We start from the raw sequence: 122,060 nt of genomic DNA, 5'->3' as shown, positions 1-122,060 counted from the left end.
TTACGATCCTTCCACTGCAGCTGAACAGGAAAACACTAGGGGGAATTTTTTATCAAAAAGACTGTAACTGTAGAAGATACCTACTTTAAACTCAGACGGGTGAAGCCTTGTATAATCTTCTGATTACCTTTTTTGCTCAAAATGAGTGGATTTTGTCCCCCATCACTTACATTGTAAGCACATTTGTAGGGGATCTTCTAATGGCCAGAATGAACATTTTTCAATATTCATTTGAGCACCTGACTATTGTTTTAAGACAAACTTTTTAAATTGTGAAAAATCCTTTAAGTGTAACTACTGTGAATGATGTATTAACTATTAATGGAGCAGTTACTTAAAATTCATAAACCCTCTATAAAGGCTGGCTTCATTTATAGCAGCACAAATTGATAAAAGCGATTTCTTCATCTGTTCAGAGGTGAAAATATTTATTTAAAATGCTGACACACTGTATGCCTTAATGTTCATCTCTGTTATTGCTCTGGGTCTTAGATAACAAAGGAAGGCTTACACATTTGCAGTTTAATGATTTGTTCTTTTGGGGGGTAATGAGCCATGTGACTGCCACCTCAAGCACACTCACATTTTGGAGAACATTGAATGCATTGAGTACTGCATACCATCCTCTGAGCTGTCAGCGCCATCTTGTGTCTTTAAGAAGTAATGCAGCTGTATGACTTCTATATCTGTATGATTTCTAACATTATAAACAGATGTACATGCTGGAGGAAAATTTATATATCATAAAAAATGTAATGTACTTTTTGTCTGGTGTTGTTTTACATGGTTTCATGGAAACAGTAACTGACAAAACAATCTAAACTCAAAGTCCATTTAGTAGCTGTTCTGTAGTTTTCAGTCATATCACATGATCTTTATAAGCAGACGGATCATTTCCAGTTGGCATGGAATTGGAGATGTTCACATTCCATTATTTCTGAGCATGACATTAACATGAAATTCTTCGAGTGATTAGAAAATATAGAATGTTGAACATCTACATCTCCATGACAACTGGGAAAACTCAATTTTCTGATGAAGATCATGCATTATGAGCAAAAGCTACAGAACAGGGGCATCCTGGTGGCTGATTAAAACAAACCATATACATTAACCGCAAAGTTCCCAAAATTATTCTGTCAAGGGACCTGTTGCATGTTGTTATCCTCTCCCTCTAATCATGACTAAAATACCAACAAAAAAAGCTTCAAAATAGGTACTAAATGGAGCTTCAGATAAGAATATTTTGTCAATTGTCAATAGTTTGCTTCCAACTCTGTAGCAACAGTTTCTGGGGAGCCCTCTCAATCAATAAATATGAATATTTGTTTATTACATTGACAAGCCTACAAGCTGAATGTGGTGCACTTGTTCAGGACTGCCTCTTGGATTGCTATTCTCTCTGATGGTCTCCAAGCAAACTCTCTGCCCACAAAATGTTTTCATGTAGTGCGGAATCATGGAATTTCCCTGAAAACTGCTAAATGAATCAAGCTGAATAACTGGTGTAGTTTTCCAATAACACATGTTACTGTTGAGTTTTTCAAAGGGAAAGTTTTAATGCTCAGAGCACCATGAACAAAAGCTCAATTAATACAGGTTGTTTTTGAAAGTTTGCCATCCAAAAAGGGGCATTCTTGCATGTCTGCCAATCATCCAAAACCTTTCTTTTACACTAAAACACCACAATCATGACATGGAGACATGTCTGGCAGTGTAAAGAGAGGCACTTGATAAACTCAAACAAGGACAGAGGAAAGAAAAAAATCCTCTTTCTATCCTTACCTTACAGTTTGGACAATACTTGAATATTGTGCTTCCCAAAACACTGCTAAACAGGACAAAACAAATGTAGGCTGCTTTTTGCAAACACTGTAAATTGATTGCTGTTAATTGTGCTCCAAAGAAAAGCTGATGTTGTTTTAAAGTACAATACATGAGTATATAGACAATATTATTATATAAAAAACATATTTATTATATGAAAAAGGTGACATAGTAAATAGTTTTTGTCAAATATACCAGGACTGTTGATAGTCACCTTCCACAAAAAACACTTTTTGGCACTGTTATAGTATGTCACTTTCTTATAGTGATAGGTTCTCTGTCATAATTTGTTTTACCTTTTATTTAAATTTAACTCTGTATATTTCAGGGAGAAAACAACAGGAATAATTATAAAGCCACCAAAGGACCCAAATCACCAGGTGTGTAATACACCCCCCCCCCCTCCCCTCCCCTCCCCTAAAGCAGGTCCAGGGTGGTGGGGGTTATGAGGATGTATGCACTCATAAGTGGGGTCTCCTGCCTCTCACAAATGAGAAGCTCTGGTTGTTGTAGTGGGTGAGGATGAGGAACAATGCCATTTTCTTTTTCTTCTTCATCTCCTTCATATTCTTGCACAAAAACATCTGGAGTTGTTTCATCAATGTAGAAACAGTGTTCTTTTTTGTACTGTTGCTATTTGCACAATTTTCTGTCTTCCTCCATAAAACTACATGTATCAATCTGATACACGATACACTACCGGTCAAAAGTTTGGAAACACCTTCCCATTCACTTGAATGAGAAAGTGTTGGGGGGCTAACGAGGCAAAGGTTAAATGGTCAAAAGTCATTAAACTGTCAAACAGGGTTTGATGAAAGAGCACTTTTGAGTCTCTCTTATCAGGAAGACTGAGGTACCCAAACATTATAAGGCATGTGCAACACTGTTCAAATCCAATTAAAATCAACTTCCCCAACACCCACTTATGGCTGCTGATTTAATCAACAGTTTCTCTCCAGATAAACAGCCTGTTGCGGACGTAGTTGAGTGGTGGTCTGTGTCCTCCCCACATTCCTGAGGGAGGAGAGCCTCCTCCTCCTCCTCGCTTCACGCTCCAGCCCACCGCATGAAAGAGCCGTCCTCCACCCTGCACAGCTGTTAGGAGAGGCCAAGCATGACCAAGGCCTGCATGGCTTACAGTGTGGGAAAATATGTCTATAATTTTATATAGTAGTGTTGCAACATAAGTTTAAGTCTACAATCACGCAGAGATCAAATAACATGATACTAACAAGGTCTAACTAACATTGTCTTGAAACAGAATAGTTGTTTTATTGGTTAATCCGAGGTTTTGTTTACTTAACATAGACAGAACCTGCACTTAACAAGCAGAGGTGAAACAGGGAAGCAGACTGGAGGTGTATAAAGACTTGTTGGAGATAAATAAACCCTCTGCTGCCGGTAAAGTGACTAGAACCACTGTATAGGCACCTTCTACATATATCTAGCTACTGAAGCTACTGCTATGAACTGCACGAAGAGTTGAACACCATTCTTACAATTCATTCATTTAGTGTTTCGATGAGGACGGCGGAGAGCTCTGTCGATCACGTCACTTGAAAAGTTTCCAGAGGTGTTCAGTTGTGTTGAGATCAGGTGATTGCACAGGTCACAGCATATACTTCACATCATTTTCATACTTATCAAACCATTCAGTGACTCCTTGTGTCCAGTATGGAAGCATCTGCATTTGTTATGTTTCTCCACTCATTTTTTCAGGTTCTTCCTCTAATTGGTCTGTTTGTAAATGTGATTTGATGCAGTATGAAAAGAGCATTCATACATTTTTGGTCAATGATTAACCTCCATGCTATATTTTTATTTACTTTATAGATCCCCTTCAGATATGTATTTGGATATATAAAAATACTCTGCTTCGAACAATAATGTGTGTCTGTTATGTTTTTTCCAATTACTATGTTAAAATCTTTAAAATGACATTGGCTCCTTCTCCCTCATTAAAAATTTCAGAATCTATGAATATGCAAAAATATTTCATTTCAGAGGTTTAACTGCTGGATACATAATGTCTCCCACTTTAGTGTAAAGTCATTTCTCAGTGTTTGTGCACTGGAGGCTTCAAGTTTCATAGTCATGCTCATAAATCCACCCCTTAAAAGTGGATTTTCAGTGAGCTCAGAGAAACTTTCCACTTTCAGCAGATGAATATGAAAGCAGCCTCTAGTGTCAAACTTTGCACATTCATCATTCTGCACAGTGAAGCTCAAACATCCAACTGAAGGAACAAGAAGAAAGTTTTTGAGTGGAGGGGGACTTATATATTTCATAACTGTAAATATAACTCCATTTTGTAAAACTCACACCACTGTCTTGCTATGCATGTTACAACTTACTAATCTCATTTCATTTTAAAGACAAATTCATTTTTAATTGTAGCATGTAACTGCATGATATTTTCACATGAAATGAATTTAGATTTTTTTTTGATCCTGTGATACTATTATACAAATTAACTCTTGACTCTTGAATCCTTTCTGTGCAGAAAAGTGAAATTAAATTTGGAAAAAATTGTTCTCAGAGCGGATTCTTGACCATCTATTGACATGTTAGATAATACTGAGTCAGCACTGGAGCGACCAAGGTGCACAAGTTGTCAGTCTAGTGGGCATGCAGGGCACTAAATGACTACCTCCCTCTCTGTATTCCTCTCCAACTTTTCATTCACTGCCTCTCTCTTGCCAGACACTGACTGTGACCGCCCTCCCCCCCTCCCCCTCGCTCACTCTCTCGCTGTCTCTCTTTCTCTCTGTCTCACTCTATCTCACTCTACCCCAACTGTGCATTACTAAAACAAATTACTCTGTCTCTTATCTGTGCGAGCGTGCTCTGCAGAGTCAGTCGTGTCGGCGTGTGGAGGCCTCTGCTGCTTTGAAATGAGGAAAGAGAGCAGGTTATTCCCTTGGATATGGTGGATTGTGGTTGTGATAGCTTTGTTCTTGCTGGGCTTCGTCATAGGTAAGACATGATAAGACAACAGAGACTTAAAGCAGACATAAATGTTAGTTAATTCATGGAAAACAATGGGATAGTTGTATAAATCACTGAAGTTTGAAAATTAAGAAGGCAGTTGCTGAAATAACATATACAGATAAACAACATAAAGAGATAAAATCACTGTTTGAGTTAATTTCTTGAATTAACCTGATAAAATGTCAACTCAGTGCTGTTTAAGCTGAATATTGAAAGTGTGTTGTTGTTGTGTGTGCATCTCTCTGTGTGTGTGTGTGTGTGTGTGTGTGTGTGTGTGTGTGTGTGTGTGTGTGTGTGTGTGTGTGGATTGCTAAATGAAGTTTGTCACTACTCTGACACATTTCACATCTGTCTGCTCACAGCAGGTTAACACATGCTGTCCATAACCACAGTTCCCCTTAAAATATCATTTCAAACATGACGGGAAGCCTCTGTTAAGATCTAAATCTTAACTGGACAGTGAATGTGACACAGTTTGCATTCTGCATGTTTCCGCCCACTTTGTCTGACTTGTACTTTGTTCTTGGAAAAAGACATTTTTAACACATCAAGAAGTCATACGGTGATGACTCTCGTAAAAACTGACACTGTTATTGAACTGTATGTGTGCTGTAGGCTGGTTTGCAAAGCCCACAAATCCAAACACAGTAAACACCAGTGCTTCCAGCCAGTATCTGAAGGAGCTTCTGGATGAAATGCAACCAGATCAGATAAGAGAGCATCTCAGGTAACTATCACTACCAACACACTAAACCTATCCTGTGTACCATTAGTACATGCAACTTAAGAGGTTACAGCAAAGAAGAAAACATACTGCAGTTCTCATGGACAAGAATTGAATATCTCAACAACCACTCACTCTCTAGTGAGTCTGTTCAAACAACATTCACACCCACACAACTTTGTTTCAAAATTGAGAGGAGATCCCAAATTTTCCAAAGATAACAAATATGCGAGGCTGAATTTGAGCCATTAAAACATCCATCAGTGCAGTAACATACACATATTCAGTGAAGAGCTGGACTAAGCTGATACACAGTTCTCACAATGGTGTCAGTCGGTTTGGAATAAGATCATGTTTCCAACATTTAGTGGAAAAACTGTTAACTGCACTTGCTAACAGAGCACGCAATTAGACTGAATGTCATAAATGTTGGCATTGCATATTCACAAGCTCCCATGTTAACATGCTAAAGGCTACAAGCTAAATGTCAGCATTTTTCATTTATTCAACTATTTTGCTCAATGTCATGAACATTACAGCCTCACAGAAGACACAGAAAACATTTTGACACATCACAGCAGCAAAAGCACAGGTGTAAATAATCAAATGAATTAAGTCCCATTTAGCTGCTTCAGTTTCAGGGTCCTGGTATTGTGCATGCTAGCTCACTGTCACACTGTCCTGTGACAGTAAATGTTACACCTTTGCTAAGTATGACTGTCTGCTGTGAAAAAATCTGGATTTATTGATTGTGATCAAAGTCAGACATCCCGAATATTAGCCAGTCAGATCCTGTACTATGTCATATTGTTTTGTTTTTTCAATCAACTATTTTAAATCTAATCTGGAAAACCAATTATGAACAAACAATAACTCAAACACAACTCAATAAACTTTACAAGTTTTGTCTACTGTATTCAGTAAAAGTGGTCGTTCTCACTTTCTCCAGCTATTCTGATAGTCAAACTGATTGCTCTCCAGCCACAAGACCTTTTTAACAGCATTTTAATTCTAGTAGCTGACTGCTACCTCCCCATCACTAACTACTGATGTTCTCCTCACAGGAAATTTACACGACTCCCCCACCTTGCTGGCACAGAGCAGAACCTGAGATATGCAGAACAGATCAAGAAAGAGTGGCAGGAGTTTGGGTTGGACTCAGTGGAGATGGTGCCCTATGACGTCCTGTTGTCCTATCCCAACAAATCACAGCCCAATTACATCTCAATAGTTGATGCACTAGGCCATGAGGTACAGTACATGCACACGGATGAGATAAAAAGTCTGGAAAGAACAGACCCACACAAACACAAGCCTGTACAAAGCACACAACAAATGAAACATATTATCTAGCAGGCTTTCTGTTGGCCAGGTATAATTTCAACCTCTTTGTCAAATACATAGATTATAGTTTGCTCCCATTTATTATAGCCTAAGGATGGCAGTCATACTCTGTGGTGATAACAATATTAAGGACCAGTTTACGTAATAGCTACCATTATTGAAATGATCATGTACTGTACATGCCTGGTATTCACAGCAAGAAACCAATTTAGAGATACGTTTAAGTTTAATGATTGCCAAACAGTTTGTGATCCTAATCTTTTTTTTTAGCACCGCAAGCACTGAACTACTCCATTCGCCAAACTTAGCCCCCGGTGTCTAAATTTCAAAGGGACTGTGATTTTCTCACGCACATGAACAGTAACACTAATTCAGTCTAAATTCCGGACTACTCCTCAGTCTGGTTAAAAACACAACACACTGCTCTAGACCTCATTTCCACCTTTTCACTGTTCTCTACTACTACTACTGTCCTCGCTGCAAAAACTGCAAGACAGCTCATTCAAGTCCAAGGTCCTTTTATAGCTTTGTTGTGAGATAAACCTTTGTATATATATATATGTGTGTGTGTGTGTGTCCTATGAGTAGGGATAATGACGCTGCACAGAAGCAAACATAAGAAGACAGATCAGAGTTTACTGCATGGTCTCAACTGTGAGAAAATACATTATACTGTTGGGATGTATTAAAGAAGTTAAACACTAGAAAGCTAATTCAGTAATACTACAGACTACATGCACAGTAGATACTGAGAGTCATTCAAAAACAGATTGATTCATCAACTGGTAACTGCAAATAATCTACAAAATCTGTTTTAGTGTATAAGACCAATGATGATCTGAGCATTTAGATTATGATCTTGTTAACCAGTGAGTCAAAGCTTTAACTACAGACACCAAAGTGCTTTCACATCTACTTTAATCTCATTTCAATTGAGCTGATGTCATCTTTCTTCCTCAGGTCGTAAACACTTCCCTGGCTGAGCCCGTTCCTGAGGGTTATGAGGATGTTCCTAACATTGTACCTCCATACAGTGCCTTCTCCCCTAAAGGACAACCTGAGGTGCACACACGCAAACAATAATAGCATGATCATACTGATACAAAGACAGTGTTGTTTTTAGCTGAAGTAAAAGAGGCAATCCTGAATATCAAATATAAGCACACTTAGTAAGATGTTTCCAATTTCTGTCTCTCTCTCCAGGGGGATTTGGTGTATGTCAACTATGGTCGTACTGAAGACTTTTTCCAGTTGGAGAGGGAGATGGGCATCAATGTGACTGGGAAGATTGTCATCGTCAGATATGGGAAGATATTCAGGGGCAATAAGGTAGGAAAAGTCCTGGTTGTAACTGCACCTGCAAATCCAATTAAATACTCACTGTCAGTCGCTGAGTGTTGCAAGTAAAAGGAATATACAGTATACCTGTGGTTAAATGTGACTTCATACTAAAAAACCAGGTTCAGGCTGTTACACTAAAATGCTGGTGAACCTCGACCTCCTCTGCCTCATTAAGGAGATGTCAGTTTTGATTAAAGCTCTGTAGTAGTGCTGTGTAATTCGTCCAGTAATGTTTCATGCAAGTCATCAGTGCTGTATTGTGATAATTTGTCATGAGAAACAGTGTCTGCACATACAAAAAGTACAATTAAACACATATACATGGCACATAATCACAATGACCCACCGCTGTTTTTCTCTCTCTTTCTCCACCAGGTGAAGAATGCTGTGTTAGCCGGAGCAACAGGAATCATAATGTTCTCAGATCCAGCAGATTACTGTGCTGCTGGAGTCCAGGTACAGTATTCTGCAGGACTGAAACTAAAATATTTTTGTGTTAATTTGTGTGCATGTTTGTGTAACTGCCATTGTTAATGCAGCAGAAGCTGAATATGATTTGGACAAGCCTTGATCAGTGGCAGAATCAATAATTAACAACTATAAATTAATGGTCCAGATGCCCAAATTTTACTTGATTGCTTGGGTTCGATCACTTCTCAATCATGATTGTAAAGAGATTTTACAAAAAAGCCTTCCTGAAAGTGCAAGTGTAATCTGTGGATTCAAATAAAGTATTTAAAATGTATTGGTGTGTGCGTGTGCAGCCCTACCCTGATGGCTGGAACCTGCCCGGTGGAGGAGCCCAGAGAGGAAACGTTCTTAACCTGAACGGAGCAGGAGACCCACTCACACCAGGGTACCCCGCTAAAGGTGTTTATGTGTCTAAAAAAAAACTATTTGTTTATGTGTTAGAGTGTGTGCATGTGTGTGAGTTTCTCTAACATCCCCTCTCTTGCAGAATATACCTACAGATTCAGCCTTGAGGATGGAGTGGGACTTCCCAGCATTCCTGTGCATCCCATTGGCTACCATGATGCAATCCACCTGCTTAAGTACAATTTTTTTCCTTTCTTTTCCTATCGACACACTGAGCCAATTCTGAGAATTGCTAGAAACATTTAATTTGAATCTGGGATTTAGGGCAAAGAACTAAAAAAATCATTGGGGTCCTTTAATGCAGCAGCTGATTTACACTGTATTATTAATAGAATATGTGAATTATTCACCATTCAACAGGAACATGGGAGGAAAGATCCCCCCCAACAACTGGAAAGGAGCTCTTAACATCTCCTATAGGATTGGTCCAGGCTTTACCGAAGACTTCAAGAACCAGTAAGTCCGTCTCCTGTCTTAACTCTGTGTTTGAGCCTTTCAATTGTCTCTCCCCTTTTTTTTGCCCTTTTCTCTAATTCTGCTTTAATGGCCCATTGGCAAGTAGCCAAATGAAGTACAAAGAAGGCCCTTGTACCCCCTGTGTGTGAGAGACATACATACACATAGAAGCTGCACAAATAAAGCATGTAGTATGCACTCATACGCAACAACAGTTAACGGGGTCATTTGTGCTTTTGAAGAGTAGGGATTCTGGAGCGTCAACAACCAAAACAACAAATAAAACTGACTGTGTGTCCCTGGGACTCCTGATTTCAACCTCTGTAGAACAGAATCAGTCATTTCCTGTTAAGCTTTTTTTCTCTTTCTCTTCACATGTAGCCCATCTGTGTCTGAACTCCAGAGATAGCCACTGGAATCTGCTTGGGTAGAGTTTCAACTTCCTAAGACTAAGTGAATTTTATGAACTTTTACAGATGGCTTGTGTTGAGAGTAATGTCTTGATAGAGAGGGAGTGCATCACTCTAGGTGATTTTAACACAGATGTATTGTTGCTTCCTAGCAAAAGCTGTCTAGTTAAAAAAAATTCAAACTTTTGTAGTGTTTGGACTAAAACAACTTATATCTGAACCAACCAGAGTAGGTGTAAATAGCCAGTCTATTCTGAAACTGGTACTGGCGACGGACAGTAAGAAGATCTGCCAGTCCACTGTCTTGGAAATTGGTTTCAGTGACCATAAAGTGATATTCTGCACTTGCAAGGTTACCAAATCCCAGATTAATCCTGGAAATTGCCAGGAGGTTTTGAGCATAAGCTTGCTGTACAAAATTGTACTGTTGTTTTTTAAAGTAATGATGTTGACAAGGCATAGGATTTGTTTAAAGGAAGGTTTTTAGCTGTGCTGGATTTAGTTGCACCAATAAAAGAGGTCAAAATAAAACAGAGGAGTGCCAAATGGATGACAGCAGAGATTTTGGACTTCATTAGACAGAGAGATCACTATTTGGTGAAATTTAAGAAGACTAATCTGCATATTGACTATGACATATTGACTGCAGTGCAGAAATCAAGCTAGATATAAAATACAGAAAGCCAAGTCCCAGTATTACATGGATGCTGTTGCAGTGAATGTGCATCAGCCCAAAAACCTGTGGAAAATCCTTAAAGACATGGGCTCAAAATAGAAATGTAACACAAAATCGTGTAATATTGGAAGAGATATTGACAATACCGAGTGTTTTGATAAACAGAAGATTTCTGGACATTTCAATACATTTTTTACAACCATTGCCACTAGTCGGGTTTCTAAACTACCAAATGGCTCTGGGAGATTTGAACTCCAATTTCTGAACACTTTTTACTAAAGCAAAAATGTTATTCCTGACACTTTCAGGATGGGTCCTGTCTCAGTAGAAAAAGTAATGAAAATGCTATCCTCACCATGTACAAACAAAGTAACTGGCCAGGATCTCATTCCAGCAAGATTCTTGAGGCATAGTGTCAGTGTCTCTTGTGGGGTCATTGCTCATATTTTGGTTCATCACTGAATCATTAAAGCAGGGAAAAGTTCCAAGTCAGATGAAAATGTCCTCGCCCTGTTTAAGAAGAACAGTAGGTCAGACGTAGGAAACAATAGGCCAGTATCAATCCTACCAACCATATCTAGTTATTGGAGAGGGTGGTGTTTGATCTGGGTGAAGAATATCTGATCCAGTACAACCTTCTGTGTGAGTTTCAGTCCGGGTTTAGAGCAGCCTACTCCACTACCTGCCTCACTCACCTTTGCGATTACATCAGACAAGAAAGTGAAAATGCTAATTACACTGGCATGGTCTTGCTGGACTTACAGAAAGCATTTGACACAGTAGATCACTCCATACTTTTGACCAAACTGCAGTGTATGGGGCTAGGGTACACTGCTATAAACTGGTTAAAGTCGTACCTCACAGAGAGAACCCAAGTCTGCGATGTAGAAGAGACCCTGTCAGAACTAAGGGATATAACAAGCCGTGTGCTGCATAGCTCAATATCGGGGCCTCTTTTGCAAAATGGCATGGTGGCTGCAGTAAAATGCAGGCTTTTATTATATGCTGATGATTCTTCTTTATTTGTGTCTGGGAAAGATATCCACCAAATTGAGGTCACTCTTAGCAGTTAGAAAATGCAAGGGAGTGGCTCATAGACAACAAACTGTCATTGCACCTGGGCAAAACTGAGTCAATTCTCTTTGGTACTAAGCATAGGCTGCAGAACAGAACGGAATAAAGGTTACATGCAATGGTAATGAAATCATATCACAGGCTTGTGTCACATACCTTGGCATTACTCTGGATCAGTTACTCTCAGGTGAATTTATTGCTGAGAAAATACTATACGAAAGTACCTATAAACTCACGTTCCTGTATCGGAGAATGAGGCAGTTTGACATTACAATTTAAAAATTCTTTGTAACAACACTGATAAAGTACCATTTCAATTACACCTGTTCTGCATGGTGCAGTGGCTTGACAACGAAACTAAGGAACAAGATGCAGGTTATGCAAAATAACATCATTCATTATCTACTAAATGTACCTCCCAGAACTCATGTAGAAGGTAACGAATTCAAGAAGGTGGGCCTGTTGCCATTACAGCTCAGGGTGGACCAGCTGAAACTCAACCACATCATCAGTGGTGCTGCCCCTGACAAGCTGGGCTTCCAGATAGTCATGATCCATACTCTGCATGGACACAACACCAGGGCTGGTGTGCACTCATGCAAGGTGCCACAAGTAAACAGCGTAGCTGTCTGTCCTGTTTTTCTGACTTCAGGGACCATGTTGGAAACAAGTGTTCTCACTTTTACATGTTATCTATTGGATTCATTGTCTTCTATATCCATAAATCAAATCAAATCAAATCAAATCAAATCAAATCAAATCAAATCAAATCAATTCAAATCAAATCAAATCAATGTCTCTCTGTTACCTGTATGTATCACTCCTTCCTTAATCTGTTTGTCCCAGGAGGGTGCGCATGAACATCCACACTAACAATCAGGTAACCAGGATCTACAATGTCATTGGAAGGATTAGAGGAGCTCTAGAGCCAGGTACAGCAGCCCAGCCTGCTCTGATTTAATTGTTCATTCAAGCTTTGAGCCATATTTCACACATGATAGTACCCATGCCAGTATGGACATAATGCGAGCAACAAACATTTAAAAACAAAACAAAACCTAAAGGATGAGTTTTTCAAATGTTTTTCTTGCCATAATCATTCCTCCTGTGCAAAAATGTATTTAAAAGTTTATTTGAAGCTAATATGAAGCTTTAGTTGTCCAAATGAGTCAACTCATTATATCTTTCAATGTTGCAGTCTTTTTAGAGCCAAATTCCCTCTTTTCTTGACAATCCTTCCACTGCAGCTGAACGGGAAAACATGGTCTGTTGAGACACAAAGAGGGAAATCTTTTGCCAAAAAGAATGTAACTGTGGGAGATATCCACTTTATTTGACTAACCGAGACAGCTGAAGCCTAATATAAGCTTCAGATAAACCTTTTAATACATTTTTGCTCAAAATGAGGATGTTTGACAAGGATGTCAATGTTCATTTGGGCACCTGACTATTGTTTGAAGACAGACTTGAAAATTGTGAACATGTCCTTTAAGCACAATTTGTCTGGCCACATTGTAGAGAATGAATCTAAATTTAGGAGATACAATATATTTTCATAATTTTTCTCTCTAACTTCTCTATCAACATGTGTGTAGACAGGTATGTAATTCTGGGAGGGCACCGGGATGCCTGGGTGTTTGGAGCAATCGATCCCATGTCTGGTGCTGCAGTGCTCCATGAAACTGCCAGGAGTGCTGGCAGGTTGATCAGTAAAGGTGAGTTTCTGTCAGTGAGTGAATGAGTGAATAATGGTGTCAACAGTCAATACTCAATGTGTGTGTGTGTGTGCGTGTGTGTGTGTAGGATGGAGACCGAGGAGGACTATCATATTTGCCAGCTGGGATGCAGAGGAGTTTGGACTGCTTGGATCTACAGAATGGGCAGAGGTATCACATACACCAACACACTTACACAAACATACACACACACACACACACACACACACACATGCACTGACTACACTTTATCTTTCTCAACAGGATAATGCCAAGCTGCTGCAGGAGAGAGCTGTAGCCTATATCAATGCAGACTCTGCCATAGAGGGTGAGTGTGTGTATGTTTGTGAGTGCACCTCAATGTACTCAGTAAATTAATAACAATGTTGAGTATGAATTTGGTTGTTATACAGCTTTTGTATGTGTGTTTGTGTGTGTGTGTGTGTTTATGTGAATTGCAGGTATGTACACGCTGAGGGTTGACTGCACTCCGTCTCTGCACACGATGGTGTACGACCTTACCAAGCAGGTGCGCAGATGTGAACACACACAAAGCATCGATACATCTAAAGTCTCTGTTCATCCTTATCCCCTCTTTCTCTCTTTCCTTGTGTGTGTGTCTGTGTGTGTGTGTGTGTGTGTGTGTGTGTGTAGATAGCCAGTCCAGAAGAAGGGGAGGAGGGAGTTTCTCTGTATGAGAGTTGGCATAAGAGAGACAACTGGACAAATGACCGTGACGCACCCAGGCAGGTTACAAAAGCCTCACAATGATAAAACAAACAAGTCTTAGGTCAGACACTAATGCTCACTAGTTAGTGTTTCATATTAGTTGCATAGTAGCACTCTCCAGTCACCAGTTGGGAGACTAATCAGGGGACAAAAACATGACTCACTTATATGACTTTGAGACTTTTTAAGCAACGTCTTAGACTGTGTGGGTGCCTAATGATCTGCTCCAAACCTTTAAACAAACTCATTTGTGAACTTCTATAGTATAAGTGTTAGCTGCTCAATTCATGCAAAGATATCTTCAGGTACAGGCATGAGCTGAATGCTCTTTGAATGATTTAAAGACCAAAAAGTATGGCCTTCTACTCTGATATGCTGAAATGACAGACTACAGTCAGAGAGCCGAGTCACAGTTGAGTATGGCCACTACTTTGCGGCAAATGTGAAGAAATAGCCAAACTATAGCTACAACAATATACACAAACTATGAGAAGATTTTGAAAAGCCTCAACTCATGTCTTATTTACAGTACAGAAGGGTTGTGGCTGTGTGTTGGGTTTTAAACAAGTTTGGGCTGACACATTTGTAGATCTGTCTTAGGTTATCTATTAAACAATCTAAAAATGAATGAAATAAATCACTGACTCTGTCTGTCCTCCACCCTGGTGTACTGTAGGATCAGTAAACTGGGCTCAGGCAGTGATTTTGAAGCTTATTTCATCCGTCTGGGAATTGCTGCGGGCAGAGCCAGATACACCAAGAACAAGGTGATGTTAGCAGTATGGTGTGGTACATGGTAACGTGTTTGTATGCATATTTCTGTCTGTTCTGTTGACTTCTGATTTGTATGTATCTGAAAGCAAAACAGTTCACTTGTGCTCCCTGTGAATCTTAAAATAGTGTGCATGCTTGAATGTTTGTTGGCTTGTCACGTTTGTGTGTAATGTGTGTTATCTACATTGTCACGTGTCTGTATAAGTTTGTCGTAACATAGATATTCAGTTGAAATCCTCTGTGTGTGTATTCAGAAAACAGAGCGATACAGCAGTTATCCAGTCTACCACAGTGTGTATGAAACCTTCGAGATCGTGGAGAAGTTTTACGACCCCTCCTTCAGGAGGCTTCGGGCGGTGGCCCAGGTGAGAGGCGGGCTCATCTTCCTATTGGCAGACTCCCAGCTCCTCCCTCTCGACACCAACCAGTACGCAGGCTCACTCAGGAAGTACGCACAGAGCATCGCACAGCTGGCACAGGAGCACCCAAAGGAGATGAAGATGTACAAGGTGTCATTTGGTGAGTTCATTTTGGTCACTGTGAAACAAAGATTATGCAAGTGCTGCCATGTGGTGAAATAGTTCAAATCAGAGATGATAAACTATATTTTATTTGACATACAGTATAGTTAAGTACACATTTCACATAATATAGAGTTAATTCAAACTTTAATGCATAGTTGAAAATAAAAGAATGAGCCAACCTGCTGACTTTTCCAAAAATCTCTCAATATTTTAATTTTTCTTTCCCTATATTTTCAGACTCCTTGTTTTCTGCAGTGGAGAACTTCACTGTTGCATCTAGGGAATTTATAGAGCGCCTGGAAAACCTCAACAGAGCAGAGTACGAGTGTATTTAACATGTCATTCATTTAAAGTATCCACAATATCCAAACAAAAACTGAAATCCAGATGGGTGACAAATTAAAGGAAAAACCAGCACAGACCTGAATGATGAAAAGATATTTCCTCATTTGTTTTACACGTCAGTCCATAATCTCCCATAGGTGTTCAATTGGGTTGAGATCTGGTGACTGCAAAGGCCATAACATATGATTCACATCATTTTCATACTCATCAAACCATTTAGTGACACCTCATGCCCTGTGAATTGGGGCATTGTCATCCTGGAAGAGACCACTCTGATCGGGATAGAAATGTTTCATCATAGGTGATCACTCAGAACACCTTTGTATTGATTTGCAAGTGGACCCAAACTATGCTAGCAAGATGCCCCCAACAGTATAACAGCGCCACCAGATCCCTTCACTGTAGGGGTCAAGCATTCAGACCTGTACCAGTTTTTCCTTCCATTTGTATGTAATGTGTGAAAAAGGCAGTGGGAGGTCTAATGTCATTGTGTATGTGTGTGTGTGTGTGTGTGTATCAGTCCTCTGCAGGTGCGCATCATGAATGATCAGCTCATGTATCTGGAGAGAGCCTTTATAGACCCCCTGGGCTTACCTGGCAGACCCTTTTACAGGTAAGTCTTACATTGTCACACACACAAAACATTTTCTCTCGTGTTTCTGGTAGGACTCTCTCTAGTCGAGCACTTAGTTGGCTGCGTGGGCTGTAGCTGACTTTTCAGGGTCAGTATAATTTAAGTCAGCGTCACTGGATTCACAACAGTTTATTTGTAAAAAAAAAAAAAAAAAAAAAAAATTGTATGTATTTATAACTATTTGTAGCTCTGCAATATTCTCATGCCTAATATATACATTACTTACATTTACATACGTACATCCATTTTACACCTGTAAGCAATGACACGTGGATGCAGTGTTACCCTACAACAGTGGTTAACAACGTTTTTGGCCTGTGACCTCTTAAAATGAAGCAGCCTGTGGTCCCTCTTCAACAGTTGCATATATCCTTTGATCGTTACCACTTCAGCCAAAGGGATTATTTTTTTGATTTTACTTTCAGAAGCTGCGAGAGTTAAAAATTACCCAGGCATTCACAAGAAAAAAGGCAAATAATTTACATGAAATGTATGAAAAATAACCATAATTTTGTGTAACAGACATTTGTCTTTTTTCTTTCTCATATTCTGGTAATTATTACTGCTTTACAAAATCATGGTTTCAAAACACCTCTTTGTTTGAGTCTTTTGAAATAATTTGCTCAAACACAACTGGTCATTTAGTTGAGCACTATTGTGCAAGACCTGATGATGAGTAATAAAATATATACAGTAGTTATGAAATTTAATGCCATTTCTCTTGCACTCTGTCAATTGTCTTTCTTGTGTTTCCAGTTTTAGCTCAGCTCAGCTGCTCTATTTTATCAGGAGATCTAGTTTTTAAAAACTGACACAACCCAGACTGTGAGGAGCTCTTGTTTATAATATGAGAGGTGAACATAAAGACTCTCCAGCAAAACACTTGTGGCCTTGTGTCCCCAGAGAATAGAGCATATCTTTAAAGCTGTGTGTGCTGCCATAAGGCCAGAAGACTAAAAGTGCACTATTACAGTGTTTCTGTCCTTTGCATCAAATTCATATTATCTCCTACAAGTTTCCTTCTTTCAATCTATCATGCATACTCCATAACAAAAAAATAATTACACTAAAAACGCAAAATGCATTTCCTTGAAATTCTGGTTCCTTTACTGTTCAGAGATGTATTTTGTTTTTATTTTGTCTCCCTCTGTCATTTTATACACGATTGCAGTCTTAACATTTTAAGGTAATTATTACTGGATCACTGCTTTGTCCTTATCGGGTCCCAACCAGGCGCCATAAGTTTGATTTTATAACTCTGAAATTCTTACACTATCTGCAAATACTCACAAGAGATGATTTTGAAAATTCAGACCTACACAGCTTTAAATAGACAAGCTCCATCTTATGAGACCTTGCAGCATGCATGGGTACATGACTGTTTCCAGGTTTAGTCATTGATATATCAGTAGTTCATGATACTGGATTCCTGTAGAAAGTTCTACGACAGTTCATAATTTCCCTGGCTGGAAAAACTCCTCATTTTGAGCTTGTTTTAATATACAACACAAATATTTAATCTGTAATAGCCACAGTACATGTCTTAACTTAATACTCCCCCCCCCCCCCACCCCACAATCTGTTTTCAGGCATGTGATATTTGCTCCCAGCAGCCGTAACAAATATGCAGGAGAGTCTTTCCCTGGGATCTATGATGCGTTGTTTGACATTGAGAACTCAGCGGACCCAGAGAAAGCCTGGGAGGAAGTCAAGCGACAAATCAGCATTGCAGCATTCACCGTCCATGCTGCCGCCATGACTCTAACACCACCTGCATGAAGCACGCACAGTCTGAAGCCATGTGCTCGATCGATCAATTGACATAACACCACAATGTTAAAAGAGGGAATTCACCACCTGCAACACAGAGAGAGATGGACAATCCGTTTTCTGATCCAGCCACATTCTACAATCATCTCTGAGCATCATTACCAAAATACAACTTACAATACAGTCTTTTTACTCTCCTTTGTGATTTGTTATGTGGCTACAGTGATGTTATAATTTATGTTTTTGATGTTTTTTGTTGTTGGAGTATTATAATAATCATGTCTGGCTAAAAGAGACCCCAGTAAAATCAAGTGATCCCTTAAAACATGACCAGAAAACAACTGACATCTTGTGCATGTAATAGTTTAATGTGAGAGAATTTTTTTTTTGACCTGACTGCCTGTCTGGTGCCAGTCAAACCTATACGGCACCTCTTCATCCCCTGGAGACAGGGAGAGGCAGAAAAGGACAAGAGAAAAAGACATTTTTACCAAATGAGAAAATCAAGTCAGATATATTGTCAAGTGCAGTTACAAAATGAGAAAAAAAATCAAAAATGCTGTTTTTCTGTGCTTCATACTACCAATTTAATGGGCATTAGCATGTTTGATTTATTTGTTATCCGATAAAAAACGAGTGAGCAGGACACAACACACAAATACTGTGAGTGTGTGTGTGTTGACCATGACAATACTGGGTATTTCCTGTCTGACCTGGTTGTTTTTCCCTTCTCTGCAGAAAGGAGTTCAAGTCTGATGTTTTCTTTCTGCAGCAGCTCCAGTGCATCATGCTGCACACAAACACAAACACACACATTTCATAAAGCACATTTGGCACAGTATGGTGGTAAGAGAGACCGGTCTCCTAATAAACACAGACGGGGAAATGGCAATGATAAGCAACAACTAATAACAACAACTAAGAAGCACATCTTTGCGTCCTACGTCCCACCTTACTGCAAAGCCTCTGAATTTGGATTTGCATGTGATTTGTGGAAACAAAGAATTGCTGTTTGTTGCTCTAGGAGGAACAGGAAAAATTCTTCCATTTAATTTGAATATGAGCTGAATTTCCCTGAAACATTTGATCCTGTTGCATACTGTAAGGCAAACATAAAGGAATACCATCCATTCTCAGCATCAGCCTGCTACATCTGGGGTCAAAGTCCATTCTTGACCTTGAAAAGCTGTAGCTGAGAAAACTGTTTCACCACAAAGTCTGTTTGGTAGGTGATGAAGATCATGTGATATAAAAGAAAGCAGCAGTACAGCTACTAAATACTTTGGCATATCTGACATGGCTGACATCTGTTTTTCCTTCCAGGATGAATAGACAGAGTCTGAGTCATATTGATTCACCTTTCACCAATATTGTCACTCTCCATTCCATTTTTTTAGAAACTACATACTGTATCCACATTACACATCTACTGTGTCTTTAGGCACATTGAAAGTGCCTGTTGCTCACCTGTGGAGGGAAAAAATATATTAGAAATGTACTGTTGGAGAAATTACTATGGTATTGTATTAATACTTTGATGATCATTAATCTATTATAGAAATATATTCACCTGATCCGTTTTGTCCTTAATGAACATGATGCACTCTTGACCCTGTCTATTGACTTTTATATGTTGTAATTATATTGTTCTGTTTTAAGCAAAATATCTCGCACCTTGTTTGTGTAGGCAAAATAAATGTCTCATCGGTTAGGAAAGAAGAAACAGAAAAGGTGCTAAAGTGCATGATACACGGTGACCCTGATTCTAAGAAGTGATCATTGAAGAACTAGAAACTGTACAAGACGGACATGACTCCATATGTGGAATTATTATTGATTATCTTGCAGGAAACAGGTGTCTGCAGACAGTGAAGTGTGACTGCACACAAGGTGCTTGTGTTGACGGTTGTGTTGGATGGAGGCTGGAAGTATAAAGTGTTTGTGTGAGCTGTTCAAGGGGCTCCTCTTGCTGCAGAGCTTGGGGAGCCCATATGCATACACCTTAGTGATTTATTAAAAGACAGTTTGATGGAAAAATACTGTGTCTCTGGCATTTCAACACTTTAGTCACCTAACTAGACAGGCTGACTTTTCAGCTGCAAAACACACCTTTTAAACAAATGAGTATCCATGTGTGGGTGTGTTTCTTGAAGCAGAAGAGGTACACAGCTTTATAAAGTGATGTACTGTAAAAGCTGTTTATATTTCCCTGCCCACCCTGCCATCACAATCAGGAGAGCCAGTTATGAGTCCTCATTGATTGGGTAAGTTTATTATACATTAAAACAGATTTGATATAATAAAAGACACTGTATTCAGTTTGGTTAATCCTGTTGAATTATTTCATTCAAATGTATGAATTCAGTAAAATAGATATTTAAATTGGAGAAAACTGTGGATGATTAAAAAAAACTTATTTCCTTGTGATGTTACACTTTGTAATAAACATTAGGTGTTTGTCTATTAAAATTCTACAAAAATCTATTTCATGACACTTTAATACTCCAATTTTACTTACTTTAACATATTGGGACCTATTTTAACCGCAGGCGCACGGACTGTTTGGGCGTCTCCATACGCAGCTGCTATTGTGGTTCATGTATGAGTGAAGGTGAATAAAGATCAGCTCTTAGCCAGTCACATCACCGCTCTCATAGCTCTGACACAGTTGTATCAAATTAATCACAGTTAAACGTGATAATAACAGCTCAACAAACAGAAAGCTTTTCTTCATTAAATGTCTGGATGGTTCAGAGCGTCACAACATTGTGGTGGAAATCTGAAAATAAAAAGCTGACAAAGACCAAGTCGTCTTTTTGTCCTTTAATGAAAAACCTTGCAAGGGATCAGCATACAGTCACAACAGAGTGTAATTGCAGTCTGATGTCAGTTACAAAGTGTACATACTTTTTATAGATGAGTGTGGGATGATGAGTATCAGGATGTGTGTGGGGTCCAGTGCCGGATCTCATCAAAGCTGTCAGATACTTTGGAAAATAACTGTAGCATGTCGGAGATGAAACTACTCCCTATTTGGATCCAGACAGTGAACAAAACCAAAGATGAGCATAGACCAAATAGTTACATGTTCGAGGTTATACATTATGAGTTTTTCCAAAGTGCAAAGTCTAGAATGAACATGAACACACATCACCACAAATCTGTAACCAAAGACAGCTGGAGTAGGTTTTTTCATCAGTTAGTTACCATAATATCGATACAAATAATAATAAAGAAATTGATTTGGTGAAGCCATTCATATGATTATATCAGTCACATGGTTTAGTAATTAATGTTGCACAACAGCGTTTGCACCGCAATGTGTTTCAAGGATAAAATATGAGACGCTACTTTTGCTAAAAAGACAGTTAGAAAAGAGGCTGATGAGCTGCTAACCCGACGTCTCCTTCATAAAAAAGCAGAATATCGAATTATAACCGACCAGACTGATGTTTGTAGAGGTGTGTGTGATTATACTGTATCAGCCTGGTGACAACAGGTACTTTACAGTGAACGGCCGTGCGTAAAAGCACTGCGCTCTGGCGCGACACTTCTCAGAGGCTGCGGATTTATCAACATATCTGTCCTGCTGCCCTTAGATGCTGCAGAGATTTAATGAACTGAATGAGAGGCTTCTCATACAGTATAAACAGCTGTCGACAGCAAATACTGTAAGAATCACCTACATTCATTTATAGATCAATGCAAACTGATTAACTGGCTTTTCTGCTTCAACCACATTAAACGTTATTATCTGTGCCGATTTTGGTTGAAGGGTGTTTAATTGAAATACATAATTTATATTTTAAGCATCAATACGTTGTTGCAACACTTCAGCAGCAAGTATTTAGTTTGATTCTGTTGATAAAATCACTAAAGCATCAGCGGATTGACGTTGCGCTAGAAACAGGACCAAACTTCACCCAAAATACAACATCTGTCTTTGTGCTCCTTCATTTGAATGAACCTCCCACTTGTGCACCATGCGCTCTGCGCTGGTGACCAAAAATACCACACAGACACACAAAGCGTGTCGGAGCGCTGCTTGCACTGGTCGTTGCACCTCCACGAAAATAAGGCCCATTATCTGTTCTTTTGCAACTCAAAGCAAATGCAAAGACTTATGCAAATTAGAGTTATTTTATTACTGTTACTTCCTTATATGTGTTTAGACAATAAGAGGAGCACACTGTGTTCTGTGTGACCAGTAGCCCACCACTCACCAGTTGAAGTCTTAAGAGAACTAAATTATTAGTGCAGTAGTTTAGCTGTTTCCAAAATCCACATTGGATATTTGGTCATCCTCTGCGGAGGGGAATCTATTTTACCAAGAGATTTGTGGACCTTTGTCAGCTAATGGGTGCACCATCAAGTCACAGTTAGTCATGTGATCTGATCAGTGGTTCATTATCACCACTGTGATGTGCTGTCTGCAAAGAAATTTCAAAATCTTTTAAAGTCCAGAGTAACCCAAGTAACTGGGTTCTTGAGCTAACTGAGGATCACTTAACTGTTCTCACAGCTGGACTTTGAGCCCCCCATAATTTGAGTATTTGACTGCCAAAGTTAGAAAACAGAAGAAACACAGTCACGCCGTTTGGTTATGTAAATTTAACAACCATGTTAGAGGCACCTGACACATCTATTTATGAAATTCCCTTTGATATGAGCTCAGTGATCTGCATCTCAGGTGTGTTCTTTCCTCACACTTTAAACTTTTTTTTCTGTATGTTTACAGGTCATGGCACATTTGATCTATCTACCACTGCTGCTGGGTATGTTCATAACTGCCTTATTAGAATCCGTTAAGGGACAGTTCACCCAAATAAAAATTTAAAAAACAGTTTCTTTACCCACCTCTAGTGGTATCAAGCCATGCAAATATATTTAGGTTTTACTTAATCGTGTTTTGAGATATCTGACATTTCAATCACCATCCCATTGAAACAGAAGTGAATGGAATTTAGTTTGTGGTGCTTTTTTGAAATTACATTTCAAAAAAGTGTCGTCTAATCCACATCTGAGGTTAAAGGAACACTGCAATTTAGGTTGCAGGCACTTTAATGGGGGGTTTTGTTAGTTTTTTAAAAGATTCTTTATGTTTAATTAAATTTTATATCACTGCAGATTTTTTATAAAAAGGTCATAGGTGGACCTGGCTAACTTAGTATGTCATTTAATCAATTCATAATTAAAAAGATTAAAACATAAATGTGAATAATGAATGAAAAAAAGATACAAAAAAAAGGATACAAATTCACAGGAATGGGTGATAAATAAAGCATACTGTATTACATTACTTTACATCTGTATTTATTTATCTATCTACATATTTTCCTCAACATATTAATTTTATTAGTGAATAAGTAAAGAAATACAGAAACCAATAAAGAACTACTAACTAAACTGCTGATGTATTCTGCGTTACAGCAACAATCCAGCTGCCCTTGGTTTCAGGAAAAGCAAGTCAATGGCCACTAGGAGGAGTCAATTCCACTCTCAGCACGGAGTGCGGGAAGCGCCCTGATCAATGGACTGCTACACTCCATTGCAGAGCTGGCAGGTGGATTTTCAAACTGAAATGTTGCGAGCCCTTGAAAAAAAGAGTGAAAGTCATGGTCCTGCCCCAGGGAAAGCATGAGCCAAACAACTGGAACAAAATAGGTTTTGAGAAAAGCCTCCTCTATGAATCCAACACTTTTGATATAAATCTAAGGGACGTAAAAGGTAAGCACTGCAGATTTTTTGACAAATTCTGTTATCTTCACTTGTCTGTTTTTAGCAAGATTGCTTTTCAAGATTTCTTGAATTGAAGTTAAATCTTGCATATTTGCCAAGAGAAAAGGATTCAGCAAGTATGTCCAGGTTTCAATATGCATCTGCAGTTCCACTTTAACCATTTCTGTGTTTTGTTTTTAATACTCAATGCTTCTATTTATCAGGGTGTGTAAAGCCATGTCACAGTGATTCTGAAGTTTGCCTAGGTGGACCAGAACAGGGAGAATCTGCAAAACACTGTTGCAAACATTTCAATGCCAAGGACGAGTGTATCAACCTTCATGGGTAAATAAATCTTGTGTGTATCCTCCTCGTTAGCAAGAAAAAATATAACAATTATAAAATGTAATGCTGCAGTGTTGATTTTCAAATTTGCTGCCAGTGATGAGTTGTAGGGGCCAGCATGTTTGTGTCATACATTTTAAAAGCTTTTTCATCAGCTGTATATTTTTCTTCCACAGAGGCACAATACATTTCTCTGTGCCATCAATACATAATAGGACAGTGAACATACAATTTAAAACAAACACCGCAGAAATAAACACTACTCAACACTCTATCACCTGTAAGTCTACTGATGACAACAGTACAGGCAAGTACTTTTGTTTTACACAATATAACTGTCCTACAGTTGTTATAATAGTAGTTTTCAAGATCTATTTACCTTATAATAATATTTTATCTTCAAAACCATAAGTAAATTGAAAACCAAATATTCCATGACCTTCAGAGTAATTCTATTCTTCAATCTAATGAAAAAAAACAACAAATACAACAAAAAATACAATATAACCCAGATTATTTCTATCAAAAGTAGAAATTGTGTTAATCCATCTCAGTCAAATGTATTCCCAAATTTGTGCATTCCCAAAGCATACTCCTGGTGTAAGATCTATAAAACACTCCTGAATATCATGGTGAGTTGACTGGCCTTTACAGAAAAGGACAGAGGATGTGAGGATGTGCAGTGTGTGTGTGTGTGTGTGTGTGTGTGTGTGTGTGTGTGTGTGTGTGTGTGTGTGTGTATCTTTAAATCTCACCTTGCTTTTGTGTTTTGTGTTGACATGGTGCAGGTCTCCGATTCTACAAGAGCGCTAAAACCTGGATTGATGCCCTGAAGCACTGCCATGGACGGAATTCCTCCCTGGTTCAGATAACCAACGAGACAGTGAAGAAGGATGTTAAGTTGCTCCTGGAAGAGAACTGTGGAAACATAAACCTGCAGGGAGGGGTGTGGATCGGCCTGGAGAGATCCATCTTTGGCTGCAATGTCCCCTGGATGTGGACCTCAGGTACAGAAGTTGAATATAATGAGTGGAATAGCAGCTTCCCCATCGACCCTGTTAACAACCACTGTGGGAAGATCATCTGGGTCAATGAGTCAATCACCTACAAGTGGCAGGATGCCCACTGCTTTGATAAATTGCCTTTCATCTGCCAAGGTAAGCTGTTGTTTTGTTCAAGTCCAAATCTGGCATGAGATTGTTATTTTTTTAATGTCCAGGTTTGAATTAAAGGCCTTGACATGATGATGTGACTACTGGGACCAAAGTATATCACTTGACAGTTTACATGGTTTCTAAGTGACAGCAGAAATGTACTTTTAACTGTATATTCTGTCTCTTTTATCTTGGCAGATACAACATAAAGACTGTATACTGGAGGACTGCTAACTACAAGAGTCATATTCAAATTCTTCCTCCTCTTCTCCATCTTCTCCCTTTGACATTGATTATATTTGAATAGACCTAAGATTTTTTCATACTGTTTTTATACTCAGTATACCCTTTCCAATAACTTTTTTTCTCTGTAATATGTAGGTACTGTGAGTAATGTAACGTAAGCATTTGTTTATTATCATTCATCCAATAAAAACTATATCGATTTGATCAATTATTTCACCTTTTCCTTCTCTTATATTGGTTTATACATATTTACTAACAAAAACATGAACAACATATCTACACTATTAAAAATCCAGGGCCCAGGATGATCACCCTTTTCCACCTTAACGATGGTGGGTATTTACCTGAAATATTTCATAGAAGATAACTTGAGAGTGTCACTCAGCAAACACACACACACAAGGACAAGGCTGGCAATATTTTCCATCAACAAATCCCATGAAAAGGTAAAAAAAAAAAAAAGATGTTAGTTAATCTTTCAACACTTTCCTTTACCTTAAGAGTTAAATCTTTCAAGATAATGTCACATATACAGGTGGTTGACACATTAAAGGAAAAACTGGTACAGGTCTGAATGCTTAATCCCCACAGTGAGGGGACCTGGTGGCTCTGTTATGCTGTGGGGGGCATTTTGCTGGCATGGTTTGGGTCCACTTGTCCCCTTAGAGGGAAGAGTCACTGCAAATCAATACAAAGGTGTTCTGAGTGATCACCTTTATCCTATGATGAAACATTTCTATCCTGACCGGAGTGGTCTCTTCCAGGATGACAACGCCCCAACTCACAGGGCACAAGGGGTCACTGAATTGTTTGATGAGTATGAAAATGATGCGAATCATATGTTATGGCCTTCGCAGTCACTAGAACTCAACCCAATTAAACACTGATGGGAGATTTAGGACTGACGTGTTAGACAGCGCTCTCCAAGGGTGGAGCAGCGATTTTAAAAGTGTGGGGGTTCTAGACGTGGGACATGAGCACGGCAACCCCCTGCCTTCAAGCCCTGTTCCAGTCTCAACATGCCAAATCAAAATGAATGCCATGCATTTAAACAATTTTTTCTACTACTGAAGTTGTAACCACTGCTTCAGCTTACCATAAAATAATTACTGAGACCATATGGGTGTAACAAGAATAGAGTGTAGCAGAATTTATTTAGGGTCTCACAGCAGTTTACTACTTACATCCAGTTATTTGTATGAATTGCTGTACTGGAGCATATCCTTATTATACTTAAAGTCATCACAGAGTATCTTTGTTTTACTTCCTTACATACTTTATAGACATGAAATTGTAGGAAACTTACACTTCCATTAAAATGAATAAGATAGTTATAGATGCATAACAAATTGAACCCTGGTAACGAATCAGTAACAGTAAAGTGTCATTTCTGAGTCCATGGACTAGTACAACCTAAACTGTCTTCATTTTTTTTTAAAAGTGTCTCTTTTAGTAGGAATCCAAAGGGGACCTTTAATTGTCTATAATTGGGAAATTAAATACCAAAAGTTGTCCAGGAGGTTTTGTATCAGCAGGCGTCAGTTCCTCTCCAACAGCCACAGGGAACAAGCAGTCCCTCTTCATCTGAAGTCCACCTAAAAGCTAACAGGAGAATATCACATAAGCAGGTGATTTGAGTCTAGTGAGTGCAGAGAGTGAGCAACTTGCTCTCACAGGCTAACTGCCACACCTACAACCATCTGAACCCTTTTTAAGCTCAATAATAAATAGTAATATTACTGTGGTCTAGCTTTAATACACAATACAAACTATAGCTCATTCTAACTTATATTAAATGCAAAACACACATTACTCCCTGACATAAGGAGTAAAACTATGACATGTAAAGCAACATATTCCTTTGACATTTAGCTTAAAATAGTATGAACTATGTGAGTTTACATTCTGGACACAGAGGTAAATATTCTTGCTAAAGTCCGCCTAGCATGGTGGCTAATTAGCGATTAGCTTAACTCACAATTAGCGATTAGCATGCTAATAAACATTAATTTGGTCGTTAAGACTTTACCATACGGCAGGCAACACATTGCCATAAGACAGACAGATGTTACACATCTTAAATATGAATGCTCACCTTTGACTATGACTATTTTAAAAAAATATTTATTTATTTAAAAAACAGACAATAGAAGTGACTAAAACAAATTTGCCACCGGACTTACATTTAGGATAGCCTATTTCATTTATGTTCAATGATGTTAGCTGAGCTGACACATCACATAATAAGACAAAGTTACAAAAGAAAATTCTACATTACTAACTAGTTAAATAGCTGTTTCATACCTCTGATCTGTTATCACAGCCAGCAGCCAGTAACAGAAGCACCGTTGCTGAATGCACAAATGTAACTTTACTTTAACTGTTTACTCTTCCCTGGCCTGGTGGGTTGGTCAATGGCTGTGCTTGGCTGGATGGCTTTTCAATTAATCTAACTTGACCAATAGGTTTTTCATGTATAGGAAACTCAGTTTTGGTTCATCAAGGACTACCACAGAAAAAGTGGGGGGGCTGGAATTATGTTTCTTTGAAAGTGCGGGTGTCACAACACCCGTAACACCCACGGCTGCGACGCCCCTGGCGCTCTCCACCACCATCATCAAAACACCAAATGAGGGAATATCTTTTTGAAGAATGGTGTTCATCCAGTAGATTTCATAGACTTGTAGAATCACTTGTTCTTCAGACTTGCCAAGTCTGAAGAACACCATTCTTATCATATTCTTCTGTGCAGCAAAGAGAAGATATCAGCTTGTCGCTGGAATCCACCCTTCAGTTTTTTTTTTTATCTCTGTGTTTACATCATTGACCGTATACAACAAATACTTTTCATTTCCAAAGAGTGTGGTTGAGATCTAACAACATGGATGAAGGAGGTGTAGGTGGAAGTTTGTTACCACTCTGTATTCACTCAGCTCGGCATTCACTCGGCACCTTTTTAGACTTATCCAAAGCATTTGACACAGTTAATCACAATATTACTATTATATTATTTAAACAATAGAGAACAATTTGTATCCATAAATGATTGCATCTCAAATAGATTAAAATTACTTTGTGGATTACCCCGAGGTTCTATCCTTGGTCCACTTCTATTCTTGATTTACATTAATGTCTTGCCTGTGGTTTGCAAAGATTTTTTTTTCCTATTGTATTTGCTGATGATACTAATCTCATAGTTACTCATGATGATTTCAAAGCACTAATCCAGCATGCAAACAATGGAATGTCCTTCATTTCTAAATGGTTTCGGATGAACAAAATCTACTTTTATGATATTTTGCAATAAAAACAAAAAATATTTTAAAGATGACGCTAAAATATTCATTAATGATACAGAAACGGTTAAAGTTAAAGTTATTTTTGATGAAAGACTAACTTGGAAAAAACATATTGAACATGTTTGCAAAAGGTCAATGAAAATGATTGGAATATTGAGGAAAGCTTGTTCTCTGATTCGTCCTTCCTCTTATTTATCCCTGTATTATAGTCTAATGTATCCATACATCAATTATTGTAATATTGTTTGGGCTGCTACATATCCTTCACACCTCATTCAGTTACTTTTAATCCAAAAAAAGGTTTTTGAGAATGATTTCAAACTCCACTAGCCAAGAGCCATCTGCACCTTTGTTTAGGAAATTTAAAATTTTGTAAGTTTATTCTGTAAATACTCTTCTAACATGTGTGTTTATGTTCAAATTCATATATCACAGGCAAAACTTTCCAGATACATTTCATAATTTTTTCCTTTTATTGTCAGACATTCACTCTTCTTCAATGAGGCGATCAAAGGACTTTCATTTACCTTATTGTCGCACTTCCAATCATTATTTTTTTATCAAATTTAGAGGTCCTCATCTCTGGAATTCACTAAATACAACTGTGAAGTCGTCATCTTCTTTAATAACATTTAAAACAATTTTTAAAAATATCCTTTATCTAAATAGAATTTTGTGTGACTGGGTATGTCCTCTTGCACATTTAAAGTGTTTAAATTTCTGTTTTGATTATTTTTCTTTTCTTTCTTTTTCTCTTGCTTTTTGCATTGTCTTTTTTGACAATTGACTGACTGGAGTTGACTCAAAACTAGGCTTTGATGCAACAGTTTGTATTCTTTTTGCAATGAAATGCATCCCCAAAATTAAAATTGAATCTGGTGATTAATAATTATCTGCTAGAAACAAATAGAGCACTAGATTTGGATTTTATCCTGGTACAAATTTAAGAAATGATGAATAATGTGTAATGAAAGGTTGATACATGCGATTCAATTTTGTGTTTATGAAATCATAAGTGAATAGCAATAGAATATTTAGTCACTAGGAACTCCAAATGAAATATAAATTACATATGAATTAATGAATGATGATATTATATTGTATAACTATATAGTAAAACTAGCAAATGAAAAAATGGTGACAAAAAATGAATACATTTCTTAGACTTTTAGACAATAAGAGACAAAAGGCCACAGACTGTTGCACATTACCAGGTAATTGTCCCCCTTTCCATAGTAGAACTGCAGCCTGTGATTCATCTGGATGGTGAAAAAGTTGACATAAAACAGTGTCAGTCTGGGGGGACACACCCAGTAGCCCTAATAACAGAAGCAGATGTGTTGATACATTGATTGTAGTACCATGATAACCAGCTAGTCAAAGACCATTGCAAAGACATAGTGTTAGGATGCTCCAAAATATGCAGACTCAAGGTGTGAGAAGAATGAAAAGGATATTACATGAAGCAGGGAGAAGGGCCAACGTCCCCTATGATGGGAAAAGGCCAATGACGATGCAAAGGATAGCCAAAAAGCAGGGAAATGAGATAAGAGGCAGAGGAGCAACCTTGATATGAGTAGGCCGTATTCAGATCATAGCTTGTGGCGTACTGATACAACGACTTGCATGACGACAGATGCACGCATGCAGCAGCATGACCCACTGAGTCTCGATGATTGCTCTGGAATGACAGCTGACAGTGACAGAGAGGGAAACAGATTTTAAAGTTTGACAGCTGAGTCGCAATTGGTGTTTAGGGATCGTGGAGGAATCTGATTTGATAACTGGAAAATGCAATTTCTGAAGAAATTGCGTGTGATTGCTGAAAGCTGATTTATTTTTGCATTACTGGAAGCTGAACGCTATTGAAAAATCTAGATTAAGATTAAAATCAGCAATGGGTGGAATTGGACCTGCACCCTCATGTTTGTAAGACATGCTATGCACTCACCATGTCACACAACAATGCTAGGCCAGATTTTGTTTAGTCTTTCAACTGCATGAAATTTATAAGTTGCGGTCTCAATAAGCAGGTTGACAACACCTGTGGACGTCTGCATTTTTTCAAATTCAACTCTACTCAGTTCTGCCCTAAGCAGGGTGTTTCTCCTCAACTAAACACATGGGAGTGGAAAAACTGTAATGAACCTTAAAATGAACAGCAAGTATCACAAGATATGATAATACTTTCATGAAACAAAAATCTGACTGTTGATTCCTAAAAAACTTCATACTGAATTGTAGACAATTGTAGACTTCTCAACATAAATGTAGGTGAAACCATATATGGTATTATTATTATTATTATCATTATTATTGTTATTATCATTATTATTATTTAATTTTTTTCTTTTCTTTTTTTTTGTTTAGTTTCGAGGGAAACAAGATCACAAAGATCAAATCAAGACCACAAAGAGGAGAGCTTACATTGTGATTTGTTTATAGCTGTTTTGTCAATGTATCGCTATCATGGGCAGATTAGTTTTTCTGTGTATTGTAAGTTTATGATATGGACGAATGATAATTTTCTTTCAGCTTTCATACTTTCTGTGCACATTTGTCTGTGTATGTGTCTTTTGTACTTGATTACTTTTTAAAATGGATTTTGTAACATTTATTTGTTCTCATTCATTTACCTCTTTGGAAACAAAGGTTTTCATGTAATTGCCATGGAAACCATTGGCTGTTGATCTAGTAAGAAGTAGCGGTGTGCACAGTTCCAAGTCTATCAGGTGCACGGTTGTGGAGAGAATAAAACAAACAAAACACCTATCTAACTAAACACGGTTCGGTTCAGCACAGACATTAGAACTACATTAGTTAGAGTAGACTACTAATAAGATGTGAAGTGCTTTGTGACTTTTACCCACCTGAAAGAATAAATGACAAATATAAAGGATGAGGTGGCTGCTAGCTGCTAACTGAAGAAGCAACCAAGCTGCTTTGGAGAGCCCACAAGCATCCTCGAGCCCTTCATACTCAAACAGAATGTATACGAAAGTGTGAGCTAGATAATATACATAAAACAAATAAACACACACTAATACTCACTGTATGACATTAACATAAAACAATAAATGCACGTTACTTATCGCCGGAAAAAAAAACAGCTCATAGAAAGCATAGAAAGACTGCATGCTCTTACTTGGAAATGCGGAAATGACGTCGTCAGCAGGTGATCACGTGCTATCCGAAAATGACGGAGTGATACGAGTGGATTTTCATTCGGACCAGCGGAATGTTTGTCTCAATACTCGTGTAAAATGCGTGTAAAAAGCAAATCCACAAGCGTAGAACTGAGATCCACAAATGTTTTGTCGATTCACAAATAAAGATTCCTGTTGGAAAGTTGTAAATGTTAGGAAGATATTCACAAATGCTTTTCATTTATTTTTAAATTAATTTAATGTATTCACAGATATTATTTTTTATTTGAGAAATTAGTTTGTATTTGCACATCCGTTTTATATTTGCAAAATATTTTTGTGAGCTTACAAATCTTTTTTTGTATTTGTGGAAGGTGTTTATATTTACAGAATACACATTTACACACACACAGAGAGACACACACTGCACATCCTCACATTCTCTGTCCTTTTCTACAAATGCCAGTCAACTCACCATGATATCCAGGAGTGTTTTATAGATCTTACACAAGGAGTATACTTTGGGAATGCACACATTTGGGAATACATTTAAACAATATTTAAGTATGTATGAGGTGGATTAGCATCATTATTGCTTTTGATAGCAATAATCTGGGTTATATTGTATTTTTTGTTGTTTTTGTTGTTTTTCGATGGAGCTGTGGTGCCCCGAGTTGGATGTTGCCACAAGCTGGGTGGGGTTGAGTTAGGTCCCGGGCGTGGGGAGACTTTGTATTGGTCGCACCCTCTTTCTTATAACTTAAAAGTGTAACTCCACTGTGTGTAGTGTGACGGGTTCTCAAGTCTGTAGTGATGTGGTCTTATCCCTGATGTGTGTTTTGCATCCCTGGATGTTGGTGTGTATATTTTTTATAGTGTGTCTAGTCCTGATCCCCCCCCCTAAAGTTTGATAACTCTCCTATCTAGTCAAATTCCTTGGACCCTTTTCTAATTGATCTTAATTTAATAAAGATTATTGCTTTGCCTGCTATTCTTTGTGGTCAGGTATTGTTTGTTCTGAGGTCTCTGACATTTACCCTACATAACTTCTGGTCTCTATTCGAACTCAGATTTATTACAATATTAAGTGAACCAGGGCCACCTATGACCTTTTTATAAAAAATCTGCAGTGATATAAGTAAGGGATAATGTCTACAGCGAGCGCTCCACTTCGCGTCTTGGTCCTGCATCACTCTGTTGGGGTTCTTTTTGCAATAATGACCCACTTGCTGTATATTGTCCTGCTTATAACAGGGCTATTTACTAAAGAAATCAATAATCTGACAAAATATTGATTTAAAAATTATTTTATTGCTTCCGCTAAAAAATTGTCTGTTAGATTCTACTGTTGGAACTGCGTGCATAGCAACGTAAATATCTATGAAAGCTCTGTAGCCTTCTTAAGATCATGACGTTTCTGTCACTCATCTGTTTCCTTCCTGGCAGGGCTTTGCAGTTGACACACCTGGAAACACAATTGCTACTAATGTTTCAACTGGTAACAATATTAATATTAGCCTATCACTACCTTTTATCACTTAAGTCAGTGTGTAGTGATACACAACTAAGAGAGGCGCTCACCAGATCTGCTGCTGTTGCCTGGATTGGAGGACAGGATCTTGCTAAACTTTTCTCTTTCTGTAATGGTTGGAGCCCAGTAGCTGTTCGGGCTGCTGTCACATCTGTGCCCAGTCACAGACATTGTCGCAAACATTTTTTTTTACCACAACGTGTTGCGAATGAGCTGTAGTTGGTAATTTAACTGGACTTCTTTCTGATATGATTTGACATGGTCCTCCAGAGACTATGAACAGAATTGCATCCTTAGCAACAGTCTGCTATTCATGGCAGCAGCCTGCTATTCAGAAATAACAGACCATAGAATGCCGTAATTGAGTATTCAACAAAGCCGAGTAATAAAAATGTAATTAAACATAAAGGAAGAGAGATTAATGAGAGATTAACAAAAATCCCTCCATTAAAGTGCCTGCCACCTAAATTGCAGTGTTCCTGTTACTTCAGATAATCCACAGACCTGTGGATGAGACAACACATTTTTTAAATGTAATTTTTCAGTGAGCACCACAAACTAAATTCCATTCACTTCTGTTTCATTGGGATGGCGATTGAAATGTCAGATATCTCGAAACACGATTAAGTAAATCCTAACTATATCTGCATGGCTAGATACCACTAGATGCAGGTGAAGAAATTGTTTTGTTTTGTTTTTTATTTGGGTGAACTGTCCCTTAACGGATTCTAATAAGGCAGTTCGCAAAATACTCAGCAGCAGTGGTAGATAGATCAAATGTGCCATGACCTGTAAACATATGGAAAAAAAAGTTTAAAATGTGAGGAAAAAAAATATCTGAGATGCAGATCACCAGGCACGTCGCAGCCATGGGTGTTACGGGTGTTGTGACAACCGCACTTTCACAGAAAACTGGACAACTTTGGGTATGTAATTTCCCAATTAAAAACAATTAAAGGTCCCATTTGGATTCCTACTAAAAGAGACACTTTTTTTAAAAAATTGTTGACAGTTTAGGTTGTACTAGTCCATGGACTCAGAAATGACTCTTTATGTTTTAAGGGCAACATAATACATTTTCAGGTTGAACCTGTAATTGTTAATGTTCTTAAGCCAATTATTTGAAGATACTGATTTGTTAACTGTAATGGAGGATGATAGCTCAAACTGTACCTGTAGCTAGTTAGGGGGTAGGTGACCACTGTGGTGCATCGGCAAAGGGATGCTGGGATGCTCTCTTCAATGGTTTATTAATACCAACAGGTAGGTATATACAGGTGTGTGTGGTTCTACAAACAAGAATAAACGAACAACATTAGCTCACAGGCAACAACACTGCTGACAGGAATCATTAAGTAGTGCTAATGCTAATAAATCCTAACAGCACCTCTCATAACTCTACTTAACCTTGAGGTAAACTGCTGATTAGCAAGTCACTTGTATTACAAAGCCACGTACACTTTAGCATGAGACCGCCGCCGTCATAAGGCACTTCAATAATAATCATGACATCACTGTTAATCCTAACATGCACAGTGGTACAGCTAGAGTACGAATATCAGAATATGTGAGCAATTACATTCCCACCATGGCAGTAACAGCCACTGATTACAATTACTACAGCAAGTGTTAGCATGTGGCTAGCGGACTTTATGCTAATAGCTTTGATCTGAACCAAACATATTCACATTGCTAATATAAACTCAAAGGCACAGAAGGTTACGTTACACGATCCACTTACATGTTTCTGAAACACAGATTGTATAAAAATATGGATGTAGTTACTGTGACGTTACCCGTTGGTTTCTAAAGAGTGGTTTTGAAGCTCAAGGCGAGCGCTCCGGCCGTTGCCATCATGGCAGTGCGTGACACAGCCTAGCTCCAAGCCAATCAAAAATGGGCAAAGAGGCGGGCCGAATGGCTGAAACAAGCCATCTAGCGGCTGGCGGACCTGTCACTCAAAGCAGCCATGTCCTTCGCACAGTTGTCATGAATGGGGAAGTTAGCTATAGAGACCAAACCTGTTCTTTGTACCATGTTTATTTCTGCTGTAAAGTTGGGCTTTTTAACAAAGAGGGTCTACGGGGAATGACTTGCTTTTGGAGCCTGCCTCAAGTGGCCATTCAAGGAACTGCAGTCTTTGGCACTTCCGCATTGGCTTTATTTTACAGCCCCAGAGATTGCCGCTTGTTCTGAACGCACACATGCGAGGATAGCTCGTAAGTGGCCACTATTTACTATATATAATCGAAAAAAGTATTAAAGTGACATGAAATAGATTTTTTTGTATTTGCAACTTTACAATGATTAGGACATGGACCGCTACTCTTCATCTGAATCTGTTGATTCTCCACAGTCCCTCCTCTCATTATTGCTACTACTCTCATCTGAACAGTCATGAAGTGTGAACTGCTGGGGTAAATTGGGAAGGATGTGATGCACTGGTCAGCACTTCCCATTCACGAGTTCCCTGCCATGACCAATGGGAGAGGGATGCTCGAGCAGATTGTAATGGAGCTGGCAAGATGCAATATAGTTTGTCCTTACTACATGAAGATCCAACGAGTAATCGTCAGGTGGCAGACGCATTGTACAATTCTTCCTCAGTTTGTGCCACTTGGAAGCTCTGGCCTGCCCGCAGGTAACATCTACACTCTCAGCATAGACGATGGAGAGGACAAATGCTTTCATATCAGCTCTGACTCCGTCTTCTAACTCCAGATTCTCCCCCACTCATCCCAGGACCTCTCTTGCCTCAGGATCAGTCATCGCCTTCTGCAACACCCTCTTCTTCTCATGCCCATAGATCCCTGAGGTGAGGTATGATGATGTCTGCAACCTCTTTTGAGAGCATAGCACAGCAGTTGATGAACGCATGCTTGCATTTAATCAGCAGATCACCTTGGAGTTGTTGCGAGACCTAAGCCGCTTGGACAAACACATCCCTGTCCTCACAGTCTAGTACAACTGTTCTAGTGTAGTTCCTGATCCTCAGCTTAGCATAGGCAGAGAGCAGCATTGTATCTGCCTCTGGATGCTGGAAGACATAGTCCCCGCTTGCCATGCCAGTGTCCACGTTGGTTGACGTTTCTCCCTTGACGTCACCCTGCACCCGACTAACTTGTGTTTTCAACCATTGAGTTCATTGAACTCAGCAGCTCCTGGGAACTTGTTTTCGGGATTGGGGAAAACATTTGGGATGTGTCGATGTTTTGCTGCCCGACGATTGTGCTCATCATCCTTGATTTTGAAGAGAAGGTCATATTTGTCATTGACGAAGATGATAAGGCATGCATTAGTGTGGCGTTGTCGTATCAGTTCCGCTGGGTCTCTGTTGAAAAAAGTCAAGGCCAAACTTCTTTTTGTTGTTCAAAAATCAGGAGTCAGAGTTTCTGAGCAGCAAAAATGTACTTTAATGCCAGGCAAAAAAGGAGAGTAATACAGTGTTCATAATAGACCACCCCGTTGCTCTGAGTTTCGCAACTGAGGGTGTTGTCTTATATACCCTTGGGTCAGCATAGGTCATGCCTTGTGTCCATCCTCTTCATACATGGCCAACCACAATATTATTTTTTTTACGTCACCTGTTGTTGGCCCAAAATCTCTGAAATAGGTTTTGGCCCGAGCTGGTCATACCTGGCATGACCATTTCCATCCAGCTATTTTTTGTAACTGCTAAGGATCATATAACCATTATTGTCAGAGCTTCCCCTGGCTCTCTCTCCACTGCCATACTTGCCTCCTCACACCCCCCTTTTTCTCGCTCCTTTCCCACAGTCACTCTTTTTTTTCCTTTTTTTTTTGAAACACTGAGTTTGATACAAACACATTTCAAAGTGAAGTTTAACACACATTTAAAGTGAAGTTTAACACAAACATACCCTCCAGTTTATCCAGTGCATTAAGTGAGATTCTTTTAACATTTTTTTGTGCCCTTTCATTGATTATATGTGGTCTGTGAGGTTATATATTCATTATAATGACAATTCAACATACTACTACTTATTACTTATGATACTTGTCATAATCATTCTGCGCCATTAGGTTCTTTTCCGTTTAGCAACTCATGAGACTCATAAAATTACACCACAGCGTCAGAAGATGATAGCGCAGATCACGGTAGTCATTCCAGCAGTACTCTGAGCTGTCCCGCTTCCTAGCCTCACAGCCCCATGTCCAAAATTCCATTTTTTTAAGAAAATACATACCGTATCCAAATTACACATGCAATGTGTCTGCAGGGATTTTTTTTAATTTACTGTTGCTCGCCCCACAGGTGAATAACAGTAAATTAATTACAGTGTACTGTTGGAGAAATTACTATATTATTGTATAATATTTTGATGATCATTAATCTGGTATAGAAGTATATTCAACCAATCAGTTTTGTCCTTAAAGAACATGATGCACTATTGAGCCTGTCTATTGACCTTTATATGTTATAATCATATTGTTCTGTTTTAAGCAAAATGTCTTGCCAAGATGTCTCGCACTTTGTTTGTGCAGGTGAAATGAATGTCTCGTCTGTTAGGAAAGAAGAAATAGGAAAGGTGCTAAAGTGCATGATACGCGGTGTGACCCCGACCCTAAGAAGTGATTGTTGAAGAACTAGAAACTGTACAAGACCAGCATGACTCCATTTGGTATCATTATTGATTATCTTGCAGCAAACAGGTGTCTGCAGACAGTGAAGTGTGACTGCACACAAGGTGCTTGTGTTGACGGTTGTGTTGGATGGAGGCTGGAAGTATTAAGTGTTTGTGTGAGCTGTTCAAGGGGCTCCTCTTGCTGCAGAGCTCGGGGAGCCCATATGCATACACCTTAGTGATTTATTAAAAGACAGTTGGACTGCAGGAAAAATACTGTGTCTTTGGTATTTAATTACCTTAGTCACCTAACTAGACAGGCTGACTTTTCAGCTGCAAGACACACCTTTTAAACAAATGAGTATCCATGTGTGGGTGTGTTTCTTAAAGCGGAAGAGGTACACAGCTTTATAAAGTGATGTACTGTAAAAGCTGTTTATATTTCCCTGCCCACCCTGCCATCACAATCAGGAGAGCCAGTTATGAGTCCTCATTGATTGGGTAAGTTTATTATACATTAAAACAGCTTTAATATAATAAAAGACACTGTATTCAGTTTGGTTAATCCTGTTGAATTATTTCATTCAAATGTATGAATTCAGTAAAATAGATATTTAAATTGGAGAAAACTGTGGATGATTAAAAAAAACTTATTTCCTTGTGATGTTACACTTTGTAATAAACATTAGGTGTTTGTCTATTAAAATTCTACAAAAATCTATTTCATGACACTTTAATACTCCAATTTTACTTACTTTAACATATTGGGACCTATTTTCACCGCAGGCGCACGGACTGTTTGGGCGTCTCCATACGCAGCTGCTATTGTGGTTCATGTATGAGTGAAGGTGAATAAAGATCAGCTCTTAGCCAGTCACATCACTGCTCTCAAAGCTCTGACACAGTTGTATCAAATTAATCACAGTTAAACGTGATAACGACAACTCAACAAACGGAAAGCTTTTCTTCATTAAATGTCTGGATGGTTCAGAGCGTCACAACATGAACACACATCACCACAAATCTGTAACCAAAGACAGCTGGAGTAGGTTTTTTTCATCAGTTAGTTACTATAATATCGACAGAAATAGAAAATAAAGAAATTGATTTGGTGAAGCCGTTTATACGATTGTATTGGTCACTTAGTTAAGTAATTAATGTTATACAACAGCGTTTGCACCACGATGTGTTTCAAGGATAAAATATGAGACGCTATTTTTGCCAAAAAGAAAGTTAGAGAAGAGGCTGATGAGCTGCTAACCCGACGTCTCCTTCATAAAAAAGCAGAATATCGAATTATAACCGACCAGACTGATGTTTGTAGAGGTGTGTGTGATTATACTGTATCAGCCTGGTGACAACAGGTACTTTACAGTGAACGGCCGTGCGTAAAAGCACTGCGCTCTGGCGCGACACTTCTCAGAGGCTGCGGATTTATCAACATATCTGTCCTGCTGCCCTTAGATGCTGCAGAGATTTAATGAACTGAATGAGAGGCTTCTCATACAGTATAAACAGCTGTCGACAGCAAATACTGTAAGAATCACCTACATTCATTTATAGATCAATGCAAACTGATTAACTGGCTTTTTCTGCTTCAACCACATTAAACGTTATTATCTGTGCCGATTTTGGTTGAAGGGTGTTTAATTGAAATACATAATTTATATTTTAAGCATCAATACGTTGTTGCAACACTTCAGCAGCAAGTATTTAGTTTGATTCTGTTGATAAAATCACTAAAGCATCAGCGGATTGACGTTGCGCCAAAAACAGACGTTGCTATGAGACGTCTGTTTTCATGGCAACATCTTGGACCAAACTTCACCCAAAATACAACATCTGTCTTTGTGCTGCTTCATTTGAATGAACCTCCCACTTGTGCACCGTGCGCTCTGCGCTGGTGACCAAAAATACCACACAGACACACAAAGCATGTCGGAGCGCTGCTTGAACTGGTCGTTGCACCTCCACGAAAATAAGGCCCATTGTCTGTTCTTTTGCAACTCAAAGCAAATGCAAAGACTTATGCAAATTAGAATTCTTTTTTTAGTACTGTTTTCCTTTCATGTGTTTAGACAATAAGAGGAGCACACTGTGTTCTGTGTGACCAGTAGCCCACCACTCACCAGTTGAAGTCTTAAGAGAACTAAATTATTAGTGCAGTAGTTTAGCTGTTTCCAAAATCCACATTGGATATTTGGTCATCCTCTGCGGAGGGGAATCTATTTTACCAAAAGAGATTTGTGGGTCTTTGTCAGCTAATGGGTGCACCATCAAGTCACAGTTAGTCATGTGATCTGATCAGTGGTTCATTATCACCACTGTGATGTGCTGTCTGCAAAGAAATTTCAAAATCTTTTAAAGTCCAGAGTAACCCAAGTAACTGGGTTCTTGAGCTAACTGAGGATCACTTAACTGTTCTCACAGCTGGACTTTGAGCCCCCCATAATTTGAGTATTTGACTGCCAAAGTTACAGAACAGAAGAAACACAGTCACGCCGTTTGGTTATGTAAATTTAACAACCATGTTAGAGGCACCTGACACATCTATTTATGAAATTCCCTTTGATATGAGCTCAGTGATCTGCATCTCAGGTGTGTTCTTTCCTCACACTTTAAACTTTTTTTTCTGTATGTTTACAGGTCATGGCACATTTGATCTATCTACCACTGCTGCTGGGTATGTTCATAACTGCCTTATTAGAATCCGTTAAGGGACAGTTCACCCAAATAAAAATTTAAAAAACAGTTTCTTTACCCACCTCTAGTGGTATCAAGCCATGCAAATATATTTAGGTTTTACTTAATCGTGTTTTGAGATATCTGACATTTCAATCACCATCCCAATGAAACAGAAGTGAATGGAATTTAGTTTGTGGTGCTTTTTTGAAATTACATTTCAAAAAAGTGTTGTCTAATCCACATCTGAGGTTAAAGGAACACTGCAATTTAGGTTGCAGGCACTTTAATGGGGGGTTTTGTTAGTTTTTTAAAAGATTCTTTATGTTTAATTAAATTTTATATCACTGCAGATTTTTTATAAAAAGGTCATAGGTGGACCTGGCTAACTTAGTATGTCATTTAATCAATTCATAATTAAAAAGATTAAAACATAAATGTGAATAATGAATGAAAAAAAGATACAAAAAAAAGGATACAAATTCACAGGAATGGGGAATAAATAAAGCATACTGTATTACATTACTTTACATCTGTATTTATTTATCTATCTACATATTTTCCTCAACATATTAATTTTATTAGTGAATAAGTAAAGAAATACAGAAACCAATAAAGAACTACTAACTAAACTGCTGATGTGATCTGCGTTACAGCAACAATCCAGCTGCCCTTGGTTTCAGGAAAAGCAAGTCAATGGCCACTAGGAGGAGTCAATTCCACTCTCAGCACGGAGTGCAAGAGGCACCCTGATCAATGGACTGCTACACTCCATTGCAGAGCTGGCAGGTGGATTTTCAAACTGAAATGTTGCGAGCCCTTGGATAGAAAAGTGAAAGTCATGGTCCTGCCCCAGGGATGCCATGAGCCAAACAACTGGAACAAAAAAGGTTTTGACCAAAACCTCCTCTATGAATCCAACACTTTTGATATAAATCTAAAGGACGTAAAAGGTAAGCACTGCAGATTTTTTGACAAATTCTGTTTTCTTCACTTGTCTGTTTTTAGCAAGATTGCTTCTCAAGATTTCTTGAATTGAAGTTAAATCTTACAGTAAATGTCTGTTGCACATTTGCCAAGAGAAAAGGATTCAGCAAGTATGTCCAGGTTTCAATATGCATCTGCAGTTCCACTTTAACCATTTCTGTGTTTTGTTTTTAATACTCAATGCTTCCATTTATCAGGGTGTGTAAAGCCATGTCACAGTGATTCTGAAGTTTGCCTAGGTGGACCAGAACAGGGAGAATCTGCAAAACACTGTTGCAAACATTTCAATGCCAAGGACGAGTGTATCAACCTTCATGGGTAAATAAGTCTTGTGTATATCCTCCTCGTTAGCAAGAAAAAATATAACAATTATAAAATGTAATGCTGCAGTGTTGATTTTCAAATTTGCTGCCAGTGATGAGTTGTAGGGGCCAGCATGTTTGTGTCATACATTTTAAAAGCTTTTTCATCAGCTGTATATTTTTCTTCCACAGAGGCACAATACATTTCTCTGTGCCATCAATACATAATAGGACAGTGAACATACAATTTAAAAGAAACAATACAGAAATAAACACTACTCAACACTCTATCACCTGTAAGTCTACTAATGGCAACAGTACAGGCAAGTACTTTTGTTTTACACAATATAACTGTCCTATAGTTGTTATAATAGTAGTTTTCAAGATGTATTCACCTTATAATAATATTTTATCTTCAAAACCATAAGTAAATTGAAAACCAAATATTCCATGACCTTCAGAGTAATTCTATTCTTCAATCTGATGAAAAAAAACAACAAATACAACAAAAAATACAATATAACCCAGATTATTTCTATCAAAAGTAGAAATTATGTTAATCCACCTCAGTCAAATGTATTCCCAAATTTGTGCATTCCCAAAACATACTCCTGGTGTAAGATCTATAAAACACTCCTGAATATCATGGTGAGTTGAATGGCCTTTATAGAAAAGGACAGAGGATGTGAGGATGTGCAGTGTGTGTGTGTGTGTGTGTGTGTGTGTGTGTGTGTGTGTGTGTGTGTGTATCTTTAAATCTCACCTTGCTTTTGTGTTTTGTGTTGACATGGTGCAGGTCTCCGATTCTACGAGAGCGCTAAAACCTGGATTGGTGCCCTGAAGCACTGCCATGGACAGAATTCCTCCCTGGTTCAGATAACCAACGAGACAGTGCAGGAGGATGTTAAGTTGCTCCTGGAAGAGAACTGTGGAAACATAAACCTGCAGGGAGGGGTGTGGATCGGCCTGGAGAGATCCATCTTTGGCTGCAATGTCCCCTGGATGTGGACCTCAGATACAGAAGTTGAATATAATGAGTGGAATAGCAGCTTCCCCATCGACCCTGTTAACAACCACTGTGGGAAGATCATCTGGGTCAATGAGTCAAACACCTACAAGTGGCAGGATGCCCACTGCTTTGATAAATTGCCTTTCATCTGCCAAGGTAAGCTGTTGTTTTGTTCAAGTCCAAATCTGGCATGAGATTGTTATTTTTTTAATGTCCAGGTTTGAATTAAAGGCCTTGACATGATGATGTGACTACTGGGACCAAAGTATATCACTTGACAGTTTACATGGTTTCTAAGTGACAGCAGAAATGTACTTTTAACTGTATATTCTGTCTCTTTTATCTTGGCAGATACAACATAAAGACTGTATACTGGAGGACTGCTAACTACAAGAGTCATATTCAAATTCTTCCTCCTCTTCTCCATCTTCTCCTTTTGATATTGATTATATTTGAATAGACCTAAGATTTTTTCATACTGTTTTTATACTCAGTATACCCTTTCCAATAACTTTTTTTCTCTGTAATATGTAGGTACTGTGAGTAATGTAACGTAAGCATTTGTTTATTATCATTCATCCAATAAAAACTATATCGATTTGATCAATTATTTCACCTTTTCCTTCTCTTATATTGGTTTATACATATTTACTAACAAAAACATGAACAACATATCTACACTATTAAAAATCCAGGGCCCAGGATGATCACCCTTTTCCACCTTAACGATGGTGGGTATTTACCTGAAATATTTCATAGAAGATAACTTGAGAGTGTCACTCAGCAAACACACACCCACAAGGACAAGGCTGGCAATATTTTCCATCAACAAATCCCATGAAAAGGTAAAAAAAAAAAAAAGATGTTAGTTAATCTTTCAACACTTTCCTTTACCTTAAGAGTTAAATCTTTCAAGATAATGTCACATATACAGGTGGTTGACAAATTAAAGGAAAAACTGGTACAGGTCTGAATGCTTAATCCCTACAGTGAGGGGACCTGGTGGCTCTGTTATGCTGTGGGGGGCATTTTGCTGGCATGGTTCGGGTCCACTTGTCCCCTTAGAGGGAAGAGTCACTGCAAATAAATACAAAGGCGTCTGAGTGATCACCTTTATCCTATGATGAAACATTTCTATCCTGACCGGAGTGGTCTCTTCCAGGATGACAACGCCCCAACTCACAGGGCACAAGGGGTCACTGAATTGTTTGATGAGTATGAAAATGATGCGAATCATATGTTATGGCCTTCGCAGTCACTAGAACTCAACCCAATTAAACACTGATGGGAGATTTAGGACTGACGTGTTAGACAGCGCTCTCCAAGGGTGGAGCAGCGATTTTAAAAGTGTGGGGGTTCTAGACGTGGGACATGAGCACGGCAACCCCCTGCCTTCAAGCCCTGTTCCAGTCTCAACATGCCAAATCAAAATGAATGCCATGCATTTAAACAATTTTTTCTACTACTGAAGTTGTAACCACTGCTTCAGCTTACCATAAAATAATTACTGAGACCATATGGGTGTAACAAGAATAGAGTGTAGCAGAATTTATTTAGGGTCTCACAGCAGTTTACTACTTACATCCAGTTATTTGTATGAATTGCTGTACTGGAGCATATCCTTATTATACTTAAAGTCATCACAGAGTATCTTTGTTTTACTTCCTTACATACTTTATAGACATGTAATTGTAGGAAACTTACACTTCCATTAAAATGAATAGGATAGTTATAGATGCATAACAAATTGAACCCTGGTAACGAATCAGTAACAGTAAAGTGTCATTTCTGAGTCCATGGACTAGTACAACCTAAACTGTCTTCAATTTTTTTTAAAAAAGTGTCTCTTTTAGTAGGAATCCAAAGGGGACCTTTAATTGTCTATAATTGGGAAATTAAATACCAAAAGTTGTCCAGGAGGTTTTGTATCAGCAGGCGTCAGTTCCTCTCCAACAGCCACAGGGAACAAGCAGTCCCTCTTCATCTGAAGTCCACCTAAAAGCTAACAGGAGAATATCACATAAGCAGGTGATTTGAGTCTAGTGAGTGCAGAGAGTGAGCAACTTGCTCTCACAGGCTAACTGCCACACCTACAACCATCTGAACCCTTTTTAAGCTCAATAATAAATAGTAATATTACTGTGGTCTAGCTTTAATACACAATACAAACTATAGCTCATTCTAACTTATATTAAATGCAAAACACACATTACTCCCTGACATAAGGAGTAAAACTATGACATGTAAAGCAACATATTCCTTTGACATTTAGCTTAAAATAGTATGAACTATGTGAGTTTACATTCTGGACACAGAGGTAAATATTCTTGCTAAAGTCCGCCTAGCATGGTGGCTAATTAGCGATTAGCTTAACTCGCAATTAGCGATTAGCATGCTAATAAACATTAATTTGGTCGTTAAGACTTTACCATACGGCAGGCAACACATTGCCATAAGACAGACAGATGTTACACATATTAAATATGAATGCTCACCTTTGACTATGACTATTTTAAAAAAATATTTATTTATTTAAAAAACAGACAATAGAAGTGACTAAAAACAAATTTGCCACCTGACTTACATTTAGGATAGCCTATTTCATTTATGTTCAATGATGTTAGCTGAGCTGACACATCACATAATAAGACAAAGTTACAAAAGAAAATTCTACATTACTAACTAGTTAAATAGCTGTTTCATACCTCTGATCTGTTATCACAGCCAGCAGCCAGTAACAGAAGCACCATTGCTGAATGCACAAATGTAACTTTACTTTAACTGTTTACTCTTCCCTGGCCTGGTGGGTTGGTCAATGGCTGTGCTTGGCCGGATGGCTTTTCAATTAATCTAACTTGACCAATAGGTTTTTCATGTATGGGAAACTCAGTTTTGGTTCATCAAGGACGACCACAGAAAAAAGTGGGGGGGCTGGAATTATGTTTCTGTGAAAGTGCGGGTGTCACAACACCCGTAACACCCACGGCTGCGACGCCCCTGGCGCTCTCCACCACCATCATCAAAACACCAAATGAGGGAATATCTTTTTGAAGAATGGTGTTCATCCAGTAGATTTCATAGACTTGTAGAATCACTTGTTCTTCAGACTTGCCAAGTCTGAAGAACACCATTCTTATCATATTCTTCTGTGCAGCAAAGAGAAGATATCAGCTTGTCGCTGGAATCCACCCTTCAGTTTTTTTTTTTATCTCTGTGTTTACATCATTGACCGTATACAACAAATACTTTTCATTTCCAAAGAGTGTGGTTGAGATCTAACAACATGGATGAAGGAGGTGTAGGTGGAAGTTTGTTACCACTCTGTATTCACTCAGCTCGGCATTCACTCGGCACCTTTTTAGACTTATCCAAAGCATTTGACACAGTTAATCACAATATTATTATTATTATATTATTTAAACAATAGAGAACAATTTGTATCCATAAATGATTGCATCTCAAATAGATTAAAATTACTTTGTGGATTACCCCGAGGTTCTATCCTTGGTCCACTTCTATTCTTGATTTACATTAATGTCTTGCCCGTGGTTTGCAAAGATTTTTTTTTCCTATTGTATTTGCTGATGATACTAATCTCATAGTTACTCATGATGATTTCAAAGCACTAATCCAGCATGCAAACAATGGAATGTCCTTCATTTCTAAATGGTTTCGGATGAACAAAATCTACTTTTATGATATTTTGCAATAAAAACAAAAAATATTTTAAAGATGACGCTAAAATATTCATTAATGATACAGAAACGGTTAAAGTTAAAGTTATTTTTGATGAAAGACTAACTTGGAAAAAACATATTGAACATGTTTGCAAAAGGTCAATGAAAATGATTGGAATATTGAGGAAAGCTTGTTCTCTGATTCGTCCTTCCTCTTATTTATCCCTGTATTATAGTCTAATCTATTCATATATCAATTATTGTAATATTGTTTGGGCTGCTACATATCCTTCACACCTCAATCAGTTACTTTTAATCCAAAAAAAGGTTTTTGAGAATGATTTCAAACTCCACTAGCCAAGAGCCATCTGCAACTTTGTTTAGGAAATTTAAAATTTTGTAAGTTTATTCTGTAAATACTCTTCTAACATGTGTGTTTATGTTCAAATTCATATATCACAGGCAAAACTTTCCAGATACATTTCATAATTTTTTCCTTTTATTGTCAGACATTCACTCTTCTTCAATGAGGCGATCAAAGGACTTTCATTTACCTTATTGTCGCACTTCCAATCATTATTTTTTTTATCATATTTAGAGGTCCTCATCTCTGGAATTCACTAAATACAACTGTGAAGTCGTCATCTTCTTTAATAACATTTAAAACAATTTTTAAAAGTATCCTTTATCTAAATAGAATTTTGTGTGACTGGGTATGTCCTCTTGCACATTTAAAGTGTTTAAATTTCTGTTTTGATTATTTTTCTTTTCTTTCTTTTTCTCTTGCTTTTTGCATTGTCTTTTTTGACAATTGATTGACTGGAGTTGACTCAAAACTAGGCTTTGATGCAACAGTTTGTATTCTTTTGGCAATGAAATGCATCCCCAAAATTAAAATTGAATCTGGTGATTAATAATTATCTGCTAGAAACAAATAGAGCACTAGATTTGGATTTTATCCTGGTACAAATTTAAGAAATGATGAATAATGTGTAATGAAAGGTTGATACATGCGATTCAATTTTGTGTTTATGAAATCATAAGTGAATAGCAATAGAATATTTAGTCACTAGGAACTCCAAATGAAATATAAATTACATATGAATTAATGAATGATGATATTATATTGTATAACTATATAGTAAAACTAGCAAATGAAAAAATGGTGACAAAAAATGAATACATTTCTTAGACTTTTAGACAATAAGAGACAAAAGGCCACAGACTGTTGCACATTACCAGGTAATTGTCCCCCTTTCCATAGTAGAACTGCAGCCTGTGATTCATCTGGATGGTGAAAAAGTTGACATAAAACAGTGTCAGTCTGGGGGGACGCACCCAGTAGCCCTAATAACAGAAGCAGATGTGTTGATACATTGATTGTAGTACCATGATAACCAGCTAGTCAAAGACCATTGCAAAGACGTAGTGTTAGGATGCTCCAAAATATGCAGACTCAAGGTGTGAGAAGAATGAAAAGGATATTACATGAAGCAGGGAGAAGAGCCAACGTCCCCTATGATGGGAAAAGGCCAATGACGATGCAAAGGATAGCCAAAAAGCAGGGAAATGAGATAAGAGGCAGAGGAGCAACCTTGATATGAGTAGGCCGTATTCAGATCATAGCTTGTGGCGTACTGATACAACGACTTGCATGACGACAGATGCACGCATGCAGCAGCATGACCCACTGAGTCTCGATGATTGCTCTGGAATGACAGCTGACAGTGACAGAGAGGGAAACAGATTTTAAAGTTTGACAGCTGAGTCGCAATTGGTGTTTAGGGATCGTGGAGGAATCTGATTTGATAACTGGAAAATGCAATTTCTGAAGAAATTGCGTGTGATTGCTGAAAGCTGATTTATTTTTGCATTACTGGAAGCTGAACGCTATTGAAAAATCTAGATTAAGATTAAAATCAGCAATGGGTGGAATTGGACCTGCACCCTCATGTTTGTAAGACATGCTATGCACTCACCATGTCACACAACAATGCTAGGCCAGATTTTGTTTAGTCTTTCAACTGCATGAAATTTATAAGTTGCGGTCTCAATAAGCAGGTTGACAACACCTGTGGACGTCTGCATTTTTTCAAATTCAACTCTACTCAGTTCTGCCCTAAGCAGGGTGTTTCTCCTCAACTAAACACATGGGAGTGGAAAAACTGTAATGAACCTTAAAATGAACAGCAAGTATCACAAGATATGATAATACTTTCATGAAACAAAAATCTGACTGTTGATTCCTAAAAAACTTCATACTGAATTGTAGACAATTGTAGACTTCTCAACATAAATGTAGGTGAAACCATATATGGTATTATTATTATTATTATCATTATTATTGTTATTATCATTATTATTATTTAATTTTTTTCTTTTCTTTTTTTTTGTTTAGTTTCGAGGGAAACAAGATCACAAAGATCAAATCAAGACCACAAAGAGGAGAGCTTACATTGTGATTTGTTTATAGCTGTTTTGTCAATGTATCGCTATCATGGGCAGATTAGTTTTTCTGTGTATTGTAAGTTTATGATATGGACGAATGATAATTTTCTTTCAGCTTTCATACTTTCTGTGCACATTTGTCTGTGTATGTGTCTTTTGTACTTGATTACTTTTTAAAATGGATTTTGTAACATTTATTTGTTCTCATTCATTTACCTCTTTGGAAACAAAGGTTTTCATGTAATTGCCATGGAAACCATTGGCTGTTGATCTAGTAAGAAGTAGCGGTGTGCACAGTTCCAAGTCTATCAGGTGCACGGTTGTGGAGAGAATAAAACAAACAAAACACCTATCTAACTAAACACGGTGCAGTTCAGCACAGACATTAGAACTACATTAGTTAGAGTAGACTACTAATAAGATGTGAAGTGCTTTGTGACTTTTACCCACCTGAAAGAATAAATGACAAATATAAAGGATGAGGTGGCTGCTAGCTGCTAACTGAAGAAGCAACCAAGCTGCTTTGGAGAGCCCACAAGCATCCTCGAGCCCTTCATACTCAAACAGAATGTATACGAAAGTGTGAGCTACATAATATACATAAAACAAATAAAAACACACTAATACTCACTGTATGACATTAACATAAAACAATAAATGCACGTTACTTATTGCCGAAAAAAAAAACAGCTCATAGAAAGCATAGAAAGACTGCATGCTCTTACTTGGAAATGCGGAAATGACGTCGTCAGCAGGTGATCACGTGCTATCCGAAAATGATGGAGTGATACGAGTGGATTTTCATTCGGACCGACGGAATGTTTGTCTCAATACTCGTGTAAAATGTGTGTAAAAAGCAAATCCACAAGCGTAGAACTGAGATCCACAAATGTTTTGTCGATTCACAAATAAAGATTCCTGTTGGAAAGTTGTAAATGTTAGGAAGATATTCACAAATGCTTTTCATTTATTTTTAAATTAATTTAATGTATTCACAGATATTATTTTTTATTTGAGGAATTAGTTTGTATTTGCACATCCGTTTTATATTTGCAAAATATTTTTGTGAGTTTACAAATCTTTTTTTGTATTTGTGGAAGGTGTTTATATTTACAGAATACACATTTACACACACACAGAGAGACACACACTGCACATCCTCACATTCTCTGTCCTTTTCTACAAATGCCAGTCAACTCACCATGATATCCAGGAGTGTTTTATAGATCTTACACAAGGAGTATACTTTGGGAATGCACACATTTGGGAATACATTTAAACAATATTTAAGTATGTATGAGGTGGATTAGCATCATTATTGCTTTTGATAGCAATAATCTGGGTTATATTGTATTTTTTGTTGTTTTTGTTGTTTTTCGATGGAGCTGTGGTGCCCCGAGTTGGATGTTGCCACAAGCTGGGTGGGGTTGAGTTAGGTCCCGGGCGTGGGGAGACTTTGTATTGGTCTCACCCTCTTTCTTATAACTTAAAAGTGTAACTCCACTGTGTGTAGTGTGGCGGGTTCTCAAGTCTGTAGTGATGTGGTCTTATCCCTGATGTGTGTTTTGCATCCCTGGATGGTGGTGTGTATATTTCTTATAGTGTGTCTAGTCCTGACCCCCCCCCCCTAAAGTTTGATAACTCTCCCATCTAGTCAAACTCCAGGGACCCTTTTCTAATTGATCTTAATTTAATAAAGATTATTGCTTTGCCTGCTATTCTTTGTGGTCAGGTATTGTTTGTTCTGAGGTCTCTGACATTTACCCTACATAACTTCTGGTCTCTATTCGAACTCAGATTTATTACAATATTAAGTGAACCAGGGCCACCTATGACCTTTTTATAAAAAATCTGCAGTGATATAAGTAAGGGATAATGTCTACAGCGAGCGCTCCACTTCGCGTTGTGGTCCTGCATCACTCTGTTGGGGTTCTTTTTGCAATAATGACCCACTTGCTGTATATTGTCCTGCTTATAACAGGGCTATTTACTAAAGAAATCAATAATCTGACAAAATATTGATTTAAAAATTATTTTATTGCTTCCGCTAAAAAATTGTCTGTTAGATTCTACTGTTGGAACTGCGTGCATAGCAACGTAAATATCTATGAAAGCTCTGTAGCCTTCTTAAGATCATGACGTTTCTGTCACTCATCTGTTTCCTTCCTGGCAGGGCTTTGCAGTTGACACACCTGGAAACACAATTGCTACTAATGTTTCAACTGGTAACAATATTAATATTAGCCTATCACTACCTTTTATCACTTAAGTCAGTGTGTAGTGATACGCAACTAAGAGAGGCGCTCACCAGATCTGCTGCTGTTGCCTGGATTGGAGGACAGGATCTTGCTAAACTTTTCTCTTTCTGTAATGGTTGGAGCCCAGTAGCTGTTCGGGCTGCTGTCACATCTGTGCCCAGTCACAGACATTGTCGCTAACATTTTTGCTACCACAACGTGTTGCGAATTAGCTGTAGTTGTTAATTTAACTGGACTTCTTTCTGATATGATTTGACATGGTCCTTCAGAGACTATGAACAGAATTGCATCCTTAGCAACGGTCTGCTATTCATGGCAGCAGCCTGCTATTCATAAATAACAGACCATAGAATGCCGTAATTGAGTATTCAACAAAGCCGAGTAATAAAAATGTAACTAAACATAAAGGAAGAGAGATTAATGAGAGATTAACAAAAATCCCTCCATTAAAGTGCCTGCCACCTAAATTGCAGTGTTCCTGTTACTTCAGATAATCCACAGACCTGTGGATGAGACAACACATTTTTTAAATGTAATTTTTCAGTGAGCACCACAAACTAAATTCCATTCACTTCTGTTTCATTGGGATGGTGATTGAAATGTCAGATATCTCGAAACACAATTAAGTAAATCCTAACTATATCTGCATGGCTAGATACCACTAGATGCAGGTGAAGAAATTGTTTTGTTTTGTTTTTTATTTGGGTGAACTGTCCCTTAACGGATTCTAATAAGGCAGTTCGCAAAATACTCAGCAGCAGTGGTAGATAGATCAAATGTGCCATGACCTGTAAACATATAGAAAAAAAAGTTTAAAATGTGAGGAAAAAAAATCTGAGATGCAGATCACCAGGCACGTCGCAGCCATGGGTGTTACGGGTGTTGTGACAACCGCACTTTCACAGAAACATAAAAACTGGACAACTTTGGGTATGTAATTTCCCAATTAAAAACAATTAAAGGTCCCATTTGGATTCCTACTAAAAGAGACACTTTTTTTAAAAATTGTAGACAGTTTAGGTTGTACTAGTCCATGGACTCAGAAATGACTCTTTATGTTTTAAGGGCAACATAATACATTTTCAGGTTGAACCTGTAATTGTTAATGTTCTTAAGCCAATTATTTGAAGATACTGATTTGTTAACTGTAATGGAGGATGATAGCTCAAACTGTACCTGTAGCTAGTTAGGGGGTAGGTGACCACTGTGGTGCATCGGCAAAGGGATGCTGGGATGCTCTCTTCAATGGTTTATTAATACCAACAGGTAGGTATATACAGGTGTGTGTGGTTCTACAAACAAGAATAAACGAACAACATTAGCTCACAGGCAGCAACACTGCTGACAGGAATCATTAAGTAGTGCTAATGCTAATAAATCCTAACAGCACCTCTCATAACTCTACTTAACCTTGAGGTAAACTGCTGATTAGCAAGTCACTTGTATTACAAAGCCACGTACACTTTAGCATGAGACCGCCGCCGTCATAAGGTACTTCAATAATAATCATGACATCACTGTTAATCCTAACATGCACAGTGGTACAGCTAGAGTACGAATATCAGAATATGTGAGCAATTACATTCCCACCATGGCAGTAACAGCCACTGATTACAATTACTATAGCAAGTGTTAGCATGTGGCTAGCGGACTTTATGCTAATAGCTTTGATCTGAACCAAACATATTCACATTGCTAATATAAACTCAAAGGCACAGAAGGTTACGTTACACAATCCACTTACATGTTTCTGAAACACAGACTGTATAAAAATATGGATGTAGTTACTGTGACGTTACCCGTTGGTTTCTAAAGAGTGGTTTTGAAGCTCAAGGCGAGCGCTCCGGCCGTTGCCATCATGGCAGTGCGTGACACAGCCTAGCTCCAAGCCAATCAAAAATGGGCAAAGAGGCGGGCCGAATGGCTGAAACAAGCCATCTAGCGGCTGGCGGACCTGTCACTCAAAGCAGCCATGTCCTTCGTACAGTTGTCATGAATGGGGAAATTAGCTATAGAGACCAAACCTGTTCTTTGTACCATGTTTATTTCTGCTGTAAAGAGGGTCTACGGGGAATGACTTGCTTTTGGAGTCTGCCTCAAGTGGCCATTCAAGGAACTGCAGTTTTTGGCACTTCCGCATTGGCTTTATTTTACAGCCCCAGAGATTGCCGCTTGTTCTGAACGCACACATGCGAGGATAGCTCGTAAGTGGCCACTATTTACTATATATAATCGACTGCAGTCTCTCTCTTGTCCGTTCTCCATGGCAACTATGACCAAAACAAAACATAGCAACCGGCAGTGTTTGCATTGCTACTAACAAGGGCGCTGATTGGCCGATCCCTGTTACCCACTACAACAATCCTATTACCCAACTGATTGACTAAACTACTATTATACACAAACAAACAAGTCCTTCATCACAATAACTATCCATTTAATTTTAATTGAAGTGTAAGTTTCCTTTAATTTCATGTTTATAAGGTATGTTAGGAAGTAAAATAAAGATATTCTGTGATGACTTTAAGTATAATAAGGATAGCTATGCTCCAGTACATCAATTCATACAAATAACTGGATATAAGTAATAAACTGCTACCAGACCCTAAATAAATTCTGCTGGGTTGTTACACTCAGTAGTAGAAAAAAAATGTTTAAATGCATGGCATTCATTTTGATTTGGTTTGTTGAGACTGGAACAGGGCTCTAGGGCAGGGGGTTGCCGTGCTCATGTCCCACCTCTAGAACCCCCACACTTTTAAAATCGCTGCTCCATCCCTGTAGATCACTAAGCTCATATCAAAGGGAATTTCATAAATAGATGTTTCAAGTGCTTCTAGAATGGTTGTTAAATTTACATAACTAAATTGCATGACTCTGTTTTCTTTGTTCTATAACTTTGGCAGTCAAATACTTAAATTATGGTGTACTCAAAGTCCAGATGTTAGAACAGTTAAGTGATCCTCAGTCAGCTCAAGAACCCGGTTACTTGGGTTACTCTGGACTTTAAAAATTTTTTGAAATTTCTTTGCAGACAGCACATCACAAAGGTGATAATGAACCACTGATCAGGTCACATGACAAACTGTGACTTGTAGGTGCACCCATTAGCTGACAAAGACCCACAAATCTCTTTTGGTAAAATAGATTCCCCTCTCATTCAACAGTAATAAAAGAACTCTATTTTGCATAAGTCTTTGCATTTGCTTTGAGTTGCAAATTCAGTATACAATGGAGGCGCAACGTCCAGTGCAAGCAGCGCTCTAACATGCTTTGTGTGTCTGCGCAGTATTTTGGTCACCATCGCAGATGGCTGAGAACTGAGCTTTATTCACCTTCACTCATAGATGAACCAAACTAGCAGCTGTGCATGGAGATGTCCAAACAGTCCATGCACCTGCAGTTAAAATAGGTCCCACTATGTTAAAGTAAGTAAAGTTGGAGTATTAAAGTGTCAAATAGATTTTTTTGTATTTGCAACTTTACAATGATTAGGACATGGACCGCTACTCTTCATCTGAATCTGTTGATTCTCCACAGTCCCTCCTCTCATTATTGCTACTACTCTCATCTGAACAGTCATGAAGTGTGAACTGCTGGGGTAAATTGGGAAGGATGTGATGCACTGGTCAGCACTTCCCATTCACGAGTTCCCTGCCATGACCAATGGGAGAGGGATGCTCGAGCAGATTGTAATGGAGCTGGCAAGATGCAATATAGTTTGTCCTTACTACATGAAGATCCAACGAGTAATCGTCAGGTGGCAGACGCATTGTACAATTCTTCCTCAGTTTGTGCCACTTGGAAGCTCTGGCCTGCCCGCAGGTAACATCTACACTCTCAGCATAGACGATGGAGAGGACAAATGCTTTCATATCAGCTCTGACTCCGTCTTCTAACTCCAGATTCTCCCCCACTCATCCCAGGACCTCTCTTGCCTCAGGATCAGTCATCGCCTTCTGCAACACCCTCTTCTTCTCATGCCCATAGATCCCTGAGGTGAGGTATGATGATGTCTGCAACCTCTTTTGAGAGCATGGCACAGCAGTTGATGAACGCATGCTTGCATTTAATCAGCAGATCACCTTGGAGTTGTTGCGAGACCTAAGCCGCTTGGACAAACACATCCCTGTCCTCACAGTCTAGTACAACTGTTCTAGTGTAGTTCCTGATCCTCAGCTTAGCATAGGCAGAGAGCAGCATTGTATCTGCCTCTGGATGCTGGAAGACAAAGTCCCCGCTTGCCATGCCAGTGTCCACGTTGGTTGACGTTTCTCCCTTGACGTCACCCTGCACCCGACTAACTTGTGTTTTCAACCATTGAGTTCATTGAACTCAGCAGCTCCTGGGAACTTGTTTTCGGGATTGGGGAAAACATTTGGGATGTGTCGATGTTTTGCTGCCCGACGATTGTGCTCATCATCCTTGATTTTGATGAGAAGGTCATATTTGTCATTGACGAAGATGATGAGGCATGCATTAGTGTGGCGTTGTCGTATCAGTTCCGCTGGGTCTCTGTTGAAAAAAGTCAAGGCCAAACTTCTCTTTGTTGTTCAAAAATCAGGAGTCAGAGTTTCTGAGCAGCAAAAATGTACTTTAATGCCAGGCAAAAAAGGAGAGTAATACAGTGTTCATAATAGACCACCCCGTTGCTCTGAGTTTCGCAACTGAGGGTGTTGTCTTATATACCCTTGGGTCAGCATAGGTCATGCCTTGTGTCCATCCTCTTCATACATGGCCAACCACAATATTATTTTTTTTTTTACGTCACCTGTTGTTGGCCCAAAATCTCTGAAATAGGTTTTGGCCCGAGCTGGTCATACCTGGCATGACCATTTCCATCCAGCTATTTTTTGTAACTGCTAAGGACCATATAACCATTATTGTCAGAGCTTCCCCTGGCTCTCTCTCCACTGCCATACTTGCCTCCTCACACCCCCCTTTTTCTTGCTCCTTTCCCACAGTCACTCTTTTTTTTCCTTTTTTTTTTGAAACACTGAGTTTGATACAAACACATTTCAAAGTGAAGTTTAACACACATTTAAAGTGAAGTTTAACACAAACATACCCTCCAGTTTATCCAGTGCATTAAGTGAGATTCTTTTAACATTTTTTTGTGCCCTTTCATTGATTATATGTGGTCTGTGAGGTTATATATTCATTATAATGACAATTCAACATACTACTACTTATTACTTATGATACTTGTCATAATCATTCTGCGCCATTAGGTTCTTTTCCGTTTAGCAACTCATGAGACTCATAAAATTACACCACAGCGTCAGAAGATGATAGCGCAGATCACGGTAGTCATTCCAGCAGTACTCTGAGCTGTCCCGCTTCCTAGCCTCACAGCCCCATGTCCAAAATTCCATTTTTTTAAGAAAATACATACCGTATCCAAATTACACATGCAATGTGTCTGCAGGGATTTTTTTTAATTTACTGTTGCTCGCCCCACAGGTGAATAACAGTAAATTAATTACAGTGTACTGTTGGAGAAATTACTATATTATTGTATAATATTTTGATGATCATTAATCTGGTATAGAAGTATATTCAACCAATCAGTTTTGTCCTTAAAGAACATGATGCACTATTGAGCCTGTCTATTGACCTTTATATGTTATAATCATATTGTTCTGTTTTAAGCAAAATGTCTTGCCAAGATGTCTCGCACTTTGTTTGTGCAGGTGAAATGAATGTCTCGTCTGTTAGGAAAGAAGAAATAGGAAAGGTGCTAAAGTGCATGATACGCGGTGTGACCCCGACCCTAAGAAGTGATTGTTGAAGAACTAGAAACTGTACAAGACCAGCATGACTCCATTTGGTATCATTATTGATTATCTTGCAGGAAACAGGTGTCTGCAGACAGTGAAGTGTGACTGCACACAAGGTGCTTGTGTTGACGGTTGTGTTGGATGGAGGCTGGAAGTATAAAGTGTTTGTGTGAGCTGTTCAAGGGGCTCCTCTTGCTGCAGAGCTCGGGGAGCCCATATGCATACACCTTAGTGATTTATTAAAAGACAGTTGGACTGCAGGAAAAATACTGTGTCTTTGGTATTTAATTACCGTAGTCACCTAACTAGACAGGCTGACTTTTCAGCTGCAAGACACACCTTTTAAACAAATGAGTATCCATGTGTGGGTGTGTTTCTTAAAGCGGAAGAGGTACACAGCTTTATAAAGTGATGTACTGTAAAAGCTGTTTATATTTCCCTGCCCACCCTGCCATCACAATCAGGAGAGCCAGTTATGAGTCCTCATTGATTGGGTAAGTTTATTATACATTAAAACAGCTTTAATATAATAAAAGACACTGTATTCAGTTTGGTTAATCCTGTTGAATTATTTCATTCAAATGTATGAATTCAGTAAAATAGATATTTAAATTGGAGAAAACTGTGGATGATTAAAAAAAACTTATTTCCTTGTGATGTTACACTTTGTAATAAACATTAGGTGTTTGTCTGTCATATTAAAATTCTACAAAAATCTATTTCATGACACTTTAATACTCCAATTTTACTTACTTTAACATATTGGGACCTATTTTCACCGCAGGCGCACGGACTGTTTGGGCGTCTCCATACGCAGCTGCTATTGTGGTTCATGTATGAGTGAAGGTGAATAAAGATCAGCTCTTAGCCAGTCACATCACTGCTCTCAAAGCTCTGACACAGTTGTATCAAATTAATCACAGTTAAACGTGATAACGACAACTCAACAAACGGAAAGCTTTTCTTCATTAAATGTCTGGATGGTTCAGAGCGTCACAACATGAACACACATCACCACAAATCTGTAACCAAAGACAGCTGGAGTAGGTTTTTTTCATCAGTTAGTTACTATAATATCGACAGAAATAGAAAATAAAGAAATTGATTTGGTGAAGCCGTTTATACGATTGTATTGGTCACTTAGTTAAGTAATTAATGTTATACAACAGCGTTTGCACCACGATGTGTTTCAAGGATAAAATATGAGACGCTATTTTTGCCAAAAAGAAAGTTAGAGAAGAGGCTGATGAGCTGCTAACCCGACGTCTCCTTCATAAAAAAGCAGAATATCGAATTATAACCGACCAGACTGATGTTTGTAGAGGTGTGTGTGATTATACTGTATCAGCCTGGTGACAACAGGTACTTTACAGTGAACGGCCGTGCGTAAAAGCACTGCGCTCTGGCGCGACACTTCTCAGAGGCTGCGGATTTATCAACATATCTGTCCTGCTGCCCTTAGATGCTGCAGAGATTTAATGAACTGAATGAGAGGCTTCTCATACAGTATAAACAGCTGTCGACAGCAAATACTGTAAGAATCACCTACATTCATTTATAGATCAATGCAAACTGATTAACTGGCTTTTTCTGCTTCAACCACATTAAACGTTATTATCTGTGCCGATTTTGGTTGAAGGGTGTTTAATTGAAATACATAATTTATATTTTAAGCATCAATACGTTGTTGCAACACTTCAGCAGCAAGTATTTAGTTTGATTCTGTTGATAAAATCACTAAAGCATCAGCGGATTGACGTTGCGCTAGAAACAGGACCAAACTTCACCCAAAATACAACATCTGTCTTTGTGCTGCTTCATTTGAATGAACCTCCCACTTGTGCACCATGCGCTCTGCGCTGGTGACCAAAAATACCACACAGACACACAAAGCGTGTCGGAGCGCTGCTTGCACTGGTCGTTGCACCTCCACGAAAATAAAGCCCATTGTCTGTTCTTTTGCAACTCAAAGCAAATGCAAAGACTTATGCAAATTAGAATTCTTTTTTTAGTACTGTTTTCCTTTCATGTGTTTAGACAATAAGAGGAGCACACTGTGTTCTGTGTGGCCAGTAGCCCACCACTCACCAGTTGAAGTCTTAAGAGAACTAAATTATTAGTGCAGTAGTTTAGCTGTTTCCAAAATCCACATTGGATATTTGGTCATCCTCTGCGGAGGGGAATCTATTTTACCAAAAGAGATTTGTGGACCTTTGTCAGCTAATGGGTGCACCATCAAGTCACAGTTAGTCATGTGATCTGATCAGTGGGTCATTATCACCACTGTGATGTGCTGTCTGCAAAGAAATTTCAAAATCTGAAAGCTGACTGAGGATCACTTAACTGTTCTCACAGCTGGACACAGTCACGCCGTTTGGTTATGTAAATTTAACACCATGTTAGAGGCACCTGACACATCTATTTATGAAATTCCCTTTGATATGAGCTCAGTGATCTGCATCTCAGGTGTGTTCTTTCCTCACACTTTAAACTTTTTTTTCTGTATGTTTACAGGTCATGGCACATTTGATCTATCTACCACTGCTGCTGGGTATGTTCATAACTGCCTTATTAGAATCTATTAAGGGACAGTTCACCCAAATAGAAATAAAAAAACTAACAATTCTTCACCTACATATAGTGGTATCTAGCCACCAAGCCCTGGGGGGCGGACTTAGAGAAGTTTCTTTTTTTATTGTCAATCTCTCTTCCTTTATGTTTAATTACATTTTATATTACAGCAGATTTTTTATAAAAAGGTCATAAGTGGACCTGGCTAACTTAGTATGTCATTTAATCAATTCATAATTAAAAAGATTAAAACATAAATGTGAATAATGAATGAAAAAAGATACAAAAAAAAGGATACAAATTCACAGGAATGGGTGATAAATAAAGCATACTGTATTACATTACTTTACATCTGTATTTATTTATCTATCTACATATTTTCCTCAACATATTAATTTTATTAGTGAATAAGTAAAGAAATACAGAAACCAATAAAGAACTACTAACTAAACTGCTGATGTGATCTGCATTACAGCAACAATCCAGCTGCCCTTGGTTTCAGGAACAGGAGATCAATGGCCACTAGGAGGAGTCAATTCCACTCTCAGCAAGGAGTGCGGGGAGGGCCCTGATAAATGGATTGCTACACTCCATTGCAGAGCTGGCAGGTGGATTTTCCAATTTAAATGTTGCGAGCCCTTGAAAAAAAGCGTGAAAGTCATGGTCCTGCCCCAGGGAAAGCAAGTGCCAAACAACTGGAACAAAACAGGTTTTGAGAAAAACCTCCTCTATGAATCCAACACTTTTGATATAAATCTAAGGGACGTAAAAGGTAAGCACTGCAAATCTTTTGACAAATTCTGTTTTCTTCACTTGTCTGTTTTTAGCAAGATTGCTTTTCAAGATTTCTTGAATTGAAGTTAAATCTTGCACATTTGCCAAGAGAAAAGGATTCAGCAAGTATGTCCAGGTTTCAATATGCATCTGCAGTTCCACTTTAACCATTTCTGTGTTTTGTTTTTAATACTCAATGCTTCTATTTATCAGGGTGTGTAAAGCCATGTCACAGTGATTCTGAAGTTTGCCTAGGTGGACCAGAACAGGGAGAATCTGCAAAACACTGTTGCAAACATTTCAATGCCAAGGACGAGTGTATCAACCTTCATGGGTAAATAAGTCTTGTGTGTATCCTCCTCGTTAGCAAGAAAAAATATAACAATTATAAAATGTAATGCTGCAGTGTTGATTTTCAAATTTGCTGCCAGTGATGAGTTGTAGGGGCCAGCATGTTTGTGTCATACATTTTAAAAGCTTTTTCATCAGCTGTATATTTTTCTTCCACAGAGGCACAATACATTTCTCTGTGCCATCAATACATAATAGGACAGTGAACATACAATTTAAAAGAAACAATACAGAAATAAACACTACTCAACACTCTATCACCTGTAAGTCTACTGATGGCAACAGTACAGGCAAGTACTTTTGTTTTACACAATATAACTGTCCTACAGTTGTTATAATAGTAGTTTTCAAGATGTATTCACCTTATAATAATATTTTATCTTCAAAACCATAAGTAAATTGAAAACCAAATATTCCATGACCTTCAGAGTAATTCTATTCTTCAATCTAATGAAAAAAAACAACAAATACAACAAAAAATACAATATAACCCAGATTATTTCTATCAAAAGTAGAAATTGTTTTAATCCACCTCAGTCAAATGTATTCCCAAATTTGTGCATTCCCAAAGCATACTTCTGGTGTAAGATCTATAAAACACTCCTGAATATCATGGTGAGTTGACTGGCCTTTATAGAAAAGGACAGAGGATGTGAGGATGTGCAGTGTGTGTGTGTGTGTGTGTGTGTGTGTGCGTGTGTGTGTGTGTGTGTGTGTGTGTGTGTGTGTGTGTGTGTGTGTGTAACATGCACTTTCTTTAAATTTCACCTTGCTTTTGTGTTTTGTGTTGACATGGTGCAGGTCTCCGATTCTACGAGAGCGCTAAAACCTGGATTGGTGCCCTGAAGCACTGCCATGGACAGAATTCCTCCCTGGTTCAGATAACCAACGAGACAGTGCAGGAGGATGTTAAGTTGCTCCTGGAAGAGAACTGTGGAAACATAAACCTGCAGAGAGGGGTGTGGATCGGCCTGGAGAGATCCATCTTTGGCTGCAATGTCCCCTGGATGTGGACCTCAGGTACAGAAGTTGAAAACGGTGAGTGGAATAGCAGCTTCCCCATCGACCCTGTTAACAACCACTGTGGGAAGATCATCTGGGTCAATGAGTCAATCACCTACAAGTGGCAGGATGCCCACTGCTTTGATGAATTGCCTTTCATCTGCCAAGGTAAGCTGTTGTTTTGTTCAAGTCCAAATCTGGCATGAGATTGTTATTTTTTTAATGTCCAGGTTTGAATTAAAGGCCTTGACATGATGATGTGACTACTGGGACCAAAGTATATCACTTGACAGTTTACATGGTTTCTAAGTGACAGCAGAAATGTACTTTTAACTGTATGTTCTGTCTCTTTTATCTTGGCAGTTACAACATAAAGACTGTATACTGGAGGACTGCTAACTACAAGAGTCATATTCAAATTCTTCCTCCTCTTCTCCATCTTCTCCCTTTGACATTGATTATATTTGAATAGACCTAAGATTTTTGCATACTGTTTTTATACTCAGCATACCCTTTCTAATAACTTTTTTCTCTGTAATATGTAGGTACTGTGAGTAATGTAACGTAAGCATTTGTTTATTATCATTCATCCAATAAAAACTATATCGATTTGATCAATTATTTCACCTTTTCCTTCTCTTATATTGGTTTATACATATTTACTAACAAAAACATGAACAACATATCTACACTATTAAAAATCCAGGGCCCAGGATGATCACCCTTTTCCACCTTAACGATGGTGGGTATTTACCTGAAATTGTTCAGATATTTCATAGAAGATAACTTGAGAGTGTCACTCAGCAAACAAGGACAAGGCTGGTTTTATTTTCCATCAACAAATCCCATGAAAAGATCAAAACTAATAAAATGTTAGTTAATCTCTCAACACTTTCCTTTACCTTAAGAGTTAAATCTTTCAAGATAATGTCACATATATAGCCTCTCTTTTTTTTCAAGGATCAATACTTTCATAAATAGCTAGACACTAGTTTTTGGCAAACGTTGCTCGAACAGGAGCACATTGTAGATTTGTTGGAGACTATTTTCAGCCACTGATTTATACATATTTGGTGCTCTAGTAATATATGTAATTTGTATGGTATTCTTATATTTTCATAGTATTTATGGTGTGTACAGTGTTTTGGAGTCAAAATAAACTACAGCACCCATGTTCATTGTGATGAAGACACATCATCCAGTGCAACGGTGAGGCTGGTTGATTTAATTTTAATAGATTTTTGACAAAAAAGGAGCTCTATGGCACAATGTAAAAATCTATATCAGCCTTGGATACACAGGCAATAATCGTTACATAAATTCATTTTTGATTCATTATTGGTCATTTCACTGGATTTATTGACAAAAAGAAAAATATATCACCAGACATATCCTTTTAACATTCTTCAGAGCAGACAGCTCAGCGCCATCTGTCTTTTTTATTCATTCCAATGTTATACCATTAGGTATCACATTCTTCTGTGAACCAAAGGGAAGATATCAGCTTGTCGCTGGAATCCACCCTTCAGTTTTTCTACCTCTGTGTTTACATCACTGACTGTGTACAGTCAATGGTTTCCATGGTGATTACATGAAAACCTTTGTTTCCAAAGAGGTAAATGAATGAAAACATGTAAACGGAACAAAATCCATTTTAAAAATGAGTCAAGCACAAAAGACACATACACAGACAAATGTGCACTCACACTATTTAAAACCCAATTTAGCTGAAAAAGTTTATCATTCATCCATATCATACTCATCCTCTTGGGTCATTTCTCTAAGGTAGTCCTTTAAGTTTTCCACTTGGTTTTCTGGAGTACTCTGTATCATCTTCTCCAGCAGCCACTGTACCTCATCAAGTCCACCCACATTCAGGGCGCTGTGGCAGTAGAGATACCCGCCCAGCTGTTCATCGTGGCATTCCAGGGAAAGCATGTGAAGATTCACTCCAAGGCACAATGGACCACCCTGCTGCCGATTTGGTCTCATCCTTGGACGTGAAGATCTTGGGCATGTGCAACCCAGACTCCAGAATGTTCTTACCCTCTATTAGTTTAAGTAAAAGTTAGGGCCCCATATGCATTTACTGGTATCCATGACAGTTTCACAAGGGAAGTGTAACTCACACTTTGACCGCTAGAGATAAGTACAGATCCTTTGTACAAGATCACAAGGTTTCTGGAAAAGTTTTCTTAAGATTACAGTTTCAATAGGTACTGGTACTTCTTTACAAGAAACCTAGAAAATGGACTTTGAAAAATGTATCAAATTACAAGTCTTCTAGGCCATAATTACTAAGTGTGGTACGGGATCACAATGTCTCTCAGAGCATAAGTACTAGGGGTAAAAACTTTTTGAGATTTGAGGACAGAATTACACGGGTGTGGGACGGGAGTTAGAGAATTCCAGGACACAATTATGAGGTAGTGGAACAGGCCCGCAATTTTTCATTCATACATAAGTACTAGTGTTAAAAGCGTAACTATAAGGTTTACAGTACAAAAGTACTAGCATTAAAGATGTCATTACGATTTTAGTCTTTAGCTAAAACTCACGGGACGGATCAGTAGGGTCACTATAAAACACACTGAATATTTTATCTAATCGATCTCAGCGAAGGGATAAGGGGTTTACCTGATTTTCATGAGTTGAACCAAGGTCTCGTAAAACTCACAGGACAGTTCCATAAGGTCAGAATTAATATAACCTTACCGTGACAGCTTCCAATAACAGCTTTCACAGGACAAACTTCCCAACTTTAGGGGCCTTTTTGGGACTCTTTAGTGACATTTTTGGACAAGTGTACACTTGCACATTCAGTGGGACACCACCGCTATCCAGCCCAGGTGGTCCCAAGTCAATCAGACCTCATACAAACTTGCCAAATTTGTTGGCCAGACAAAGGATGTCAGTGACTTTATGGAACTTTCATGGACATGTTGCTTGAACTTGACAATTGGTAACAGGAGACCTGGACCTCCAGGATCCAGGGGCGGACCAGGAATTAGCCCCTTTATCTGGGTAAAAGAACCAGACCAAGTCCCCTGGAGCTCCAGGGACACCACTGGAGGTCCCTTACCCAGGAATGAGCACCCTTTCCTGGGTAAAGAACCAGACCAAGGCCCAGGAGCTCCAGGGGTACCACTGGAGGTCCCTTACCCAGGAATCAGCACCCTTCCCCTGGGTAAAGATCTGGCCAAGTTCTCCTGGAAAACCAGGCCCCCCACCAAAACTCCCTTACCCAGGAATGAGCACCCTTCCCTGGGTAAACATCCAGCCAAGGTCCCCTGGAGACCTCAAAGGCTGGGTGAAAAATTAACCAAAGTCCCACTGGACACCTCCAGGGGCACACCTGGATGTCTTTTACCCAGGAATGAGCTCTCTCTCTGGGTAAATAACCAGACCAAGTCCCCTGGAGCTCCAGGGACACCACTGGAGGTCCCTTACCCAGGAATGAGCACCCTTTCCTGGGTAAAGAACCAGACCAAGGCCCAGGAGCTCCAGGGGTACCACTGGAGGTCCCTTACCCAGGAATCAGCACCCTTCCCCTGGGTAAAGATCTGGCCAAGTTCCCCTGGAAAACCAGGCCCCCCACCAAAACTCCCTTACCCAGGAATGAGCACCCTTCCCTGGGTAAACATCCAGCCAAGGTCCCCTGGAGACCTCAAAGGCTGGGTGAAAAATTAACCAAAGTCCCCTGGAGCTCCAGGGGCACCACTGGAGGTCCCTTACCCGGGAATGATCACCCCTCCCCTGGGTAAAGATCCAGCCAAGTTCCCCTGGAGAACCAGGCTCCCCAATGGTGTTCTCCTTCCCAGGAATGAGCTCTCTCTCAGTGTGAATAACCAGCCAAAAGCCCCCTGAGGACCTCCAGGAACCAGGGGCAACACTGGAGGTCTCATACCCAGGAATGAGCAACCTTCCCCTCGCTAAAGATCGAGCCAAGGTCCCCTGTAGAACTCCAGGAGTTGGACCCACCCCTACTTAACTTGTACCCAGGAAGGAGCACCCTTCCCCTACGTAGATCCACCCAAGTTCCCCTGGAGGACCAGGCCCCCCAACTGAGGTCACTTACCCCGGAATGAGCACCTTTCCCCTGGGTAAAGGGCAAAGAGAGGCCGCCTGGAGACCTCCAGGAGCCAGCCCCACCCCTAGTACACTTGTACTCAGGAATAAGCACCCTTGCCCCCAGTAAAGAGCCAGCCAAGGTCCCCTGAAGACCTCCAGGAGCCAGGGCCTGACAGCCTAAGTCCCACTGGAGACCTCCAGGAACCGGGGTACCACTGAGAGGTCCCTTCCCCAGGACTGAGCACCTTTTCCTGAGGTAAAGAACCAGCCCAAAGTCCCCTGGAGCTCCAGGAGCACCTGGAGAGCCTTGGGAGCCCTTGTGCCCCTGGCACTCTGAGTCAGAATCTGTTATAATTACAGAATATAGCAGGATCTGACAGGGAGCTCCAGGACCATGGGGCACCACTGGACATCTTGTACCCAGCAATGAGAACCTTTCCTCCAAGTGAAGAACCACCCAAAGTTCCTGGAGGGGAGACCTCCAGGAACCAGGGGCATCACTGGAGGTCTCTTACCCAGCAATGACCACATTTTGCCTGGGTAAAGAGCCAGCTCAGGTCCCCTGAAGACCTCCAGGAACCAGGGGCACCACTGGAGGTCTTGTACCCACGAATGAACACTTTTCCCATGGGTAAAGAACCAGGCAAGGTCACTTGGAGACCTCCAGGAACCAGTAGCACCACTGGAGCCTTGGTACCAAGGAATGAGAACTCCTCCCCTGGATAAAGAACTAGGCAAGGTCCCCTGGAGACCTCCAGGAACCAGGGGCACCACTGGAGGTCTTGTACCAAGGAATGAGCACCTTTCCCTGGGTAAAGAACCAGGGCTCCAGGTGTGTAATGACAAGGTTAACCCTTTATGTGCAAAAAAAGTAAAACTCTTAAAGCTGTATACGCACGGTTAACCCTATTCGGTGTACACTGTCAATTGTTCCAATCACAAAGCACAGTTTACACTCGCGTTTTCTCCACATTGAATTTGCATCTGCATTCATGCAACTCTGTAGAGACCTCTTAAATTAATGTGTGTACCTGTGTCGTCGGTGGGATTACTGTCATTTAGGTCAAGATTTTCAAGAGACTGTCTCAGTGATGACGACACCTTTTGTTTGCAATCTAACCAGGGGCTCCTGACTACTACAACAAACACATGTTAAAATACATTTCAATTACTGAGACAGTGAGGAAGTGAGAGACACACAAGGACAGAAAAATACTAAACCAGGGTTACAGCAGAAATACAACAGATAGTCTCAGGTCTCATCATTTAGCATTTGAAGAAAATAAGTTTTAGTATGAGTAAATTTTCATGTTTCACACCTTTACTTTTTCTATTTTTTCTAATGCTTACAAACAATGTATTAAATTTTTTTTTCTGCTTAGCTGGGCCTATATGTCTATAAAGATTGTGAACCTACAGCACTGACTGTTAATGAATTTTGCTTTCCAACAATTTCTTCTGTAATTCTGAATTCTGAAAAGTTGAGTCCATTTTTTATTAGCGGAAAGGAAATTTGGTCAAAATAGCAACATTGCCACTTGTTACAGGATTAAATGATATTTTTTGTGTAACTAAAGTTTTTTTTATTAACTTTTTCAATATATACAAAACCTAATAAAACACAAGACCATTTATTACAGTAAATCAACGAAAAATAAATAACAGAACAAACAAAACAAAATAAGTCTGGGCAAACAGAATTAGCTGCAAGTACAGTAAGAAAAAACAGTAAATTGTGGAGACAAAAGTTAAAAATAAGGGGGCACCATGTATCAATAAATACCAAATAAACTGTTTTTTTCCCCTAGAATTTCCTAGAATTCCTAGAATAGAGATTCCAAAGAGGCAATGTCATCAATTTTCACCATTCAGCAACCTGCAGTTTTGTCTGGCTGTTCCAATGAAGAAGAGAACAATCCTTGAAGCGGCAATAAAGCCTGCCAGTGCAATTACAAATTTTTGGGGGGGCCTACCACTAATTAAATGAGCAGAGTATTACATCACAAGTATTGCATAAACAAGAATTCTAAATAACACAATAGGTTCTAAGGATTGTAGTGGATCATATGGGCTGAGATAGGATTTGAGGCGAAATAAGCAGATATGGAAAGAAACTCTCAACTGATCTGTTTTGATCCTTCAGAGTGTGAATATGAGTCAGCTGTGTGGATGGTTATGTCAGATAGACTGGGGTGATGAGGGGAATTATAGACCGATAAAGTCGGGACAAATTCAGAGCACCTCAGGAATCCAACAAAAGCCAGCAGAAACATGGATTCTAGGGTTAAGTCAACCATAGGGGTTATGTAGTCTGAACATAAGGAGTGGATGCAGATGCTGAAAAGGTCAGAAGTGAGTGGCAAGTGTCTAGCTGAGAGAGCCGGTTCCTGTTTACACAAGCCTTTTATTAACATGGTAACATGAGAACCCATTCTCATGGGAACCCAACCTCATGTCATGAGGTTGAACGACATTAGAAGCTGGTGACTAGTTTGATGAAGAAGTTGATTCCTGCTAAGTAGGTCTGGATGGTGGAGGACTGGATTTTTTGGATGGAATGAGCATGGATGATTAAATTGCAGATGGACCAGAGAGAGAAAAGGCAGCTGGTAGGTGGAGTGATATGTCTTGAAGCAATTCCAGCCAGTAAGGTAGGCTGAGAGTGTGCTTGGGGAGAGACTGTTAAGGATGGCTTCTTGTGAAGCATTAGAGAGGTTTGCCAGCTGTGGAGCTAGGTGAATATTGTGGCTGAAAATGGTGGGATAGGCGTTGGGTGAAGATCCGACTCTGGGGCCAAGTGTCTGAATTTTTGGAATGAGAAGCAAGACAATGAAGCAGCAATGCTATTGTGGGCGGCCCAGAGAATGAATTGGTGTTGAGCTGAGAATAAGGTGAGTCTGCGCAGGAACTACATGATGGCTAGAGAATGAGATTGACCTTTGTTTAGCTACGACTGTGGTGTTATCAGAGTGGATAAGTATGGACTTCCTAGACCATTCATGCCCCCAAAGAATGGCAGCTAATATGATGGGGTACAGCTCGTAAAGCATGGATGAAGGAGAGCAGGACTCTGAGTTGAGAGATTCGAACTCTGGGGGCAAAGCAGAGGCAAATCATTTCCCTCCATAGTAGCCACCAAAACTCATGTAAAGTTGAATGTCCTCAGGCTGGATGATTAAGTCGTCATAACAGAAGGAAACGCCATTCAAAGAAGACAAAAAAAAGTAGCCACATATGCATTTCCACTTTGCAGGCATCATCCAGAACGACCCTATCGTGGAGAAAGGGAATGGCAGCAGCCTTAAACAAAAGGATGGACAAGAAAGATTTTGCTTGAGGCATTATGCGGATGGCATTATTGAGATGGCCAAGGAGGGCTAATAGCTGGCGTTTGGTGCATCTGTCTGCCTAGAGGTAATTTGACAGAAGCAGAAGTAGACTAGACATATTTTCTCTGAGGGCAGAGATGCCTGGAAGGAAACTGAGTCCAGGGTGATGCCTAGGAATGTTTTCTCCTCAGAAAGAGGGACGCTGAGTTTGGTGAAAGCATTTGAGAGCATATTGAGCCCGTGGCGAGGAGATGAGGATGTTGGAGTGACAGTGAGAAAATCATAAAGGATCGGCCTTCCCCGTTTGTCGACCCCCTGCAGAAATGGGGACATTGAGAAGGACGTATGTCTGCGGGCCTCCACTGTCGTGGAGCGCCAGAAGCTGGAAGCCTACATGATGGGGACAGCTGACGATGAGGAAAGAGTTGGGGCTGGCTCCTACGACCATGCCCGTGGCGTCCGGCCCTCGCTGAAGGAGGTGAGGAGGCCTGAGACCTGCAGCCCTCTGCGGTTGGAGTCAGAGTCGGAGAGATCTCGTTGGCGAAGCTTGAATGGAAATGCCGGTGGGACTGAGGTACGCTGACCACTGAATGCAAGCAACTACACTGGGGTGTTTGGCTGCGGTCTGGTTGCTGCTGTAAGTCTGGTGGACCGGTGTCGAAAAGATCATCATACATCATTGCCGTCTGAATCTGTCAGGTAGATCCACAGTTCCAGATCCATGGTAAATAAACAATTTTAAGTTGTGTCTTTGTTTAAACCAAAGTTTTTCTATCACAAGTTTAGAAGCACGGTCTGTCTGATCTCAAGAAATCTCAGACAAACAGGGTAGAATGGGTTGACCAGGTATAAGTAGGCTTGACAGGTGATTAGAGGTGGGGTTGAGGCGTGGTTCTGCTCCCATGTAATCTGACATAGGTGCAGAGGATATTCCACATGTGCTCAGTCTTGCTGCCAAACAGAACTATAGAAAGGAGGAGGATATATAGACTGGCTGCCAATCAGTTGAGAGTGAGTTCAGGTGACAATGGGCGGGTTCATATCAAGGAAATGGATGAGGGAGTGAAGACTAGTGTAGCTCTTTTCAACAGCCGTCCCCAAATCCTATAAGGATTTGCACTCTGTAGGAGTCATACTAGGAAGAATGATTAGGGATTGCAGGAAGTGCAACTAGCCAGGAAACCAGGTGGACGTAGGACTTGTTCCTTACTAGTGCCACCTCTGTCTGCTTTGAAGATGGGGAAGATACCACTTGAAATGAGAAGAGTAGTGGTCTGCCAACAATTGGTTATGTGATGCCACTGCCTACAACTGAAGAGTTCAGGACTTGGATAAGAGACGAGAGGAAAGGAGTCTTGCTGCCCCATGAGAAGAAGGTTTGGAGTTACTGGATCCAGGTCTACAACATCCGAAGAGACATAGCCAGGAGCCTTTGAGTAAAAGATACCTTCCACTTCTTTTAGCAGAGTGTGCAGGACTTCTTCTGTGACTAGTTTAGTGTCAAGTGAGCTTTACAGGGCCTGTTTGACAAGACAAAATTTCTCTTTCCCATGTCCCTCCAAAATGAGGGGCATGCGGTGGGTTGAAATGGAATCAAATCCTCCATTTCTCAAGTTGGGCTGAGAGAGGTGGAGCAAGAGCTGTCAAAGCCACCTGGAGTTCTTTCTCTCTTCCTTTGAAATTGCTGTTTCTACGAGCAGTGAGACCCCCCCCCCCCCCCCCCCCCCCCCCTTTTGTAAGAGCTGAAATCTGTGTCAGACTTGATGATGGCAACTTCTCCGCAGAAAGAAGGCTTCATTTATGACTGATGGTATTCTACCTCATTGCTGGAGCCAGCTGGTGCCTGGGTCAAGTGTCTGGGGTTGATACAGGAATTCAGGGCCTTGACTCCATCAGTTTGGCTGCTGGATCTCTGAGAGGGTTTTGCCTCTAGTAAGGTCATCAGCTGGGTTGTTGACTGTATCCACATACTTCCAGTCTTGGCAGTTGGTGAGTTCTTGTATCTCAGACACCCTTGTATCAACAAAGACCTTAAAATGGCATGAATCTGACTGCAATGAAATAAGAATAGTGGTCGAATCCGGCCAAAGGATAGTATGTCTGATAGGAAGACCGTTGTCTCTTTGATGCCACACGAGATTGAGCAAGCAGAAAAGCCACTTGGACATGCTCCCTTTCATTCTCTGACCAAAGATGTGCAACTGCTCCATAAGCTCACTCATGCATCACAGAATATGTGAAGGTCTTGCTTAGAAGCGGAGGAATGGCTGGCAGATGTGTTTGAGGAATAGTTTCCTTTGATAGAATTGACAGCTCATCCTTCCAGTCCAAGCAGAAAGAAGGAGGGTAATAGAGGGTCATCCCATTCTCGCGGTTTCTCCCAAAACTGCTATATCATGACTTTTGCTCTGGTGGTGTAAGGGCTGAGATACCCTAAAGGATCATAAAGGCTAGCAAGGACATGGTAAATGTAACACATTGTTGTGGTGGATGATTCCAGTGCCTGACCTCTATAACCAAGGCAATCGGTTTGGAAGTTCCACTGGAGCCCAAGGGTACATTCTGTCTGGGCTGGAGTGTCTTTGGAGAGCCACATCTCACTATTCTCACATCTCACTTCAGTTGGCAAGAGGTCAGTGACCCTTGGGTCATTACTTGCCCACTGACGAATATTGAAACCTCCAGAGGTCAGAATTGACTTCAGCTGACCAAGTGTCTGTTTGGTTATGGTGACTGTAGGGAAGCTTTGGAGGTAATTGTCAACATAGAACCCCCTTTCCACTGAATGGCGCACTGGGTCATCTGGCTGTGTGTGAGTTTTAACATGCCTCTGAAGGGCAAATGTTGTACAGCAGGGGCTACAAGTAGTCTCAAATTGCAGGACTTGCTGTTCATAAGCAGATGGAGGAACCCCTTTCATCATGTCCTGCCAAAGGAAATGCAAGAGCAAGAGCTCTGGGGCAAGAGTCAGACTCGATGAGATATGCTTTTTATGTAACCACTAATGGCGACAACATGTTCACGAAAGGGGAGTAAAACTCCTAGGAGGGAAGGCCCCAAAGAAGGTTCCGGTAGTAGGGTTTTGTTCAAATTCTGGCCTTTACACTCAAATGAACAATCAAAGACCAGATGATTATTGGCGTTATGGGTCACCATATGATGAGGTACATACCATGTCTCTCAGGAATCTTCAACTTCCTCCTAGGTGAGCTTTTTTACATAGCCTGCTTGTTCAAGCTTGGAGACCTTGTTGTGATGGCTGCTGTTTTCTCTGGATCCTTGACCAACTTTGATTCAGTAGCATGCAGTCTAGCCATCACAGCCTGTGGAGGGGCATTCATAGGGCATTCAAATTCACTGCCTGATTATCCAGCTTGGACTGAATAGCTGCTCTCTCATTGATGGGGGACCACATCTAATTGCTAGAGTTTTTCCACATTACTGAGCAGCTCATCCGATGGAGCGGTGAAGGGTGTATGGAAACACCTGACAACAGATGGGGAGGTTCAGTGCCTCTCACTGGGCCCTGCATGCAGTTTCCAACCAAGGCAAGTACTAACTGCTGCTGGTGCCCCTGATGGGCCAAACTGAACTGGGGCAATTGGTGAGATCAGGTGATTATGATCTGAACCAATAAGAAGTATTGGAGTGACACGGCACACTGATGTCAGCGGCAGTCCACATAGATGTTTGTATCTTCTTTGAAGGGACTGCACAGGATGTGTGTGCTCAGATAAAGGTAGCTGATCTGCAGTGAATGCACGACTGACGTGAAATGATTCACCAGAACCCAAAGCAGGACTCACTTTTAAGGATCTCTGAAGAATCTCCACTCCTTGCCTGATTGTTCTGAGGGCCAAGTTTTCTGGTTCTCCATCAACCTGAAGACTATAAGCTGCTAACTGCAAGAGAGCTGTTCACTCTGACCCATAATCTAGAAGCGCAAAGGTCTCCAGGGCATTGCTGCCATTGTGTAGGATGACCTTGACCACTTTCAGAAGGACATGACCTCTGTGACTTGGATGATCAAGGTACAGAGTGTGGGCTGTAGAGTTTACAAGGTAGGAACTTGTATCAGGTTTCCTGTTGATGTCACAGAGGATCTGTAGATGCCTCCTCTTACAGGTATTACAGTCTCTGTTTAGAGTGCACTTGGCTGCAACATGTGGTCGAGAACAGCACCAACATCTCTTATTGTCCTTGATCCAGGCTATCACTTGTTGTTTACTCAGGACTTTGAAATCAGCACACTTCCCAATGGGATGGTCTATTTAGCTACAATAGGCACGGGGGGACTTTGAGGACGCTTGGGGCGCCTTACCCTCATCAGCACTGTTAGCTTCATGGAGTATTGTTGTAATAGCATGAGAGGATGTTAATCTTTGTGATCGAGGGTCTGTGTGATCCCGTCTAAGTTGGCAATGGGACTCCATTTGAAGCTACTCAGAGAAATCCGTGAGGTCATAGTTGGCATCTTCTTGGGTTCTGTACATTTGACTCTTGAATTGGCTAACCTGTTCATTCGGAAGTTTCTTCATGTGAACCACAGAGAAGTTCAGCATTGCCTTGGTCAGCCATGGTTCTTAATAGGCCCACTAGTGCTTGGACCTGCAGAGCAAAGTAGCTCTTAATTCAATTAAACTTTACATGCTATTTGCCTTTTTTACATTTGAATTCTTTACATGTATTAGGTGGTTGTATTTATTCTTGATATTTTTCCGACGACATCTTTCTATGCTCTTACAGGGTCACATAGTTCTGAATGTTTTCTCCCTTATTTGCTATGTGTCCCCATTATAGACACATCCTGTTTCAGAGATTTTTCAGGGATTTCTCCATTTACTCTTCCTCTATTCATATTGATTATTAATCAAGAGGATATATTGAATGTATGCTCATTATGAAGGTTATCTTTCTTTTACATTTTGTGTCAACTGTTTCTGCATTTTTGGGCATCTGTATTTATTAATTTGGATTGTATTACCCTCTTTATATTGTTTTTTGCTGTGTTTCTGGTCTTGGGCATTCAGTTTTTTATATATTCATTGCCCTTTGGCTCATAACACCAGTCATTGTTTTCACTGATTACTGAGGTCACACCTCCTTCATTTGAAGAGGCTGCATCAAGTTGGTTCATTCACAGATGGATCCTATTACACAATTATGTATTCTCTTAGCTGATTGGTGTTTGAACCTCACACGTGTTTATATATATAGTTATTTCTTCTGTTTTTTATTACGGTGATAATGGCTTCTGGCTGAAACGTTTCTGTCCACAATAAATAATCAGAAGGTAGATCTGTGAGCGCCGGTGCTTTGTTTGTTTTATTTTTGCCACAACCGTGCACCTGATACTCTGTTTAAGACTTGGAGCTGTGTGCACAGCTACTTCTTACTAGATCTACAGTTAATGGTTTCCATGGTGATTACATGAAAACCTTTGTTTCCAAAGAGGTAAATGAATGACAAAACATAAATGATACAAAATCCATTTTAAAAATTAATCAAGTACAAAAGACACAGACAAATGTGCACACAAAGTATTCAAAGCTGAAAAAACATTATCATTCATCCATATCATAAACTTACAATACACAGAAAAACTAATCTGCCCATGATAGCAACACATTGACAAAACAAATCACAATGTAAGCTCTCATCTTTGTGGTTTTGAGGGTTGTTTCCTCCAAAACTAAAAATAAAACTAATTAAATAATAATGATAATAATAATAATAAAATAATAATGCCAAATATGGATTCACCTACTTATATATTTAGAGAAGTCTGTTATTAATTTGTCTACAATTCAGTATGAAGATTTTTAGGAATCAACAAAGTCAGATTTGTGTTTCTTGAAAGTATTATTATATCTTGTGACACTTGCTGTTTATTTTACAGTTCATTCAGTTTTTCCACTCCCATGTGTTTAGTTGAGGAGAAACAAAATCCATATATCTAACTGAAAAAATGGCAGCTGAGTGAAGTAAAATCCATGTTGGAAATCATTTTCATTAGTGCGTGTTTAAGTCATGACAAACATAATGTAGAGATGCATAGAAGATGATTTTATTTTGTCCATTTTATCAGTAACATTACTGATAGACCCTTTAATCAGCAATAAAGCACGGGTCTCATGTATGAAACATATATATAAAAAATGACACAGACTTGAGTGTTTTCAGTGTCACACTTTGAACTCTATGACGAGATAGATAACAGAGCAGGCGGTATTGTTCTGTCATCCATCACATCCATATAAAGTGACAATGATTTCCATGATGCAAACTAATCCCGACTCACTCATCCTCTTGGGTCATTTCTCTAAGGCACTCCTTTAAGTTTTCCACTCGGTTTCCTGGAGCACTCTGTATTGTCTTCTCCAGGAGCCGCTGCACCTCATCAAGTCCGCCCACCTTCGGGGCATTGTGGCGGTAGAGGTACCCACCCAGCTGTTCGTCGTGGCATTCTGGGGAAAGCAAGCCACACAGGAAGCGCAGGAACATGTCGTATTCTCCCAGCTGGGCAGCGAAGGTTCGCTCCAAGGCACAATGGACCAGCCCTGCTGCTGATTTGGTCTGATCCTTAGAGGTGAAGATCTTGGGCATGTGCAACCCAGACTCCAGAATGTTCTTACCCTCCGTGCGGAACATTGTGAAGACGTACAGAGCAGCCATAAACTCCTGGAAGAAAGAAGAAGTTCAGTGATTTTTAGATGATTCCTTTGGGATATGCTAGTAGTGTTGGTTTTTCAACTGTTAAAGACCCAGTGAAGTTCTTATCCTGCGCTCCTGCATTATTGTTTTGTTAGCTCCTGACAAGTAACGAATATAAAAAAAACCATTTTGGAATATTTTTATATTGAAACGTTTCGAGTGCTTTTCTCTTCATGTAAAATGTTAAAATATTTTTAATAACTCCTCTTGGTGTATACATAAATAATCAAATAGGATTTGGAGCAAGTCACTCATTATATAAAAGCAATCTTGACGTTAGTTTGTGGGTTGTAATAGCTAACAGAGTGACATCATGGTCCAGAGGTGTGAGTTCGGATCTCAAGCGCCAACAAACACTTCCTCTTTTTATTTCCAAAGAGTGTGGTTGAGATCTAACAACATGGATGAAGGAGGTGTAGGTGGAAGTTCGGAACCACTCTGTATTCACTCAGCCACGCCCAATGTGATCCACCATACCAGCATCTCCAAGAGCTTTTTAATTTCCTGTTAAAATCACCTGGTAGACACATGCCCTACAATGTTGAGATGCTAAATCCCAAAAATGCCCTTGGTGACACAAACTGTCTCAATGTATTTAAACTAACTAGAGAGAACAGTTCCCCTAAACGCCTCTCATGCAGACTATCGGTAGAAACTACAATTTACCGATGTTCTCTAAACGCCGTCACATGCAGAATATCTGGAGACAACAATTTTAAGTTGATCGAATGAACCGTAGTGCCCGTTCAAAATGTGCCTGAGACATCCTGCACTATGTCTTGAACATACATACAAAGTTATTGCGCATGAGGAATGGGAATAGAGCTTAACTTTTTCAATTCATTCTCTATGGTAGTTCTTATCACTATGGGTGTAAGTCCCATCTCTGACCACAATGTGAGTTGCAATGGCAGAGTAGCGCTGTCCGTATTTCTGCTCGTTGAATCCACGTGCAGAAGAAGAAGCAGAAGCAACGTTGTTTATGAGGCATTTTTATATATTTCTGAACGTGCCTGAGACATCCAGCACTGTCTTGCACATTCATGCCGAGTTTCATTCACAGTAACGTTACACAGTTCAATAGTAGAGCTTAAACTTTTTCAAGTCATTATCACTACAGATATAATCCCGCCTCTGACCACAGTGTGGGTTGCAATGGCAGAGTGGTGTTGTCCGTATTTCCGCTTGTTAACTTCACAGTCAGAAGAAGAAGCAAATCAACGTTGTAGAAGCAACGTTATTTATGAGGTATTTTATATATTTCTCGAGAAGCGCTCGTCCAAACAACTTCACACATCGACATTGCAATTCCTTGTTTCCCCAGCAATACACCTGCCAGGTATGAAGTAGATCAGATGAACGGTTCTTGAGATATGCGAAGGACAAACATATATACATACAGAGATTCCTTGCTTTATATAGAGAGATGATCACATTACAAAACGCCTCCAATTTTTTATTGGTGCAGAAAATCACAACTAACTTGAAAAACACAAAATTAACTGCATGGTAAATTCAACATATCATAACTGTAGTATACAGCAGTGTAAAAAAAAAAACTCATGGAATAAAGGGTTTTCCCTGCCTATCTAACTCAAAGGCAGGCCGCCTTTATTCAAAATTGCGGTATGTGATGTTGACAGAGCGAAAAAGACGGAAGTCAACTGCGAAGGCAGTGCAGCACCCGGACAGCCTACAGCGCGCACACACTAGAGTTATCTTGTAGTTCATTTAAAAAAAAGACAGCGGTGCAAGCATTTTTTGATTTAATGACTATATAGTTACCTTTGCGAGACGAATGTGAAGTACTTTGTGAACTTTCTATGCCGTCACTCAGAGCCACAACATTAGTGGAGCGGGGCAGCAAACTCCAGCAGTAACAAACAAGACCGACGGCTGACCAACACACACTGCAGCATTAAACAACTTACACCAACTGTGAGGTAAAGAAAATAACTCGGTGCTCAGTAAGAGCAAAAGACTGAAAATAGTGCTGCCTTTTCTATTCATTCAATCAAGAATCAATTTTGAATCAAGAATCGATTCTGAATCAAATCAGCACCCAAGAATTGTGATAGTATCAAATCAGGAGATAAGCATATCGTCCCAGGCCTACATAATAAACACCATAATTTGTCACAACCTTTATTTATAATATTTTGTCCCATCTTGGCATAAAATTTAAATCCCTATGGACACTTGTCTGTCAAATCATGATTTTTTTCATTTAAGCATATGACACTCTAAGGCTGCATTCACACCAAATCAGGCGGTGCAGCGTTCAGCCGCAGGGTCGAGCGGAGGTGTGTGGGTTTGTGGGCGTGTTTATTTGTGCTCTACAATTTAACCGCTGTGAAACAATCAGAAAATAATGTTTTATTGATCTGATTCACTGGCTTTCTCGCTACCAGCGCTCCGTCTCTTCATTCACTCTCCTGCGCCAAAACGGCCACAGCCGAGCCGCACTACCCCCATTCAAATGAATGGGACGACTGGCGCTTTCGCCGCACCACCTGATTTGGTGTGAATGCAGCTTAAAGGTGCGCGTACAAACTGTGTCTGCCGCGCCACGCACATTCTCCAGCCTTTGCCACCTTTGTCTCAAAAAAATCCAGGGAAAACCCTGGAATACTGAAAGAGTTTTACCTGAAAGGTGAAGTGTACAAAGCAGTACATCTTCCTGCCGTCTGAGGTTGCAGTGGAGAGCTCAGTACACATGCCAGACAACACCGTCACCTCTGTCAGCTTCAGGCCGTACTCTTTCACATCATCTTCATAGAACACGCTGGTATTCCTCTCCAGCATCTTGAAGGCCATCTTCCCCATCTTTGTCAGCTGGGCCTTGTCTTCACTGGACCATTTCTGAGGAAAAAAAATGTCAAGATGACAAGGACAAATTTTGATACTGAAGTTAAGCTAATCATTAGCTTACCTTGACAAATAACCACCTGTCTTTTTTAACAATTGACTGACTGGTGTTGACTCAGAACTAGGCTTTGATGCAGCAGTTTGTCTTCTTTTTGCAATGAAATGCATCCCCAAAATTAAAATTGAATCTGGTGATTAATAAATATCTGCTAGAAACAAATAGAGCACTAGATTTGGATTTTATCCTGGTACAAATTTAAGAAATCAATAATGTGCAATGAAAGGTTGATACATGGGATTCAATTTTGTGTTCATGAAATCAAGTGAATAGCAATAGAATATTTAGTCACTAGGAACTCCAACGGAAAGAAATTAAATATGAATTAATGAATTATATGATATTATATTGTATAACTATATAGAAAAAATAGCAAATAAGAAAATAGTGATGCACATTACCAGGTCATGGTCCCCCTTTCCATAGTAGAACTGCAGCCTGCGATTCATCTGGACGATGGTGATGTTGACATAGAACGTCGTCAGTCTGGGGGGACGTACCCCGTAGTCCTGATAACGGAAGCAGCGCTCAAACACAGTGGCCATCATCCAGCAGACAAAGGGTTGGCGAGCAAGCATTCTGAGTGTCGGTAGGTGCTTATAATGTGCCACGATTTTTGCCGCCAGATTTTTATCGGAAAAGCGCTTAGTCAGGTATTCATCTTTCATCTCGTCACTGTAGGAAAGAGGGAAAAAAAAAAAAAAGATGAAACTGGACTAAAACTGGACCAGTTGAAATTAATTTAACTGATCAGCAGTATTACTATACATAACAATCAGACTTATTTACAGGATGGCATGCAGTAAATATACACACACCTAAAGCCCTGTATTTCTGTGACGGCATCTATGAATTTTGATGGTATTTGTGTGACAGCTGCCCGTCGGCCCAGGATCCAGACACGGGCACCACGAAGCACAGTGCCGCGGATGATATTCACAATCAAGACGTCAGGATGTGCTTGGGTGTGATTGTCATTTATCACCGGAGCATTCTGAGGAGAGAAATCAGAAAAAAAACAAAGACAGACAGATTGATATTTTTACCATTTGTTACCATTTGTTGGATTAAAACAGCTTTCACAAAACACCTTGCTCACTTTGACATATCGAATCTTTAAAAACTGGCATTTTATATTTTGCACTTCTTCTTTTGTCTTTCTTTTATCATAGCGGATATGGAAAGTGGATATTGACTTGAAGACATGATCCTTTCTCTCTCTCAGGAAGAGAGAGAAATATTATTTATGTTGTGGGTGGTTTTATCTTCATTGCTCTAGCAAACAGTGTCTGTTAACTAAAAGAGATTTTACATGTATTGTTAGATGACTTTTATTAGTTATCGTCAACATATTTATTTAAAAGTTACAAATGTGACCAGGTCTGAAGTGGGTGTGTGTGTGTACACTGATGCATACCTCCCAGTCCAGAGTAGCTTGGTAACAATCGAATGAGTCCATTATGATGAGGAATTTACAGTCTTCTTGATCCAGGTATTTCATGTCTTTGCACTCAGGATGATAATATTCTATCACTTCCATGATGGACATAAAGGTTTCGCAGTTTTTGCTTCGCAGATGCCAAAAAGTGCGGAATGAAAGTTTGATGATGAACTGCAGATCCTGAGAGAAATGGACAAGAAAATAAAAAAAAAGGAAATACAAAAAAATCTTCACTTGTGAGTATTCCTTATGACAGAGAAACATTTGCACATTTCTTATATTATGAAAATTTTACATCAGATTTTCTCTTGCAAAATTCTAAGTGACTGCACAGTCGATACTGGCATTCAAAATCAGTCCCCTGGTCTACCCAAGGTTGCTCCTCTCCCTTTTCCCTCGGCCCTGTTCTAAACATTACTAGTGTTTTGTGTATTAGATCACAAATTACAGCCCAGTATTTCTGTTAATTTATCAGTCATGTTACATAAATAATGGAATACGGGTTTCAGTTGAGTGATTTGTTTTACAACGTTGTATTTTGTTGAAGGGCTTCAGTCCTTTTGTGACGTTAGAGCAGATCATGATCAGTGATGTGCACACAGCAGTGAGTCACTAGACACTGTCAAATTGAGGAAGAAAGGATAAAACTGTTCCACAGTAAAATACATTGTGTATAATTTTGTGCACTCATAGCTGTGCGTGTATGTGTTTGTATCTGTCCATCCATACGAAACTGTGATTGTCAGCAGTAACAGGGAATTCTACATCAATGTTGATCTATTTGTTTTGAAAGCTTGCAAGCAGTCTAGCTCACCCTATGGTAACCTGAGTAATGGTACGTTCCAGTCAGGCGAGGCTAAGAAGATAAAAGGCCAGTCACTGTTCAATTGTGATGAGTGAATGGAGAGAGTAGGTGGCAGCTTCCTGTGAGGCTGAAGATTTTATTTGTCTGCTTTGCTTCAACTTTATTATTTTTGATGAATTTCCCATAGTTCATTTTTGCCTCCGTTTCATTAATATTTTGAACAGCGCGTGTCTCTGATTCCTCCAAGATTACAGATCAGTCTCAGCTGATTTCTCAAAACTGTAAGATTATCTTTCACTGTTTAATTGTCATAAGTGACAGTGGAGAAAGATGGGAAACACTGGGAGAGAAAATCAGAGGTGTTGTGTGACAAATAATTCCAGGCTGGATTGAAACCAGTAAAGTCACAGTGATATTGTTCTGTAACCAACTCAGCCACTATGACACACTGAAAACTGAAACACACACACTGAGCTAAAAAAAAACTAGATCTATTTTGACAATTAGTTCATTTTTCCAGAAAAAATGCCCAATATTTCCAAGGATTTTTTTGTCTTTTGTGATCATGAATTGAATATCTTTGGGTTTTGGACTGCTGATTGGACGCAACAAGCTACTTTTGTCACCTTGGACTTTAGGAAAATTATTCACTATTTTCTGATATTTTAAAAACAAAACAATGAACCAAGAAAATATTCAGATTAGATGTAGAGCGATTTACCTCAACTGATATATTTGGAATTGCTAATATTAGATTAGGAAACCATGAATCCATGAGTGATACATCCATTAAACATTTTTGTCACTTCTCACCCTGTTGGCACGCAGTTCTGCCCAGTCCAGCGCGACCTTCCCCACAGAGACAGTCATGCCAATTCCTGCAATCCCTGTGGTCACCACTGTCCTCACCGGCTGACCGTCTGCCTTCTTCAGTCGGAACAGATTGTTCACACCAACAAAGGTGTCGGCACTGGGGACCTGGATAGGTGTGGGAAGCTGGGATCGGAACTCATGGGACGGTTCAACTCCTCCATAGCCGCAGGTGGAAATCTGGGGCTCAATGTAGATGTTGTCCAGAAGGTTCTGCTTTCCGGCTCGAACGACACCCTCACGGATGACTTGATGTTTTCTGATCAAATACTGCTTCAGGTGAAACCGGGACAATGCTGGAGGTGGTGAAAGATAAAAAGGATTGTAAGAAAATGTATGTACACTCTCAACATCTTGCTCACTGACACACAAGGGTGATGGACACTTGCCTACATGGAGTTTTAAATCTGGATCTCACATTGCAAGAATCATCTTTCTACTACACCACCTCTCCTCCTACTTATGTTGTTGCACATATTCTCACCAGAAAAAAAAAAAAACATGTCACAATCAGCCTATAATTCTTTAGCTACTTTCTGATGATGATTCCTGCTAAAATAAGAATATCTGATCCGGACAACGCAGGAGTGCAAAGTCCATCTAATCTACCGTGCCATGATGACAGACTCTTTCTGTAAGCAAGGCTTTAAATCACATAGTTGACAATATGAATTGTTCCCTTGAAAGTGATATGCTATCAAAAAGCATGTGAGACTGCATTAGTTGCAGCATGTCTCAGGAAAAACAATCTGGGTAACTTTAGACCTGCCATTCACAAATTCATTTAGAAAGCAGTAGATATACAGCTGAATAGCTTTCATAAAAATAATATAAATGACTAATATCAGTCATGTTTCTTGAAAAATGAAATGGGAACATGCTGCAGTAAAGGTTGCAAACAAGTTGTGAACAACAGATAGGGTGGTTCAAAAAAAGCATCAACAGCATTCAGTTTTAAATAGTTTCACGTATATCAGTATCTGTAAACTGGAGACTTTTCTTTTAAATTTGACTGCAAGGCTCTTAATCGTTTGTCACGTTCATACATAGCTGACTTTCTCCTTTTAAATATACATATAACCAAATGGCCTGACCCTCAAATAAGTCTGAGGGGAGTCTTCACTTGCCTCTCTTGCACTGATTCCGTAGTTCGCTTGCCTCCGCTTGCTTGCTGACATTTTCTAATGTACTTATTGTATGTAACAGGGCACGATCCTGACCTGCAGAGCAAAAAATAAATCAAAAATTATAAGCAATCAGTGAAAAGTGTACCGGTCCTCATTCACTCCACATGGTTTAATCCTTATTTTCAAACCATGCATCTTACTGTTAATCCAACAACTATCATATGAGATACTACGGAGAGACTTCAAATTTCCACCTGGTAAAGGATCAAGTACACAAAGCTTCACTTAACACCATCCTAACATTCAAAATTTGCAAGCTTTTAAGCTCTGTTTGCACCATTCACACTGTACGTACTATAGCGTGTTTTCTTACCAAGGGTCTCTATGATCCTGTCCACAAAATCAAGAATGTCTCCCTCCATCACTTGTTGCAGGGTTATGCCTGGCTCCCACTGGTAAAACCACATCTTAAATTTGTATAGCTCTTCCCTTGTGAGGCCTGTCAGCTTATTCTGGATGGACTACAGACAAAGAAAAGGGTATAAAAACAAAATGTTAACAGAAATATTATACATACTGTATATAAATATTGACAAGCTGCATAATCCCTTAAATTTCATCTTTATCTTCATCAAAGCTTTTGGTGTAGCAGGATGTAGCTATGGCCTCTTGAAAATCTGAGCTTTACCAATTATTAAATGTAAAAGCACCTGGATTTGTGAAGTTCAATTATCAGTTTCTGATTGACACACGGCTCAAATGAAACTGCTCATTAACATTATACTTGTAATGTTGATATTTGTAGTAAGTCTCTAAGTTCAGGTTTAATTTTTATTATTCGTGTCAGAAAATCATTTGGTTGGAGGTACAAAAACACACACAAAAAGACAGTATAGAAACAACACACAAACAACACATCCAGAAACATGCAGATTACATATTTACTAAGTTAAAATGCATCATCAGTATCAACAGATCAAAGTCCTGAGACCACAAAGGGAGGAGTTTTCAGACCAACCTTGAATATATGGGGTAGGTCCTGCTCTGGGTGTAGTATGCCTGGCTGCAAATCATTCTGTCCTGCATCGTCTGGTTCAATAGGCTCAGGTGGTTCTGGAGAGTCACATACTATAACTTCATCTGCATCCTCTTCATCGTCGTCTGAATTACCCTCCAGATCAGAAGACCTGAGAGACAAAGAGAGAGAGAGAGATGTCAAACAATAGTCGCATACTGTCTCAAATTTGACGCACCCGATTTTGAATGAAGAGAAAATAAAGATAAAAAAAACACTAAATAAGCCATATTTATAAATATATCTATATTTTGTCACATATAGATAAATCATAGAAAATATACAGTATACATAGAGGTATTAACACAAAGAGAGAGTTTTGTACTAAAAAGACTATAACAGTGGATGATATCCACTTGATTTCTCTAACTCAGACTGCTGAAACATTATATTAGCTTCAGATAAACTTTGGAATGTGTGTTTGTACAGAAGGAGGACCGTGGACTTTGCCCCCATCTTTATATTGGAAGCAAATTAAGGAAAGGATGTTTTAATGGGCAGTATGGACAGGAGGAATGATTACAGCAAGAAACTAGAAATACCACCTCACAGTTGGATGCCTCCGCCAACCAGTCAAGCTGCAGTTTACATCCATGTCTGTCCAGACTTGTTTAATATTTGTAATGAAGACTTTGAAGGAATTTAGTAAAAAGGTATTAAGTGTACTTTCCTTTTATGTTTTCACATGCTTGGCCAATAGAACTGATTCTGATAGAGCACAAACACCTTCAACCCGGCAGCACAGAAGATCTTTACAGTCACCACAGTATCAAGGTGGCCTGAAGATTAATGTCACCAATTCAGTATCTGACCAAATGTGAAATATGGTCACAATCTCCCCTTCTGTTCCTGTGTTATGGCATTGAATAATGGCCAGAAAAGGCTTTTTGCAGAACATTGTGATATCACAGTGAAGTTGACCTTTGACTTTTTGGATATAAAATTTAATCACTTCATCATTTTATCTTATTAGAAATTTGTGTGAAATTTCATCATAATTAGTGTGATGTGAAGCCACAGTGACCTTGACCACCAAAATCTAATCAGTTCATCCTTGAATCCAAGTGGACGTTTGTGCCAAATTTGAAGAAATTCCCTCAAGGTGTTCCTGAGATATAGCGCTCATGGGTACCTGACTTGTTTTAATACATACATGAAAAAGTGTTAAGATGTGCAAGTAAACATGACTAATGCTTTGCTCCGCATTGTCCTGATCCATGACAGACATGTGTATTATTGTGTGTGTGTGTGTGTGTTTGTGTGCATGAGTGTCTCCTCCACCTGGTGTCAATGACAACAGCTCCCGGTGGTTTGGTCTGCAGCGTGGTCATGGTGTACAGGGTTTCTGGAGAGTCTGGGCGAGTCAGTTGCAATCTGGACAAAATTAAAAAGAGAAAACGCCCACCTGTTACAACAATTTTAACGTCACATTAGCAAAGTTAAAATCATTCAAAGCAACCTTGTCCTTCAAGATGTAACACAGTTTGGCCTGCAAAGCAAACTATTCTAACCATAAGTTCTCACTAAAAAAGGATTAAGGTAGAATATTAGCATTTACAAGTTGATCCTACTTATAACATATTGGCTGACGCTTGTGTGTTTCCCAGCAGGGACAGACAACCAAAAATCCTGATTAGGAACTGACTTCACATTTCCATTAGTAGGCTGAGGTGCCCTGTGAACAAACGCACACCCCTAGCAGCTACCCCACCACTGGATCAAGGCTGATAGTTTTATCTTGCACGTAATGATGGATGTTCAAATGTGACTGCAGTAGATAAATGATAAGTAGCTAAACAGTTTTCAGCTTGAATATGGTAAGAAAGCCAAGTATCAAAACTTGTTATAAAATGAACTCAAACCAAGGGTAGCCTAGAAGGTAAAAAAATGAGCTTGTGCATTGGAATTTTGAAATTCATGAAAAGGTTTTTACTGCCACCTAAAGCCAGGAAGGAGTAACAGTATTAAGAGGAATAAAAAGTGTGATTCATACTAAGCTTAATCAAGAGTGTAAGCCATAGCAAATGCTCTGTCAATAGTGCTATGAGGCCTTATCAGTCTGTGTTAAAATAGCCAAAACGTGCTATTAAAGACACATTGGGATAATGCATAAATATCCAACCAAGACACACTACCCTGTCCCCTCATGATCAGTTATGTCGGGTTGTGCTGTGGCAACAGGAGAAGGGCAGGCTTCAGCAACGTCGTCTTCTTCATATTCCTCCTCCTCTTCCTCCATCTCTTCACTGTCACTCTTCATTGAACCATAGCTGGAGGGCGGTCTCTTCCACTTTTTCTTCTCATCCTCTTCCTCCCCTTCTTCTTCATTCCCCTGTCTAAAGATGCTGAAAAAGAGGATGTTAGTATGTGAGTGGATGTGACACTGTTTTAAAGTAGTACAATGTGTACTTAACTGTTAATACGTTGCTATGACACAAATATGGTATGGTAGGTAATTACAAAATGATCAAGTAGTTTGACAAAAATGCGAAATGTTTGGGCCTAAAGTGGCTGTAAGTGAGTGTGATAAATGAGCACGCATGATTGAATAAAGGTATAACTGACATCTAACGTCTTAATTGACAAGAATGACTGAAGTACAGGGAGCGGTCTTAAAGAGAGTCAAAATGGCAGGTGAACTCATGTCCTTTGCCAAAGCAGCATGTCAACACCCACCTTTCCACTTCAGTATCCGGATCCATAGCTCTGGTGCGAACAAACTCACACCCAACAGCTGTACAGAGCACCTTAGTAAACGAAATCTTATCACAGTATCAGAGTAACTTTGATTCCAATAAAATGAATCCTCGGTGCTTACTGACGTCTTGCTAACTAACTGCTAACTCTTCAAGCAGGCGTTCAGTCGCGGCCGTAAACGTTACTATCGTTACTACTATGCTAACATTAATACTTAAGATAACACGATGCGTTTATGAACACACAGACGCGTTAGAAATCCACGTTTCCTTAAAACACAATCTATACAAACAAAACAAATAATGATGTGTAAAATAGTGTTACCGGCGCTTCATTCTAACTTCTCGAAGCTTCGGTTATTCAGCTAAAACTTTCGGTTTCGAGCGTAGGTTTTTATTCCGCCACCAGGAACAGACTTCCTAGTGTTACACCGTATTTGGTTACCCATCACATTCTGTGACCTGCAATGTTGGAAGCGATTGGAGGAAACACCCAGATCCTTTACTCAAGTAAAAGTATACTCACTATATTAAATAAATTTAAAGTATATCATTATTACTGATGATACTGATGAGCCAATGCATAATCTGCATTTTAATATATCAGTAACAGCCCGATTTTCTGCAAAATTAGTGCGTTTACTTTAGTACTTTCAGTAATACATTATATATTTTTACTTAAGTATGATTTTAAATGTAGGATTTTTACTTGTAATTAAGTATTTTTACATTGTGGTATTGATATTTTTACTTACGTAAAGGATCTGAGTACTTCCAACACTGCAGGTCACAGAATCTGATGGGTTACCAAATACACTGTAACACCGGCGCATAACCTTCAGATAAAAGCGTCATCGTCGCATAATGTTGACACAAAACAGCAAAACTGCACAAATAATACAGTTTATCAAAATTGCCCTGAACTTTTATCTCCACATAATCATTTAATCTGTATATAAATGTCAATATAAGCATTCAAAATCAGCCACACTGTAAAATTTTGACGTTTTGAACATAAATTGTCAACTGTGAAATTCAAGTTTTAACACTTCTACTGGCCTGTTCCTTATCAACATGTCGTGATTTAATGTGTAGCATTTAAAAAAACACTACAGACTCTAAATCAGCTAACCTGTACAATGTTGTGATATATTAAGAGGTAAATGTTTTCTGCAAAACTGTCATTTCTTAATGCACACACCAGATATCTAATTACTGTAGTTTTCATTCATCCATAGAATAAATCAGTGAGAGAAAACAGCAGAAGTTTTCATTTATTGGATATAGCAATGAAATTAACAATACTTAAATCGTTTTTCTTTTTTTTCAAAATTAAATATTCAGGTCGTTTAACACAGTTTAATCATAACAGCAGAACTTCACCAGGAAGTCACGTCAACAATAGTTTGTGGTCTCTCAGTTTGAGTCAGGAACTCCAGCGACCTGTTTTCATGTGCTTAGAGTCATTTATATACCAGGTTTACATGAATATGAACTATAAAAATAATGGCATGAGTTAATTAGTAATAGTATGAGTTATGAATTTGGACTTACATGTTCTTGGGGAGAAAAAAATGGACTTTAATGTCTCCACTATAACATGAGGATCAACACAATTCTGCATTGCAGCCTTTGGACTAATTATTTTTGGATGGTTATTTCTTAGTAGCTCTTGGGATCTTCATACCACACTGTCACAGCGTCTTCTGTCTACCTTTATCATCGTCATGCTTGAACACATTCAAACACAATGAATCAGTGCTGAAACTCAGGTCTCAGAGGAGCAAAGGGACACTGCCCCCAACAGGCCAGCGTGGTTCTCACCCCATCCTCAGCAATAAGTAACCATAAATCTTCAGTAGAGCTTGTTGGGTACATAGCTTGATGGGAGGACGTGCTGTCAAAATTCATCTACGTTACTTACAGATATGTTCCAGATATGTCTGAATATCTAAACCTGTCCTTATATAAATATGAGGACATGCTCTGTTCCAAGATTACCTGGACCAACCAGTGGGGCACCCAGAGTCACAGATTTAACTTTGATGACTAACAGACTTTTCCACAATGTGCCATTTAAGTCTTTTTATTGACAAACATGTAAATATAATACAGAGAAAATAAAAAAGGAAGATTAAGATTGTCCTGAAGGACAACAGTAAAAATTAACTGTTTTGAAAAAAAAAGTAATAAAAGTATCAGATCAGAACTCCAATTTCGGAACGAGTCCTCACACCTTCATCCTGCCCATCATCTGTGGGATAAAACATATTGATGATTAAACTTAAGCTCAGAGAAACATGTCAATGCAAGGTGAATATGACATTTAGATAAATAGTAGTCAGTGTTTAACAAGACAGAAGTGTGGACACCCATTATATTAATAGGAACAAACACACCGTGAGTTATTATTGAATTAAGGGAGAACCAACTACCAGCTGTTAATAAGTGTGAAGACCCAAACCCACAATCAAATAAATTAAAAATCACTTGTCTTGATCAATATTGACCTTTTCAGACTTCAGCAAGATTTTCTTCCTTTATAGATACACACTTCTGAAAACAGTGTTCAAATTCAGCAGTTACTGAGATATAATGACTGAACACATATTCCAAGCAACTTCTTTCACCATTATGCAGTTTTGCTGCATGATGTGCAAAGATTAGCTCACTAATGATTGACACAAAAACATAAAATCATCTCCAGTAATTTGTACCAGCATACACAAAGCTAGTTTATTAGGTAGACTTGTACTATCCAATACAAGGCAATATCCCTGTAATAAATCTTTGATGTTTTAGTTTTTTTAACTGTGTGTCAGAAAGGTGATGATTTAAGTCTATAATCAATTTTGAGGCAGTAGTTAGTGGTGTTGCATTGGACTTCATTATATGGAGGCGTTTCAAAGGCTCTGTCACCTTCATATGTGTGAACGGAGAGGGAAAATGATTAAAAACAGGGAAAATACTGCAATGCAGCAATAAAACCAACATCACTAACTGTAGACTCAAGAATGATCAAAAAGTAGTAAAGTTTCAACAAAAGTTGATTATATGTTTCACAAAGATTGGATTCAATCTTTCAATTTTTCCTTGTCATAGCAGGAACAGCGCAGGTGTAACTAGTGACTGTTTTTCAACCAAATCAAAAGCAGCCATTTAACCTATTTGACAAGTCAAATAGTCTATTGTGTTGAATTAATGGTAATAAAGTGAAGGCATATCCACTGAGATACCAGTTTATCAGCACTAGATTGTGAAATCAACCTTTGGCAAGTAGCATGCATCAGTGACATTCATCTATTTCATTTGTAATTGTGTGTGTATCACTATTAAAAAAGTACCCTGTGGAGTTTTTGACTATTACAGTAATGCAGCTGTACAGCGCTGTTATGATGTAAAGTTACTGTACAGTCTCCACCAACACTTAAAAGCACTACATAACAAGCTACTCCACAGGTTACCTTAAAACTGATTCATTTAAGTGTGCCCCGTAAAACCCTGAATGAATTTGTATGTTTGTGTTTTCACCTTGCGAGCACTAGCTGTGAGTCCTTGAGGCTTTGAAGTCCTGCTGGTGGCTTGAGGAGACTTCTTCTGTCCTTTCATTGAAACCTGGGGTGACTTAAAGCTGCCAGCTCTGCCTTCTCGTTCCACTCCAGCGCGGGACTTTCCTGCGGGCAGATTTTCCTGACACTTGCGCGCAGTCTGAGCGGGTGTCTTCTTTGAATTTGTGCCCGGGGATTTCCGGGTGGAACTGCGCAGTTTGTTTAGACTTTTCTTTAGGTAGTTGTTGTTTTTAGGGGTGTTGTCGATAGTGAACATCATAGACTGCCTGCGGTCAGCCTGAGAATAATACAAGAGAAACTGTCAGAGAAGCATGCAAGACTTAATAAGTATGATTGTACTCCATGACAACATTCAATAAATAAGAAGAAGAAAGCTTAGGAAGCAAGACAATAGCTGATGAAATATGAAACATCTATTTTAAAAATAATAACCAAATGGCACTGAAAATTAATGACCAATGAAAAAATGTGTGGTCACTGTCAACCAACCAGTAAATTCCAAATGTGCATGTATATATAAACACTCACTGGGCTGAGGGCAGGACGAAGTTGAGAGCTGGAAGATCCACTGTTCACGTTCTTATTTTTGGGAGTGAGGGGACGGGGGAAGCAGCTGGCCTTATACTTTTTCTGTCAGATAGAGAGAAAAAAGTTAGGAAAAAGACAAATGGGAGAGAGGGTTTCAGGAAGTAAAATTTATGACTCATGGTCATTTTTGTGACATTTAAGTTTGAGTAACCAATGAAATAAGCAATCAATACAAAAGCCTAACCACCATTAAGAGTTTAGTGATACTCAAAAAGCTCTTTTTACACTCTTGTAAAAACATGTTTGACAAGGATCCCTCTAACTTCAAGACAAGTGACAAAGATATTAAGTGTGACAGGATAGTTTACAGTTGTACAATTGACTTGTAATGATAAGTAAAGGAAAATGGTACATTTTGAAGACTAAACCTCACAGGAAATCACAAGAAAAATACATCTAACAAAACATATTACATTTACAAGTAAAAACAGGGGTCAAATATACAGAATATTGTTCCTGTACTGTGCTTCCTTTGAGTTTTCTGCCAACATATACACTGATACAGATGTAACTGTGAAAAGCCAATATTGACCGATAACGTCTGCTTTCCAATATCAGGCTCTAACATCAGTGCAAAATACAACAAATATTTCTGTGCACACTAATGCAAACCAACCTCAGGCGAAGTTTGATGTAGAGATAACGTAGATGCAGAGCGCTTTGTGGCTTTGGGGCTTCTCAACTGAGAGGAGCTGACAGTTCTGGACGGCAGCTGGCCTGGCATCAAGGACAGACGGTGAGAACGAGTACTGGCTGCGGGACCCATCTGCCCCACCATGAGGGAGTGGCGATGAGAGGCGAGAGAGTCTTGCAGCTGACTGGGCAATGCAGACGCCCGCCGGATTGTTTCAGACGGATCACCGGTACGGAGCTCTTCGTCTGTGAAAATGAACGCACCGGTGCGGCAGTACTAGAGGAAGAGACAGAGAGGCATGAGTGGCGGGAAGTTCAAGTTAATGCAACAAGAAAAAACATCTTTTAAAGCTTGTTGCAGATGTGATTTTCACTAGTATCACCAGATTTACAGTAATGATTAATGTGTAAATCAATGTTTGAATACATTTCTGGTTTGGTGCCACAGCAACTACCTGTGCACAGTATTTTATTCATCACTATTTTGTCTACAAATTGGGCTCACTATTAATATGCATATGTGACTGTATGCCTGTTGTGTTGCACTTAAGTGTTCCTGTCAACCAACCTCAGACTCCACAGGGTAGCTGCTCTTTAGATGAGGAAGGCAGGCCTTGTTCCTTGCCTGGAGCTCAGCAATCCTCATCCAGTCATCAGGTGCACCGTCTGGCTCGTTCTCTGCCCCCACACAGAATGTACTAGCAGCTGAAGATGTACAGATGTATAAATATAGGCAACTATGCATAACTGTCATAGTAGCACTTATCCATGGTACCTATCAGATAAATTCGATGCTTCCCATATGCATTTGAAAAGGGTCCATTTATTTTCCCCTGTGGGTCCCAGTGTTTGACATTATGAAGTGTTTAATATTTTCTTCACCCTGACCTTCATTTTGTATCCTTCAGTACAATCTCCTGTGAGTAAGCCAGGTTTCTACTTACTCTGTGAATGTATCGTGCTCCGTCGATAACCTGGCAGGCCGATGAGCTGGTCGCTGCCAGCTCCAGCCACTTTGGCAGGTGTGTCAAAAAGCTCCATAGACACGGGTCGTGCAGCGTGGGTACTGGAGAGGTTCGGCTGGGAGCGAGATGAGGCCACGCTGTAGAAAGTCTCATCACCTTCATTGCGTCCTGGAGTTTTCTACAGATGAGAGTTGAATTTAAAGTTAGAAGAAAACATTGGTTGTGTGACTGTTTTGAACATGTTAAGACCTGGATTCAGCTATTTGAATCAGTTTTCTTCATTTGCCAGAGAGTATTAAGAGCAGAAGCACATCAAGCTCTATAGATCTTGAAAGCAATTGTTTAAGTGTAATGGTAATAACCAGGACAAGAAATACCTAACAAATATCCTTTTGACTATATCTGAGAAACATTGCTAAAGTGATTATTTGAATATATAACCATCTTCAACCTGGTGTGTGTTTTCGCCTGTGTTCATGCAGTGTAACTGTGCTAAACTGTGAACATGCAAAAGTTCAGAAGCATGTAGGTGAGTTTCCTCCACCTTAGTCATGGTGATGTTTATAACCTGCGTGGTCCTACGTCGTTTGACAGATGAAGATGCATTTTTACATGCTGAATCCAGTTCCATTTTGTGCTCTGCACTGGTCCTAAAAGGAGAAAAAAAAAAAAAAAAAAAAACAGGAATCTGAATGGCAGAGTATGCAGGAAAAAAACTAATTCTGGTAACACTGAAATCAGGAAATTACGTGTGAGGGGAGGGGGAAATTGCCAGGACAATTCTTTCAATATTCAAAAAGATATAAACCACTGGATTTCTTAAAATACCAGCAAATAATGAGCTCTACAGAAGCTGTAGCTTTAAAGGAGATGTAATGAAATGTATTTAATCATTTGTAGATTATATCATAAATTAGTTCCATAAGTGTTTTTACACAATACAATAAAACATTAGCATAATAAATGCTTACAGGAACAAATTAAGTTTCAAGTTTGTTACACAGGACTGATAATAGGTGTCTGTTCAAGTCAGTTACACAATTTCAACTGGTCTCTAGATGCCAGGGGATTTCCATATACAGTATAAACCACTTGACTGGTCTGATTTTTACATCTCACCTCAAAAACAAAAATAATAAAATATCACAGGAATAAAACATGAAGAGAAGCTGAAAACAACCCCACTGAATTTTCTAAACATATGTTTGAGCATGTATCCACAATGTAATGTAGGTCAAAAAAGGCTGAGTAAAGGGTAATTCAAGAGACACATCTATTTAGCATACTACATGCTAAAAATACATCACAACACCCACCATGCTCACTTACTCAGTAACTACAGAAACCTCTGACAGATGGCTATTCTGTAAAACTCCCAAGTTTGCCACATCTGTGTGACATACCTGTTAACCTGTCTGGTGTTAATAGGTGTGAAGTACAAAGTTTCCAGAGACTCAGCATGTAGACCCCGGCGCTTGGCTGCCAGGCGCTCTGAACTGCGAACAAGCGGTGTGCTTGATTCGTCAGGCGCTGAAAGTTTCCTGCAAAGGTGAGAAAAGTATTCTGCGATTTTACAAACAGGTTCCCACTATCGATTAACATCTATCTATAATTAAAGATTTTAATGACATTTTTGCTTTTCTTAAGTTGTATTTCTTCCTTGTTTTTTTTGTTAGTGCACAAAAAAAAGGCAGGGTAAAAAGGCAACTTTCAGGGATATTATCAAAAACTATATAAAAAGAACTTTGAACAGTTTTAAAGCACAACAGCAGCACTATGGAGTGGCAGGCCTGCAAAATGTGACTGAAACTGTCCCAAAATAGTTATAACGCACTGAGGCTCTGCTCACATATCACGCTGTAACATTAATAACTGAAACTACTAGATCCTATTATTTTGGGCATGATTAGGTTAACTCGTTTTCACCTTAGTTTTCATTGAAAATACAAATCAAAAAAACATTTTTTTTTTTTTTATCAAAATGGCTGCCAAAGAACATAAAAAATATTCTGTTTTTCTCTGCTTTATTACACCAAGATAACTGCAACCCTAAAAGAGTTCATGCTTCTTATGTGAGAGGAGCATTACCTTGTGTTGTTCAGAGAGTCTTCCAGAGAGCTCTGGTCCAGGCTGTCAGAGCTCAAGGTTCTCCTCACCTGAACTCTAGTGTGAACACTCAAGCGTGCTTTGGGAACCTCAAAGTACTGCGACTCTGACGCATGTCCTTCATTTCCGGGAATCTTATTGTGTGCCCGCAGGTTATGGTCAGCATAGGCCAGCTAAAGATAAACGGATACAGTGTTAGGAGATCAGGTTGGAATGCTGCATGACTGTGCTCTCAAAGTCATTTAACTCATAAAGCTTCATTCTAGTTTTACAGTAACTAAAAACAGAACAGACGCTGTTTAAGTCTAATCTTTGTGAGGATGTGTGGTCATGCTCATTGTACAACAATCTCTTAATACTTCATAATACAAAACCAACCTGTGCCTCCAAACTGGCCACAGTTTTCAAAAGTGTCTTCTCCTTGCTTTTGGCCTCTTCCAGATCCAGTTGAAGACACTTGTTTTCCACTGTAATAGCCTTCACTTCACGCTCTCTCTCATCCAAAGAATGCTTGAGTCCATCCACCTCCTCTTGGCTATGCTGGAGAAGCTTCTTCTTCTCATTGTAATGACTCACTGCCTTCTCCATCTGTGACATTATGATAATAACCAAATATGTTATTGTTAATCTGTAAATCCCAACAAATCATCTATTGAAACTATTGCAGGAAGAATACCAGCTGATGTTACAGGTCAATTAAGTAATAAACAGAAAGGAAATAATCAAATGTGTTTTCAGTCAAAAATTATTGCTTTAGATAAGTAGTCAGAGATACAAATAGTGAAACTGAGTTGAGTTGTGTTTTGTGTGGACTGTTTTGAGTCACACTAACCTGTGCCTTGTAGTGTTGTGCAGCCTCAGATTTAGCTAAGAGCTGTTCCTGCAGGTCTTTCTTTAGCATCTCGCTTTCTTCAGCTTTTTCTTTCTCTTTTAAGAGTCTCTCTTTCTCCATTTTCAATAATTCAAGCTCCTGCTGTAGCACAGCTTCCAGTTTGCAGGAGGCTATGTTCTCCCTCTCTAAGATCTCCTTGTTTTTAACAAGCCTCTCCTTCTCAAAGACCATGGCTTCAACTTTTTTCTCCAGAGCTTGCTGATCCATTTCTGCCTGGAGTATCCTGGCCATGAGTACTTCTTTTTCCCGGACAAGATGCTCATTTTCCCTGAGAGTGGTAGCCTGAATCTCCTGTTCAGCTTCTTTCTGTCTGAGGGCTGTGGCTTGTGTCTCTTTGTGTTGGTTCAGGTCTGCATTTACTGAAAAGAGCTGCTGTTGGAGGATATCTATCTGCTGAGCAGACCCCTGCTGAGTTTCAAGTAACAGCTGCTCTTTAGTCACAAGTTTTAGAGAAATGGTTTCCACTTGCCCTTTCAGATCCTGGATCTCCTGTTGAAGAACATCTCTCTGTTTAGAGTTCTCCTCTTGTGTCTTTGACAGCATTTTCTCATTGGTTTGAGCCTCCTCTTTTGCTTTTTGGACCAAGTTAGCTTTTGCAGCAACCTCCTCTCTGAGAGTGTTGAGGTTTTGATCTTTTTCAGCTATGAGGATGTTGACAGCAGACAACTCTGTCTGGAGAACTTCAAGCTTCTCTTCAGCCTTGAGAAGGAGGCTCTCTTTCTCACTATGAGATTCTTTTAGCTTTTGAATATCTTCTTCACACAAGTGAATCTGTTCCTGCAGAATTTTGTTTTGTTGTACTTGCTCCTGTAGGCTCTGGATTGACTCTTTCTGTTGAGTATTTACTTGCTGTTGCTGAGCCAACAGATCTTCCTTGGACTGAACATCTTCCTCAGCCTTCCTCAGTGAGGAGTCAAGAGTCTCAACCTGTTTCTTTAAACTTTGGAGCTCTTGATGTAGTAAATCAGATTGCTCTGAGCTGTCAGTTCTCAGCAGTATCATCTGTTCCTCTTTAACTTGGATCTCCTCTTTCATCTTCCTCACCTCTGCCTCAGAAGCTGCCAGCTGTTGTTGTAGAAGCTCTTTCTGCTGAGCACCATCCTGCTCCTGCTTGGTAAGCATAGCTCGCTGAGTCTGAACCTGCTCCTCGGCTTTTGTGAGAGAGACACGCATATCATCTAGTTGGTTTTTGAGACATTGGATCTCTTGCTGTTGCAAGTCAGAATGTACAGAGCCCTCTTTTTCCAGTGTGACAAGCTGTTCCTCTTTAGCCTGGATCTGCTCCCTAAGCCCCTTTATCTCCTCTTCAGAGGTTGCTTTCAAGTTTTGGAATGTATTTTTTTCCTGAGAAATCTCCAATTCTTTCTTTGCCAAGAAGTCTTCTTTAGCCTGAACCTGCTCTGTTGCAGTCTTCAGGGATTCACTCAAACTTTGGACCTGGTCCCTGAGACTTTGGATCTCATTCTGTAGAACTTCTGATTGCTTGCAGCTCTCGTTCTTTAACAAGTTCACCTGTCCCTCTTTAGTTTGGATCTCCTCCCTCAGAAGCTTAACCTCCTCGTCAAGGGCCGCACTGTCCTTTCTAAGAGCTTCAATCTGCAAAGTGCTCTCCTCCTCCTGCTTGGTAAGCAAAGCTTGCTGAGTCTGAACCTGCTCCTCAGCTTTTGTGAGAGAGACACACATATCATCTAGTTGGTTTTTGAGAGATTGGATCTCTCGCTGTTGCATGTCAGAATGTACAGAGCCCTCTTTTTTCAGTGTGACGAGCTGTTCCTCTTTAGTCTCGATCTGCCCCCTAAGCCCCTTTATCTCCTCTTCAGAGTTATTTCTTTCCTGAGAAATCTCCAATTCTTTCTTTGCCAAGAAGTCTTCTTTAGCCTGAACTTGCTCTGTTGCAGTCTTCAGGGATTCACTCAAACTTTGGACCTGGTCCCTGAGACTTTGGATCTCATTCTGTAGCACTTCTGTTTGCTTGCAGCTCTCGTTCTTTAACAAGTTCACCTGTCCCTCTTTAGTTTGGATCTCCTCCCTCAGCAGCTTAACCTCCTCCTCAAGGGCCATACTATCCTTTCTAAGAGCCTCAATCTGCAAAGTGCTCTCCTCCTCCTGCTTGGCCATCAGATCTTCTTTGGCTTGAACCTGATCCTTGACCATTTGTAGAGAATCACTCATACTTTTGATTTGTTTATTCAGACATTCGATCTCCTGCTGTAGCAATTCAGAATGTGTAGAGCTCTCTTTCTTAAGCAGACTTAACTGCTCCTCCTTAGCATGGATCTCTGAGTTTAGTCTCTTCACCTCATCTTGAGATGCTACCATGTCCATCTGGAGCACCTCAATATGCTTAGTACTCTGTAGTTGCTCGTTGGCAAACAGATTTTCCTTGGACTGCAAATTCTCCTCAGCCATCTTCAGTGAGGAACTGAGACTCTCCACCTGCTTCTCTAAACCTTGGATCTCTTGATGTAGTTGTTCTGACTGCTCTGAATACTGATTTTTCAACAAAGTAATCTGTTCCTCTTTAGTCTGGATCTCCTCCTTCATGCCAATTACCCTCTCTTCAGAAGCAGACAGTTGTTGCTGCAGGAGGTCTTTTTGATGAACGCTTTCCTGCTCCTGCTTTGTAAGCATCACCTGTTGAGACTGAACATGTTCCTCAGCCTTTCTGAGAGAGTCATGCAGACTTTCTACTTGGCCTTTTAGACCTCTGATCTCTTCCTGCAGTAATTCAGACTGCTTGGAGCTGTCATTAGTCAGGATAACAAGCTGCTCATTTTTTACCTGTATCTCTACATTTAGCTTCCGAGCCTCCTCCTCACAGGTTATAATCTGTTGCTGGAGTACCTCCCTTTGTTCGATATTCTCCTCTTGGGTTTTAGCCAGAAGGTCATGCTTAAGTTGAATTTCCTGTTCAGCTTGTTTGAGAGATGAGCTAATATCTTCCACTTGGACAGTTAAGGTCTGGATTTTATTCTGAAGAATCTCTTGCTGATTTGATTTCTCCAGAACTAATTGGGCAAGCATTTCCTCTTTGGCTTGAATTTCATCTTTGGTTTTTTTGTTTTCATCTGTAAGAACATCAACTTCTTCTCTGAGACTGTCAATTTGTTGATCTCTATCAGCGAGAAGAGCACTGACAGCAGATAACTTTGTCTCAAGATCTTTCACCCGTTCTTCAGTCTGGTTAAGGAGGTCTTCCTTCTCTTTCTTAATTTCCTTTAGTTTTTCAATTTCCTGTTCACAAGCAGCAACATGCTGTTGCAGTCTGACTGTCTGCTCGGTTTTCTGCAGCTCAACCTGCTCAAGTTGAAACTTGAGATCCTGGATCTTTTGCTGAAGGACTTCTCTCTGCTCAGCGATCTCCTTTTGCAACTTGTCAAAAATTTCATCCTTAGCTTGAATAATTTCCTCAGTTTGGGACTTTTGTTGCTCCAGGAGTTCTTTCTGTTGAGTAATTTCTTGTTGATACTCTGTGAGCTGCTGTGTTTTGGCCTGAATCTCCACCTCCGCCTTGTTCAGGGAGCCAATTGTGCTCTCCAGGTCATTCTTCAAATCGTTGATTTCACTCTCCAACATTTCTCTCTGGAAATTTGAGAAAATTATGATTTACCATCTAAAACAAAATAAATGTTTAAACATGAAAGGAAACAGAAACAAAGAAAGTTGATTATCAAACAAGCATTTGAGTTTTGTTTGATACTACAATTGTAAGCTTTTATACTTTACCTCCATTACAGGCCCCATATTCTCTCCTACTTCTTCCTTAGTGGCCCTGCTTATTTCTTCCTCTAAACAGGAAATCTTTCCCTGGAGGATCTGAATTTGTTCAGTCAGGAGCTCCTGAGAAACAAGGGAGAATCGGACATTAAAAACTCTGTGTGAAACCAGAAATGTAGCAACTTGTGTACCCCCTTTACATACTTATGTAGGCATCTTACAACACCTGTTACAAAAAGTTCATAGAAATGCATTTCTTATTAATTTTATATTTAAAAAGACATTCATGAATATTTTAGGGTGACTTTTTCTTCCAGTGTCTGATTCATGTTGTTGTCTTTGTCTATTTACGTCACTAGTGTCATTTAACTAATGTCTAAATCAGGCAGTTATGGGTGATAGGGCATCCTTACACATGAAAACTTGTTTCCAGAACTGAGGAAAAATGATCTGTCTTGCGGTGATTGATTATTAAATGACACAGAATTTAAACTATAACATAATATTGTTAGTGTAAGATAAGTGGCCAACACAATTTCAGGTTGTAAGGTTAGACACTACCTTTTGAGAGGTAGCTTGGTTGAGTTCATTCTGTAGGTGTCCTGTTTTGGTTCTCCACTCCTCCTGATCAGATGCTTGGGTTTCTGTCAGCCTGTCAACTTCAGCCTTAAAGATGGACAGCTCTGAACACACTGCTCTCATCTGTGAAAACATTAATAGAAATCCATGACAATCTCTATGAAGTTATAGTTTTGATCTCAACATTGACACACTTGTAATGTGATGTGTAATGTGAAATGGTTACTAGTATTGTCAAACACACTGAACACAGCCAGCATTAGTATGGCTCAAAATTAGCAGAAGTTTTTGAAATCTGCTCCTGTTTCACGTGAAAAGATAAAAATTAATTCACAACATGATCGCATTTAACAAAAGGTCCTTTGTACATGTGTACATACCTGGGAGGAGAGCACACCATTCTCGTCTGTCAACTCATCCACTTTACGCTCCATGAGTGAAGAGTTACTCTTGAAGTCTTTATTTTGCTTTAACATCTCATTAATACGCATCTGTAACCTAAGAAAAAAAAAAGGCAGAAAAAAAGTTAGCAAAGGAGTTTCTTCTATCAGTTTTACACCAAACTCAACAGGCGTTGGATTAATGTAACAATTTTTCTTGTGCAGCTGAAATTATAAAAACCTGTAAAACTAGTTTTGTTTATATTGCTGTGTTACAAATGCCATATTAGAGCATTACGGTGCATGAAATGTATCATTTTACTTGCCATTTTTGAATGATCAGAACCTTTTTCTAAAGGCTGATCAAGACACTTTTTAAGTTACAGGCTAAGTTTTTCTGATTAAAAGGACATGAGCTCACATTAACAACATTCCCCTGAGGAAAATAAATTGACATGCAAGTGTTGGACAATATAATTAGGACAACAGCTATTCTGCATTTCTTTAGCCTGGCTCATGTCTTACGTGCACTGGAATAGTGTTATCAGGTTGTCGTCCCACTCATCCAACACGTAATTGATTTGAATATTCTCTTTCAATTTTAGACTTTTTACCAAACTAGGCTTAACTGTCCATGTTCAGAAGATAAGATCTTAGATTAGTTCTGTGATTGGGTACTTACGTAGTGTTCTTGGTCTCAAACTCATTGATTTGTTCCCTGGCAACCTGCTCCCTGTCATCTTGTTCTCCTTTCAGCTTATCCAGACGATACTGCAACTGATTGATATGGGATTCTGGAAAGAAAAAAAAAGTACAGAGCAGACTTTAATTTTAAAAGAAGAGAAACATGAACTTAAAAAAAAACAAAAAAAACAGGCAGACAAATACACATCTAGCAAACCTAGCCTGACCAGTGGTACGCAAATAGCGGCCCATGGGCCAAATCCAGCAAAACTATTTGGCCCCCTGATGAAAGCTCAAGTTTTGACTAACAGTTTACATAATGTTTACACATTTTTTCACAAATCTACTGTAGAGAACAAAATAAACCCCAATGAATATAACCTTGTTACATCTAATACTGCCCCCACACCAGGAGAGGTATTAAAATCATGGTGTCACCACGCTGTTTGAACACTGCATGCTGCTGAAATTAAGTCTTATAAACTGACCAGAAGTTACAATTTAATATGTGAATTTTAACAGTTTTAATTCCACAACTTTAACCAGTTGGGCAAGAACAGATTTGTACTTCACACACACAAATAGGTGGCAGTCAAACAGAAAAAGTATGTTGATGCCTTTCTTTTCTCCCCCAAGGCAACAACAGAACTTTCAATTAATCATAAATTAAGTTGGCCACTGTTTGTCATGTGTGGATAACTGGTTATCGTCCCCCCCAAATGTAAAAAAAACATTAGATGTAAAAGAAAAAGAGGCAACTAATGTACAAAAAGGTTTGCCTTGTGTGGTACCTTTCTGTGTAACAAGTGCTAACTTGCTAGCCAGCTCCCTCTCCAACAAATCTCTGTAGTCTCTCTCCTTGATCATCTGTCGTTGCATCTTCCTCATCTGAAATTTGGGTGTGTTCATAATATCTTGCAGAGGAGAATTGCTGTGGGAGCAAAAGCAAATCAGGCAAGGTAAAAAATTGTAACCAAAATGTTAACATCCCATGAATTTGCAAACATAAACGATATGCACCTATAGGATGTATATTGCTTAATGTTTTAATGGTATACATCCCTACAGTTAGCCATTTTGTTATAGAGTGAAAACAAAGATGTTCATCACTGTAAATTAAGCCAAGCAAGAAGGACTTTGCTCCTTTGCTCACCTACTTCACTGTATTTAATGTATGTTCATGTTCATGTAAAACCCAACTACAGGTTTAAGGAATACAACCAAAGCTGTTTTCACTTAATATTGTCTCCAGGCTACAAATCTTTCATTTGAGACATGGAGCTAATTAAGGCAAAAAATGCCTAGTAAAGAGCTTCAACACCCCACAGATATACTGATGATCCTGTAATGCCATAGGAAACCAAAACTCTCACTTATTGCCCCTTAAGTACAGGTTTTAACATAAAAAATAAAACATTATGTTAACCATATAGTTTGAAAAATATAAAAAATTATTAAAGATAAATTCAAATCCATAATGGTACCTGACTGAGGAAGAGGCCACTGTTTGCATGTCCACAAATGTGATTTTCTGTGTGCGGTGGAACATGGGGGACTCGTCATCTGAGAACACAGAGCTAGACGACGCATTGGAGGTAGAGGTGGTTACCGGTCGATCAAATATTTCACTGTCGACAGGCAAACCTGAAATTCATGAGGAGAAATGTGTTTTGACTAATTTTACAGCTTCATAGTTAATACAAAATACACTGAAAAAAAAAACGAATATATAAATATTTATAGTTATGTGTCATCAGGAGACATTAATATCACATATCACACAGATGGAAATGAATGAATTTGTGACTTACGTTTCAATGCCAGATAGGCCTCAAGCGCACTGCTCAGATAAACACAGCCCTCACTCTCCATCACAAAACTACAAGTCAGGTTTGCAATCTCTCGCTAAAAGACAAGAGCAGGAATGTGATTGGCAACAAATTAAATTGAAGACCAGTATTAAACATGATATCTTCAAAGAAACAGGTGAACAAGACACTAAATAGTAAAGTCACAAAAAAGAAAACAAACACTCAACTTACCTCCACATCGCATTCCAACGCGTTTAGTGTACATCTGTCATTCATCATGTCGTGGTATACGAGCAACAAAAGCACCTGGTGACAGCACATGGATAAAGTCAGAATGGGATGCATTTGTGAGTGTGTGTGTGTGTGTGTGTGTGTGTCCCATGTAAGCACTATTCCTTTAAAAGACTGATGAGTCTGGTTCATAGCTTTTCTGTATTAATTATTTTAAATCATTAGACTGTTGCATCTTACTTGTTACTTATGAAATGTTTGGAAGGAAACCATTATATAATTGACACAAAAGTTGTGTCATCTTATACCTTTGCAATTTCTACTGTTAGGTTGATGCCATCTCTTATGTTGTCCCAGGATAATGAAGTGCCTTTTGCTGTATTAAATCTGCAATCTCCTAATGAACAAAAACAGAGATAGATTAGTTCTCAAAAGGACCACAATATTCCAAATCTATGTACGTGAAAGAGAAAAAGAGAAAAAATTGCCTTCAGGTTGATGTTATCACCTTGCTGTAGTGATGTAGAAGTGAACTTGAAGTGTGTAAATAAATCCTGACGTCACTATCAGATGTGCATGTGGGTGCAACAGAGCACATTTCTGACCACACCCAACTGTGATGCAAGGCGTGGTCAAAGGTGCAACATTTAAAATTTACAACCAAAAGACAGCAGAGAAAACAATGCCTTTGGTTTTGGAATTAACTTACTCTGAGTTACTACACCTAGACATTTTCAGAAATACAGTATGCTTGTTTGTCAGATGAAAAGATCCAGATCACCTTCATCTTAATCTCCATGCATTTGTACAGTGATAGGTCTGGGACAGGTGATGTCTATCTTAGCATAAAGAAGACTGGAAGCAGGGGGAGGGAAAGGTCCAGCACCCTCCGAAGCAAAAACGGGTGTGATAAGCCATTCTCTTGTCTCAGATGAAACTGGAGACTGTACCACACCTTTTTAAATATATGTTTGAGAAAGACATTACATAAAACTCACTTTCCACAAAGTCAGCAACAATCTTGAACCGATCTTCAGTGGAATTACTGAAGGAGGGGTTGGGGTCCTTTTTCCTGAAATTGCACAAAGAATATGAAAACAAGAACAAAGTGGAGGTTTATTCTGAGGAATCAAAAGACTAACAGGAAAAGCCATGTTTAAAAAACTTAGCTCAAACTTCACTGAACTTCTCTTGTTTACACAGACTTGTTTACACAGACTTGGCATTGCATGACAGCAATCCTACTTACAGCATATGAACAACTTTAAGTAAAAGTGTCCCATCTTGTAAATCGTCGATATTAATTTCTCGGTCGGACAGTTTTATGCTGTTGACCTGCAAAACATTGCATGAAAAGTTTGGTTAAGTTAAACTGCATCCAACTGGCATTGCTAGAATTAATAAGTAAAAGTACAGAACAGTAAAATTAAAGTTTGGATATAATTACCCAGCTGAGAAGAGCCTTAATACCCGGATTGAATGTCATCTTGGCTGACCCTTTATCTCAAAGGGAATTCAACCTGGAGGAGAAAAACTGTAACTTCAGTCTTAAAAAATGTATTTACAGTATATTGCTCACGTTATTTAGGTTAACGGCTGTCTGACATTAACGTTACAGCATTTTCATCCACTGCTAAATAGCTAAGTAGCTAAACTAGGTGATTAAACTTCGTGGAGATATTGTTAATTTACATGATGATTGCTAACTTAACGCTAGTGTCAGCTTAATTGTTAGCATCATTATTCCTTGGCTAACAGCCACTGTTAATTTAGCAGGTTAGTTCATTCTCAATAGCGTTAATGTTAGTAAAATAAATGTCTTTCAAGCAGCGACTTACCTTAGAAGCCAATAACTTAAAACAACTTCTCTCTGTAACGTTTTTAGTCGTCCTTTAAAAGAAACGTACACCATCCGTTTCACTACACGGACTTGTGCTACGAAATAAACAGTCAGATGAAATGGATGAAATTCAAATAGGGTCGCTGAAGATTGAACCAGCCAATCCGATCTCACATTTCGACGCGTCTGAAAATAGGCGAAATTGATTGGTTGAAAGACCGGAAAGGCAACAGAATGTCGCGCTCGTTCTATACACCGGGGCACTCGATCTGTGTGTTGGCTGGGAAGATCCGTAAAAATGCTTTTCAAAAAAGCACTCCTTCTTCAAAATTGTTACACAGTGTTATACATTGTTATACATGAGTTTTGTTGTTTGTTTTTTGCGCCACCAACAGTCTTGGTAGCCAGACTGGAGAGGGATCAAGGTCGTTTTAATGTTAGCGCTGAGTGCTGACTCCGCCATCCCGGATTTTCGGTGTACGCCGGATAACGAGACTCTAGCGAGTAATAGAAACATGCAGTAGACACCAATTTGTTTTGATTAGCTTTGATCAATAACGTGTTTATCACAGAGTTTAACGGCGACGAATTTTTACACAGCAATTGTGCATTTTTTTCCTGGAAATCAGCGAACAAGCGCAGTTTTATCGTAAATTAATCTAGATAGAAAACAGCCTAACTACAAGTCCCATAATGTACCTGTTCGTTTCCTTGGAGATGATTTGTTGTCTCCTGGACAGGTAAATGTTAAGCTAACACAGTTTTCTAAATAGCCGAGGCTAAGTCGCGTATTGCTATTATAAGCTGCTTTATTTGGTGGGTAAGTGTCTGATAATTGTGGTGTGTGTCAATAGTTAATTAAAATAAGTCACTAACTAAAAATTGGGCCGAAATGGGCCTGTGTGGATCTGTACCATAGAAATGTATAGTTTATAGCCTGTGTATGTGTAGCATAATATACTAAAATATGGCAGGATTACTATAAAGTGTGTATAGAAATCTATCTATCTATCTTATGCTATTTTTGAAAACAGTTTCTGTCCTCCTACAGGTGAGTACATCTATTGCAGGTGTGAATATGTATGGAGCCCCAGTGGATTTATCTTTTAAATACATCAGCAGCTTGGCAGGTAGAACACTAAATCTCTCTCTGTCATATACCTCAAAGGTTTCTCTTACCAAATATGCTCTATTAGGGTCTTGTACCTTTGCTGCCATGGATGCACATTTCAATGCACTGCAGTATACTTAAAATAATCATAGGAGAGGTGCACCATAGAAAGCAGCAAATGCCAGTATGATTCTGTGCATAATATAGTTTTGTGATAAACTGTGATATTCTTTAATGCAACATACAACCTTGTATGTCAAGATTTCATTAATCAGTTCATGTTTATGTGAATATGTTTAATACTGCATTGTCCATGTGTTGTCACACACTGCACCAAAACCACTGTGAAATTAGTTAAATATTAAGCTTTTGTTGTACCAAATGAATGTATAATAAATCAATCCAAGATGTTCTTTTATATTTCCGTTTTCTAAACCTTTCCACATTTACTCTAATGAACATATAATGACTTTTGTGCATTACATTTGATAAAATTATCGATACATTTAGATTTATTTGAAACTTAATAAATAAATCATAGAAATAAATACAAAATTACACAAAACCCCCGAAAATCAACAAACAAGTGCATAAAATTCACTCTATTGAATTTGCGGTTTCAGACACACATTTAGAGGAACCCAGCAGTGGTCTGCGGCCTTTAAAGAGAAATTCACAGAAGAAGTACCTAAGCCGCTCCCTGCGTCTCAATAACAACAACATTACTGACCTTCATGACCTCCAGAGGACCATTAGCCACTTCCTGGCTGAGCCATCGCAGCTCGCCTGGCTGGACCTTTCCTTCAACAATATCACAAATATAGAACAAGTGAGCTTTCTCTGTACGGCTTGTTTGTGTGTTTGCTTGCACAGTTGTTTAGCTTTCTTTCCTTCAGACTCTTGCAGAGACATAATCACACACAACTATTTTATTGTTGGTTGGGCCAAGTGTAACAAGATTTTTCTGTTGTCAGATTTAATGTGTGTCACAGTGCACCTGCAACATGTGTGCGTATGTGTGTGTTTGTGTTCCAGGTTTTGTGTGAGCTGCGTGAACTGCGTGTGTTGTATCTTCATGGCAACAGCATTTTTATTCTGTCGGAGGTGGACAAGCTGGGCGTTCTTCCACATCTACACACCATCACTCTGCATGGAAATGTCATAGAGACCAACAAGGCTTACAGGTAAAGACTTTCTCTCAACTTACAACAAATTTTCTCCTACCACAATCATGCAGTACAAATTAAATGTATCATTATTGTTTAATACATTTGGATATGAGATACTTGGCCAACCATTTATAGCTCTGGCCTAAAGGTGATTATACAGAGCAAGCAAGACACACAGCTGCTGGTAGGTTACTGAGAACAGAACAGAATGAAATACAGACAAAGTCAGCAATTAATACTGTCATATACTTCAGTGGTGTGGAATAATGGATTACTCTTATGCTAGGAGAGTGCAATTATATTGAGAATGTGTGTCTGCATTTGTGAGACACATATGCTTGGCAAGCATGTAGGTGCGTAACAGTGTAACAGGTGCTCAAATGCAGATGAAGGTCATATTACATATCCTAGTCTGCATAGCAACACCAGTTACAAACACATACACAGAAAGAGGATCTGCTGGTTAAAAGTGTATTCCGATTAACTGATTTCTCATAAATAAATGCAGCTTTTTATTTAAACAGTATCTCAATTTGTAGCACCAGTAAAATAGAGATAAAGTGATTGAGTTTGCAAAGCTACAGACCTCTTTGTCATTCAATTTCTATTTCTTTGTGTGGACACATTCAAAATGTATTTGCATACATGAATATGTGTTTTTGTGCATTTAGGAATCGTGTGATTTCTGCTTTACCTGGGTTAAAGATGATGGACTTCAGTGCTGTGACGCGCCAGGAGCGAATAATGGCAAAGATTTGGCATCACGGCAACAATCGACGCAGAAGCAGCAAGGAGACTCTCCGCTGACTGCTGGCTCACGTAAACTCCATTGTGGTGTGTTGAAGTCATGGTTGAACCAGTATGTTGTGTGCTTTACGTTCACTGCTGGAAAATATCTAAAATATTTAATGCACTGGTTGTTTGTATATTTTGGGTGGAATCAGCAGTGGTTTTCATGTTTTATTTTGTGAATTTTGATCTGCTAAAATCAACCCTGTCTCTTATTAGGTAGTCCCGAAAGAAGTCACCATGCTTTGGCCCTCTAATTTGGTTTTAATAATATTTTGATATGATGAAATGATGGGGAGGCAAATGTTACTGATTGACATAGAATGATCTGAAGATGCTGGCTTTGAGATACTGTAAATGTGTGTAAATTCCCTGATATTGCTGGAAACATGGGTGTGGATTGTGGAATATTGTTACAGATTATCTTGTTACAACAAAGTTGCAAATCAGTTGTTAACTATCTTTCTCTGAACTATGTATTTCTCAGATATGATCATGTGGATGTTTTTATTTATTTATTAAGACACAAGTGCTTATATGTTGAAAGTCTTTAATGAATAACTAAACCAAAAAAACAGCCAAAAAAAAAAAAAGTCTTAAAACTTTTTGGTACTAGCCTAAGATATTACAAACATATTTCAGGTAGTATTACACATTTGAGAAACAAACAAAACAGAAAAAAAATGCCAAGAACCCATTGCAAAAAGCTCAAATCAATTGCGTGGTTGAAAAAAAAAAAAAAAAAAAAAAAATCACAGCCTTGCAGATCATCCCTTTAGAGATTCAAGAGCGGCTCACCGTGCTCCCTGCCCACGCATATAGTCTTCTGCTCTCCGACGAAGAGCAAAAATACATTTAAAAACACAAATAAATAATCACAAAAAAGTCTCGGATCATTTTATCTGTTGTGGTACATGGATTGTTAACGCTCTTCCACACTGCTACAATGGTTAGTTTCTGATTAATATGAACAACTCAATCATATTACAATCCGCAGCGAAAAGCTTTGTTTAAAAGCTAACAAACGCAGGCCTTAAAAGTGTTCTTTTGTTTCATAAAAACATTTTGTTACCACCACAAGATCTTAGCCAGTCCTGGCCAATTAACTCTCTACAAAAAGAGGAACTTCATACAATCCATCATCTGTTTTTATATTCGATCAGAAAATTCTGTACAAAGAAGGCATGAATACACGTCATCTGTCCCTGCACCCTCCTCAACTGCCTCAACTGCTATTGTAACGTGAAGTTCTGAGATTTGAATCAAAGAGTCTGCCGTCTCAATGTTTCTTTAGTGCTAGAAAACTGCAGAGGACACGTTACTGTCTGTAAACTCGAGCACTTGTGCCCAAAGAAAGCTCCATCTGTTCCCGCCTCCAGTGATATTAGTTGGCCCACCCGGCACCCCCTGCTTGTGTTTGCATCCTCACCCACCAGAGGAATACCAGCACTGAAGCCTCATGATTTTGCCTCACCTGGAATAACCAATCACTCACTGGACTACATATTACCAGCCCAATATGAATCAATGGCAGTTTTTACATTATTACTGTGAAATGTCAAAGAAATTTACTAAAGCCATGTTGGTTTAATGGTTCGTCTTCAAGTTCTAATGTTTCTTGTATAGATTACTATAAGATGCTTGATGCCAAATTCTGACATCTTAACTTCAAAAGAAAACATATTCCCCCTTTTTGGCTCCAATTTTTTTTTTTTTTTTTTTTTTTTTTTACAGCTGTTTTGTTGTGCAAGGCGAAGGTTTGAGAAATGGGCAGTGTCATCCCAGGACAACAGAACAGAGTTCAAGACATATGAAGTGCAAACCCTTCTCCAATATGGCAAATATTAATCCCTCTACTGTAACTAGCTAAAGCATTCAGTCATTACTCTGCACTTATAGTACTGTGATCATTTCCATTATTCCATGACACAGTCCTCATTTCTCTTCTTCTAGTGGAGATTGTATCAAGTATATGCACTGATAGCCTTGCACCAAAAATCCTTAAGCTGTTTCAAGTGAATATACTGTACTTTCCTCCATGCCTTTGGGTGTGTAGCTAGCCTTGCTTGCCTGGTTACACAAAACAAGCCACAAAAATTTTGAAAATAAACATACTGAGAAGGCTCTGAAAACCATTTAGAACTGTAAGAGAGATCACCAAGAAGGATGAATGATGATTTTTCCACATTTGGTTCAGACAAAGGCTGTGATCCAGGCATTAGGCAGAGAGGAGGTCTTGCTGTTGTAAATTTAGACCATCCTCTGTTGCCTATGATGACTATTTGTCAGTGACCCATCATTAAGTACAGTAAAGGACAGCCATAGGGTGTAATTTGAGGTGCAATCCTACATCGTCTCTGTCTTAGTAGCAAGTTAGAGGCATAGCTAAGAAGCACAAGGACCAAGATGCTTTAATAAAGGGTGGGCTGGAGGGTGAGGATGCAGGAAGTGACATAGAGAGAGCAGGATGGGAGGAAGAATATGCAGGCCAGAGTCGCAGAATCAAGGAATGGCAAACTGGACCACCAGTTCTTCTTTAGCATCCACTTTGATTTGAGAGATTGCACTGTAAGCATAAGCTGCTATCTTGGACACCTGAAAAGAAAGAGGAAGATACAGTTCATGTGCAGCATACAAAAATATCTCAAATTCACAATTTCACCAAGAAAAACAAGACTTGTTAGCTGTATTTGACCACTAGAATGTCTTTTTACAAGGTTTATAAAAACAGTAACAACAGAAAAGTAAGATCTATTTTAAGCCACACATTTAGTCACGCCCACACACACTGAAATACCTAACACTTTGCACGCTGTCCAACAGAGTATCTGAGCCAACACGTACACGACATGAAATAATGCTACCACTGGAAACACATGCCAACATATCTTGAATATGTGCTAGTGTATGGTTACCTGCTGAACATCTGAGTATGGCACCAGGTCACTCGCAAGCACTTGGTGGGGCTGGCTGGTGAGGGAGGGGAGAGCAAGGGCTTTCTTCTGGGGCAGACTGTTGCTCAACACAGCAAGTTTTGTACTGAAACAACAAAAAAAAAAAAAACAGAAGCTTACTTGGGCTGTTGTCCTGTCATTACATAAATTGCAGTTTAAGTTTAAAACACACTTTGTCTAGGGCTCATCACCTCATCTCTTGTACCTGTGTTTTAGCCTGAACATAGCTGCTGTGTTTGGTGGAAATCATCTGACTGCCACTGGGTGTCATTGAATGTGATGTTTAAGATGAATGTTAAGGGGAAAGGCACACACTGTTGTAATTTTTTGGTTGGATCACTTCCCCTACCACCTTCTAGAGCTGTTGGGTTGATGTACATTGTTTACAGTTTCATTCTTCCCACCAATATTTAAGCCAAAACCCATCACAACCAGCATATACAGTACCTGTGCATATACAGTTGGCCCATTTTTAAATAGTCATCTGAACATCTCATTTGTGTAAATAACTTACTTTCCCACAAGCTTTTAATTAGTCAGACACAACCAGATAACACAGCCTAAAAGCACAATCCATTGCACATACAGCAGTAAAGCGTAAAACTCAACATCTTGTAAACTAAGAATGTTTTTATTACATGGCTGTAACAAGTCATGCTATGTTTACAGTTTATAGGCCGTCTATGATTCAGCTGGTGAATGATAACTATCTTCACATGAGTGCAATACAAATTGATTCGTCTCATTTCGAAAGTAAAGTCTGCTCTAAACAGACACCCACAGTCTTCCCATACAGAAACACAAACAAGAAAACAGAAGACAGAAGACAAGTGCTCACCAACATACCTGTATTGCCGAGCTTTGTCCATGTATTCATGCTGCTCCATCATGACGGAGTCAGCTGCTGAGACATCAATGATGTTCCTGCAGAACAACAGAGACAACGTGTGTTTACTGAGGCACTGTATGAATTACATCTTTACTATTATTATTATTATCATCATCATCGGGAACTACATGCCGAGTTTGGCTCGTCTATGGCTGCGTAAAGGAGTCTTACTGTGCTGTCTTGGTGAGGATGGATGTAAGGAGGGCCTGTTCATCTGTCCGCGCTGAGGGGACAGTGGTAGTGATCCAGTCCTGCCCATTTGGGGGTTTGCTGACGGGGTTCGGAGGGATCAGCGGCTTACGTTCAGGGTCCTACAACAGATTGATCAAAATATAAGTAAATGATGAGGCAGCTTTGAGTGGCATAGAAAGAACTTTACCTATTCATTTTTAAATTCAGCGTGACATTAAACATAATACAAATATAACAGTATAGACTATGAAATGAAACAGAGTACTGCATGACCCATTTAGATAAATGTACAATCACATGTAGTGACAAAAACAGGACACATCAGTTCAACAATCACAGCACTGCATTTTTCAACAAGTGATAAATACCACAAAACTGCGAGAGTAACACATATAATTACACCACTTACAGTAAAACATTAAGGGAAGCATGAAAACCACTCAACCTCCCACCCTCACTTAATAAACACATGACAAAATTTACCCGTTGCCAGCACACCTATTTTCCCAAATGACAAACAGAAAGCAAGAAAGTAAACTTAGATTTTAACCAGCTGCACAAAGAGCCCCAGTCTTGATTGATTTTATCTGATTATCATCTGCTAAATAAGACCTACAGATAAGAAAAAAGTTAGATGTTCAGACTAATATGTATCATTTTGGTATAACACAGACGTTAAGTATTTATTTCCACTGCAGCTTCTCTGCTAACAATAGTATAAACTGCATATGAGGGGAAAATGTTCTGCATGAAGGAAGAACAGACTGTTTCCGTAAACTTAAGATAGCTTGGCATCTTAAGTCATATGACACAACACACGTCAGGAATATTGTTACCGGAATATCACTCATTTTTTATGATGATGGGCCTGTTTATTATACTTACAGTAATTCAGATCAGTCCAGCTTGACTTTTAACAATTTGGTTTCAGGAAACAGTCTTAACTTGCCTACAAATTATCATGAACCCTGCTACTCGTGAAAGTGACTGCCATACGTGTAGTTTTCTTATAAATATTTTTCGTTTGTGTACAGCAGTTGTTATCTGTAATCGTTTCATCTATGTGCTGCTAACTGCTCAGCCTGCCCTGGGCCAGGCCTTCACCCGGAGGCTTAAACTAGCAAGCTAAAAGCTGCTTGTTTAACGTCATACACCTTTACTGTCGAGACAACAACCACTTTACTGACCTCAACACAGTTCCTTAAATGTATTACATGCACATTAACATCCTCTAGAAACTGAATTGTGTCGTGTATCGTCATAAAAATAAATCTTGTATTCGTCGGGACAGTTTTAGCCAGCTAGCAGCTAGCTAACTACCTGCTCTGTGGTCTCGTTCTCGCTGCTGTAACAGCAACCCATGGCAGCGTCCGAGGGGCCAAACTACACAACCCCAGCTTCCCTGGTGTCCTGACAGAAACCAGCCGTGTTTGTCGTCTCCAGCAAGCATGCAACTTCTCTTCAGCTAGGTTTTTTTTTTATTTGAGCTTCATCTAAAGGTAGGAAGCTACTGTCAACAGCAGCTCTTCAGACGAGCTATCACATGACAGCACCGCCGTGGTGGTGCAACAACACAAACCACCACTTCCGATATTGAAGAAGCAGCTGTAGCCCTCGTCACGTGACGGGGGGAGTTTTAAAACGTGAGCTTTCTGCGAAGGATAGGTTCACAATTTTTCATGTCTGTCTTAAAACAATAGGTGCCTCAGAGAACATTGAAATAGGTTTTTCTTGCTGTAATCGTTCCCCCTGCTCACACTGACCATTAGAAGATCCCGTACCATGTAAGTGATGGGGGCCTAAATGTATTTAAAAGTTTATTTGAAGTTGTTATGAAGCTCCAGCCATCCAAATTAGTCAAAACAAGTAGATATCTTTCATTATTGCAGTCTGTTTAGTGCCCAACAGCAACTGTTTACCCAACAACAAGTTAAAGGACCAGTGTGTAATATTTAGTGGCATCTAGCAGTGAGGTTGCAGATTGCAACCAAATGAATGCCCTTTTCTACTTTAATTTGGCCATGGAGTGTTAAATTATTGCTGCATCATCCTGCAAGTATTTTGATGTGTACAGCATTGTCTTGTTTAACCTTCATAATATAAGTACTGCACTGTACTTTGAGTAAAGTGCCAATTCCAGTAACCTGTCTATGTAGTGGTTTACTCTCATTTTTTTTCTCTGAAAGATGGTAGTTAATAGTGAGATACAAACACTGCAAAGATTAAATCAAGCTATCTGAGTTCATACTACTATTGAGCAAAATCAAATAGGCAGCAGCAAAAGAAGGGAACAGGACTAGGCTTGTTGGTGCACATGTGTAACCTCCCTGGGAAAAGATGAAAGGGTCTCTGACACCCTCTGGCTGAGTATGATGACAGAGTATCACACATACTGGTTCCAACACACTATAGTTTCAGTTTATTTCCAGTTGCTAAGTAGCATTTCACAATACTGTCTGAAATAGTGAACTGATTGAGCTCTTTGATGGATTGCACAGACCCTTCAGCATCAAAGTTCATTTTCTACCTTGAAAATAGAAGTTTGACAAGATAACCTTGACTCAAGGTCCACTTCATAGACTGTATTTACTAGCTTTGAGTTTTCAGCCACATCTGATGGTCTTTATAAGTGGATGGACTTTGCAAACTCTATCCGACTAAGGTTATTAGTAGTTAAGCTATTTGAATTTTGGCATTCTGCCATTACTTGTTGTAATTTAAACAAAAAGTTTAGACAAAGCGTACTGATACCATGGCTGCAGAATTTCTGACTTGTCAATTGGCTTTAAAGTCAAATAAATTAGGCCTGGTTATAAAAACAAGAGAAACACATAAAGAAAAAGATGCATACAAAGACCTGGATTCAGTGTAGAGAAAAAAACGTAATGACCAGGGGACATGGACACACAGTCACTATGACCTTGATCTGATATAAATCATTGCTTCAACTTTATTTTGCAGCCTCTACAAAAAATAAAAACAAAAATATGTGTTCTGGACAGAGAGAGCAGCAGAGCAGTAACTATTTTGTCACATTTTGACCAGTAAGTCTCTTTGCGCTTCAGCAGCAGCCTTTAACCGCCACCCAAAACACTTCAAAGGACCAGTATGTAAGGTTTAGTAGCATCTTGCGTTACGGACTTGGCAGAAATGGAATATAATATTCATAAGTATGTTTTAATTAGCGTTGCAATCTGCAACTTCACTACTAGATGCCACTAAATCTTACACACTGGTCCTAAAACTGCTGGTGAAGCTCACTCAGGAGGGACAAGTACAGTAAAAAGCGGACTTAGCTGCAGGAGACCACTGTTCACTTCCCTTTTCCAACCATGAGTCAGGACAGTATTTTAGAAACTGTAACTACAATTGTCGCAGTGTTTACTGTTGCCATGACGACAAAGGTTGCCTAACTTTAAAGAAGTAGGAATGTTAACTTTAACCCACAATATGTTTCAAGTGATCATTTTAACCCAAACCATGATCTTTCCCTCACCCTAACCAAGTGGTTTTTGTGCCTAAACCTAACCAGACCTTAACCCCAGCATTTTCACACCATAAAACATAATTATTTTTTAAAAGTAATTTGGAAAGCACAGATAGAGGCGGCATAGCCTATTAGAAAACACTTCTAACTAAGTAATTGGACAGAAAGTAGTATTTGGGTGGAACAATTGCCTTGGTTGCACTTTTGCAGTCGTGAAAACTAGGGTCCAAGAAATGTGGCCCTAGAAATGTTTTTCCGAAACTGCAGTATCTTCTACTGCAGGAACATAACATTATTATTGCAAGAGGCCGCTGCATGAAGCTACATCCATGGGCCACCAGGCCTGTGTGAGCTAACTGCTGTGGGAAGGAGCCAAAGTGGACAGTCTGAAGAAGGCTGAGTGGTGAGGATGACCCTATTAACCTGGTCACAATGAAACCAAAATGCTATATGGCGCCATCTACTGGCTTTAAAAAAGCAACTGTCATCGGCATGTTGTCAGCTCCCTTCTGGCGGTTGGCTTGAAGCAGAAATCCTTAAGTCGCTGGTTCGAGTCCGGCTCGAAGGAGTAACTTTTTGGCCTTGATTAACAGGAGAATATTATTATAACAGTAAACTTATCGCTATTAGCCCCAGGAGCTAAGAGTCTGTGTTTCTCAAAGATAAATCACTGACAATCTTTCAAAAACCCAGTAGTTCATTTTAAAGGCATTTCTACAAGCCTAACCTAAATCAAAATATTACCCACGCTGCACAGTAAACCAGATTTTAAACCCATTTCCAAAGTGACTATTTCCTAATCTAAACAAGTTGATCAATTTGAAGATGCCTCTAAAAACAAATACATCTACAGTCTGTCTTTAAACTATAGGCTACAGTCAGTTTAATGTTTTTCAGTTCTGTGTCTCCAGCTTCCAGACAGTTTCAGTGGAGGCAGCTTGTCTGATTGATGGGGTGGGACGATGACTGGGAGGCGCCTTCCCTCTCATTTACCCCCCGTTTCCTCCACACCTCTTTGTTTACACCTAGAAGCCGGGCGAGTCCAGGCAGAAGGGTAGCAACTCTGAGGACTTCACTTTGTTCTTGTTGGAACAAAAAACAACAATGTTTGAGTCTATGTTCATCTTAATTTTACTGTCTGGAGCTTCTCGTGCTTCTGACGCCGGGGCTCCTTCCCAGCTGGGACCGCCGTCGCTCGGGTTCAGCTCCTCGGTCCGCTCGGTGTGTAAACCCATCCCTAGCACCCTGTCTCTGTGCCACGGGATCGGCTACCGGCACATGCGGGTCCCCAACTTGCTCGGCCATGATTCACTGAGGGAGGCCCAGCAGCAGTCGGCGGCCTGGCTGCCCCTGATCTCCAAGCTGTGCCACCGGGACACCAAGAAGTTCCTATGCTCGTTGTTCGCCCCGGTGTGCCTGCCGGAGCTCAGCGGGCCGGTCAGCCCCTGCAGGAGTCTGTGCGAGGCCGTGCGGGACGGCTGCGTTCCCGTGATGAGCGCGTTCGGCTTCCCCTGGCCGGAGATGTTTAACTGCACCCGGTTCCCGCGCGGAACCGAGCTCTGTATCCCCGCGACCGGAGCGCAAGAGGGGCGCACAGCGGAGGAGGTCAAACACGAGGAGGCGCTGAAAGGTCAGTGGACGCATCTGTGACAGTTCGGCAGCTTTTACTCCTCAGTTACATGTCAAATACAACTAGTTTAATTTCCGCTTGGTACAGGTAAACTGTCAACTACATTTTCAATCAACATTGTCACCACAAAACAACTTTTTTTTTACTTTTTAAAAAGTAACATTATTTATATTAAGAGTTAAAAGACCACAACATAAATATATCAGTTCTTCAGTGATATGAAGAAGCCAAAGGATCCCATGAGGCTTATTCACATCATTAAAGAAGTCCAGTTGCCTTTTACTCGGCACTTCTAGATATACTTTTGACGTACTTGTGGCTACTTTACTTGTCTTGAATATTTACATTTTGTGCTACTTGCAACTCCACTACCTTTCAGAGGAAAGTATACACTTTTTACTTTACACTACACTCATCTGACAGCTTTCAGATGATCATTATCCATTAAAAAAACATAAGTGTATAAAATAGTTTGTAAAAGATCAGTGGTTCCTAACAATTTGGGCTTGTGACCCCTTACAAAAAAGCAGTGTGTAGTTTGGTCCCTTGTTTCAGACTTGTCAGCAGTTCCACCAAAGACAGATTTCCCCTCTAAACATCTCAAACTGTCTCATTTAAATTGCTGTTCAAGGCCCAAAGAGGTTCCCCTGATTTATCTTGTAATCGCTTGGATTGCTCTTTTAGATTGTTGTACTGGTACTTTAAACTAAGTAAACGATCCAAGCACATATAGATATCTGTTAATTCTTGAATACAACCTTGTAGCAGTTACAATACTACCTCACCTACCTCACTTTCAGAGTGCATGAATCATTAGTATATAATTGCATAGTTATCTGTACAATGTATGAATCATCCATGTGGCCTAAGATGATGGTTCCCATCCTGGGTTGGGTGGACCCTTCCAGTGGGTGTGTTGGTTGTTTGAAATATTTAGATGGTGGAAATGCTCACAACTCATAGACATATGCAACCTGTGATAAGTAATCGCAAGTAGACTACTTTATTTTGGGGGGTCACAAGCCAAAAGAGTTGGGAACATCTGGCCTAAGGTATTGTAATGTATACAATGCTTATAGTTTTTGATTGTCATTTCTTTATTTTATGATTTTGATAGATTTATTTCATTTTTAACTGTTCTTATCCATCAATTTGGTCTGATTCTTGTGCTGCTTTAACAAATAACTTTTCCTTCTCTGGATAAATAAAGTCTTATCTTAAAGTTTTGCATGACTTGATCACAGAGTTTCTGCTTAAAGACACCAGTGCCACCACCTTTATGATTTCTTTTACACCATCACACCTAGACTACCCCCATCACCTCACTGCAGACACAGACAGTCATCTAATCTGCTCTCCTTTCAATACTCAGGGAGCGTTATCTGTGATGCCTGTAGTCTGGCTGCTGAGGGAGAGACCGACATTCAGGACAACTTCTGCCACAGTCCATATGGTGAGAACAATGTGGGCCACGAAATACATCCTTTTTTCTTTTCTTTCTGAGCAGAAAACAACTTACTGTATTATTACTCATACAACTGGTCACATAATAGATGATCTAATCATATATATGGGTTGTTTTACAATGTGTGTGAAATGACACGTTTGTCTCTCTCTGTGGCAGCATTTAAGATGCGTCTGGGCAGCGTGTCGACGGTGGGAGGGGACCGTCAGCTGGTGCCTCTGGCCCGAAGCCGCATCCTGAGGTGGGCAGGGGGAGGTGCAGAGAGGGCAGAAGGGGTTGGAGGCGCGATGGCCCACAGTGCTTTGTGGCTGCAGGAAGGAGGCACCTGTACGTGTCCGGGCTTGGACTCTGTGGACACAAACGAAGACAGAGGGTTAGAGGAGGAACGGATGGATAAGGGACAACTGAAAGGAGGAGGGAAGGAGGGGAATGGTGCGCAGGGTGGATGGTACCTGGCCCTGGCTCAGGCTGAGGAGGGAAGGCTGGTGTTGACTCGGCTGGTGAGGTGGAGCAGAGAGGACAAAGAGCTGAAGAAGTTCATCAGGGCGCTCCTTAAACAGCCCTGCCCAGAGCTGTAGACAGGCAGTGTTGTACTACAGTGTCAGTACCACAACCCCTCCTGCCCCATCAGTGTTATTGAGTACCTTGTGATCATACACAAGCTGTAACTCTGATGTGCTAGTAGCAACACTTTACAATAACGTACACAACATTTGGAGTAGTCAACAAAAAATGAGTAAGGAACAAACCAGAAGCTAACTGCTAATTAATGAACCGCTAACAAATAGTCTCTAAATACTATGTTAATGAAGCAGCGTTTGAAGATTGGTTCCTGTGAATCTGCATACTGGCAATTTTCTTAATGAATGATTAACTCTGAAAAAGGTGTTAAATGGCACACAATCAAGAACAAATTTTGTGTTAAGTGGTGCATCATACTTGTGACTAAAACGGCATCATTACTTCATGATTACCTTACCATTCTTCACCATTGGCACCAACATTTCAGATGCACAAGCAACACAATCTGCCAAATCTTTATTACTACTCATGGTCTGCAAAGGTTGATATCATTCCAACTGGGGCAATATTTGTGTATTTTCATGTATTTTTGTGTACATTTGTGTATATAGAAGAGACAAAATGTAATCCTTAGAAAATTATCAGCAAGAGTAGATAATTAGTTGTGGGTTTTTTTTTTTTACTGATTTCAGTTTTAAATATTAGGGGTAAAAAGGAGGTTATCCTGACTTCTATAAACAGCCATGGAATTGTTATTCCTTTAACAATAAAATATTTCCTTATAGTCCCTATCCTGTCACTGTATATGAGTAATATCTTGATATATACAGCACACCCTTTGTCATTTTATTTCATAGCAGCTATAGTCTCAGTACTCTGATGTGTGAAAACTCTCATGTGAAGTGATGAGAAAAATGAGCATGTTTGGATGCTATAATCTCAAGTAACAAATCAGATGAAAAAAGAAGCACTGAAAGAAAAAGTGATGCAGCTATAAATCATTTATATTTATCTGAAAACCATTAATACACAAATTTTCAGATTTTTGCATTTTATTAAATGTATTTGTACCTACTGAACACTTTTAAATATTTGCTTTAATTTGTTGATTTGAAAACTCTTGAGAAGAGTGTATTTTTTTGTATTGACACATTATATTATAACATAAATAAGCTTGTCTTGCTTTGTAGTGTTTGTGTTTTTCTTGAACTTTCTATCATGACTCAGTAAAGAGAGAAACTAGACTCCATACAGACACACACACACCTGTTGATGTAAACTTGATATTCCCTTTGGCTCACTCTGTCTTGGCAATGTTGTAAGTGTGTCTGATCAAAAGTGACAAAAATCATTGTTTGACAGCAATAGACTTTTAGGTTATATTGCTATGTTAGAGCCTGTTGAATGTAAATGATTAAAGGACACATACATGCACATGATGCATAAATAATTCATACCCCCGGGTCTCTTACCTTCACTGTCAGACACACACACCTCCGTTTTTCTACGCTTGTCTAAGCTGAAGTTCCACTTTCATCTTCGTTATTGTCTGCGCAGCTGCTCTGCCCTCGCCAAACATTTCAGAAAACAGGTGAGTATGTGTGTGTTTTTCATTGAAGAGGAAGAGAGATGTAATTCTGATGCAAATATTTTGCTAAGTCATCTGCTCTATGTGGAGCAGAAAGCCTGTTGAGTCTACAGTTACATGAGGCAGCAGAAACAACTAGATAGCTACAGCATTGCCTGTCACATATACTACAGGACTAAAAGCATGAAAGCTTGTTTTTATGTAGATCTCATCTTGCATGATTAAAAGTTTGGAGAGCATCAGTTTCAAAATGTGTTTTACTGACCTGAAATTTAGATGATTCAGTTAAAACTGTCACTATTGTTTGGTCTTTCTAGCCAATTGTCCTCTTAACATGTTTTACAATGATGAATATTCTTCTTTTTTCAATTAATTACAGTTGTGAGGGATATTCCTGTAGTTTTACAGCTGTGATCATTTAATTTGTGAAACAGTCTAAAAAGTCAGACCTAAGCAGACTTGATACCACATAAAGAACAGTGGAGTCACAGTTGTGGGAATGAAGAATTTGCCTCTTAAAACATTGATAAACTTTGCTTACTGATTATTTTCATCTGAAATGACTAATGATCTTATTGCATTGTAAACCCTGTTGATTGATTCTCTATTAGTACAAACCTTTTGGCACCTTCAGTACAGGACGGAAATATGTGTGTAAGATCTTGCAGCACTAACGTAGAGTTGAAGCACAGTTTGGGACTAAATAACAGCTCTCAGCACTGAGGATCTTGCTGCACCTCGATGATCCTCAGATTTATTGATTCAATATCAGTGGACAAAACGACAGTGTGATTATTGTATAAAAACATCCTACTTGTGCTGTATATGACAGAATGTCTCATCATAAAAACATAAAAATATAGTTAAAAATAAGGTAGAACCATGTTTCTGATAGCAAGACTTCAGTAAGCAGTTGTATACTGAGACCTTTATCTTCATATTACTTTCTCATCTAAATGATCTAAAATTCCAGTTTCAAACCAGACTGAATGTGTTGCTTTCTACTCTGCAGGGAAGCACAGTTAGATTTAAAATACAGTCAGCCAATGTCACCATAATCTATGAATATAAAGGCAGAGAGCAGGGAGACAGAAGCACTGAAATCCTTCAGTGAATTTCTGGTGCCACATTCATGTGAA

The 122,060-nt window shown here is 39.3% G+C and overlaps 9 protein-coding genes and 3 long non-coding RNA genes across 28 annotated transcripts in view; 8 read left to right on the top strand and 4 right to left on the bottom strand.

Moving 5' to 3' along the window:
• The first annotated feature begins 4,592 nt into the window (after positions 1-4,592).
• On the top strand, positions 4,593-18,407 carry naalad2 (N-acetylated alpha-linked acidic dipeptidase 2). Its single transcript, XM_042415159.1, has 20 exons — positions 4,593-4,803; positions 5,434-5,545; positions 6,607-6,793; positions 7,847-7,948; positions 8,090-8,215; positions 8,603-8,683; positions 8,992-9,097; positions 9,186-9,279; positions 9,464-9,559; positions 12,566-12,651; positions 13,315-13,434; positions 13,523-13,605; positions 13,699-13,762; positions 13,896-13,963; positions 14,089-14,180; positions 14,840-14,930; positions 15,192-15,456; positions 15,699-15,780; positions 16,327-16,419; positions 18,030-18,407. The coding sequence occupies exons 1-20, from the start codon at positions 4,722-4,724 to the stop codon at positions 18,217-18,219; spliced, it is 2,220 nt and encodes a 739-aa protein (XP_042271093.1). The 5' UTR covers positions 4,593-4,721; the 3' UTR covers positions 18,220-18,407.
• A 5,405-nt stretch (positions 18,408-23,812) lies between these two features.
• LOC121898942 (lithostathine-1-alpha-like) lies at positions 23,813-25,636 on the top strand. The gene is made up of 5 exons (XM_042414482.1): positions 23,813-23,937; positions 24,153-24,273; positions 24,450-24,580; positions 25,062-25,430; positions 25,626-25,636. Exons 1-5 carry the CDS (start codon positions 23,826-23,828, stop codon positions 25,634-25,636), a joined length of 744 nt encoding a protein of 247 aa, XP_042270416.1. The 5' UTR covers positions 23,813-23,825.
• On the top strand, positions 25,340-25,881 carry LOC121899391. Its single transcript, XR_006096690.1, has 2 exons — positions 25,340-25,430; positions 25,626-25,881. It is a non-coding gene; the product is annotated as an uncharacterized LOC121899391 (long non-coding RNA).
• Positions 25,882-43,284: 17,403 nt separating this feature from the next.
• On the top strand, positions 43,285-43,822 carry LOC121899392. The gene is made up of 2 exons (XR_006096691.1): positions 43,285-43,371; positions 43,567-43,822. It is a non-coding gene; the product is annotated as an uncharacterized LOC121899392 (long non-coding RNA).
• Positions 43,823-44,733: 911 nt separating this feature from the next.
• LOC121899390 lies at positions 44,734-53,558 on the bottom strand. The gene is made up of 4 exons (XR_006096689.1): positions 53,398-53,558; positions 52,775-52,890; positions 48,132-52,386; positions 44,734-45,217 (listed from the first exon to the last, which is right to left on the bottom strand). It is a non-coding gene; the product is annotated as an uncharacterized LOC121899390 (long non-coding RNA).
• Positions 53,559-53,701: 143 nt separating this feature from the next.
• LOC121899389 lies at positions 53,702-62,694 on the top strand. 10 transcript variants are annotated; one of them, XM_042415166.1, is made up of 7 exons: positions 53,702-53,802; positions 55,178-55,597; positions 59,893-59,929; positions 60,425-60,721; positions 60,937-61,057; positions 61,234-61,364; positions 61,876-62,694. In XM_042415166.1, exons 3-7 carry the CDS (start codon positions 59,896-59,898, stop codon positions 62,280-62,282), a joined length of 990 nt encoding a protein of 329 aa, XP_042271100.1. In that variant the 5' UTR covers positions 53,702-53,802; positions 55,178-55,597; positions 59,893-59,895; the 3' UTR covers positions 62,283-62,694. The 10 variants fall into 10 exon arrangements, 9 of the variants coding, with proteins under 9 accessions (XP_042271100.1, XP_042271096.1, XP_042271102.1 ...); XM_042415162.1 differs by having other exon boundaries at positions 55,139-55,597; XM_042415163.1 differs by lacking the exon at positions 53,702-53,802 and having other exon boundaries at positions 55,067-55,423; positions 55,525-55,597.
• A 12,827-nt stretch (positions 62,695-75,521) lies between these two features.
• On the bottom strand, positions 75,522-87,547 carry nlrc3l (NLR family, CARD domain containing 3-like). The gene is made up of 12 exons (XM_042414977.1): positions 87,111-87,547; positions 86,570-86,779; positions 85,716-85,808; positions 84,378-84,546; positions 83,733-83,880; positions 83,360-83,452; positions 82,176-82,528; positions 80,534-80,737; positions 79,935-80,110; positions 79,518-79,791; positions 78,837-79,052; positions 75,522-76,157 (listed from the first exon to the last, which is right to left on the bottom strand). The coding sequence occupies exons 1-12, from the start codon at positions 87,134-87,136 to the stop codon at positions 75,774-75,776; spliced, it is 2,346 nt and encodes a 781-aa protein (XP_042270911.1). The 5' UTR covers positions 87,137-87,547; the 3' UTR covers positions 75,522-75,773.
• Positions 87,548-89,200: 1,653 nt separating this feature from the next.
• numa1 (nuclear mitotic apparatus protein 1) lies at positions 89,201-105,243 on the bottom strand. Of its 4 annotated transcripts, XM_042415376.1 has the most exons (26): positions 105,124-105,243; positions 104,733-104,805; positions 104,535-104,620; positions 104,284-104,357; positions 103,594-103,682; positions 103,286-103,360; positions 103,055-103,148; positions 102,728-102,887; positions 102,035-102,174; positions 101,242-101,353; positions 100,560-100,677; positions 100,162-100,302; positions 99,610-99,723; positions 97,831-99,465; positions 95,824-97,416; positions 95,370-95,579; positions 94,974-95,164; positions 94,289-94,426; positions 93,430-93,535; positions 92,865-93,063; positions 92,489-92,625; positions 91,904-92,197; positions 91,228-91,329; positions 90,662-90,976; positions 89,641-89,686; positions 89,201-89,384 (listed from the first exon to the last, which is right to left on the bottom strand). In XM_042415376.1, exons 2-25 carry the CDS (start codon positions 104,769-104,771, stop codon positions 89,645-89,647), a joined length of 6,204 nt encoding a protein of 2,067 aa, XP_042271310.1. In that variant the 5' UTR covers positions 104,772-104,805; positions 105,124-105,243; the 3' UTR covers positions 89,201-89,384; positions 89,641-89,644. The 4 variants fall into 4 exon arrangements, with proteins under 4 accessions (XP_042271310.1, XP_042271307.1, XP_042271309.1 ...); XM_042415373.1 differs by having other exon boundaries at positions 95,824-99,465; XM_042415375.1 differs by having other exon boundaries at positions 93,454-93,535; positions 95,824-99,465.
• Positions 105,244-105,417: 174 nt separating this feature from the next.
• On the top strand, positions 105,418-108,582 carry lrrc51 (leucine rich repeat containing 51). Of its 3 annotated transcripts, none has more exons than XM_042415382.1 (5): positions 105,418-105,865; positions 106,177-106,255; positions 106,860-107,065; positions 107,272-107,420; positions 108,077-108,582. In XM_042415382.1, exons 2-5 carry the CDS (start codon positions 106,204-106,206, stop codon positions 108,210-108,212), a joined length of 543 nt encoding a protein of 180 aa, XP_042271316.1. In that variant the 5' UTR covers positions 105,418-105,865; positions 106,177-106,203; the 3' UTR covers positions 108,213-108,582. The 3 variants fall into 3 exon arrangements, with proteins under 3 accessions (XP_042271316.1, XP_042271315.1, XP_042271317.1); XM_042415381.1 differs by having other exon boundaries at positions 105,860-105,945; XM_042415383.1 differs by having other exon boundaries at positions 105,865-105,941.
• The window catches only part of tomt (transmembrane O-methyltransferase), a 16,693-nt gene continuing 2,803 nt past the window's right edge, over positions 108,171-122,060 (top strand). Inside the window, exon 1 of one of the 2 annotated variants that reach the window (XM_042415380.1) lies at positions 108,171-108,239. The gene's annotated coding sequence lies outside the window, so the exon portion shown is untranslated. Of the gene's footprint in view, positions 108,240-116,030; positions 116,120-122,060 lie in introns of those variants that run through there. The other variant, XM_042415379.1, reaches the window with a different exon arrangement.
• On the bottom strand, positions 110,581-113,827 carry lamtor1 (late endosomal/lysosomal adaptor, MAPK and MTOR activator 1). The gene is made up of 5 exons (XM_042415384.1): positions 113,550-113,827; positions 112,209-112,348; positions 111,995-112,072; positions 111,110-111,233; positions 110,581-110,789 (listed from the first exon to the last, which is right to left on the bottom strand). The coding sequence occupies exons 1-5, from the start codon at positions 113,589-113,591 to the stop codon at positions 110,697-110,699; spliced, it is 477 nt and encodes a 158-aa protein (XP_042271318.1). The 5' UTR covers positions 113,592-113,827; the 3' UTR covers positions 110,581-110,696.
• Positions 113,996-120,036, top strand: sfrp2l (secreted frizzled-related protein 2 like). 2 transcript variants are annotated; one of them, XM_042415378.1, is made up of 4 exons: positions 113,996-114,013; positions 116,746-117,346; positions 118,719-118,799; positions 118,971-120,036. In XM_042415378.1, the coding sequence occupies exons 2-4, from the start codon at positions 116,821-116,823 to the stop codon at positions 119,387-119,389; spliced, it is 1,026 nt and encodes a 341-aa protein (XP_042271312.1). In that variant the 5' UTR covers positions 113,996-114,013; positions 116,746-116,820; the 3' UTR covers positions 119,390-120,036. The 2 variants fall into 2 exon arrangements, with proteins under 2 accessions (XP_042271312.1, XP_042271311.1); XM_042415377.1 differs by lacking the exon at positions 113,996-114,013 and having other exon boundaries at positions 116,113-117,346.

The sequence above is a fragment of the Thunnus maccoyii genome, chromosome 6, assembly GCF_910596095.1.
Source record: "Thunnus maccoyii chromosome 6, fThuMac1.1, whole genome shotgun sequence".
Lineage (NCBI taxonomy): Eukaryota > Metazoa > Chordata > Actinopteri > Scombriformes > Scombridae > Thunnus > Thunnus maccoyii.
The sequence above is the reverse complement of the archived record's forward strand: the minus strand, read 5'-3'. Positions and strand labels throughout refer to the sequence as shown.

Excerpts from the sequence above, each read along its gene's own strand:
- lrrc51 (XM_042415382.1), top strand. The coding sequence starts at position 106,204 with ATGTATGGAGCCCCAGTGGATTTATCTTTTAAATACATCAGCAGCTTG. Across the intron at positions 106,256-106,859 it reads ATACATCAGCAGCTTGGCAG|ACACACATTTAGAGGAACCC; the intron begins GTAGAACACTAA and ends TTGCGGTTTCAG. Across the intron at positions 107,066-107,271 it reads ATATCACAAATATAGAACAA|GTTTTGTGTGAGCTGCGTGA; the intron begins GTGAGCTTTCTC and ends TTTGTGTTCCAG.
- lamtor1 (XM_042415384.1), bottom strand. The coding sequence starts at position 113,591 with ATGGGTTGCTGTTACAGCAGCGAGAACGAGACCACAGAGCAG. Across the intron at positions 112,349-113,549 it reads AGAACGAGACCACAGAGCAG|GACCCTGAACGTAAGCCGCT; the intron begins GTAGTTAGCTAG and ends AATCTGTTGTAG. Across the intron at positions 112,073-112,208 it reads ATCCTCACCAAGACAGCACA|GAACATCATTGATGTCTCAG; the intron begins GTAAGACTCCTT and ends GTTGTTCTGCAG.
- LOC121899389 (XM_042415168.1), top strand. The coding sequence starts at position 59,896 with ATGGCACATTTGATCTATCTACCACTGCTGCTGG. Across the intron at positions 59,930-60,424 it reads CTATCTACCACTGCTGCTGG|CAACAATCCAGCTGCCCTTG; the intron begins GTATGTTCATAA and ends TCTGCATTACAG. Across the intron at positions 60,722-60,936 it reads AAATCTAAGGGACGTAAAAG|GGTGTGTAAAGCCATGTCAC; the intron begins GTAAGCACTGCA and ends TCTATTTATCAG.
- naalad2 (XM_042415159.1), top strand. The coding sequence starts at position 4,722 with ATGAGGAAAGAGAGCAGGTTATTCCCTTGGATATGGTGGATTGTGGTT. Across the intron at positions 8,684-8,991 it reads ACTGTGCTGCTGGAGTCCAG|CCCTACCCTGATGGCTGGAA; the intron begins GTACAGTATTCT and ends GTGCGTGTGCAG. Across the intron at positions 13,964-14,088 it reads TGTACGACCTTACCAAGCAG|ATAGCCAGTCCAGAAGAAGG; the intron begins GTGCGCAGATGT and ends GTGTGTGTGTAG.
- sfrp2l (XM_042415378.1), top strand. The coding sequence starts at position 116,821 with ATGTTTGAGTCTATGTTCATCTTAATTTTACTGTCTGGAGCTTCTCGT. Across the intron at positions 117,347-118,718 it reads ACACGAGGAGGCGCTGAAAG|GGAGCGTTATCTGTGATGCC; the intron begins GTCAGTGGACGC and ends TTCAATACTCAG. Across the intron at positions 118,800-118,970 it reads CTTCTGCCACAGTCCATATG|CATTTAAGATGCGTCTGGGC; the intron begins GTGAGAACAATG and ends TCTCTGTGGCAG.
- nlrc3l (XM_042414977.1), bottom strand. The coding sequence starts at position 87,136 with ATGGATCCGGATACTGAAGTGGAAAG. Across the intron at positions 80,738-82,175 it reads CAGAACTGCGTGCCAACAGG|GATCTGCAGTTCATCATCAA; the intron begins GTGAGAAGTGAC and ends CATTTCTCTCAG. Across the intron at positions 76,158-78,836 it reads TTGTACACTTCACCTTTCAG|GAGTTTATGGCTGCTCTGTA; the intron begins GTAAAACTCTTT and ends TCTTTCTTCCAG.
- LOC121898942 (XM_042414482.1), top strand. The coding sequence starts at position 23,826 with ATGGTCCTGCCCCAGGGAAAGCATGAGCCAAACAACTGGAACAAAATA. Across the intron at positions 23,938-24,152 it reads AAATCTAAGGGACGTAAAAG|GGTGTGTAAAGCCATGTCAC; the intron begins GTAAGCACTGCA and ends TCTATTTATCAG. Across the intron at positions 24,581-25,061 it reads TACTGATGACAACAGTACAG|GTCTCCGATTCTACAAGAGC; the intron begins GCAAGTACTTTT and ends GACATGGTGCAG.
- numa1 (XM_042415373.1), bottom strand. The coding sequence starts at position 104,771 with ATGACATTCAATCCGGGTATTAAGGCTCTTCTCAGCTGG. Across the intron at positions 104,621-104,732 it reads TTAAGGCTCTTCTCAGCTGG|GTCAACAGCATAAAACTGTC; the intron begins GTAATTATATCC and ends AATGTTTTGCAG. Across the intron at positions 99,724-100,161 it reads ACCAAGCTACCTCTCAAAAG|GAGCTCCTGACTGAACAAAT; the intron begins GTAGTGTCTAAC and ends CTTGTTTCTCAG.